The following is a 144,179-nucleotide window of genomic DNA, read 5'->3' as shown; positions in this document are numbered from 1 at the left end:
CTGGCGGCTCCCTCAAGTAGGCTTGATGCCGGAAAAATTAGCCCTGCCTGGCCCGATCCCCCGCTCCACTGCAGAAAGTGTCTGCCCCAGAGCCGGTCACCTCAGCAAGTGGAACTATATATAGCTCTCTATATATACAGCTAGTAAAAAAATGATGTAGTGGTTGAACGATTGGGTGATGGGTTGAGCTAAGGATTATAGTAAATGAAGTTACGTGAGGCTGGTGGTCAGTCACTAGTGGGGTTCCACAGGGCTCCATTTTAGGGCCAGTTTTCAATTATTTTCATAAATGGCTTGGATTCAGGACTTGAACGCATACTAAGTAAGTTTGTAGATGACATTAAATTTGGAGGAGCTGTTGACTCTGTGGAGGGTAGAGAGATCTCTTACATCTACGTGGAGGGTAAAGAGGATAGAGGCCTTGCAGAGAGATCTTGACTAATTAGAGGGCTGGGCAATCACCAACAATATGAAGTTCAACAAGAGCAAGTACTAGATTCTGTACCTGGAATGGGGCAGCCATGGATATATGTACAGACTAGGGGATAAGAAGATTGAGAGCAGCCCCACAGAAAGGGATCTGGGGGTTCTGGTCGATGGCAAGCTGAATCTGAGTCACCAGTGTGCCCTGGTAGCCAAAAGGGCTGACTATATCCTGGTGGGCATCAGGCACAGCCTGGTTAGCTGGTCAAGGGAAATGACTGTCCTTCTCTGTGCTGGTGCAGCTTCGCAGAAAACCAGAAGTTGAACTCAATGATCCTTGCAGGTCCCTTCCAACTCAGGATATTCAGTCTTTCTTTCAGCCTCACAGCCTGAAATGTGTCTTACTCAGCCACATGCACTCAATAGGAATGTTTTTTGTGTTAGCAAAAACTGAAATGTCTTAGCACTGTTTCATGGATATATTAAATTACATAGGAGGTTTCTTTGTGTAGTTAACACAAAGTTAACTACAATAATTAACTAGGTAGTAATAGGTAGTGGTGGTCTAATTATATTTTTTCATAAGCATGCATATAAAATTCATTTTGAAAGATCTCAGTGCATGATTTCTAATGCACTTTTTAATATGTTTTATAAATTAAAAAGACAATAAATATTTCTAAATTATAATGAGAAATAAATCTCTGCCATAATCCCAAGAATGAATGTCACTGGTCAGTGTTTCCTTCTGGTGTCTTAATTTAAAATAGTAAAATAAGCAAATGTGAATATTAAACACATGTGCCAGGCACCATTAATCTTGATTGATACAAGGTAAAATTGTGTCATTTGCATTACTATTACTTAATCCCCAGACCTTATACTTGAATCTGCATTCTTTCACTTTTGACAGGCAGGTTATAGAGTTGACTGCCTTTCTCTAGCATTTCTTAAATGCCTCTAGTCACGATTTAATTACCATCATTGTTCCTATTCTCCTTTGGTTCCTAATCTAAAACATCAGCCTTGGAAATCAATGATCAGTGCTTTAGAATAAGCTATCAGCTCCATTATAAGAAATTCGAACTCCACTGGGGTTAACATACTCTCAAGCATTAGTTTGCAAGAAAATGCCCCAACAGATACAAAATAATAAGAATATGCTTTCAGTAGCCCATTAAGAAGCACAAAGCTGAAACATCATATTTCATCCATATTCAAGAAACTGAGAAGCATCAGTGTATTACAAGAACGTGTATTCACACACACCATCCATTGTAATTCCACCCACAGACAGATCTCAATACAAACACTGTCATGGTAGACTTGTCATGTCACCTGTCCGGAAGTTTTTTAAAATTCAGCTACCCTTGACAGGTTATATTGTCTTTACTAAGAAAACTTAATAAATAAATAAATAAATATTAATAAATAAATAAGTAAATAAATGTTTACAAATAGTCCTTTACTCGACAAATCTAGTTGAAATTCTCTATCTTCACCAGTATAGGAAAGTTTTTCTTTTAAAAATAGACTACATTATATGTAATAGTCTTGTTGCTGGCTGTTAGCGCCCATCAGCCAAAGAGGGACTGCAGTTTGGTAAAGTGCACTGGTATAATGTTCTCCCTATTAACAGAAACATAACAGCAGGAAAGTACATTTGGAAAAAAAAAATAAAGGCAGCTTTGCTGTCATTTTCAGGGTGGAAACTCTGTAAACTGATAGCTCCAATCATTACTACAGCAACTACCACTGAAAATTTAAGTTGCAGATAAATTCATCCAACATCAAAGTTGTTCATTCATGTTGCCTGAATTCAGTACCTGCTGCTAATACTGAAGCATCAATACTGCCCAAAAGAGTCATTCAGATTCTAAGAAATATTTGAAGAATTTTCAAAGATTTATTCCTTGACATAAGCAAATTTTCATCTCATAATAAAGACTGACAGCTCTCTTTTTTTTCTTCCCCCAAAAGTACAGGTAGTGCTATATAGTCATCCTGAAACAAATATGACATGAAATGGAAGCTATTCACACATAGATGGACTTTGTAAGAAATTTTGCGTGGGAAAATATGGCTTTGTCTTGTTGTGAAGGGCTATCAGATCTGGAGGTATTGGTCTTACTTGGTGCACTCAGCAGCAAAGGATGTACCAAGCAGCAGTCTAGATGATCTGAAAGCATAACATATCGATCAGATGTGGTAAAACTTTGTCAGACCTGACACTTCTCTTATTAGGAATAAAACATACAAGCCTATTTGTCTTGGGATATGCAGAAGAATTTATTCATATCGATGAACTCAGAGGGTCTAGTTGCATGCATCAGCAATAAAAATTGGGGCATCATATTATGCCAGGGCAACGTAACTACAATACAATTTCTCAATTTAGCATTCATGTATGTTAAAATATCCTACCTCACATATTTTCTATTGTCTCAGGAAATGATTAAAGAAAATGGTTTATACAATGGTTTATATTTTAATGGTTAAATACTATAATAATAAATTGTTTATATTTTAAATGGTTAAATACAATGGTTTATAGTCTCCATTAAATACTAGGTAGCAAATATTAACATTTCTTTTCTTTGTATATAATCATGTTGTATACAGAAAGACCAAGTGTCATGAGGTAATACTATGACTTGTTGCAGGAAGCACGGCCAAAAGCACGACAGACACCAGTAGAGGCAGATCATGCTCCATTTTATTGCCCGAATAGCCTAATTTTATAGTGAACTTAACAGGGGCAGACAGTGTTTCACAAAAGATTATTGGTCAAAAGCACTCAAACAACTACAAGAAAACAACCTCCTTGTGATTAGCAGTCACATAGACCTTGTCCTTGAAGCCAGCTACTGGTAACAATATTTTTCTGAATTCCTCAATTGGGCGATGTGGGAACACTGTCATGGGAACTTCTCATAGTTGCCCTGGTAGCTTGGTTTGCTCAGCTACAGCAAGTCATGGGATTTTTGCTGTTTCAAAAAAATCCCTCAACAATGACTGACATTCAGTAAATTTTATTGCTTTTCTATATTTAAACACTTTTTAGTAATGCTAATAATGTATTCCTTCTTTCTTCTATATTGTAGTTTTCATACTAGAATATAGAAAATGGAAGACTGCTTCAAAAAATTAGCAATGTCATTTGACTTCTTTTGATTGACTTCAGAATTATTGCATGCTCATCTAATCTATGAAAGTTACCGTTATAGTTCTTAATTTGTCACTATCCCTTAATGATTAACTGTTCATTTGCTTCTCTACATTTAATGCAGAGAAATCCAAATTCTGCAGTCTATTTATTCCAAGATAAATCATCACATTTCACAACAGAACTATTAAAGAACAATTATCTTATTGCAAGCATGTTATTAAAACTAATTTTGGTAATGTCACTAAACATTTTCTTTTTAATAATAATATTTTTTGATAACAGTAGCAACCGAATTCAGATCAAGAGTGAGGTGAGTTCTCAGTAAAACGTCTCCAGAGAATGAAGAAAGACGGTCTAAAGCTGGGACAGGAGGTGTTGTGAAGTACTGCTTGAATAATGCTTTTGAAGAACAATGGCATTGTAGGGAAAGCATCACACTGCATTAAAACTTCCCAGCTCAGTTATCACCTTTGGCACTGTTGAGTTGTCTACCTCAGATTTTTCATCTCAGTGTTCATTTAAGGATTAGAAACATAGCACAATATAGAATTTTGTTGTTGTCACATATTCAAAAAGTATCCAGTTTGGTTTTGTGTGTATGTTCTTTTGTGTTTGTTTGTTTTTTCCTATATAGGCTTCTCATAGACCACAGACTCATTATACCTGACACAGCAAGGACATTAAAGACCAATAAAATTGTGATATTTGGTAGACCCTTCAGGTACTCTTATAATACAAAACATACCTTGTGTTCTACTTTTTGTTTCTTTTTTTTCCCCCCTACAACAAACAGTGACTGTTTACAATTAACACATGTCATTTCAACAACACATTTTCACTACAGGAGGAAAGGAGAAAAGAAAACACATCTAACTTCTTTGCTTGTTTTTCCTCACTACATTTTTTTTTTTTTTTTTTTCTTCAATTGACAGGTACTAGTAGATAACTCCAGTTTAAGCTGATGGCTTCTTGTTCACTGCCTCTAGGTGACTGCATTCTGACATTTAGAATGCTGAGATTTTATATGCCGTTTCATAAATCAGCCCACATATTTACACAGCAATCCAGATACGTGTCTCAAACACCAAATCCTCAAAAGAATTTAGGTATTGGTAGCCCAGTTTTCAGAATTACAGCCTTTAGTGGTCATTTGTAATAAGCAATTTTAAAGAGCCAAGAATATTATAAATTATCTTCTGTTTCACTCAGAGTAATATTAATCCTCTCTCAAATACTAAGGTCAAAAAAAAAAATTCAATGCTGTTTTTATTTTGCTTACTTTAGGCATCTGCAGCTATTTCTAGTTATGGTAAGTGTGCCATGTTCCTATACAGAAAGTGGGATTTAGTGTCTATTTCAAGAATTTCAGTCCAATGGGGGCTACTTCATAGTTTTCAAATGGTACACAACTTACCACTAAACTAAGTGCCATTAAAGACATGAACAGTATCATCTGACTTAACATCCTTCACTATACAGAAGATAACTCTGAGTACACTATCAGAAAATGTTTATTTTCCTCTGGTTTCCAAAAGAAAGACTTTGAGATCAGTGTCTGTCCTTCCATCTTCAGCTCAAAACTTTTAATCCAACTCAATTTTTCATCTCATCTCAACCAGTTCAAAGACAGCACATAGTCTCAAAAAGATTTACTTTTCCAAAGGTTTTTAGTGAAAATTTTATGAATAGGAAAGATCAAATTAATGCTTTCACAGCAAAAAAGTGAGGCAGAACTGTTTGATATTATACACACAGTTCAGCATCAGCTGGCTGACCAAATAGTGTGAACCTACTTGCCAATCATTTAACATGCACATAGCTTAAGATTAGCTGCCATATGTGCTACTTCTTGCACACAAAACTTAACGTTACTGCACTGTGTAAGGAAAGTATTCAAATCTATAAAAAAAGAGGGCATCATTTGTCATACTGTTTTCAGAGCAAACGTGTTCAGTTATTAGTCTATACTTTTTTTTTATTGAGAGGACACTAATACTTAAGTTCCTCTATCAGAACTATAGATTATTATATAATATTCAAAAATAAAAATCAATTTACTGATACTTTGATATTTTTATGCTGCAGTCAATTGAGAGTTTGCTGATGAAAGTGTCAATCACTATCTCTGTAATGGCATAAGGTAATAAATGCAATGTATTATACTGAATACAGAATGCTGATAATTAACTGCCATCACGTTGCATAAGCTTTTGAATCAGTGATTTTGAGCTAGGTACATAGGTGTTTCAACATTTGAATTCAGATACCGTGAAATCCCTGTGGCCCTCAAAATTCAGTGTCTCGAGATTCCAACATTATTATATATATATAAATATATATATAGTTTGGAAAGTATATAGTTTGGAAACTATATAGTTTGGAAAGTATTTTGTAATAGTTAAGAGAAACTTTTATTTTTCCCCCTTACTAAGAATACTAGAACATACTGCTTCCTGAGCACCTTTGAACTGCCTTGCAACTTGGTGTTGCAATTCTCACTGAAAGATAAAGTTTGAGTTTTTACTACCATTTTCTCAATAGGCATCAAAAACAAGCTTGAGATAGTTCCACTGAGGGGCATATAAAGAAGAATCTGCTTTTAGACATATTATCCTAACAAAATAATTTTAGATAAGAGTAGAAAAATAAATACATAAGCATAATTGCAGATAATGATCCCACAAACCTGTCTGTCAGCATTAATACTAGCCTGTTCACTACATTAGTTATTTTCCTATAACAGTAAAGTTGGTGTTTACAGCCATTCACATATCTGACTAGTACTTTTCTATTTTCTCTTCAGCAAATCTACTAAGACATAACCTGTGTGACGTGTAAAGAGAAAGCCCAACTGATGGAAAACCACAGTTTTTCATAGCACCTCCCAGCACTAATTTCTGCTTATTGAGACAGGAAAAATTCAGTTGGGCTGAACAGGAAAAGAGACTGAATTTTGACTCTCCACTGATCTATATCAGAGATATGTACTATGTATAGTATGTACACACACATACAGGCCTACTTGAATGACTTCAATCATATAAAGAATGAGAAAATAATAAGTAAACTGTGGTCTCAATTCTTTCCACAGAATAACTGAGGTTGGAAGAGACCTCTGTAGATCATCTTGTCTCACCTCCCTGCTCAGAGCAGGGTCAACTACAGCAGAATGCTTAGGTCCATGACCAGTTTGTTTTTGACTACCTCAACACGTGGAGACTCCACCAACACTCCCATTAAGTTGTTCGTATCTGATCACTGTCAGAGTTAAAAAGTTGTTCTTTATATTTAAAGATAGTTCTCTGTATTTCAGTTTGTGGCCATCGCTTCTTGGGCCATCCCCCCTGAGAAAAGCTTGGGTCTGTCTCCTTTATTCAAGATTCTCCTAACCCTTCTCTTTTCCATGTTAGACAGACTCAGCTCTCTCAGACTCTTTAACACCATAATCTCCAAGCTCTTAATCATCTCTGTGGCCCTTTAATGAACTTTCTTGAGCATGTTCATGTCTCCCATAATTCTGTACACAGCACTACCTGTGTGATGTCACCAGTAGAGGGGAAAAATGACCTCCCTCAAGTTGCTGTTGATGATCTTCCTAATGCAAGCCAGGATGCTGTTGCCCTTCTTTGCTGCAAGGGTGCATTTCTGGCTCATGGTCAACTTGTTCAAGAGGACACACAGGTCCTACCCTACAAAGCTTCTTTCCAGACTGTCAGACTCCAGCCTGTACTGTTGCATGGGTTTATTCCTCCCCAGGTACAGGACTTTTTGCCTCTCCTTTTGCTGAACTTTTTGATGTTCTTATTGGCTCTTTTCTCAAGCCAATCAAAGATCCTGTGAATGGCAGCACAATCATCTATTATATCAGCCACTCCTCCCAGTTTATCATCTGAAAATCTGGTGTAGGTGTACTCTGTATCATCATCAGAGGCATTAACAAAATATTTTTGGCCCCAAAATCAAGCCCTGGGATACACCGCTGAAGTATAGACCATGCCACTGATCTCAATTCTTTGCGCCCAGCGGTTCAGCCAGTTTCCAATTCATGCCACTGTCTATTCATTTAATTCATGCTTCATCAGTTTGTTAATGAGGGTGTTATCAGTTTTGAAAGCCTCACTGAAGACACAGAACATACACTGCTTCCTTAAAATAGTAACTGCATCATAGGAGATGTTTGTTTTGGTCAAGCCTGACTTCCCTTTTGTAAGTTTAAGCTGATGACACCCAATCACCTGTTAATTCTTCAAGTTTGGAAATGGCTTCCAGGATTATTTGCTCCATCACCTTCCCAGGCTTTCATGGGAGGCTGACCAGCCTCTTCTTCCTTCAATCCCCAGAGAAGGTAACAAGTACCTTGGCCTCTTCCATGTCTTTTGTCATTAAAACACATGTCCCATTCAGCAGTATATTCATATTTATCTAGTCTTCTTTTTCTTGTTGATATTACCACAGAAGGTCTCCTTGCTGTTTTCCATATTGCTTCCCAGCTTCATCTCCAGTTCACCTCTATTTCCATCTCTTGTATGGTTCCTTTTATATTTGAGTTTCGTCATGCATGCAGGTTTCCTGACTCCCTTCCTTGCCTATGTGTAGGCAGTCAATCATTATTCTTGAGCTCAGAGAAAGTAACCTATGGAAATGAACCCGTTCTTCTGGACCATAATCTCTGCAGGACTGTATCCCCAGCAAGACAGATCAGAATCTGTTGTCCTGAAGCCAGGGTTGTGATCCTGGCTATTGGCCTTATTTCCTCTCAGAATTCCGCATTTCACCATAATCACTGTAGCCAGCGTTGCTCTAAGATTTCACATCCCCTTCCCAGCCACAACCATCCTCTTCCTTTCCCCTAAGCACTTTCTTTTTGTTGTTGTTTTATTTTTTTGGTAAGCTTACAGAAGCTTAACAGAAGCTTAAGTTCAGCTTTCACTTAGCAAATGCTATCAGTCTTTGCATCTACTATTGTATTGATCTTCGGAACAGACTATCATTCAAAGTTCGAGCAATGCCTTTTTTTTTTTTTTTTTTGTCTTAAGGAAAATATTAAGGAAACAGGAAAAAAAAATGAAAAAGAAGTGAAACTACAGAAGATCATGTAAGCTATTCATCAACAATTTCACCACCTCCCCCCTTCAAGTCAGTAATCTTGACATTTGGCTAAGATCGTATCTTGGTTAAAAAAAAAAAAAAAAAAAAAACTCATTCACATATTAAAGATAAATTTCCCAATATTCCTTTGCAATTTAATTATTGCTCAAGTAGTTCACCAAATGCAGACCTACTTTACTAAACCTACCATAAAGAACATGTTAACTCTGCAGCATGAGTTAGATTTATATGCAAGCAGTTTGATATTTAGTAACTGCAGTCATTCCAAGACAATCAATAATGTAAAATAATTAATCTCCTGCCTGACTCCAACTCTCTGTGAATCTAGCCAATAAACACAGTACATATTTGTGGGCTTTTTCTTAGTCATATTTTATGAACCAATCATCCCAATGAATTTGCAAATCCAACATCTAAATCTCTCTTTAAAAATACTTCCTTGGAGTATAAAAAAAAAATAAAATTAGTTTGCAATTGTAATTTTGTATTTTCTTTTTTTGTTTGTGTTTTAATACCTTAGCATCAGAATTTAATAAAATATGACCACTACTTATTTGCATGCTCTAATGACAATACAAGAAAAACTGGCTACAAGAGGCATATACAGTAGTTAGATACCAGAAAAAAATATTTGAAAGCAATAGTTCCACAGTCCCTTATTGTAACATGAATTTTAAGAAGTAGATAACATTTCCTTGAGGTAATAAATATGAATATTACTACAGTCATTTAATATTCAGCTCTGAAACTTCAGAAGTTTACCCATTCTGCAGAGATGGGCTGCTATATTAAATTTACAATATTGAGACTGTTTAAAGTCCCTAATCTGTATAAAAATTAGCTTCCTGATTAAACGTTTATTCTTCCTTCTCCTATATCCTGAGGCATACCCAAATCACTGTACCTCATCTCAAGTGACACTGAGACCTCAAGGTGACTTCAAGCAGAGGCAAAACAATTTGCCTAAAGCATAACCTTATGAAGATTTAGAATTCAAAGCCTGAAGTAAAAAAAAAAAAAAAAAAAAGAAAAAAAAAAAAAAAGTCTCAGGAAATGCAGTTGAATTCAGTGTCCAGACTGCACTGGCATAATAACAGACTTTCTTTTCTTCTCTTAGTGTTTCAAGATACTGAATTCAATATATCAAGACACTGAATCCAATATACTAGGAGCGTACAGCCATGGCACCACTCCTGTACTTTGTGTTTGTCTCCAACCAGTAGGCACATACAAAGGCTACCCAACAAAGGAAGAGAGCTGAGACTAAGTTCAGTGCACTTGCCTTTTCTTCCTTTCATGCCGACAGCATGAAAGACATCACAAGGTGGTTGGATAGGTGAACGATGAAAGCAAGCATCCATCTTCTCTTTTATTCATCTCCAATATGTCAACATATCTAAATACATAAGTAAAGATGATAGTCAAGATAGTCAAGATGATAGGGCTAAAGAGAAATTCCAGAGCTTAGTCTAGTTCTTTATTCTCTGTAGATAAAAGCCATACGAGAACACTGTTCAAGAAGGACTAATTTATTTGGTCTTGGATAGTCATTAAAAAAAAAAAAAGTAAGTAGTTATTGTATATTTTAAGTATTGTAAGTGGCCCTTCATTTTAGCCTTTTAAAATGAAGACTACAGATATCAAAGATGACAAAAGTAATATGCTTAAAGAACAACAATGGAAAGCGTGATCAGCATGCAGATTGTATTCTGCTACGCTAACATTTCTCTAAAAATTTTAAAGTAAAAGCAGACTCTGAAGGCCATTTCAGAGGTCTGAAAGACCTCTGAAAGCAGGTCTTTCTCTGCCAGAAGAAACAAAAAGAATACAAAACATCCTGTAACAGATACTTTGCCAGAGTCAAAGATCACTCTTCAAATGGTAAATTCTGCTTCCAGTCTGAAATCCCTGATATACCTGAGCAAAGTCTAAGTGAGTGAAACAAAATCTGCTGCTTTCATATGTATCAGTTGGGGTCATCTTTTATCCCTACCAACCACAACTCACTCTTTGAAGTTCATTAAGCTTTAATTAACTGGCATTCCATAGGGTTTTCAAATTATGCCCAGCTCAGACTGCATTAGGCAATAAAGTCTTGCACAATATATTTCCACATGCCACATTACTACCACTCATTTCCATTACCACTGATAAACAAAAAGATAACCAAACATAAATCCAAGCTCCTGCTGCCAGCCCTTCCCTTAATTAAGTACCTAAACTAAGAGTGAAATATCCTTGACATTTCAACCACTTCCTATCAACCTTCTCTCTCTCACCCTCTATAAGCACTTAAAAAATAAAAAATAAAAGAGGAAAAAGAGAAAAAGGAAGAAAAAAAAAAAAAAAAAAAAAAGGTAGAAGCATGATGCTTCATTATTCCATTTTATATCCTGCTAACTCCAGTCAGCTGATTGCTATTTTTTGATTGGTGAGCTGAGGGTTCCCTAGCAACAGGTTAATTGATTGCAGCTTTAAATCCACCTCTTTCCATTCTCCCCTCCTATTCCTCACGTGCATATACATCTGCTACGTAAAAGACAGAAAGACATCAAATAGAAATCTAAAGAACAAAGGGGGGAGGTAAGAAGAGGGAAAGGGGTGTGATAGCATTTTATTTGAGAACAGTTTCAAATTTTAGCAAAATAAGAAAGAAAGAAAACAGTGTTAGAGGATTAAAAATGGATTGAAGATTATTTTAGAATATACTTTGTTCATACTACATAATGCTACTCTTTTAATGTAGAGGTTTATTTTTTTCATTTGCTATTGTAATGATTAAAATTGATTCATTCCAATGTTACATATGTGAAAAAATACCAATCTTTTAGAGTTGAAATACATTACAGAAAAAGGAAAGTTACAAATAGAAGTCTCAATATAGTCTCATAAAGCAGGTATAAGAGCTACCTTCCATTTATACATCAGTAATTATTTTGTGATTAACCATTATTTAATTAACCATTATTTAACCATTAATTAAGAATTAATTAATGGAATTATTTAATTCCATTTGTTTTTGAACTAGCTATTCAATTTAAATGCAATGTCAAAGGGGCTTATTTTCAGTACTGAAATAGGAAACGAATATGAAAAAAAAAGTCCAGGTAGGATTTCAGGCCCTAAATCCACTGACTCAGCTGAGAGCCCCTTCTGAACTCAAATTCTCTAGACACTGCAGTTTCTGACTTAAGTACTTCCAAAGCCTAGCACAGTTAAGCATCAAGTGATTGTTTAAAATAAATTGGGGGGGGGGGGGGATTAAGTAAAGATGGGCAGTGAGCATAAATTTGAGGGTGAAAAGGAGAAAATGGAATCACTGGGGAAAACAGCTCTGAGAAAGAAAAGCTTTGCCTCTTTCATTCTGGATGCACTGTAACAACGTGATTTGAGAATTTTGTGATTTTTCCTATCGGGGGGTAGGAGGAGGAAGAGTGAAATGTCATTTTGCAGGTCATGAGAAGGTGAGACCAACGTATGACATTCTCTTATGTATTTTTAATCTGAATACAGGAGACTCTGCTCCTTTCTCCTTCCAGTGACAGATCTTCTTTTCTAATATTATTATTCAAAGCAAGAAAACCCACATCTGTCACAGCCATCATGGTATTGTGTTTTGGGTAGAATCAGGAGGTAGAATCTTTTCTGTTGAAGCTATTTGAGCATTTTCAGTCTTCAGAAAAGCACAGGGACTCATTGACCCAAGAAGAACAGGCATGGCCATGCTAAAGGTCTCAACAGAGATGAGCAGAGGTGGATACTCTTCTCTTGTCTTACAGTTAGCTCAACATTTTATTGAACAATTTTTTGTCCACCTAAAATGTATAAACAGGTGTGGAAACGTGGAAATTGGTTCCCCTCACTTAAGCTCCAAGTCAGACAGTGCACATTGAATGTCTGTTTACCTGATCAGTGCATCACCAGTTACTACGTTTCTCTCTGAAGCACTTACCTACCTGTAGAAAAATTAGAAATGTAATTCTCTAATGAAGAATCGATTTTGAAAATTTTGGCTTTTTAAATCTGACATTTAAAAGCCTATTAGATCTGTCCTTAAAATAATAAGTTCTGAAATACTCTTGGCTGGAAGAAATTTGCAGCTTTTTAAAATTAATTTGTGAAATCTACTCTTCTGTTTCTAATTGTCTGGAGAACTACTAGGCAAGGGCATTTGTTTTGAAAACCTGTTCAGCCATCAAAAGTGAAAAATATTTAACTGGAGATTTTTTTCCACATGTGAGAAATACATGGAAAATGTCAACATGATGACTTGATAATGCTCAGCATCTGAAGATCATTCAGTAATGTTTTCATTCTTATTTCAAGCATGTTATTATAAATCTGTCTCCTAATTGCAGCTTTCCCACATTCTTTCCCTATTTTTATTAATTAAGTAGACAGCATTTTAAATAATGTCAGTGATACTGGATGTGACATTAAAGTGACTTGGATACTTTTCTTTTTAAAAAAGTATATTTCCTGTGGGAATCTGTTGAATGATCGCTGAAGTAAACCTTGGAAACATGTATCATAATGTTATTTTCAAACATTTATTTTGGCAGCTTGGAAGAGAAGCTACCTATTATCTACTACTACAATCATATTTTACCAAACAAATGTAAATAATATACTCAAGGTATATGGAAATAATAAAATAATGGTCAAATATTTGATGTATATTGTTTGTGTATATTTTAGCATGAAAGACAAACCTTTTAGTATAGGCATAACTAAAAAGGATCCTGTATATGTTACTTAATCTAAATAGATAAGTTATATAAAGAATAGCTAGACATATCACTTTCCATTTCACCCAGCAAAATGGAGCGTTTATCTTCAAACTGTCCTCATTATAAAAAACACCTTTTTTATTCTAGCACAATGCCGAACACAAAGTTATTCATTTTTATTGGTGTCAGTTTTGCAAATTGAAAACACTATCATTATAACAAGCAGTTAGAAGTGGAATTCCATTTTTTTTCCCAAAATTTGAGTCTTAATTTAAATGTTTATATTCCATACTTTGGCATTTTGCAGTTTGAGAAACATTTTTCCAAAAGTTTATTTGTATTTGCAAGGAAATTTGGAGCAGAATGCTTATTGATAAGAACTTCAAATTCATACAACTCCATAAATTTCTCTAAGGAAGAAAGAATTCCTCCACTGTCATGTATAGTATCTGGAGGTATTGCAACTGACCATCTAGTCTAACCCTAAGCATCTGTGCCAAACTGGATGAGCATACACTACCTCTAATATTATTTATTCCAAAAATGGCCTCACAAGTGCCAAAAATAATAACCTTGACTGTTTTCACATTTCTCACACACAGGAAGGAGAAATTTGATTATTTCTCCCTCACCTCCACCCCCAAGAGCATCACACTGTCAATCAGACAAGTTCAGGTGTCCTGAAGTCCAAGAGTTTTTCAACCTGTATTTTTCAAGCCTATCCATCTACTTCCTGTTTTGTATCAGTGAAATTAATTTCTCATACCTAAATATACAGTGTACTTTTCACAATCAAATTTTATCTACATGATTTTGAGCATATTTATTTATTTATTTAAGTTCAGTTTAAACCTGTTTTCCAAAGTGTTTACAGCACTTTCTAATGGGTTGTCATTAGAGACTGTATGACAGAACTTTAGTCCATATCTTTGATCTCTTATGAACACATTACTACTAACAAATATCAGGCTCAAGACAAAAGCCTCAGGATTGCAACATCAAACATGTGTTAAAGGATATTTAAATAAATGAAAACAAGGGCATCCTTCCTCCTAAGTGAGTACCTTAATCACTGTACTATTATGCTAGTCATGAACTATATTCTATCCCTCTAGTCCAATAAATCTTGTAACTATTTCATGCAAAGTACAAGACTGCCAACTGAAGAAATGAAGCATGAGCCACACAGAGATGAAACATTTTAGAGAAATAATCTGTGTTTTTTGTTGTAGAAATGCTTAATTCCTACTGATTTGGAATGCTTGCAAACCTGCCATGTAACTATTTCAACTCTATTAAACCACACTGCTGTTGGAACTTCCACTGATGTTTGCCTGATTATTGTCATCTTCTGTTTCCATTTTTGCTAGAACTTTAAGCCAAATGGTCCATCTGGCATTCTCTCTCGCTTGTCATTTTATAAGTTGTAAAAATAAAGTATATTTTAAAATTCTAAATCATCAGTTTTGTTTTCTCACATAAGAACTGAGCATAAGAACTCAAAAGCTTTTACAGAATGTATTATGAAAAAAAAAAAATATCTTTAAATCTGAGATCTGCATCTGTACTCTATTTCAGTATCTTACTGGCTGCCTACTGATGATAATAGCCAGGGAGAAGCAATGTACCAAGCTAGAACATAAATGGAAGATTTACAAAATTATCTATAAATTTTCAAATAGTACAGGAGATTTAGCCACACATTTTCCATTAAAATGAATATGTGTATTGTGTGTAGGAGAGAAAGAGATTTATAGACAGATAAAATGTTTCAGATCTTTCTTTATATGGTCTTCTGTTTGCGTTGTGCCTGTTAAACAAAAAAAAAAAAAAAAAAAAAAAAAAAGAAGATAGTAACTGCAGAACATGTTCAACAGACTGGCGAACACCTCCATGAGCACAATCAACATGAGCTGAGAGGGACTCACTTTACTTCATGAATACATTTACATTATGTCATGTGAAATTACTGAGCAGCTGTTAGAGAAAAAAGAAAACATGATCAGTATTCTTGCAGAGGGACTTACTGAGAGCCAATCATCAAACACACATGGCAAATAGAAATGGCAGTCTGAAAAGGTGATAAGCAATCAAGTACAGACAAAAATGAGACACCATGACCTTACATTCAGCATGAACACTAAATTAACATATCTGTGCAGTGTACTAGAAAATTAAGAGGACAGTAAGGACAAAGCGACTTTAAGCCCAGCCATGGCTGCACAAATCTGAACTATCTTATCTAGTCTAATTACAGTCTATTTTACATCCCACATCCCAGACCTTGGCCACCCAATCTTTTTACCAGCAGCCAGCAGTTCACAGCTAGGTTTGCAAAGCTGACCTGCACTGATTGAGGCATATTTCATATTCTGTGGGATACAGCTTAGTGATAAAGCAGGGCAATCTGAAGATAGACAAGTGACTTGGACAATGGACTCAATTAACTTGTCTTCATCCATTATGCAGCACTCATTTTTTCTCAGCAGAAGTCACTTCACTCTGACCTGTAACAGAGCCTTGTTAGGCAAGTCAAAATACTAAACACAGAAGAGAAAGTTATTCAAGTAAAACAATTCTTGTGCTCTGAGCCTGCACCTCCACTGGGAACATGGAACAGCAGCCCTTCTGTATGAGAAATGTGCCTAGGAGGGTTCTCAGAAAAGAGACTCTTTAAACTCTTCCATGAATTAAAAGACTCATTTGAAGTGACCTTTCTTGTTTCAGAGGAAGGTTAGTACTTCTTGAATTTATACAAATTTATCCTGTATGGATATAAGTTATCACTAGGACTCTTTAAAATAACATTTGAAGAGCATGCCTTTTGACTTTGGATCTAGCACACTACATCAGGTAGTAACTACACAAAACAGAACAATCCCTGTGGACACTGCTTTCAGAGGTCTTTATCTCTTACTATTTTAAATAGCACTCTGAATATGCATGATTAGACTAGTATACTTGGTATGCAAATTTAAATGAATATTTCTTACGGATGAGCTCTACAATTTTGCTTGCCCAAGATTTTTGTTTTATTACTTAGGTCAGGAGAGATACTTCTCTTGAAAAGGGAATACTAAATTATTATATTCAGTAACATTTCATCTGTTTCCCTGGAAATATATATGCCTCTGATTTTCAAGGTTTATCATAGACACATCTTTTATTTTATTTTATTTTTTTATTTTTTTTTTATTTTTTTTTTTTAAGGAGGACGGGAGATTAAGATTATCTGCAGTCTTTAAGAAAATACAAAGAAGTCTTGAAATCATAAAAAACACAGCTGTAAATTCTATCTAAATCTTATAGGATATATATGTTATGATAACATTTATTATCTCTAGCATTGTCCAGCAATCCAGCAATATAATATAAAGTGGAAAAAAAAAAATTATCCAGCATAAAAACTGTGATGTATTTCCAAGTTTAGGTAACTGCAGATTTCCATACAGAAATTGAATATTAGGAGGAAATGAGAGAACAGTCACTTCTCTGGATTTCTGTGTGTCCTAAACATTTCCACATATGCACTGGCTGATTAGGGCCACAGATTGTGCAGATGCAAAGTGTGTCTGACAGGCTTAGGATGTTTCACACTCATGGCACATTTGCTAGTTCATACATTCTTGCATATTTTTCTGGGAACACTTAACTAGTGGGAACACTAACTCTCCTCTCTGCTAAAAATGATATTAAGCGTCAAAAACAAATTACCAAATTTATGGTTTATTAGAAAAGTCTTACAAGTCTGTTTAGACAATGTAGAGCCTTTCTGCCATGAATATTAAACAACGGTAAGAAGTGAATAGTAAGCCAAAATGAGTAATGGAAAGGAAAATGCTCCTGCAGTGGTCAGAGCTAGCTGAAGTCTTTGGTCAGGAACTCAGCACAGGCCATTCAAGGAAACTCCATTTATTTTAATGGAAGTGCATACAAATGAGCAGGAATCCTCAAGTTAGCATTTTTTACTGATAATAATTTGCTTACACATCTCTTTTATTTATCCTTTTTTTTTTTTTTTCTTTTTTTTCTGTGAATTCTTATGAATAAGAAACAAATTCACAACAGCTTTGATGCTTCTGCTCAGGATGTCAGGTCCCTAATGTAATGTGTGCTAACAGGTAATATTTGTTCACATTTGCACTGAAATGCAAAGAAAAAGAAAAAACTATTAGAGATCACTCAATAATTTACTTGAATATAAATTCCATAGATAAGAATACTCTGCTATAGCAACAACCAGACACTTCCAAACACTTCCTGCAAGTGTTTGGAATATAAAATACAACCTGTGAATATTACAGCTTTTCTCTAGAACTGAAAGCTATAGCCATAATACACTCATTTCTTTCAATTCCTGTGGTATGCTTCCAATTATATTTGAGTTTACACTATGCAAAAATAAATCTGGCTAAGAGCAGATTTCATCCACATTCCCATCTCTCACATATAGTGTACATAGTGCACATATGTATATAGTGCATGCAGTTCATATAAATTAAGATTTTGCACAATCGTGAACAAATGATGAAAAAGATGCTGGTGCCAAATGTATTACTGGTGTTTGCTTCCATACTCAAGTCACAATATAGCAGTATGATTTTATACTTTTAATAGCGGTATCATTTTAATGATAACGCTTTTTATTTAGTGAATAAATGCAAATCAGAAAACTTTAACAAAGGAAGGAAATTTCTTCCATTAGGTTAAATTCTCAGCTAGGAAAAAAAAAAAAAAAAAAAAAAAGAAAAAAGATAAACTTTTGAACATGTCAGGTCTTCTTACGGTCTGCTTAAGCCTAGTATATTTCAAGCATACTTCAGAATCTTGTACCTGTTGGCACAAGAAACCTTTTTCTCACAGGGAAAAAACAGTCCTCATATTTTACAGAAATCTGAGTAAAAACAGAATACTAAGAATATTAATTTTCCATTTGTAACCTACTACAGAAAGATACAAAAATAAAGGGAGAGTAAAAGAACTTCATCTATTTCTCTTGTGCTTTAATTTTGTTCTCTCACATCTTTCTATGCTTCACTGCTTCAGTTAAAAGACCAGGAGAAATACCACCGTGCACACACACATACAGACATTTTCATCATTTATTGTGATCATGCGCATTACTCTCAGGTCAAATGATAAGCAGGACATCTCTTGCCTTTATAATGTAAGGGATATAATCAAGGAGCTTATAACATAATGAACTGGACAGTACCTGAAAAATGGTTCATCCTTTTTGATGCATTGCCTTCCATACCAGTATCTAATGAACACAATTGTTCTAGTGGATGGAAGTTAAATTGAAAGAGGTCTTTCTATGTGTATATCTAGCAAGCAAATATATTGTTGTGGATTTTTAATCAATCTGTAATTATATGGCTATAATGCATACCTATAATAATATTCCATTCTATTGAATAAATTGTTAGTCCAAAATGTTTTGGGAGTGCCTTATAAACAACCCCCCTCCCAAAGTAGAACATTCTTCTTTATCTGACTGCAAAGAAATAAATAGTGCAGACCTCTTGATAATAGATTTGATTTCTAAACTGTTTATAATAAAAACTGTAATAAATTATTGCTTGTGACAGAAAGTGCATCAAACATTTCCTGCAAATGGAACATTATTTCAGTTCTCTTTGTGAACACTAAACTAACTCTTTTTCTGAGGAAGAAAAGCCACAGTCACTTCAGGAGATGCCTAAAATTTTGGAGTTTAAAGTTATCACAACAAAGCAATACAGATTTGGTTTTTAAAAAATGCAAATTTGTACAAAAATAATTTGTTTAGAAATAAAAATTGGCATTTTAAAGTGAAAATTTAAAAGTTCCATTTCAGCATTTACAAAATGAACATTTTCCTTAGTTGTCCAAACATGTGCAGCAAAGTTTGCAGGCAACGTCTTCAACTCCATCTGAAATATGCCATATATTAAAAAGATCCAGCTTTCCATTTTGAAATAGTCTTTGATCTGACCTAGTGTTTCCACTAAAACATTGTCACTATCAATATCAAATTATCTTTTTTTGAGTTCCTACAAAAAATCATAACACTAAAAGTTTCTTTCTGAGATTCTTGAAGGCTTAACTGCCACCTCCCTTGTTGGAAAAGCTATATTTGGTGTGTCATGAAACTCATTATCTTTTCAACTACTTACTGTATTTTTTTGAACCTGTGCATAAAGCAAAAAAATATTTATTAAAGACTTAAACCCAAGCCTGTAGGTGTACATAGAGAGAAAACACAACCTGTTAGTACACTCCCTTAACAATGGACAATGAGAGAAATAGCTCAAAATTGTATAATGGACTAACACATGTGCCCTTTCTCTTTTTTTCTAGACTCACTGTATGACCAGATTCTTTTCTTATTTCATATACTCTTTTAAAATTGACAAAATATTTCCTTCATCATGTCCTACTGATACTCTACTGGTATGTTTGAAATATTTGTTCTTAAGCTTTTCAGGGTACAGATTATCTTAAAAAAAAAAATCCAACAAAAAAAAAAAAAACGGTATGGATCCCCATGGTTTCAACAAAATCATTGCTATCAATAAGAAAACTCTGCATATCATATTCCACTAAAGTAAGGAACTAGCTGTATTTCTACTTTCAGAGTATTTGACTTCAAGACAAAACCCAGAAGCAAAGGAAAATAATGCAAGGGTGGAAGAAGAAAATATATATGTGCACAGAAATGTATCTGAACAAATAATTATATCTACTTCTTCATAACTCTTTAATATGTGTGCAAGCATTTGGCTTTTTTATCTCACCAGGCACAAAACTGGGAGAAATAATAAAGTGAAGGCATAGATTGATGTTGGAATAAGCTATGTAGCTATTTCTACCTGGAAGAAAAGTCTAATAATTCTTCTGGAAAGGACTAGAAACATTGAGAAATATGATTCAGCAAATAAAAACATCTTCTATTTTTTTGCTGCATAGATCCAGTTTTTAGGTTGAATTGAAGGGTTTCACTGAGGATGGTTTTCTGCCAGATCATATCTGGGCAAGATTTAAGAAATGAGTTGAATCATTATAGTAGAGGGGAAAATGTTGTAAATGTAGGTTTTAAAGACCACTGAAAAAAAATGAATATGTGAATCTTTTATAGTGTCCCAAACCCTCATCACTTGTACTTGGTACAAGTAAATCTGTTTTTGCTTTGCTACCATGAAAAGTTTGACAGTGATAAATGAGTTATATAACATTTTTGCAGGAATGGTAGCTCTGTATCAGCTTTTGAAGCTATAACGCTTATGGATTATACAAGTTTACATGTATAACAAACCATATTAAAATAACATTCTCAGTTTTTACAAAATGACAGGAATTAGATACATTGAGGGGTTTTATTGTTCCTAATGAATTTGTTTAGTCTTACAGGGAGAGGGCAGTATCCAAGGAGCAAGCACTTTCCAGAGATGTAAAGATGTATATTTTATGTGCCGGTTCACAATTGTGTACTAGGCTTGAACTAGTTTACAAATTTTTGGTTCCGCAGTAATTGAAGATCACAAACTAAATCTCTGACAAGCAAAATTTCCATAGACTGCTTGTTTCCAGTCTAAGTAGTACAGCATTTTGAAAGGACCAAAATGCTTCCTTTTCTTCCACAATATCTGAATGGAGTGTGACAACACATCATATATCTTGGCAAAACTATGAGCTGCATCTAAATGGCAAGACATTTTCACTCTGCCCTGCTCCCACTGTTCCCACAGGCTTAAAGATGGAAGTTTACAGAGATTGGTACAGAGTATCACAATTTAGGCACCATCTCATTTCATCACACTACTCACCATGTTGCTTCAAAGCAACTTCACAAGTAACAGCACTAATGTAAGTCTTTTAAATAAAAACAGAAAAGGGGGTTAGTTTGTTGGAATATGAGCATCTGAAATCTTCTGAATCTGTTTCTTAACATTTTGACTTTCCAGAAATCTAAAATTTATGTGTACCCATTATCCCCATGGTTATGTAAGAATGATTATGAGAAAAATGATTTGTATTTTGATTACTATATTACTTCATCTAGAAGAATATAATTAATCATGGAATTCAAATGTTCTGTTTCTTATACAGTGATAGAGCCTGCTTTTGTCATTTTCTTTGTGTGTTTTTATCATTAATGACAGCAATTAATTAAACCCAGAAGGGAAATATTTTTGGCAGTGCTGTGCTGTAAGTCCAACTTTGACAAGTTTTGTGGGTACAGCTTGCATATTAGATGAATTTAGTTAGCCACAGAGGGCATGCTCTTACTTCTAATGCTTCTTCTGTGTCAAGTCTTATTGACATAGTGTCTATCAAAAAAAAAAAAAAAAAAAAAATCCTGAAGAATTAAATTGTGACAGTATAGGAGACTACCTTGAACTCCCTGCCCTCCCATTCCAGCATTTCGTGATACTCCATGTCAATCAAGTTCAGAGCTGGATTAGTGGTGTTGTATATTCCCAACTCTAGAAAAAGGGTTAAGGCAAACTGCTGCTTTGACTCACAGCTGGGACCAACATTCTTAATAGGCGTGTGCATCTGCTGCACATAGAATGACAATATCCTTGGCTATTTGCATTCATGCCCATCTGTTGAGATGGCGTACTGCCTGCTCACAGGTTGGTCACATCATTGCCACATGGCACAAAAAGCAGAATAGGAACAGATTATATGTCTAGTTTACTGCTAAATAAAAGTGCTCATCTCTTCTTCAGGACATCATTACAAACACTAGCAGTACCATGTGCTATTCAAATTTGGTTGTGCTGAAATACATTTTCATATTGTAGTACCCAACAAATAGACATTTCAGCAAGTTCTTATATGCAACAGTCAATATCTTGGTGAGGAACTGCCTAAGTATATTGTGTTGCACTCTCTTAAAATATTTGCATAACCTGTTAATATTGTGTATAAATGTATAACCTATAACTAGAAGCTGAATCTTCCAATCTCTGCAGCTCATTTATGGCCTTCTCAGACTCTGAAGAGATCTTTATCTACCAAAACAGCTATTTTGCAACATTTCTATAAATAGCAATATGCCTCTTTGATCTCTTGTTATTGAGAAAGGTATTTTTCTCAACATAAACACAGATCTTATGTTGTTGACTTCATTTGAACCAATGGTGAGATGAATCAAAAGATCCTTTTTGAAGAAATTTGTGGCTCTGATAGCAACACTTCCAAATTAAGGAGAAGCAACATCAAATTTCCCATTTTCAGGAAGTTATTTTTGGAAAAAAAAATAGAATTATTTAATCTACTGGTAAGCGACACATCTGAGGAAATTCTTCAACTCAGAACAGGTTGCCCGGAGGTTGTGTATGCCTCATCCCTGGAGTTGTTCAGGGCCAGGTTAGATGAGGCCCTGGGCAACCTGATCTAGTGGGTGGCATCTTTGCCTATGGAAGGGAGGTTGGAATTAGATGGTCATCAAGGTCCCTTCCAAACTGAACCATTCTATGATATTACTCTATGATTTTATCTCTGGAGCACATAGGTTTTTATTGCTTAAGTTCTTTTTGACACTTCCTGAAAAAAAAAACGTAGAATGTGTGTACAAGCATATGGCTCCTGCCATCAGCTATACAGTATTTGTTGAAAGATATATAGGTTATATAATATATAAATAAATAGTAATTAATTAATATAGTAATTAATTAATATAGTAATTTTAATTGTATAGTAATAGTAATTAATTAATATAGTAATTGTTGAAAAGGGCAAAAGTGAATGATTTACTCATACTCCTAAGTCACATACTAAGGTTGTGAATACTAAGGTCATGAATACTAAGGTTATGAATATTTGTTCTCTCTTCTGTTTCAATTTTTCAGTTTAATAATAATATAATATATTAGTGAGTACTTTAAAATATCAGATATAATTTTAGAAGTCTTTTAAAAATAAAAGCAAGTTTCATTTACTACTTAAGCAAAACCAATAGATATGCTGAAATCTTATTGGAATTTTTTTTGACTGAAACTGCTTGTTGATGAAAAACCAGTTTTTAATTTTTGTTCCCACAATAACTGCTTTCTGTTTAAAAATCAATAGAAGTTTTAACACATAAACTCTTTTCTCAAGAAAAACATTGAAAGTTGAATCAGAATTGAGTACTTTTTCCTAATGATGCTATTTTGTTGGATTTTAGCTATCTAACCTACCCCAGTCATCTGTTAACTCAAGATCTCTGGAAGCATACAACTTTTTCTCTATTAATGTGGAAGCTAGTAGGACATCAAGAAAAATAGGTTTAAAAAAAAAGCTTTCCTTGAATTCAACCAGCAATACATGACAAAAAGCCATAATGTTTATGTAGAAACTGTAACTGAAAATTAGAATGGATCATTTTTAGATGTTTTTAGAAGATAAACTATATTTTAATTTATCTGAAAACCTCAGAAATCAAAAATTTCTTTAAAATAATGACTTTTTATAAATATCATGCCTTATTTATAAACACTGTCACCTCTGTTAGTGGGAAGAGAACAAGCACTTAGGAATTATTCCTAGTTGCAGAAAATTTTGAAATGGCAATAAATGTAAGTTCCTCAGATGAGTTAAACAGAAATTTTTGCTAAAACACTTAGCAGGATTCAATAGTATAATGTTTTATTGTGAGAGAAATTAAATTTATTAAATTGTTAAATTTTTGTTTTAATGATTTATTTAACAATTCAATTAATAATAAATATGTTTACAGGGGATCCCATGAAAGAACTTTGAAGTCTTCTCAGAGGAAATTATGAAAAATAAAATATTAAGCCTTACTGCAACTAAAACTAAAATCAATGACAAAATAACTGATTCCACGACTGCACATTGAAACTGAGCAAAATATGTTTTCATAATGTGGAACTAAGTGATAAAATATCATGATAGTAAGTTAATAGAAAAGCTTACTTCTGAGTTAATCCTTACTTCTAGGTGGGGAAATGTTACTTCAAGTATTACTATGCAAGAAAAGGTAATAATACTAATATGTATGGTTTGTGAATAGATTTGGCTATCACAAATAAGTATCTCTCAGATGGTATTGGAAAAAGTTTGCTTGAAAATCAAGACATGATCAAAGCAAGCCAGTTTTTGAAAATTAAAATGCACCAGCTATATAGTGTAGCTGTAAACTTCATTAATGTTTTCATTTGTAATCATTTTTCATGATGAAACTAACATACAGGGTTTCAAAAACACCTATACAGTTTTAATTCCATTAAAACATAAAAGAATTTATGTTCCTAATGTTCATAAATCAGGAAAAAAAATGTGCAAGTATAGCTATTTTAGCACAGTGATTTTTTCATTGAAAAACATACAGTATAGATTCAACTATGTTGCCATAATATTGCATAAGCCTGCACAGTTTTTATTCTGTTCCCGCATGCAGAATATCAGTATTCATACATTAAGTACATGACCACAATACAAAATACAGTAAAATGCTCACCTATAATACAATTTTACAAGTGGTTGTTGTACTCAACTTTTTCTTTTCTTTTTTTTTTTTTTTTTTTTTTTTTTTGTAGTGAAAAGCAATACTAGGTTTGTTTTTGGAAAAAAAAAAAAAGAATATTAGTTTATGCCCATTGATTTCTTTGAAAATAGTCTCCTCAAAGAATAAAAATCTCACAGGGTTTTTTATGGAAAAAAATAATAATATATATATGTATATATATATATAAATATATACACTGTATTTTTAGGTATGGGCAGGAAACCAATGAGAAAAGGATCACAGTTTTAGCATTTTATTGTGGTAGATAGGAGTACATAATTTCTGGAAGCCAATAAATGTTTCTGTGAGGACAAAAAGAATGATGACAAAGTAAGGGTGCCTCTTCCAGTCAACAAGCTAAGATGAGCAGAACAAAAAGAATTATTTAACATTGTACCCACTGTATTTTATATTTAATAGTAATGATTAGAAAACCTGTATTGGAAATGGTTAAACAAAAAATAAAATAAAATAGAGAGAAAGAAAGTCAAAGAAAAGCAATTCTTTCAACATTGTGGGATTTCACTTCAGAAAATTTTCTTCATTGTGTTTAATATGGAACAGTCCCATTGAAAATTATTTAATCAAAAAGCCTTGACACAGTGTATAATCTTTTTTTCTTGTTCCTTTTCTTTTCCTTTTTTCTTTCCTTTTTTCTTTTTTTCTTTTTCTTTTTCTTCTCCTTTTTCTTTTTTTCTTTTTCTTTTTTATTTTTTCTTTTTTTTTCTTTCTTTTTCTATATAAAATATTACAGCATTTTTTCCATAAATGATATAAATACCATAGTGAATTATTCTATTAATTCTCTTTAGAAGTTCATCATTTCTGGGGGAAATTTTTGTAATAATGTTGTGCTGATAATTTCAACCAGTTACCACATAAATGCAGAAGCAAAGGGGAAAGGTACAGCACAAGAGCTAAAACACCAAGACTAGCTCAGGGCTTCTGAAACAGGATAATTAGTACTAGTCAGTATGAGTAAAAATAGTATAATTTAGCCAAAGTCAAAATGAAAGACTTAATTTTAAATAATTAAATTTAACCTTGTTTCCTTGTAAGAATTTTTCCCCTCTTAGAGTACTTCTTGCCACTCTAGATAACGGACACAATGATCTGGTTTAGGAGAGTACCATATTGCATGTATTCACTAGCCAACCATCAGGAGAATTTTATTTCCTTCACAAGAAAGTGTTTGCTCAAGTCAGAGTTACCATTCTCAATTCTATCCCAAACACCTTTCTGTTACTAAGTAAATTGTACTGCTACTATTAGCAAGCAGCCTCCAGTGATTTAATTGATTCATGCCCACTTAGGTTATGCCAAATTATCTGTGAACATCTTTTTCATAACATAGCCTGAAAATAAAGTAAGATTGAGCTTAGGGAAGCATGAGCTAGCACTTTCAGTGAAATTAAGAATTAAAAACAATTTAATTGGGAATAAAAGACTAGTGTCAAGAGGAGGTTTAAAGTGTCATCAGAGAAAACAAATTCAGTTACAGGATAAAACAGTAGTCAGAAAGACAGTGAAAATTGCCTGTAGATGTTTATGGATGTTTATGTTTATGGATGACAGAGCTTATCTCAGCCTGGGATAATACTCAAGTCTGGAGCACAATGACACATCACTAATACCCACAAATTATCTGAAGAAAAAACAAATACTATTGGTAGGCAATTGAAGAAATTTACTTCTGTGATGCAACTAAAGATAAATTCATATAATTTTTCTAAGTGATTAGTCTGGGAAAAAAAAATGTTACAGAATACTGTAACTATGTGTTGTAGGTGAATTTAAGTGCAGAGGAAGGAAAGGAATTATTTCAGGTGGCACAAGAGACCAGAAGCACCTGAAGACATAATAGTTGACATTGAGAAAATGATAATTTCAGATATATATTAGAGAATACTTTCTGATCCACTAGACTCTAATAAAGGAGAGTATTGAAATCCTGACTGGTTAAGAAATCTAGCAATTAGACTGGAAGAATTAACAGAAAATAAGGTGAGAAAAACAGTAGTTTACCTGCAAGAAAATTGATAAAAGCACCATCAGGTCATCTAATTTACTTTAATTTTTATGAAAATTAATGTTTGCTCTTTTCTCTTGGTTTAAGTTTTGCTCATCCAGTCATGACACTTAAATATCTGGACCCAAAACTCTCTCATTCAGGCAGCAGTGCCTCAGAGCTATTCATACTAATTGGCCAAGGTCATTTAAATACATTTTGCATGAAGCACCTTAAACTCAGTGTGCCATTTTATGTATTTATCAAATTACTAATCAATATGCTATACCACAGTTACTACTGGGCCTTGAACTACACACAGAATGCTACATGAATTCAAATTGTGCAAGCTGCTGTTTGCATAAATGAAATTAAAATGAATGTAGTGATCATTATTCACAATACAAAAGAAATGAAGAAGTAGTCTAAATGCAGTATATGCTGCATTCTGTATTTTAAGCAAATTTTAACTGTGTTGTTTTTTGCTGTTGTTGTCATTTTTTCTTTAACAAATCTTGTATTAAACTAGCTTCGATATCACTTTCTTTCTCCAGCGTATTACCTCCACTGTATTGGTAAAGTAATTTATTCCATCCTCTGTGGAGAGCCTGGATCTCATTTGCCAGTGTATTTATCTTTCCTGCCACTTCACTGTCATTCATCTGCAATCTCCACAGAATACCAGACCTGTGCAGAATTTCAATTAGGATTGATTCAACTAAATCCAGGCCACAGAACTGAGGCTGACAGGGTGACCCCCTGAGAATTTAATATGCCGAGTTAACAAGTAAATAAATATATATAGGAAAGGAAAGGAAAGGAAAGGAAAGGAAAGGAAAGGAAAGGAAAGGAAAGGAAAGGAAAGGAAAGGAAAGGAAAGGAAAGGAAAGGAAAGGAAAGGAAAGGAAAGGAAAGGAAAGGAAAGGAAAGGAAAGGAAAGGAAAGGAAAGGAAAGGAAAGGAAAGGAAAGGAAAGGAAAGGAAAGGAAAGGAAAGGAAAGGAAAGGAAAGGAAAGGAAAGGAAAGGAAAGGAAAGGAAAGGAAAGAGAGAGAGAGAGAGAGAGGAAGAGAGAGAGAGAGAGAGAGAGAGAGAAAGAAAGAAAGAAAGAAAGAAAGAAAGAAAGAAAGAAAGAAAGAAAGAAAGAAAGAAAGAAAGAAAGAGAGAAAGAAAGAAGAAAGAAAGAGAGAGAGAAAGAGAGAGAGAGAAAGAAAGAAAGAGAGAAAGAGAGAGAGAGAGAGAAAGAAAGAAAAAGAAAGAAAGAAAGAAAGAAAGAAAGAAAGAAAGAAAGAAAGAAAGAAAGAAAGAAAGAAAGAAAGAAAGAAAGAAAGAAAGAAAAGAAAGAAAGAAAGAAAATACAAAACAGGAAAACAGCAGAACTTTAACAGAGTATTTCATTAAGTCCTCTATACACTCAATTTAATCTAGCTCACAGTTTTTTTTCAGACTGTATTGTGTGGGCAAACTGTTTTACAGTAGCTTTGATAACCACAGGAAAAAAATAACTTTTGAGGTTCAATTAACTTAAACAACTTGTAATGAACAGAAAAATGATTTCCACAGCTACCCTTAGCTTTCTATTCTGTATATGTATACATCCAAAAATCAACACAGTGTAAGTATACAGGTAAAATAGTTCTTTTCTTGGGTTCTTGATTTGACAGACTTACAGTGGTTTTCACCATAATTGACAGACTTCATCTGCTTGCCAGTTAAACGGCCTAAAAGAATTTCTTAAATAATTTGTGATTACTATGACAGTTTTGTGGGTTTAAAGACTGTTCAACTACAGAACAGTAACCTGAGAGGTTCTTTTTATCTCTACTACGTAAGTACATAGTATTGAAGTCTCAGTTTCATATTAGCTACTGTAAAAAACATTTTACTTCTTCTTTAATTATACACCAGAAGTGGCTGTAAGTAAATACTGCCTTTTACTCCCAAATATTACAATAGAAAATATAAATAATAACAATCCCACCTTTAATTATTTTTGTTGTCAACAAAGAACTCTCTTGAATATATTTCACCTAAAGATCATTTTTTTACCATTGGAAAATATACAGCTATAAATTCCCACATGAGACAAGATAAGAACATACATATGAAACCAAATATAAAATTAAACATAGGAATTAAAAAGAAAAAAAAAAAAAAAAAAAGATAGAGTGGGAAAAATATCAGCACACACACGTATTTAGTTAAATAAGTTAAATAAGACATGAATCAGATGGAACTGGATGAAATAATTGAGACACTGATACTGGTATTTGTGCATACAGATACCACCACATCAATGAGTGTGGCATAAGCAAAGAACTGAACTGATGTTTGCTTTTATTTTTTCCTATTGTGTTAACATAAATAAAGCAGAAAATATTTCACATATGACAAATATTTTACAATTCTTTACCAGCCACACTTAGAAATTTATCAGTGTATCATTATTATAATGAAGGAGAGGTACAATGATCATGAATTAAAATTCAATATCTACACAAAGTGTCAAGAGTTCAGTCACTATAAGGTAGAATTCTTTCTGAAATTTGGTCACAAGATCTACACTACATTAAAAATGAAGCTGCATTAATACACAGTTCATAGTTAATACATAGTTTATTGCATTAGTACGATAGATATGTGTCCTTAGTCTATAAGCACAGCGTGGGGTAGTATGGTTACACAAGAAATTTTGCTCCAGATATATTCTTCAATCATCACTTCTTCTCATGATTCTTCCAAGATACCAGTTATAACTAACTGATTAGAATTTTTCTCCAGTACAATGTATGTTGTGCAACCAGCACAAAGTACATCTGTAAGTACATTTTTCTTAGTCCTTTTTTGTTCTTTGTTCTTTCTTTGGGGAACAGATGCAGTAATACAGGTGTATTACTACACTCCTTTTGGACTCCATTCAGATACAATAGATCTGTACAATTCAGATAATTGTACAGTATGAAAATTTAATAAAAACAATCAAATACAATTGAAGAGGATGCAGGGTAATTTTACCTTCTTTCTTCCTTCATTTGTCTAGTTTTGATCTCTCTTCACTAGTGATAAACCAAACTTTTCATTTTGGGGCATTTATCTGACTAACAGTACTTTGTTCCCCACTTTATAATCTGAAATTAAGATCAGGTGGCCCTATTCAGCAGTTTAGTCCAGTTTGTAGATCTAGCTCTTATTTTTAACAAATATCCCCTATCAAAAAGTCTCTGTATGATATTTTTATGTTATATTAATACTTATTATCATAATTATATCATATCATAAATGATATGATTTACAATTATAAAATATATATTATCATAATTATAATTATGATATTAAAAACCAAGGAAGAGGGAAGAGAGCATAAAAGGGAAGAGGCTATTAGTGTCCATCTGGGGAAACTGTTTCCCCAGATAAGTTACTATGAGAAATAGAGAAAAAAAAATAAAATAATAAAATAAAATAAAATAAAATAAAATAAAATAAAATAAAATAAAATAAAATAAAATAAAATAAAATAAAATAAAATAAAAAATAAGGAAATGGTGCATTAAAATGTCAAAATAATAATACAATTCAGGTAAGGTGTACCTTACCAAACTAGCCTCTGAATGCAAAATCATCTTCAATTGGCTTTATAAAATAATAATAAATTACAATGTGGATGCAAATGAAGAAAAAGGAATAGATATTATGACACTGGGAAAACAGATCAACAGTAATGTCTCTTATTAGGAAAAGGATGTGATAACTGGTGAATACACACCTATAGAGGAACTCATGAAGATAGTCAGTCTTTGCTTATGTGATAGCTTAGTTTTAATTCAAGGCTGTAAGAACACTTCTTTAGCTCCTGTGCTTGAAGTATTTTAAGTATTTACCTAAGTCTATAAATTCGGAGAATAATATGAGAGTAATATTTGTAGTATAATAGCATACACTAAATAGTATATAGTATGTAAGTATATGTTAAAATTTAAGTGCTTTTTAATTTCTCATAATAGTTAAATGTTTCCTGGTTCTAGACCTAAAACTGAATAGCATAATTCCTGGAAAATTAGTAATGATAATCCCTGAATAAACATTGGAGTGATCATTTATCAATATTTTATGGTATGTAATTGACAGTAATAATAACTACTTTCCCGGGCAACTTAGTATAAAGTATAAAATCTTCTGGATTTTAGACAGAATACACGTTGAACACATTTTCTGCATATCTAAATGACATCAGCAGGTAAATTTTCTTTATCAGACTATAGGTCTGATAGATTACTCTAGATATGCAAAGAAATCATTCTAAGCAGCATACTTAGAATAGATGGTAGATGTTTACTCATAGAATGGACTGCTGCAAACAGAAAGGACTGGTCAGACAAATGGAAATAAATTGAATTCTGTCCTGTGTTGGAATACTAGCGATAGCTCAAACCATTAGCTCATAAGTAAATGGAAATATTGTTGAACCAAAAATATTGTGAGATATAAGACAAGATCTGTTCACTGTTTAAAAACATCAACCTGCAAACATTTTTCTTCTAAGAAAAGTAAAATATTATTCTTTTTTTTTCCCCAGTGTCCTTTCTTTTTTAAGTACAGACTGCAATTTCATCTCAACTTTTATCACATCAAGCAAAGAAACACTTCACTCTGTTCCCTATATTTTATTCTAAATATACTCTGGAACTATTGATGGTGGAAATTTTGGCTGTTCATCGACTAGTTTGTTATCTTGTGACATAACACTATATATAAGAAGATTTCCTTTATTTGTTTTGCCACTCATGGTCATCTCAGAATCAACTTGACAGAAAGTCCCATCACTGAAATAACCCTAGCAAGTATCTTATAAACCATTTAATTTTTTGTCTGAACCCTAGATTAGAACAAACCCATTCTTCAGATCCTACACCTACCTATCTTAAAAAATATCACCAGTTCTGAAATCTATATGGAACCACATGTGGTTCCAAAATTGCTTTAGATAGCTTTTAAATGCTGTAGACGGACTCCAATGAGAGGAAGGTTTCACCTAATCTTTTACCTTCATTTTACTTGCCTGCATTTTTTTAACTTACTGTTTTTGTATTAAAATTATTATACCCTTTAAAATTACTAATTTAAGAATCAATCCCAATGACTTTTCTTACAAATATTTAAGGAAGGAAAAGAACTGCATACATAGGTCTTCCCTGTGCTATTCACAATTTTCTCTCCTTTCTAGTAATGTATTTTGGTCTTTCAATTTATTTATACAAATTTTATTATTACTTTTTAGTGCTTGATATTACGTATATTGATTATATGTAATTATATACAATTATATTGACTTCAGTAGGCCCTGGATTAGGTTGTGGACACAGACAAGTATGAAACATGGGCAATGACTGAGGCTGTAAAGTTTCTAAGTATTTTGTCTACTAGAAATTCTGTTCAATCCTCACACAATTCTGCTTTTGTCCTTTAATAGATTTAAACAGAACAGCGATTCCATCAAATGGGATAGAACTATTCCATCAATCCACAATACATTGAATAATATAGTCACTGCAATACGATGCACCTGGAATATATGTGCAGCATAAAGACAATTGTCTCCTGTATGCAGCATATCTATGGCACTATAAAACAAAAGTAAGCACATTATTCTAGGATGTTCCCACTTATACTGTGTGGATAGCAGTTGGGGGAGAGGCCAGAATTGTTGCAATGAAAAACAATAAGAGACAACCATTAACTGGCATTAGGCTTTGTTATTTCTGCAGTTTACTGAATGGACTGGTAGGGATTGCTTTTCTTTGAAGATATATTCTATAAGGACAACACAACTGCAGAACTGTACGATGACATGATCCCATCAGTCATGATCCCACCCAGTACTGACTGTATCAGAGCTTCAAGATTCCGCAGTTTAGTAAGACTTCATTCCTTTCAGAGTGTACTCTAGGGTACAGGTTAGCTATTCCAGTTGATCTGTGAAAACAAGATTTGCGTGTTATCATTTTGCAACCCCTTGACAATATGACCTTCAATGGTGAAATTCAAAAATGTCCAAGACGTCAATTAGACTAGATTATTGGGGGCATATAATTTGTCAGGACTCCACTGCACTTGTCAATAAACCCACACGTAAGGAAAATATGTCCTCTAATCTCAAATCCTTATATTTCTATTTATAGTAATAGACAGGAGGAGATTATCTCTGAATTATTAAAAAATAAAAATCTAAGTTCCTCATTAAATCAAAATTCATCACATGGCAAGCTACTCCCATGCATATATCCATAAACCACCAGATCAAGATAAATATTTTTGTAGGCTATGCACTTAACTTTTTTTTTTTTTAATTGAAGACTGGTATATACTGTGAGTTAGTAAAGTAATAATTAAAAAATAATAATCAATAGACCCTCAAGAGTCTAGTTAACTCCATATTCAGCTTTCTATTCTAATCATGCCTCAGTTGGCTGTTAAACTAAAGTATAGATCTTTTGAGCAAAGTAACCAAAGTATCCATAGTTTAAATTTAAATCTAATTTGAAACAAATATATACTTACAGGTCTTGTTTTCAGCCACATTACTGTAATTTAAGTTTGTGTGAATTTACAGTACACAACTACTCCACAATGATTTCCCATGTTGATATCAGGAATACAAAATAATTATATAATATGAACAAATTGAACTTAATCCTTCCTTTGGTAAAACAAAATTCAGTAGGTGTTGTCTTTAATGGAAAGACCATGGACAAAAGAAAAATCTAGATAAATGTATTTGCACAGTATTACATGGACTTCTAAAAAGTGAATTGAGTAATATGTGTTCATTAATAATGTATTTGAAGATTCATTGGAAAAAAATGATCTTATATATTATTCACAAATCTTATTCAAACATGTCCAAAAAAAGCACCTGTACAAAATCGATGACTTCAATATCTAGTGTGGTCTGCAGAACCATATTCATATCTCTGTGAATCCTTACTGTTTCTGTTCCAACAGCTCTTTAGGAAATGACTCTTGATGGCTTCTAATTAGTGGTACTCCATTGTAAGACTAAAATCTGTGGGGGGGAAAAAAAAAAAAAAAAAAAAAAAAAGAGAGTTTTATCCTTTGTCTTTCAATGTGTTATACTCAGAAAAATTATTTTATGCTTAATACATTTCAGACAGTTCAATTTATCTCTCATTTGGTTATTGAAATAATTTTTATTTTTTCCATAGCAACAATACCAAAGCAGATCAAATTCCTTAAATGATTAGTAATAGTGCTCACCTATCACTAACAAGAAAACTTGATTTCAAATACTTTACACTTTTAACAGAGCAAAAATGCAAAATGCAGATTGCAGACAAATATTTTTGTGTTCATTATTCCCACCTCATTTAATGTGAATGGAACTCATACATTTAAACATATTGATGTCTCCTTAATCACTTATCCCTAGGCAAAGGTAGCTAGGACTTACAAAGTGTCAAGTATATCCCTCCTAAGCATATATTTTCATGTCTTATGTCAGCTCTAGGTAATGAGTGACCTTGTTATAGCAACATGTACATGGACAGATTTTCATTCTGAGGACTGCAGACAATATTCTTCTTATCATTCTGACTTCAAAACCACAGGTAGATTTTTGAGGATGCAGTGTAAGAGAGACTATGTATAACTTGTCCATAACACGTTCAGGTAAAGATGCAAGTTTAAAAGATGCAACTTTCACAAGTTTAAATTAAAGTTGTGGTCCCATTCAAAGACTGTAAAGACAGCTGAAGCCAGCTCCATTTCTAACCAAAAATAATATCTATTGGAAAATGTCAAACTTTGTCAAATATGAACCAAAAAGTGTCATTTATACATATATTTATTATCCAGAGAATGACATACTGTTTGTACACAAGACAGGGCCTACATTCAGAGTGTTATTCTAACCTCTGTCCTTGAAAAACTACACAGATGCCAGTCTTCCTAAAGAGAAATAATGCTTTTATATTACTTGGGATTACTCACATGCGCTGAATTATTTTTAGGCAGAATATTTTTGTCTAGGTAAATCACAAGCAGATGGGAGACATAAATGTGTGAATAAGCTATCACTAATGTTCAGCACAGACCTGATCCAGATCTTTTGAAACCCATGGAAGTCAGCTTCAGCTGAAATAAACCATTGTACTTTTGGATTTCCATGTGGTGAAGAATATTTTAATTATTTTCCTCACTCCCATTTCAAGAAAGTCTCACAGTAAAGTGCTAAAAGTGGAAAATAACAAGAAATTAAAGTACACAAAAATCAATTTTTGAATGATAGCTTTATCAGAGACAAGGAAGAATATAACCAGCATAATTAATCATCTTATCTTTAAAGACTTTTAATTAATAGTTGTGTATATTCTTTCTGAATATAGGAAGAAAATATTAACAAGGCTCACAACATTCATGTAGGACCTATACAGATGAATTTCACAAATTTCCAAGGAGTCACTCGTTCATATCCCCAACAATCTAAGATGGTTTTGATGTTCCAAGTATTTGTGGAAGAAAATACTTAATGAGTAATTTCTGAGAAGCCACAGATGTCAAAAAGCATATTGCAGAAGGCTCAAAGTTTGATATGAAATATTTAGGTTTTTTATTATTATTATACTCTTTGACTGATTGGATAGCTTCCACATGGATGAAATACATACTAAATTATTTACAGATAATTACATCACTGTACTGTTGATAAAATATTAAGACACCGTTGTCCCACAGGATAAATTGTGACAGACATTGGCACATCAGCTAATGAATAGCTGTGGGGTAATGGGAAAAAAAAAGGAGCTACCACAAGTATCTGGAATTAGGGAACAGAATATCTGTAAATAATCCACTCTCAAAGAAAAATATCACTTTTCTTCTCCCCCTCCCTCCTACTAATTACATATAGAAAAAATGCTCAACATTTGGTAGATATTGCTTGAAGGCATTTTTTTCTGCAAATAGTCTCAAGGCCTCCTCCACTCCCTTTCCTTATAGGAAAGTATGACCTAGAAATACTGAATAATAACCTTGAAGCAAAAATATTTTCAAATACTCACAAGAGTGGGCAGCCATTTTGGAGAAAAGATATATCACTACAACAGAGGAATAGAGTTCTCATATCATCTTCGTAATTATGGAGGAATGTTTTTTCACATCACATTGTGAAACACTGAGAGAAATATTCCCAGGAAATATAGACAGATCATCACAGAATCAAAAAGCAAGTCTACATTTTAAACAAATATTTAAACATTAAATCTTCTATAATTTGCCAAATCTCACCTTCCATTTCAATTAATAGAAATAAAATTATCTGGAATATTCATGCTGAAAAAAAAAAAGTACTTGAAAATTGTTAAAAAGTAAAAATTAGCAAGACTCTCAAATATTATTATATTTTCAAAAAATAGAAGAAAAAAATCCTTAAGCCTAGCTGTATGGGATTGAATATAGTCCAAAGGTATCTTGTAAAATAAGGTACACACTTTCATAGGAAACACCTGTGGTTCTTGAAAGGGTGAAATGTATATCATTTGTAAGAAAACACTCTTCATAACCTCAGGCTGTGATTTGGACAAACCATGTATTTTGTTGTTAATTAAAGGATTTGTATGGCCTCAACCTATCTATCTAATCTATAGATAGATTAGATCTATAGATCTAATTAGATCTATATATTATAGATCTATATACTATAGATCTATAGATCTAATTAGATCTATTAGATCTATTAGATCTATAGATAGGAATCTATCTTTAAGACACCAGACTGTGCCATGTATCTTACGTAACGGTCACCAGCATGTTTATAGCCCTAGTGCATTACAGTTCATTTTTGCCTTTCTTGGCTGCATTAGGTAAAGTATTGAAAGCAGGTCAGGAAGGGTAATCCTTCCACTGTACTCAGCATTGTTGAGGCCACACCTGGAGTGCTGTGTCCTGTTCTGTGCCCCTCAGTACAAGAGAGGCACAGATATGTTGGACCACAAAGATGATTAAGGAACTGAAGCACTTCTCCCATTAGGAAAGTCTGAGAGAGATGGAACTTTTCAGAGAAGACTCAGGGAGGATCTCATCATAAATACCTGAAGGGAGGAAACAATGAAGATGGAGTCAGACTCTTTTCAGTGCCTAGGACCTAGGACCTAGGACCTAGTGCCAGGACAAGAGGTAATGGACACCAACTGGAACACAAGTTCATCTAAACATCAGCATAGTCTTCCTTACTGTTCAGGTGATATAACATTGGCACATGTTGCCCAGAGAGATTGTGGTGTCTCCCTCCTTGGAGGTCTGGACATAGTCCTGGATAATCTTATCTAGGTGTCTGTACTGGAGTGGAGGGGTAGACCAGATGACCTTCAGAGGCATTCAATCTCAACCATTCTGTGTCCTGGTTTCAGTGGTTAAACCACAACATTCTGACTGCATGATTTCTGGGAAGAAAAAGAAAAAAAAAAAAAGTTTATAAAGACATCATCTGTTCAGCAGACAGATTAAGCATGGACTCAACAAACAGAAAATTAAAATAAAATAAAATAAAATAAAATAAAATAAAATAAAATAAAATAAAATAAAATAAAGTATACAAAACCCGTTCTTTAAAGTACATGCTTATGTTATTTTCTGAACAGAAATTAAGGGCTTACATGATTTAATTTTCTGGTTTGGGGATATAACTAATCTAATATACATGTATATATATATATTCCAAATTATAAATGTAAAAAGAAGCCTATAATTCCCTCTGGGAATCAAAGTATCAAAGTAAATTAGTTACATTAACACCCATCTATTCCTTTGAAAACATCCCTCTTACTAAGGGATAATGAGTTATACTAATGTGAACAGTGTTAATTACTGTTCTTAGTAGACTCATAAGTTTGGGATAAACTGTATCACAACATAAAGTTAATACAAGTCACCATGGAAAACCAAAGAGAAAAAGAAAACAGGCAAAATATAGTAAAAATTCATACAACTTTCAAAATGATTCAAATGTTGCAGTGTTTCTTACAGGAGCAAATTTGAAGAGAGATATTGCTGCTTTTGCGCGCGCACACACACACACACACGCATTCAAAGGCAAGCAATATCTCCTTATATTTGTTTCTGTACATGAAAAGGTACTTTGACCTGGGTTTCATGATGTTTTATTTAGTTTTGGGGCACAACCTGATGTGACAAAATAAAATGTGATATGTCTGTCAATTTTACTACATCAATGGGAATGAATAAATATTCATGTAACTTGAATCTTTTTCTGTTATCTGTTCCTTCTGAATACTCAGTTGTTGGCATGTCCCTTCATGAGCAACACAAAAGAACAGTTGATGCCTCATGGAGCACTGCAAAAAAAAAAAAAAAAAAAATAAGAGTTTGGAAACAATTCTGCTCAAATTCAAAACTTAAGAATTTTTGGCCCTTGTCTGAGCTTGAAAGAATGACAACATAACTGTCTCCTCAGCTGACAGTTGTGGTGCATCTCAGTGTTTTCTGACTTCAATTGAGCATAAAGCAGCAACAATAGATTAGTTTTGAAGACAAAAAAGATTCTTGCCTGAGGAAAAAAAAATGTTACAGAAACAGCAAGATATGCAACTAGAATAGTTTCTAATTACAGAGCCAGATTCACTGCCAGCTTTTACAAGAGAGTTTGCCCAATAGTTGACAAGTAACTTCCTGGCAGCCTTTACCATAGCATTCTTAACACTGGGTAAAAAATGAATGATCCTCTACTTTGGTTAAAACTCCCAGAAAGGACAGAAGTTCAAGTGTCTTCTAGTCTCTTAAATTGACACTTCCCAAGCTTTGTCTCTGCTGTCAAAAAAGTGAGATTACACTATAATATATACATTAGCTACCTTGCTGTGAGTCCTCAGGGAGGCCAAACACTGCAGTTTTAAATGAGATAAACCAGCAGTGAGAAGAAGTGTTGACATCAGCTATATCACAAAGAAGATTGCAGACATGTGACCTTCACTGTGGATTCACGGTGAGATGACAATGGCCAGTTACCTTGTCACATCTCTACCAATTCCAATCCTGTGCAACTGATGACACAGCACAGGTCACAGTCTGAGACAGGACGAGTTTTAAGCAAGACTATCTGAGCCCTGGCAGACAGGTACTAAGGCTCATAAGAAGGAAGAAGCCAGGCTGTAGAGAGTAGCAAAGCAATAAACTAATGTGAGGGGAGAATTATGACCAGGCCTTGCTTCTCTCCCTCCTCTTTTCTGAGTCTGCCATTAGCTCCTTGAAATATAGTTGATCCCACTGGTTGAGCACAGTCTAGTCTTTATATCACTTTTATGAGTAAGATATAAAGATACGTACATAGTTTTCTTCCTGATATTTGTTTTCAGACTTCTAGCTAGCTCAAGCAATCTTTTAGAAGGAACATTTCTGAGATACATTGAGAACTGGAAATTGATATCCTGTCTGAAAGTCTATTTGTACTTTTGAAGAATCTCCCTTCAGAATTGAGGAGATGGAGCAGGATTGTGTTACATTTTCACTGTTTTGAAAATGTGACTCAACATGTATATGCTCTATATCTTCTATGTCATCTTCTAACCTGGCAGCTTAGTAAAATGGTAAAAGTATTAATCACAGTCAACCCGTAAATTTCATTACCACAAATGTAGAGGAATATACCCTGATTTAATAAAAGGGAAACAGAGAAGTGAATGCACAGGTAGGAGCATAATCAGGACTTGATTCAAGTATGTACTGAATTCCAGCCTGAGATTTACTTGTCAGCATCACCACTAAAAGGGATAATTAATGAAGCCTGCACTTAAGAGATAAAGGACACTTGAATATTGTTTAATTTTTTTGGAATAAGAAGCAATAGTAGAGTAATGAACTTGAAGTTTCTGCTAACCTTAAATTCTTTCCAGCTATTTCTCTATTTGTATAAGAACAATTGCTTAGAAATACTAAAGACCGGGAAGAAAAAGAACCAAAGATGACAGAATAGAGTGGTCAGTCATTATCTATGTAATCATGAAGTCTGTTTCCACTTTGTAAGTTCAGGATAATTTCTCATACAAATAATATAATAAATCCTCCATTTTGATTTCATTACAATCAGTAAGGACCATATTCACTTCAAGTAAGTGAAGAGATTGTCACAGAATCACAGAATCACAGAATTTTCTAGGTTGGAAGAGACCTCAAGGTCATCGAGTCCAACCTCCAACCTAACGCTAACAGCCCTCCACTAAACCATATCCCTAAGCTCTACATCTAAGCGTCTTTTGAAGACTTCCAGGGATGGTGACTCCACCACTTCCCTGGGCAGCCTGTTCCAATGCCTCACAACCCTTTCTGTAAAGAAGTTCTTTCTAACATCTAACCTAAAACTCCCCTGGCTCAACTTAAGCCCATTCCCCCTCGTCCTGTCACCACGCACGTGGGAGAACAGGCCAACCCCCACCTCTCTACAGCCTCCTTTAAGGTATCTGTAAAGAGCGATAAGGTCGCCCCTGAGCCTCCTCTTCTCCAGGCTGAACAAGCCCAGCTCCCTCAGCCGCTCCTCGTAGGACTTGTTCTCCAGGCCCCTCACCAGCTTCGTCGCCCTTCTCTGCACCCGCTCAAGCACCTCCATTCTTTTGCAGTTAATAGTCTTTCAAATTCATACATCACAAATAGTTTTTTCAAATTCATACATCGCAGCTTTTGTACTTGATGAACTCTCATTTAATGTTCACTAAAACAGATAAATCAAATCTGCCACATTGGCCCACAGTGTCAGCCCATCCTTGTGCTACACACACATTTCACACATTTTGTCTCAATTTTATACCATGGTTGATCATGGGAGTGTTTATGGTCTAAACTCAGTAAAACAGGCCGTGCAAGAACAGTTTTTAGGACAGAAATATGAGCGTGAGCAGAGGACACAAATAGAGCACCCAAAACTCTTTTGTTCAGTACTGATCAAGCTGAAGGACCATCATGTGGATTTAAACATAACTGGAGAACCTCAAGGACACTTTTGAAGCAAAGAATTAGTTCATTTCAAAGATGCATAAAACAGTATGAAAATTTTTAACAGTAAAAAGAGAACTTTGAGGAGAAACAACAGCACTGTTCACAGCCACCCCTCAGTGCCAAGATGAGCACTGTCCCCATGGGACACTGGCAGCAGCTGGCACCCAGGTAGGCATGACATGTGAGGATCCTCAACCAGGTGTGCCTGCACAACGTACAGGGCATTGTCTGGGAACAGAGAACAGGAGCACACTCATCTCTGAGAGCAGGGGTGTTGAAAGGAAGGTAAGGTGCCCAGCCTTGAGAGTGGGCCTGCTAGTAGCCCACACCACCAATGATGGAGATATGTGACAGGGAGGGTGATATGATGGCATTAGATGGTTGTTTAGAAGGTTTATAAGATTGCTTAGAAATTCTTAATGTTTATTAATGCCTTGTAAGTACATTGCATTTTGATTTGTCTGTTGTACTGCTGATATTGAACCTGAATATACAGTTCATTACCTGTTTGTTAATTACATGTCATTGATAAATCAATGGACCATTTTGATCAATATTAGTTTTAAACTGTGTGAGCTGAGCATTTTTCCTGCAACAGTTGATTGCTTCCTGTCTGTTCCAAACAAGCAAGGCAATGCGGATGGTAACTCGTACTAAACGGAATACTTATATTTAAAATTTGATATTTAATATCCATTAATTATGAAAACCATATGATTTATTTTTTTTTTTACAAAAATATTGTGACACTAAGCAGAGTAGCTTTATCATCATTGCTAAAGAACAAAAGTACAAGGAACTAATTAGGTTAGCAATTTTCTCAGAAGCTGTGAAAGATATAAATCCCATTCATAATCCCACATCAAATCCTAATCAGTGAACTATTCTGAAAGGCCCTCTAGTTATTATCATAAATAAAATATTTATTTAAGTTTATTTGAAATACAATAATGTATTTACAATACTATCACATTATCAGTGAGACATGCTGAAAGTGAAAGATGTTTCTGCTTTGGGCTTTTTGCACCAACCAGTGTTCAAATCAACACTTTATGTTATGATGACTGTTGTGATGACTTCCTCAGCCTTCTGAAAGATGAGGTTACCTTTTACTCCTTGCACATCCTCCTTACACAAGACACGACGATGATGTAAACTGTGCATGAATATACTGGGCATATTTTGGAATCATACTGTGCAGAAAACTGATTTTTTAATTAGCCAGACAGGTAAAACTCAATAATTCATTATGTGGTTAGATTAGACACTTGTTTTTCTTTTTCCAATGAAAAAAAGTTTATTTTTTATCATTGTTAAATGTAAATAAAGAACTCAGATTCATAGAACCATAGATGAAAGTCAGGTTTTCTTTTTCTCAGTTTTCATACTTCAGAATGTTCTGTAAAATATAAATATTAAGTTAGAGTTGTATTATAATCTCTTACCTCTCTAATTTAGAGAAAAGAAATCAGTTACATGTTGATCAATTCTTTACTCCAAGAATTTTGAACTCTTGCTGGTTGTGTTTCTTCATCAGTAGGAAAACAGATCACTAGGAAAAAAGATGTTAATTGATGTTACACAAACTGATGCATTGAAAGAATAGCTGCAAAACCTTATACGGTACCTTATACGCTGCAAAAAAAAAAAGAAAAAGTAAATGAAATGAAGACACTGGAATGCTTAAGAAAATTCTCTCCCTATGCATCTGCAGTTGGAAGGAAGGAAGGAAGGAAGGAAGGAAGGAAGGAAGGAAGGAAGGAAGGAAGGAAGGAAGGAAGGAAGGAAGGAAGGAAGGAAGGAAAAGAAAAAAAAAAAGTTGTTTCTTTTATCAAACAGATGTTTAAGAGTCTTTCCTGACTTAAAAATAAAATAAAAAAAAAAAAAAAAAAAAGTAGAAAGATGCACAAATATGTCAGATCAGATAAATTCAGATCAGATAAGTGAGCCCTTCTATATCAAGGATAAACAAGATTCACCATTAACAGCACAAGCAACAGTAGATTTTCCACTTGTCAAAACTTTGAAAACAACTATTTTTCCTAAATTTCCTAAAATAAATTTATGATTCTTTGTTTTAAAAATTTGTTTAGCTTTTTCAAAATAAAATGTTCTTTACTTGTCTTTTCAAAATTTTCTAAAAACTTGTGTCAATATCAAAATAAAATCATTATCTGAACAAAACTGATTTTTTTCATTATTAAAATATTTAAACTTATATTTTTGCTTTCCTAGATAATCTTCTATTTCCTGTGCAGATAGCTAGCTCTTACTTGAATAATTTCATAGAAATGAATTATTCTACCTAAATTTAGTAGTGGAGTAACTGCGTGGATTCTCTGATTTGGACTCCTTCAGATAAATAATTGCTTCTGACAAATAAAGCACTCTATTTTTCCCTACTGCTTTAAAATCTGTGAATTTGTGTGCATTTGTGTGTTGACTCTGACCATGACACAGAACATTTGATTGAAACAACAGGCCATGGATTTCCTTAAATATGAAAAGCAGGTGTTCTTTGCCAGAATACAAAGTTCTTTTTATAATACTCTCAAAGGCTCATGAAACATGGGGATGCCACATCTTGTGGTATTGTAAACAACAACTTTTTTCCCTCCAGATTAATAAAACGTAACAAATTTAAGACCTTGTCAGCTTGATAACCCCACTGTTTTGTGTTTCTGCGCATATTCACTCAGATGTATGTGGTAAGACAGATGCCTTTTTACAGTTTGGTTACCATCCCAGTGACCTTAGGATTGGCTTATGCAGGTTTAATCTAAGCTTTATTAATTGCTGTTTGGAAGAGGCAGGGATGTAAATAAAAGAGTAATTGCTGTTTTAACACCAAAGGATAAATCACTTGCTATTCACAAAAGTTTGAAGGATAATAGAGAAAACTTAATTTACCAAGACTTCTACATGTCTCTATATTTGCTCACACTGCCACTAACTCCAAAAGAAGCTAAAGAATTTAAATATAACTATTAAAGAGTGCACTAGCATTAATTAAATTTGGAGATTGGGCTTATAAGTGCATGTTTAGAAGAACTAGACAGAAAGAAACTTAAAGATAGCAATGCTGGTACACAGTCATCACACCTCCTCAGCAAAAGGATAAAATAATCTATTTTTGTGGGATTACAGCCCAAAAGTGCTTTGCATTAGCATTTTGCATTTCTTTAATGCAGGTCCTAATGAATTTAACTTCTCATGTCTTTCATTAAACTCAATGTCATGGACAAAAAGTGTAGTACAATTTATATGTTAAATGAAGAACCTAAATTATTAAAATCTAAAAAAAAAACTGTAAAGGTGTACCAAAATGCAACAGATGTTACTACTACTCCATTTGTAGAGAAAATAATACAGTCTCAATACAAAAAAATGTAACTAATGGTACCACAGTTAAAAGTTGCTAGACATCAAAATCTCTCATTATTTCCCATCTTTTGTGTGTGTTATTCTCATCCATTCACTGATCAACAGATTATGTTAAGGGAAGAAGCTTGGAAAGTTGGCAGAACCATGGGGTCTCCAGCAGGAGGGTGATATTAATGACAGAGACATGAGATGTTGCTACCAATAGCTTTCCCTTCCTCCTCATTCTTGTGTCCACTTTGGCACATACTTCTAGAGTTTTTTAATGCATTTTAGACCTTGTTCTTTTTCTTAACATCATGTTACAGCCAACTTTTCAATCTGGTGCATTGTAAATGTTAGATAATTATTCTACTTTTTTGTTACTCAGAAATGGTTTTGTCCAGCTTCTAAGTTGGTATTACTTTCAGTAACTGACCTCTGATGCATATTCATAGAGCCTCTGTTATCACCCTATGCCTACAGCTACAAAGCCCCTGCTCTCAACCCTAGCCTGTAGCATCATAGTTATGCTAGAGAAATAATTCACTCTTACAGAGCATAATTAGTTGTTATGACTACTAGTATTAATGATTGGATTTACTCCACATATTTAAAGAAAATTAAGTAGAACTAAAACAAACTAGATGACATCCACTTTGTTATTAAGCTATTTTTGTTACAACTAAGAAAGTTAAAACAAATTCCAGTCAAGCCAAAATAGTCCAGGAAAAGCAAGCATGACAGCTGCAGGCCTGCAGAAAGTGGATTTGTTACGAGAATTCAAGGGCATCTTTTTGTGCATCCTCTATACCTGAATGTCTGAATTTGATATCTAGATCAACAAACCTCAGTCCTCTTTTTCCTGGGTTCTGGTGCAGACACAATATTGTGAGCATTCCACAGAATAGGCCAGAAAAAATGCTCCTCTAAATACTCTGCTGTGGAGCACTGTCTCCTGGGAACCAGCAGAAAGGCACTGCTTTAAATATTTATGAAGTGAACTTGTAAGAATATTTGGAAAGTGCATGTAATCAATTCAGTCTTGCTTAGGTAAAGATCTGGGCAGAATGTCCTGCAACTAACAGGGCTTTTCCATTACTAACAACATTTTCAAGTGATGACAAGAGAAACTTGCAAAATCAGAAATTCAATAACCTCCTCCATATGTCTGAGCAGAAAAGAACTAGAACCAGAAGGAAATTAAAATTCATAGTGTTTCCTATCTTTACTTCAATATTTGCAACCAGGAAAAAAAAGCATTACAAAACAGGGTACAAAACTTTTCCTACAGACTGTTCTTGACATCTACAAAGTTTACATGAAACTGTGCAGGATGAGCCAAAAGACTGCAGATCGGTAAGTCTGAGGCAGATGCTACCTTAAATATGGCAGCCATATTGAGCCTTTTTGCAGAAATCTCTACATGCACAGGGTTCATTAAGGGCAAATCATGGAATGAATATGGGTCTATAAGAAAAAAAAATGTAGCAAGCTTTGTGGAGAAGGCTGGGGCTATCATTGAGGATGACGTATGTGATGCTAGACAGATAAGGTACAAATCATGAAAGGATAATTGATTTCTTGATAGCACAAAAACACTTAGCTGTAGCCTTTTTAATACAGTGCCAAATGAAGAATGAATTAGAGTTAGTAAGAACAGGAACTTATCCCTTTTCTCTAAAAAAAAAAAAAAAAACTTCTCTTTTTTTCTCTTCAAAACCATGAGGTTGTTTATTTAAAAATAGTGGAAAATAAACATTACTAACACGATCAAAAACCTTTATTTGATCTAAGCATCAAGCAAATATTCTAATTAAACAATTCTCAAGCTGCTAATAATATCTCATTAAAACAATGCTCTAAAAGTTGAGTCTGCTGGGGATTAAGATGCAGTTGGATTATGTCTAATCACATTTTTTCTGTCTGTTTGACAATGCTTTATAAAAGATTTTGTAGCATTATGAAGCAGGAAAACAAGTTTCTGTACTTGACATTAAACAGATGTCATTGTTTTGTAACAGCACAAGAAGTTCAAGGTAAATCTTTCACTGTGAACACTTCCTTGATAACGCTGATTAAAAAAAATAATAATAAAAAAATAAATTCTATCTAAGAAGTTTAGGCAATATTTTTAAAACATTCAATATTATCAGAATTTTTCATTTTTGCTTAGCTGTCTTGGAAGCAATCAATTCTCTGAATTTCCTTAACTGAGATTTCTGGAAAATAAGTTTAAACTAAAATGAAGCAAAACTATTTCCTTTGCAAAAAATGTCAGTAAAGCAAAGCACATGCCATAGGGGTTTCACTTTGGTTCCTCTCACATTCTGTCATTCTGAATTTCTGAGGCCCACTTCTGATCTACAGTATTCAGCTATGTTGGTATAAATGTGTCCTGACTTATTACCAATCTAACAGAACTGTACCAGTTCAAAGTGTACAGCTCAAAGTGAGCCTCAGATAAAGACCCAATTGATATTGGTTATTCATGAGAAAATTGACTGTTTTAAAATAGTTTAAGTTTGGTATGTATTTTTATTCTAAAGAGAAATTCCCCCAAAAAGCCAGTCTTTTCCAACTGATTCACAAGGGAATTACAGAGTACACAAGTTTTAATATAACAGGCTCTTCCTTCCTTCTTTTTTCTTTTTCTTTTCTTTGGTAAGTGCTTACAGGAGGCAATAGGAGTTAAAGTTCCTTCACATATCTCATAAATCACAGGTGAACTAAAGAGAGCACAGTTCTATTACACAAGCTGAAGGAAGCATTCAATGTCTGTCACCTTTGATATAAGACATCACAGAAGTCCTTCAAAAATCAGTATATTCTCAGACAGACAATTGGCTGAAACAGTACTTAAAATCAGAAGGAAATGCTTTATTTCACAGTAGAGGGGACATAAATTCTAATGGCTTGAACTTTTAACTACTTCCTTTTAATAACCTTCAGTCATTTTTTGAATGAGCTGAGAAAAAAAAATGCCAGCCTCAGCACTTAAATTAAAGCTGTGGTTCAAGAACTGTTTTCCTTCAACCCTGAAATACAGTCTACCTAATTATTGTCATCACTGTGCTTTTTCCTTTAAAAGGAAATAGTGACCCTTCCTGTAGCTGACACTGAAAGAGCTTGCCTGCCCACAGTGGCAGCTTTGCAGAGTCTACCATTCAAAGAAGCACAAGTTAGAATTCACTGGGGGAAAGGGGGCGGGGGGGGGGGGGGGTGTTGGTTGCAGAGTGCAAAATTAACCATGAAAAGCATGTATCTGCCCCAAGTCTTGACAATGCTGTATTCAAACTGTGGTGTGGGAGACCCAACAGGTGATGGAAGCTAACCTTGGCCCCAACAGTAGCTGTTTTATAATAGGGGTGATGCCCTCAATCTCTGAGGAATGGATTTGTGTAGCATCACTCACAAGCACTCTTTAAGAACAAGTGTGCAGTACTACTCTGGTCCTAAAGAAAACTAAAAACTCCTGCAAAGGTAAGATGAGCTTGAACAATCCAGTTGAATGGATGTAAGAATAGGAAGCAGGATTAAATATGGGAGGGTGCCAGTTTGATGCAGGGGTCAGGAAATGGTCTGCCCTTCTTCAGAGCTGACTGATGCTGGGGAAATCCATGAAATGCTCCGTGATTTGATTAGAAACTTGTCCAGATATACCTTCCAAATTCCACCACTCCCAAATTATTAACATTATTAATATATAATATATATAATAATATAACAACATTACTGTCGGGAAAAAAAAAAGGAAACTGCAATACTTGCAAATGTGCTTTCTGTTCTCTTCTGTTCTCTGTTTCATTTCTTATAATTTTGTCTATGCTCTGCTGGAGGCTTTTTCTAAACCAATATCACAGAGGAAAAAAAACATATGGATATTAATTTGGCTCCAGCAGTTCTCACATCTTTTTTCTTCCAAAACAGAGAAGTTTTAATCAAACCATTAGAGAAAAAGATCTTTATGTGCTGGACCCATAGCCCTGAATGTTAATTTTTTTAGTTGACTACTTTTCACACTGTGGTGAGCTCTTAGCCATTAGAGTATCTGCAGAAAATAAATACAAAAATCTAATGGTAAGAATATTCACAGACTTAGTAAAATTTTATGAAATAGTTATCCAAACATAAATCCAAAAATTTTAAAGGGGAAATTGATTCCAGTAATTTTATTTATTCCACAAAGTACTTGTGGATTTGAATTTTTCAAAAAAAATTGGACAAACAGGTAATAATGTCATGACACAGCACTTCGGAAGTGTCCCTTAAGATATTCTTACCCACATTTTTTGTTGTTTTTACAACAGATTGGTATTTTTGTTCACACCCTGACCCATAAATATCTGTGCAGTCACAAACAGAGAAGTGATATTCCACAGTGTGGGGACAGGAATGAGCTGCAGGATGTGGCAGAACATAACCTTAAGCAAACACAAGTGCTGAAGGTTTTGTATTACAAAATCTCCCCACCCCAAAAAAGCCATGAACCTAGGAAACAATTTAAAATACAGAATTCATCTGTATTTAAAATACAGAATACATCCTTCAGCTGATGTAGTGATGTAGTGATGTAGCACTGTAGCCTGAGACTACCCAAGGATTTCAAATTATTTTGCCCCAGATTTTAAGCTGATAGAGCTTATTCCAATATACAAACTGAAAGAGCTTATACTGGGTTTATTCTGATAGAGCTGAATTGTGACAAAGGTTGAGAAAACACCACTGGACTGAGTAAGATCTCGACCATTTCTCATCACAGAATCACAGAATAGTTAAGTTGCACAGGACCATGTCCAGATAGCTTTTGAAAATCTCCAGGTGCAGAGACTCCACAACCTCTCTCAGCAACCTGTTCCAGTGCTCCCTTACCCACACAATAAAGTGCTTCCTGATGTTTAGACAGAAGACTGATCCAGTCAACTTACAGTGTGTGATCAAAAATTGAACATATAGAAACATCTGAAAGTTATAACACTCTAAAAACAATTCTTTTTTTTTTCTCTCTTTTTTTTCTCTCTTTTTCTCTCTCTCTTTTTTTTTTTTTTTTTTTTTAATTTGCATTTAAACCCAGAAGTCCTTCTTTGCCACCTTGATGACTGTATAGAATCATAGAATTGGAAGGGATCTTAAAGATCATCTAATTCCAACCCACCTGCCATAGGCAGGGTCACTTCCCACTAGATCAGGTTGCTCAAAGCCCCATCCAACCTGGCCATAAACACTTCCGGGGATGGGGAATCCACAACTTCTCTAGGCAACATGTCCAAGTGCCCCACCACCTTCTGAGTAAATAATTTCTTCCAAATATCTAATTGAAATCTTCCCCTTTTAGTTTTAAGCCATTACACCTTGTCCTATTACTATGCTACCTGACAAAGTATCCCTTCCCAGCTTTCCTCTAGGCCCTCTCTACGTACTGGAAAGACACTATAAGATCTCCTCAGACACTTCTCTTCTCCAGGCTGAATGACCTCAATTCCTCAGCCTGTCTTCACAGGAGAGGTGCTCCAGCCCTCTGATCATCTTCATGGCCCTCCTCTGGATTCATTCTAATAGGTCCATGTCCTTCTTGGACTGGAGGCCCAGGAGTGCAAAATACTCCAGGTGAGGTCTCACAAGAGTAGAGGTGAAGAATCACGTCTCTCGACCTGCTGGCCACACTTCTTTTGATGCAACCCAGGATACAGTTGGCTTTCTGGGCTGCAAGCACACAATGCAATCTCCCGTTGATTTTCTGATCTACCAACACCCCCAGGTCCTTCTCCTCAGGGCTGCTCTCAATCCATTCTCCACTCAGCCTGTATTTGTGCTTAGGATTGCCCCAGCTCAGATGTAGGACCTTGTATTTGGTTTTGTTGAACTTCTTAGGGTTCACATGTCTTTCAAGCCTGTCCAGGTCCCTCTGGATGGCATCCCTTCCCTCCAGTGTGTCAACAGTGCCACACAGCTTGGTGTCATCGACAAACTTGCTGTGAATGCACTCAATGCCAATCTCCGTGCATACTGGGTCTGGCTGGAATGAAGTTAACTTTCCCTTTTAGAGGCCCATTTAGTGCTGTGCTCTGCACTTGTAGCTAGAACAGCCCTGATATCAAACCAAGGGTTGGTCTATTGGTGAGCAATATTGGCACAATATCAAGACTCCCTCACAAACCCCCAGAGCAAGTAAGCTAGGTGTAGGGAAGAAGTAGGGAGGGTACATCATCAGGGCAGCTGACATAAACCAACAAAACAGATATTCCATACCATATTATGTCATACTCAGCAATAACAGGTAGGAAAGGGGAAGGAGGAGGAGGGTTTTCGTTATGAAGACATCTGTCCTCCTAAACTGCTACACATATCAAGACCTTGCATGCCAGGATGTGGCTGAACATCACTTGTTGATGGGAAGTAGAGATATTTTTTTCTCTCTCTCTGTGCTTTTGCATGCTCTTTGCTTGTGGTTTTTTTTTGTTTGTTTGTTTAATTTGGTTTGGTTTGGTTTGGTTTGGTTTGGTTTGTTTTCCCTCTTCCTTTTCCCTCTAATTAAATTATCCTTATCTCAACCTGTGAACCTTTTGTGTTTTTTCCTTGCTGTCATACTTTCTTCTCCCCCTCTCCTTCTGAGAAGGGGGACTGAGAGAGCAATTGTGATGGAGTGAGCTGCCTAGCAAGGTAAAACTGCCACTCCATGTCACTGACAAAGACGTTAAACAGTACCAGTCCCAGTACTGACCCCTTAGGAACATGACTCATTACTGATCTCCACCTGGGCATCAAGCCATTAACCACAAAACTTTGAGTGCAACCATCCATCCAATTCCTTACCCACTGAGTCCTCCATCTGGTAAATCCATGTCTTTCCAATTTAGAGATAAGGTTATCACGTGGGACAGTGTCAAATGCTTTGCACAAATCCAGGAAGATGATGCCAGTTGCTCTTCCCCTATTCATCAATGCTGTAACCCCATCATAGAAGGCCACCAGATTTGACAGGCCCGATTTGCCCTTAGTGAAGCCATGTTGGCTGTCACCAATTACCTCCTTATTTTCCATGTGCCTTAGCACAGTTTTCAGGAGGATCTAATCCATGATCTTGCAAGACGCAGAAGTGAAACTGACTAGCCTGTTGTTCCCTGTGTCTTCCCTTTTCCCTTTTTAAAAAGAGGGGTTATGTTCCCTCTTGGAGTCAGTAGGAACTTCACTGGACTGCCAAGACTTCTCAAATATGATAAATAGCAGCTTAGAATGTACATCCACCCCTTCCCTCAGGACCCATGGATGTATAAACCAAGAGTAGCTCCATTATTCATTACAGTTTAAAACCTATGTCAAAATAAGGCTCAAAGCTGACCTGTTTATTCCATATCTTTTTCTTTTTTCTTATTTCACCTAGAATTCAATATGTATTCACAATATTTTTAAAATTTAATATAAGATTTTCTTTAAAAACAAAAATCACAAGATAGCAAAAGCTCTATTCAGCTCTTGTCTTCTTTTCAATCTAAGAACCCCTAAACCATTTTTTACTATCATTGGTTATGCTTGCTTTACTTCAGGGCAGGTTTTAATTAAATACTCACAATATTTGCTGTAAAAACATTCCATAATTTCTGTGGTGGCTAAAATAAGATCATAGTCATCTAACCTGTACTTCAGTGAAATGTTTAATTATCTCTCTACAAAACAGGAGAAATCATAAAACATACTTTCTAAAGGAGATAACAAGCTTTAATTCAGGATGTTTACAACCAAGGGGAATCATATTAACTGCAGATGTTTATTTACCATAACAAGACAGGTCTACTGCTAACTACTCCTTCTTTTAAAAAGAAAAACATTTGAAATAATTATTTTAACTGCAGGTGTTGGTAATGGCTCAGCAGGAACAAAAGTATCATTTAAAACCCATCCTGTCTTTCGGCTGTGTTTACAACCACAGCTTTATTCATTCTAACAATAGACAAAACATTACTAAAAACAGCTTGTTTACCCACTTGTCAACAGCAGAAATGCATCATTTTGGGGCCACGGTCCTGCGGTATGTTTGTTTTTCCGACTCAGAAGCCTGTTCTGAATGAAATTACCATAGGCAAAACCTAAGGGCAGAGAATATTTTTCCCACTTTTCTAGCTCGTTATATTATCCACTCGCTTACACTATGCTCTGAAACTAAAAATTGTCGATGTTAGTCTATGGATTTTCAGTTTGGAATTTGGTTTTAGCTTCATTCTTGTTAACATGAAAATGACTTTGTTAGTCTCATGGCATGCTATCTGTACCCCAACAATAACTGGGAACCCAGAATATTATTTATATTTCTCATCCTGCGAGGTCTGCCACAAATCTATTATTCTTATGCCTATCCTCAGCTGCACAGCATTTTAAAGTATTTTTTTCACATAAGTTATAAATGTCAGAAAGTATTGCCTAAAGTTTGAAGATTTCTAGCAAGATTCATGGTTACCTTTATTTGACTTTTACTAGATATGAAATTAATTTGCTTGATACCTGTAAGCATTCACATTTCATGCATGTTAGTTTGGACTTTTGCAGGTGAATAGCATAATATCAATCTTAATAAGAATATTAAATAGCAACGACAATAGAATTAGAAATAATACATTGGCACATTAATTCTTCCTCACAGGTTTCTACATAAAATTTATTTCAACTTAGAAAATCAAAATTGGACTTATCATTGAAGTTAACCTTTTATATCCTTAAGCCAGCATTTGAAGACCAAGCCATGTCTTTTCTATTTCACACCTCATAATCAACAATACAAAATTTGCACTTAATAAGAAAATGCGAAAATAAAATAAATTTACAGTTTATTCTTCCACAGATATATTGGTCTACAGTGAGTACAGTACTAATGGTTTAAAGTTGTCAGTAAACCTAGGAGAAATAAACTGGCAAACAAGTGTAAAGAAATTATATTACTGAGCTTTTAAATATATATACATATTTAAATATACATACACAAATATATATACATATTATGAAGAAAAAAATCTAAACCATTTTAGAAATGTGATGGTTTGTATTTCTGCACAATCAAGAAAACACAAACCCAGTACAAATCCTGTCTCATTCTCTTTGCATTTTACACTACCTAAAATCTGATTTTGATCTTTATCTCTTCTATGCTATAATTCTTTTCTTTATTAAGAAATACTTGGAAGTAGAAGTAATTTCCAATCCCGGCAGAACAAAATTCACATTAAAATGAATGTGATATATTCTACATTGGGTGCACTTTTGGATGATTATTCTCACAGCTTATTGAAGTGTCTCAAAGAGAAATTAATCAGTTACTAACAGTGCTATGGGAGTTGAATCAATGATTTTGCTTGCTCTTCAGGATGTCAAATTTAAACAGAATAAATAAAGATTGTTGGAGTCCACTGTATTCTGCAGTCCCTGTGGAACCTCTTGTTCTCTCTTTCTCTCATTGTTATTGAAAAACAGGGATAATTTCTGTTTTTACACAGTGTGGGACATTCATCCCCTCCTTCAATAGTCCTGGGTATGCCATTCTGTTTTCCTAATCCAACTCATTGATCGCTTTAGGGAAAAGTGGAATGGTATAGTAATCAGAATCTCTACTACCTCCTGCTAACCTGGATGCATTCCTAAACAGTTCTCATTATGGACTTCAATCACATCTCGCATTCCCAGAGATGATACCCTAGCCTCTTAACAGGTGGACACATCTGTTCCACTCTGCCAAACTCAACTTATGGTGACTGTGCTTTGACATACTTGCACAGTTTATTCCAAATACTGTGCACATCTGTTCAGATCTAATATTAACTTGAAATTATGGTTTAGTTAAATAAAAAAAAAGGCATTTGCATATTATTCAGTAGTTCCACAAATATACATGCTTAGAATATTTTAAGAGACCTTCATGTTTTCTGACCATTAGTTTTGTTATAGCAACTGAGGTCATCATCTTCCTTATCTTGAGAAACTATTAAATACAGATTGCAATGATACCTGAAAAATAACCACCAGCCAACAAACAGATAAATCACTCAACATATGAAGAAGTTCTTACTGTAAACAGAATAGCTAGTATGCTTGAACATTGTGACAGCAAGACAATAAAAAAGGAGTGAAGGAAGGAAGAAAAAAGGGAGGGAGTGAGAGAGGGACTAATAAAAAAAATCAATTATCCTATATATTCTAATATTTTCCAAAATCATAGAAGTATGTATCTTTACATATGGTATGTAAAGAAACATGACTTCATAAAGAGGCAAAGGATGGACAAGAGTGTAGAGAGTATGAAGGGTCAGAGCGTACCTATCATAGTCTCTAGCAAAAACAGACTTTTTTCTAAAAATATATTCAGAGAAAGATTTGCATTGTTGTTGTTCTTTATAATAATTAGAGAGGACTTAACATTATAGCAATCATTTGGTAATTCCATGGTTTTTCACATTTTAAAATACCCTCTGAGAATAGTGTGAAAAGTCTGTGAAAACTCACATCTGTGGGCTTTATCAGGTTGCTATTTGAAGTTTTGAAGCATGAGCATGAGTCTCACTCACCAAGACAGTTCATACAGGTCAATTATTACTTTGGAGATCAGATAGAATTAAATCTAGATAGAATTAAATAAGAATTTAGGTTTCTGTTATACCAACCTGTCATTTTATGTGCACAAATAAAGAAATTAAAACCTAAAAAATATAATTTTTTTATTTGTGGTTGTTCTGCTCTGGAGGCAGTTAAAATCTCAGGGCGCTTAAGACTTCAGCAATAAAATTCTGTATCTACCCAAGACTACCTTCATTTTCAAAAGGTTGGGTGTCTGCCACTTAAATTCTATTCAACTCTGCAAACTAAACATTTCTCTGTTTCTCTCATTTAAGAGAGACTCATCTAACACAAGTCTAATAGGTTGCATCTGGCATAAAATGCCCTATAACACAACTATACTATTACTGTATAATTTTAGTTCCATAGAACATTTATATAAATACAATATTATCTATAACAGATAAACATTTTGCAATGAAGGAAAGTAACAAGTATGAATCAATATGTCTCTTTATGCCAGCTGCAATGACTGCTGCCTGGAAAGAACTACATTCAAGTACTGACCTGTGCTTCAATGGATATATAAACATTGTCTGATTGCATAACATGAAACAGACATAACCTTTTCTCCATAAGGTGAGTGGTCTCAACTTGATGTTATAAATTCATGTTAATAGTTGCTTTTGCTCTTTCTAATTATTCATGAAAGAAGAAACTGCTCCAACAGAAAAGCCCTCAAAGTTAAGTCTTGTGATGAGTGCACTAGAAGTATGAGTTTGATTCCTGCCACAGTAAGAGAGACTTCATGCTATATTTCTCATCTCTCAAGTGTTGTACTGCTTAGGAGGCAGAAAGCTGGCCTTTCTGCAAGGCAACTCATAAAGCCATACATCTTATAGGGAGTCAGATACCTCATTAAGATAGATACATATTAGAAAGGTGCTAGAAAAAATCAGAGTTAACAAAGAGATCTTGAAGTCCTAATGGCAAGAGCCATTTTCAATCAGTTTGTCAATGACGAGGTTCTCTAATTGAGTAAACATTTTTATCTTTGAAGCATGTCAGAATCTATGCATATAAATCTCATATATCCCTAGATTTAAATAATTATTCCCTTTCTAAAAATCAGTGTTAGAAAATAAATGAGTTTTGAACAGTATTAGAGCTATTAGTATTATTTTGAACAGTATTAGAGTATTATGAAGCTGAGGTTCACTTTTACTTACAATTCTGAACTACTGAACTTTTTTATGTTCAGATTCATTGAAATTCAAACCATACTCATGGACCCACAAATGCCTCACTTAAAAAGCACATTCATTCAAATGTGAAGTTTTTATATTCTTCAGTGACATATGAATTACATAGTTACATTTGGTACAAAATTCTCAAGGTCCTCCTAATCTAGTTCAGAAACTGAACCATCTAGAAAACATTACACACACACACACACACACACACACACACACAAAAAAAAGTTTTAGAACTTTCTGAAGTTGTTTTAGAACTTCTTCATTATTACCTACAGAAAAATAACACTTTTTGAACAATTATTATTCACAGACCAAAAACTAACTCCTATCAAAGTCAATATCCAAAAAGGAAGGATTTTATTTATGGTATAGTAGAGCAATTCTGAGTGCACTCGCAAATTCTGAGAAAAAATATGAAGAAGAATTCCAGGTAAACTTTCTTTTTTACTTACCTTTTATTTCTTTTTTTAAGGTAAGCAAAAATCTGGGGGTTTGAGAAGAAAAAAAAATGTGAGGTTGATGGTTCTCATCTCTTTTTTAATAGATTTGAGAATCTTGGCTTTGTGTTTTGTTCTATTTTTTTCCGAAATTATTGAGTTTCCTCAACAAGTTTTGGTATTCAGAATATTTCAGTCCTCCAAATCTGAAACCTATTTGGAACGGCTTGAACAAGTTCATTTCCTGTAGATCTGCAGAAGTTGTCTAATGATTCTGTCCCAAAACTAGTCAGAAAAAATAGCTTAAAATCATCTATAGAATTATCTTCAAGCCACTTGGTCTTTCATCTGCTACTGGACTTCATCCATTATCTACTTTAAAGACCTACATTTCAAAATTGCATTTTTTTTTAATGAAAATCAGAGGCAAATGGACATCCATCTATATGAAAGGAATCATGGCCAGGCCACTCTGTTAGCAAAAGTAACCCAACAAGGTTGTCTGGCTGAATCAGTTGGCTCCAGGTGGCTGCAAAGGTGTGTTTGACTTCACTTTCAGATGGTTTCATGTTCCAGTGCAAGGATCACCATCCGATATTCCCTTCCCTTCTGTGTTTTAATTTTGGCTGATTTAAACCTCAAAATTAAAATTCCATGCATTTATATACGCATAATATAAGGAAACTGACAAAATATTGTATAATTCATTATGCATTGCATAAAGAAAATGCACCCTTTAAAAAGCAAGGCTTTTTAAAAACTAAAAACTAAATTTCATAAAAAAAAAAAAATCTGAAGAAGGAACTGACAACAACAAAAATAATTTAAAAAAAAAAAAAATCGAACACTTTTCCTTCTAAGTTTAAAATCTGTATATAAAGAATGCTCTATTACATGTGAAAAGGAAATCTGACAGAAGGATTCTTTCCCAAAGTCACAATTTCATTTCCCCCACAAGCATTTTTCACTTAGAAAGACAGAAAAATGCATTTTAATGATTATAACTGGAGAGAGTTAGAAGAGTATTCATATATTCTAGATTTGTCCTGGATGTCTGTCAGTACGTCATGTGATATGAGTCAACATCTACAATGATTATAACGAGAAGGTACTTGAGAAAAGAAACCTTAGCACATACTTAACTTTACTTCTTTAGTACATAGCATAAGTTGTTTATATATATATGTACATATGCAATTATACACATTTACATACAATAAACTAAAAAATATATTTCATCCCTGATTTCTTACCTAGGTGGAAACAATTTCAATATGCAATAAGATTTTCAAAAGAGCCCTGATTTCCAAGGTCCCATTATTATTTTGCAAATCAAATAAAGAAATCAGGTTCTAGATAAGGGTTTCATCTTCCATGAAAAGTATCTCATATTAATGTTTTAAGACATCACTTAAACTTATAACAGGAAATCCAGTGCAAATTCACTATCACAGACCATTATTTGAGTGAGACAAAGCATTCCCATCTAATTCACATCTTTAATTTTCTGAAAACTTTAGAAATTTCAAATTGTTCCTTCACAATGATAGCATAACTTGTTGACATATAAAAGAAGGAAGATTCTTTTGGGTTTCATAAATTGATCTGAAGTTTTGTCCCTATATTATCCATCTGTATGTATTTTTTCCAATATAAATTTGTTCACTCTTCCTGTCCAAATCATGCCAAAGATCAGAAGGTATGTGTCCATATATGAGATATAAAAGAAGAAATGCAATTAATATTAAACTGACATCCATTTTATACTCTATATTCTTTCCTCTGTACACCAATATCTGTGATCACTCTCTACTAAATACATTCAGTAAGGTTTAAGTGATTCCCATTGTCTTTTATCACTCTAGTTCAGCATCAAAAAAGTTGAACTGCCATCACTGACATCTCTGGCATAGAATATGTCACACATATAATGTCACCAAACGGGATGTGAAGCTAAGCAGTCCATAACTTCCCTGGAGACTCTCCAAAAAACAACAGAAGCCTCCACTTTATACACTGCTTTTTGTCTTGCCTGCTGAGGTCAAATGTCCATTGTGCCTTAAATTCCCAAGAAATGCCTACAAAGCCTGCATTTCAGCAGCTATGGAACTGTGTGGAATCCTCCCAGTATGACTTCTTTAATACCTTACGTTACTGTGGGTCCTGCTGCAGTCTGAAATGTATCAGATAAAGTTTTACAGGAATTTTAGAGTAAAAATGAGTCAAGAAAATTTAATTTCTGATCCAATTTTAATACAGACCTAGTTCACCTCTCCTCCATTCCAGGCTAAAATTTTGTCATCCCATTGAATTCATTGGAATGATGAAATAAAATTGGACTAATAATATGGTATTATTATCTGGTATTTTTTGCATCTGTGGGATCCCTCAGCAGCAGTGAAAGGAAGCAGGCATTATTGTCTAACTTCAGGTAGACGGTTATGAAAGAAGGAAGAAGACAGATTATTTAGAGTGGATCCATAATGCTGGAATTAAAATGGGAAAAGTTCTCACTTTAAGGAAAAACATTCTGAGTATGAGATTTATTTTTTTTTAATGTGCATTCTCTACCAACAGAAATTAATCTTTCTCCCATGAAACACTCTGGCCAAAATTGCTACTGATTCTTGTTGCCAGACGTTGAAGATGAGATTTTAAAGATGTTCAGTAGTACATTTCTTGGACTTGATCAGAAGGCTCATTATCTCATTTTTTCTTAGACTAGAGTTGTTCTTGGTACTTATCCTATGAATTGCTTTTGGTAAGAATGAGGTTCACAGTGCACCTCTCATTTGTAGGTGCTTGCTTTAACCCCAACTGAAGATTAATCAGTATAAAAATGACTTTGACTTTACAGTAGCAGATTAGCAAGTAGCAACTTTCTGATTGAGAATTCCCATATATTTGTCTTCTACCCATCTAGGAACTGGAAGACAAGTGAGCAGTAGTGAAAGGGTTAGCTAGCCATTTGTTACTCAAACACACCTTCAGACCTTAGATCTCAAACACTGCAGGGAATAACCTTGGATCAGTAGAAACCTAAAGTGGCTCATTGTGCTGTCTTTTCTATCTTTACTGTCTCAGAATCTTGGAAACTATTTGCTAATTTAATTTGTTGTGATTAATACATTGTTCCAGTGTTTCCTGCTGTTACAGTCTGCAGGAGAATTTAGTTATAATGATGGCTAAACTCAAAAGCAAACTTTAACAACAGGAATTATAGCACCATTATGCAGAAATGTCTAGCAAATTATGCAATTGTATCTATGACAATATAAATCTCAAATATATTAAAACTCTCTTTGTTTCTTTGAAGCTGCTAGCCTGGGTGCCAGCCAAAATATAAAATTCACAAAGGCGGTTTATTTTATTATTTTATTTTATCCTATGGGTTTTTCAGAAGACTGTTAGCTGAAGCTCTAGGTCTTTATTACCTCTGTTGATTAAAAAAAAAAATGTATTTGCTTACACAAACTGCATGGACATTGCAGGTTATAAGTAACATCCTAAATATGACTCAGATGTCTCAGAAATGTACAGATAAACTGTCCTGGTTTCAGTTAGGACAGAGTTAATTTTCTTCCTAGTAGCTGGTAGAATGCTATGTTTTGGATTAGGATTAGAAGAGTGCTAATAACATGCTGATGTTTAAACTGTTGCAGAACAGTGCTTACACCAAGCGAAGGACTTCTCAACTTCTCACTCTGTCCTGCCAACAGGCAGGCTGGGGGTGCAGCAAGAGCTGGGAGGGGACAGACACAGAACAGTTGACCCAAACTGGCCAAAGGGGTATTCCATCCCATTTGACATCATGCTAAACAATATACAGGGGTGGCTAGCTGGGGGGAGGAGGGCCGGACTGCTCGAAGTTAGGCTGGACATTGGTCAGCAGGTGGTGAGCAACTGTATTGTGCATCACTTGTTTCATACACATTAATAGTAGTAGTAGTACTATTATCATCATTATTGTTTATTATTATTATTGTTATTTTCCTGTCTTAATAGACTGTCTTTATCTCAATTCACAGGCTTCACTTTCCCATTTCTCTCCCCCATCCCAGAGAGGGAGGGGGGAGGGTGAGCGAACGGCAGTGTGGTGTTTAGCTGCCGGCCGGGTTAAACCACAACATAAGCATACATTCCAAAGCAATTTATAAGTGCATAAAAATGGCAGGTTAGCAAATCTGAGGACATTTACAAAATGAGCAAAAGTAGTAGTGAATGCTTATCAGGCATTTACTGAACGGCACTTACTGAAAGGTACAAAGTTATTTTTGCTCTAACAAACTTTTATGAGGAATGCACATGACTGCAAAAAGGTAAGAAAAGAAAAGAGTATGTGACTGTAGTATGAGTACACTGCAAACACTTTATAGTGTTCTAAATAATTTGCTAGGCATGTGACGCATGTTGCAAATAACAAGAGACAAATTTCAAAAGCTTTTCCAGCCTTCCACATGCAAACCAACCAAGTCCTTAATCAACTCCCTTCTCTCCATTTTCCCTAATTCCCTTATCCTAAACTGTTTAAGGTTTTGGTAATCCCTACAGCTTGAATTCAACATGTTGGTTTTGTTGTTGTTGTTGTTGTTGTTGTTTTTCAATCTCAAATTCTCTTTATTGCACTGTTCCCCTTTTAACTCCAGCACTCCTTTCATCTTTTCAATATTCCTACTATAGGTCTTTAGCAGAGTCTGCAATGTCTTTTCATAGACTTATAGTGGCAGCTGTTGCAAAGTTATACCAATGGGGTTCTCAGACTGCCATCCTCAAAATGCACTACATGTCCCAAAGAATGAAAGAATGCTTTCAGAGGATAAAAGAACAGCTGATGTCTTCTCATCAGATCCAATATGTCGGCTTGTTTTCTTCTTCTACCTCATGTTTTATCACCATCTGCTGGCAGAACTTCGTAACACTGCTCTTAGACATCCCAGGTCCTCCAGGGCTCTCGGCACTGAATTGGTTGAGAAACAAGGTTGATATACAGTTGGTGGTCTTTCTTACTCATGGTACTTCTGCTGCAGGCATGCACCAGCAACATTACCTTCCAGAACAATCAATATCTAATTCAATATTGTATCTAATAATACCTATCTCCAGTGAGGACAAGTTCTCTTATTTTCAAAACAAAGCTGAATTAAATGAGTATAACCATAAACCAAACACCACAACCTTCAGTCTCTCCTCCCAACAGTTCCAGTTTTGAATTGCACATTTGATCACCTGCTGAACATGACCTGTTCGGGCTACGGTTTCCTCTTCCAGCCCAGACTTTACCAACTGCTAGTAGTATAGAAAATAGTGTATGCAGGGAAGTAAAAATAAGAAAGCCAAATGAAGGAATGCTGTTTGTAGGACAGGACACTTGTGACAGAAATAAAACATATTGTTGACAGAAAAAAATATAAAGAATAGGAAAGTTATAGGAAGTATAAAAATACCTTGATCTTGTTTTTATGGGCCTGTGCCAGGCATGATTTATGTGTAGGCTACTCAAACTACACACATCAACAAAATGCTTTGTGGGTCTTTAATTTCAGATGGCTTTCCAACGTGGGGATCAAGGTAGGTTGCTAAATAGATTTCACTTCTGAGGTAGCATTTTGACACAATGTTCTTGTGCTTGCTGCAATTAGAAAATAGCAAGTACTACCCTTCTCTGGGTAGTTGAAATTTAAACTTCTGAAACAATTTCTTAACAAACATAATGCATAAAATATGCATTGGAGAGGGGGAAGCAGATGATTTTATTCATTTCCTAAGTCATACATTACAATTATCTCCAAGTACTCATGGACATGTCTGCACTCAAAATAAAAACAAACACATTCTTACAGAAGTGCCATGCTTCCACAGTCTCTTGCAGAGACAATTATAAAGTACTATAAAAATTTATTGTAACAACTGTAATTTCTAATTTAGATTATAACTATTATAATTCATTATGAATATTAAAAAATGAAAAAAAATATTCATATTCCTAAACAAAGACTTTTGCTTACATTTATCTATTACCACTCAGTAGAAAAAAGGCTTAGACTAATGTAGTTTTGTTTGTATCCATGTCTCTGCTTTAAAAAACTTAAATTCACTAGAAATGAGTAGGGCTTGGCAACAGCCCTACTGCCATAACATAACAAGCCATAACATTCTCATTTCAAGAAACTTCACTTAAATCAGAGTGTGCTAGACACATTATAGCCTATCTATGGCTATAAAGATTTGGTTCATGTCCCAGAGAGTTTCTGCTCTCACTTGAAGACTTGATGAATTGAGTGATCGGAAAGAATACAGAATAAAGAAAACTGAGGTTTATACAATAGTATCTACATAGTTAACAATATGAATTTATAATAATATTTATTATAAATTTGGAAGATGTATTTGGGAAGGAAACTCACACGATTCAACATGAAAATAGCTCCTAGTATTATAGCCTGTAAGTTGAATTCAAATTGAAAGTTATGCAAGGTCTTGATTAGATCAGAGATTTATTAAAATTGGAAACCTATTTTTTTCTTAACTCTTGCTGGATTATTGTTTTTCTCCAAAGAGGAGGTCATGTAATTATTGTACATGGCTTTTTACTGCTCCTTTGAGATTTCCAGGATATGAATAAATTAGTATTATTTAAAATTTCACATCATTGACACATTACTTCTGAAGAATCAGATCATCTCTTCACCCATTTTGAATTCTGTAATTTGTCTTTGTCTGTGCCTGTTTTCTTTAAACTACAAAAAATCAGAATTATACTGCATTATTATCCTCTTATATTTTAAACAGAGGAAAATTAATACATTTTCTGAAGTAAGAAAAAACAGCTTTTTTTTTTTTTTTTTTTTGATGAATCCTGCTCTTCCTGAAGACCTCTTACATTTAATGTAAAGATAGGAGAAAAATTAAAAATAAAAAATGAAAGACCCAACAAGAAAGTATAATTTTATATATTGTTGAAAAGTAGAGGTCAAGAAAGGTCAAGAAAGGCAAGATCACCACCTGCAAATATTTTCAAGCTTTATAGAATGAATGAAGGAAAGAAATTCAATCTCTGGATGGAACTCTGCAGTCTACTCATCAGGTCAAACTAAGAGATCATCACAATACCTTTCTTGCCTTAAACCTGTAAATCACATTACCCAAAGATGGAAAAAAAAAAAAAAAAAAAAAAAAAAAAAAAAAAAAAGATATCTATACCTAAGGAAAAAAATGTTTATTTGAGATATTAAAAAAAATATTCTTAACCATAAAAGTCCTTGTTTTATCTTTGTTATCCTTGTTTTTAATGATCCCTAGCCCCCCTTCTTACTTTTGTTCTTGGAGAAAATAGAAATATCCAGAAGTAAGTACTACTGTCAGTCAATAATAGGAATAACATAGAATCTGATGATGTACCAAGACCTAGAAAAAAATACAGCAACTAGCTCTTATGCCAGAGAGAGATTTGTTATGCCACATGCACCTTGTCTCTATGTCTTTATGCTATACTACTATAATTTTTCAGGAATCTCAATCAGTTCTGAGATCCTATGGGAGGTCTGTAGCAACAAATAATATATCTGGGCATACTTCATCCACAGTACTACCCTTGAGTTTTTAAATTATTATATAACTTTGGTATCACTAATCATAAACAAATGTCTACAACATTTGTTTACAACATTTACATTTGTTTACAATATTACATTTGTCTACAACAACAGTAAGCGTTAACTGTTAAGCATTTAAGTTGCAAACTTCTGTACTCTTTTCCATACCTACTTCTTCCTACTTAAATTTAAGCTGAAATTAGCTGCATGTCACAACTTCACCAACTTAGAACTAAAAAGTCAAACAAAAGGTTAGATTAAGAGGTTAGTAAGTATGATATATGAGTAAATTCTGCAGAATGTAAAGGTCAGAGCAGATGACCCAAAGGACATTTTTCTCTGCTTCTAATATCTCTGATTCACTGTCCTGCTGTTCTTCCAAAGACACTCCAGTGATTCTTACTTCTTTGCCTTCTTACATGTAACCCAAAGGGAAAGCACTGATGTGAGAGTCCAAAATATAATGTGAAATTTCAGAAATATCTTACCTGTATTAAGTGACAATACATTTCAGATAATAAACCAAGGGGCAGATTTACAAAAGTTTACCAGCCAAAAAAGGCAAATACGTGTGGGATTTACAAAAAATAAGTATCTAATTGAATATTATCGAGAATCTTAATTTTAATGTCTACAAATAGCCCTATAAATTCATCACTTAAAAGAAATATATTTCACTATATGAAGACCTGAGTCACTCTGGATTGGTTTTCAGGTAAAATAGTGAAAATCAAATTTATGTGTGCATTCATATATATATAATACTTTTGTTTTGAGGAAATGGCAATATAGTGGTATTACATAAATAATAGCTGTGCTTGAATTATTATTTCAACTCATGGATGTAGCAGTGAGAGTTAAGCAAGGAAACAAAAAGTTGGTTTTATGCAGATATCACACTTCACAATACCCACAACACGGTCTAACACAACACTTAGCAGTTAGTTGAAAAAGCAGAGAGGAATGAAAAGGAATTCCAAAACACAGCATGCAGCCATACAATGTAACATATGAGTGTTTCCTTCATCCTGAGATATACTGGTATAGTACAGAATGCGCCTACCCATTTTTAAGTGTTGTGGACCTTTGTCATTTTGTCTCTGACTTAGAGGCCTACCTGGAGTCATCTTTTTAGCTTTCTTTGAGCATTTCATATATGAAGCAGAGCAATATTTAGAGACAGATCCATACCTGTTCACTTTCAGCAGAGTGATCTTATATTTATAAAGATGCTTTTTAAAGGCTTGTTTACAAGTTTCATAAAAATAATAATAAAATTTTAAAAATATGTTTTCTACCCTTTATAGTTTCTTCTTAGCTTGCTCTACAGTCTGCATTTGCCCTTTCCTGTACTGCCCTCACCAACTGCTGCTTCCCTTTCCCCTCAAAAGAGTTTAATGCATTAATTTTTGCCTGAGAAACTTGTATGTGCTTCCCTTTGGGTTACCTGCAATGCAGTGGGATGCACTGCAGCCAGTACACTCTCTGCTAGAACAGATTGTTTTACTCTAATTCTTTTCCCTTTCTACGTGTAACTCTACCCATAACAGGGAAGGAAAAAATGCTAGGAGGCATCTAGTTTGATATTTTGCTTTTGTCTGGCTGCTTGTAAAAGTTTGTTTCTGTTATCAATATGTGATATAGCAAGCTTTCTTTAAGGTTACTAGGGGCTTTGCATAGTGGGACATTATCATGTAAACTCAGACTTCTTTGAGATTTTAGTCTTTTAAAAAAATGCTCATTTGCTGCCAAAACATCAAGTTATTTTGAGTTTAAATTGCATTATATTCGAAGAAGTACACTTCTAGCTGGGAACAAAATTGCTCCAATTTCACCAGCACACATACATCCACTTATGATCAGTAATCATGTTTCTTTCAGTTAAGTTCTCCAAAAGGTCTTATCTCATGTGTGTTCCAAGAGCTTTCCTGGCATTTCCTAACTCCAGACAAAATGCAGCTATCAGGATTATTTGGGGTTTCCTTTAAAATGCAGCTGGGAATGATATCAGCTTTTACAAAATAATAATGTTGTAGTCAGAGAGCTTGTTCAGAGGGGAAGGATGGGCCCATTACTTCTATGAGCTCTGAGGAAAAGTTTTGTGACCTTCTCACTTCTCACCTTCCACAGAAATTCTCAACTTCTAGATTATGGAGTTCACCTTTGAGAAAACACAGATACTCCTACTCCTCATTACTAAAGCTGTGCCAGAAGCAGATAAAAATGTATGGTAGTGATGGGAAAAAAAAAAAAAAAAAAAAAAAAAAAGAGGAAGACAGAATGCATATTTCTGCAGTGTAATATAAGTACATTTTCAGTGCAAAATAAAACAGCTGTGCTGGGAGCAAGAATCAGAATTAAGGTCTCCTTGGTCCAGCATAGAGAAGCTTATAGAGCCATGAGTCTCCCTTCCTTGCTTTCCACTCCAATTTTCTTTTCTGATAGTGCAAAGGTAACGTATGACCTCATTATCTTTCCCTACAGGTCCTGAGCTGAGAGCAAGTAAACTTGCTCTTGAGGACACAAATTAAAAAGCAAAATACTACCAGATCAAAACAAGAATCAGCTTATATATTCACATATCTGTGAATATCCACTGCAAATTAAACTGCACAGAATTACTGGTCATTGCAGCTGATCTTTATTTCCCCAAGTGGAAGATTCCAGCTTTATTTTTAACATTTTCCCTTGTGATTGGGTAGTCATAGACTTCATCTCCCATACATGCTGTGAATGTCTCTTCCCCATCACCGAACAGGAAAACTCCAGCTGTCAGGTGGAGTGTGAACACGCTGTGTTTTTTTGTCATTGTCATCCTGCCACAACACTATTCCCTGTATTTTTTAAGTTCTGAGCGCAACAGGTCATAAGTTGTACAGTCTTCTGTCAGAAAGTTGGTTTAAACAAATCAAATAAAAAGGCTGCAGCCCCAACCTTAGTGGATATCAGAGCAAGGAATCTGCTCAGTGCTACCTGTTCTACCATCATGCAGCTTTGTAATGCACTATTCTCATGGCTGGTAGCAAGCTATAAGATTTGTACTGAATTTTCAAGGCCTTAGGGATGAAGTTTGCAAGGCCTGCTCTGTCTGAACTTCCTTGACTTGCCAGCAACTTCATTGTACTTGGTTTAGCTGTAACAGCAAATTTTTTATTTTTTTTTTTTTTGGTTGTTGAGATGTCTGTGGGTAATTTCTTTTACTTTTGTTTATATTTGCCCAGTATCATCACAGTTTTTACAAGCCTAGCATAATAACATAGCATAGAAAATACAAGCCAAATATCTAGAGGTCCTAAGGGCTGAAGAGATAGGTTTTGATATGGAGGAATACAGGCACAGGATGCTAAAAGATGGGGCACAGACTGGCAGTGGAGGCCCCACAGCTATAAACAACACTTCAACAGTGCATTAAGAAATGCAGACCTGGAGATGGCCAAAACTGTGTTAGCTTAGTGCTAACACAAAGAACAAAGAAATACTATCTGAAGTACATAAAATGCACCATATGTAGCGAATTTTAATGCAACATTGAACTTTGGACCAAAAAAAAAAAAAAAAGAGCAAGAGGTAAAAGTGTGTTAGCAAGCATATAGAAAGAATCCCATGTGGATCCTAGAGCAAAGAAATCATAAACATGAGTATCAGATTTCTTTCAATGAAGGGCTATGGTGCTGACAACTTATTACAACACACCCCACCAGAATGAAAATGCTGATGTTAGGACCCAGAGGAGCAGAGAAAAGGTGAGTATAATATCAGAATAATGGATAGAAACTGACTACATGTATAATAACAATTTGTACTGTCTTATTTTTCCTTCCTTTTCTGTAATAATTAGTTATGGGTTAACAACTATTAGACTTAAATTTTAGTTATATAACAAAAAATGTTTAGATATATACATGTAAGCGTATATATACCTTAGGTGAGCTTTCTTATTGACCATGAAACAAGATTTTGAGAATAATGTAATGGTTTCTGAGTTCGGTTCTCACTGGGAGCAGTGCTGCTGATTACACTAGGTCTCTGCTGGTAAAGGACTTAAAAGGAATATGAGTAAAAACAAGAAAAAAACAAATTCAGAATAATTTCCTTCTGGGTACAAAGTATGGATGATAACTAAAATACAGGAACACCTTCCTAACACTACTGAATTTGCATGGTAGCTATTACCTGCTACACTTAATTCAAATCCTTTCATTCTCCTTTCAGCAGATATTTAAGTTTAAAAAAAAATCTGCAGTGAAGCAATGCCACCTAACCAGTTTAGCTTATTTTGCTGAACCAAAATATCCCTAACTGAATGGTAATCCTATAAAACACGTTCTTGATACAGAACCAAGAGGAACTGCAGGTCTGGGAATTCTTCTACAAATGTCAATGATAGTTGACATACTTGGAAATACTTTGTTCCAGACCTAATGTTCTAGCAAAGAAAATCCCACCAAAACTACTCTGGTAACATTTTTGTTGCAGCATGTATGGCAGGGCTGATGGAATGAAACAATCCAAGAACCCCCCCTGGCAAATCCTTCATGGCCCCTCTCAGTGCCCTATCCCTGTAGCGGTCCAGCCCCACTGCCCCACACATGGTCCCACAGCCGTGCTGCCAAGGCAACGCACATGGCAGTGAACATTCAGGGCTGGGTCAAGCTCCTGCTATTACAATCCCAATGGCACATTTGGGGTCCCCTCCTGCCATGGCCCTCCTGCCTTTGCATCCTCCTCCAGCCCCCAGCTGTGGGAGTGTGGCCATGGGGATCGACAAGCCCCATGGTTGGTGGTAACATCAGACTCTTAATGATGAGACCATCAGGAATTGCCTGTTTCATTGTTTAGGGAAACCATGGATCACACAGATGGGAATACTTAGATACAAGGGAATGGAGAAGGGCATTTCTGTGTAGGCAATATTATCACAAAGCCAGAAAGGAAAATCAAACAAATGAATGAGCAAACTCCATATGAAAAGTTCCTGGGGAGGAATAACCTCAAGTACCAGAACAGGCTGGGGGGGTGACCTGCTGGAGAGCAGCTCTGCAGAGAGGCACTTGGGAGTACTTGGGGACAGCAGCCTGAGCATGAGCCAGCAGTGTGCCCTTGTGGCCAAGAAGGCCAACGGGATCCTGGGGTGCCTTCGGAAGAGTGTTGCCAGCAGGTAAGGGAGGTGATCCTCCCCCTCTACTCAGTCGTGGTGAGGCCCCACCTGCAGTCCTGTGTCCAGGTCTGGGCTCTCTAGGACAAGAGGGATGTGGAACTACTGGAGTGAGTCTAGAGGAGGGCTACTAGGCTGATTAAAGGACTGGAGCATTAGATTAATGGGCCTGTTTAGGAGAGAAGACTGAGGGGAGACCTCATCCATGTGTATAAATATCTGAGGGGAGGGTGTCAGGAGGATGGAACCGGACTCTTCTCAGTTGTACCCAGTGACAGGACAAGAGGCAACGGGCACAAACTGAAGTACAGGAGATTCCGGCTGTATATGAGGGAGCACTTCTTTACTGTGAAAGTGACAGAGTTTCACAGAGAGGTGGTGGAGTCTTCTTCTCTGGAGATATTCAAAACTCACCTGGATGCCATTCTGTGCAATGCGTTCTCGGTGATCCTGCTTGGCAGGGGGGTTGGACTAGATGATCTTCAGAGGTCCCTTCCAACCTTGACCATTCCAAGATTCTAGTTTTATCCTGCTGGGCAAATTTTTATATCTGTGTGCTGAAATCCAAAAATGATTAGCATACCAGAAAGACATGCACTGCCATCCCTAGTTCTTTGTCAGAAAAGAGAAGCTTTGTTTTTGGTAGCATTTCAAAAATTTGGAAACAAGGACAGCTGATGGAAACCTTTGCAGCTGCTAGGTCCAGTATCAGCCTTGAGACCAGTATGGGAGTCCTGGCATTCTCTGTCCCTGATTACCAGAAGGGGAAAAAAGAACACAGATCAGTGCTTTTAAAAGATTCACAATTGCAGAAGAAAGTAAGTCAAACTTTTTTCTTTTTTTTTTAATCTTTGCACCTTCTGTAGTTATTTGCATGAACATAATGTGGTATAAAATCACCCCAACAGCTGAGGAAAAAGAATTTTGAATTATATTCTTGTTTGCTGTCTTTGAATAAAATAAAAGAAGGTAACTGTCTATGGAGATGAGGTCAAATATTTCAAAAACGCATGCATTCAGAAAGAGATTGAGGTGCTACCTGTAACTTTAAGCCTTTAACTCAGGCCTCAAAGGTGTGCAGGTTCCACATATAACCAATGATACAAACAAACAAACAAAAAACAAGTGTTTCTAAAGAGTGATTGGGAACATTTAAGTAAAACCCAGCTGCTGCTTTTCATGGGCACCTTTGATTAACCACTAGATATACCCTGTCCTGTCCTTCATCAAGAAAAAGTGCAACTGAGGTGCTGAGTGTAGGCACCTGAACAGGCTTCTGCTGTAGGCACTGAAAAAATTTCTCTCCCTCTGCCACATTAGTGTGAACATGCACTCAGCAGACTGAGAAGAAATTGCATGTAGCATTTCTACATTTTTTGTCCTTTAATCATGTATGCTAGAGAAGGAAAATGATTATATATTCCCATGTGATATTATTTAATGAACCTTTAGCTGTTTCAAGCAGTGGGTGTGTATTATTTCTTTTGGAAGTTGCTTTACAACAGAAATGTTCTTGCAGCAAAGGAGATTTTTATCTGAGTTTTCCTTATTTAGTGTAATTGCAAAAGATAGTCTTTTCTATCATGAAAAATAATTCCAGCAATTTCTGTTGTGCTTGTAATTGAGCCCACACTTCCCAAAATATATTTGCATGTACTCAACCACTTGTTGAAGTTATCATGTCAAAAATTCATTTTATAATCTTTTCTCATAAATCAGTACCTTCTACTTATAAATATGCTTTTTTATTTTCTTTTCACTCCTCCTAATATAAGAGGTTTTTCTTCTACTATGGCATGTCCATCATTTATCGTTCACTCAAAACACAGTGTTTCTATGAGAACTGCTTGGATTCCTCTCCCTTTTCTTTTCTTTTCTTTTCTTTTAAAAGAAAATCTTTCTTTTAAAAGAAAAGTTGACCTATAAAATGGAGTACCTGTAAGTTGGAATAAGCTATGCATACATTAGTGTCTGGTTATAGTCAAGGTTTCTCATAAAGCTTTTGTGTCCTACTTCTCATAGATCATACCACATCAGCATCATCAGATAAAAATCCTTTCATTAGGGTGAAACAAAGTGCAAGAATCTGTCTTGCCACCAATACTCACGTTAGGGCATCTCCCCTTAACTTAGCTACCTCAAGCTACATGTTCACATGGACCTCCAGGTCTCCTGCTCCACACTGAGAGCACTGGTTATCTTCCAAACATTCAGGTTTTGCATAACTAGCATAGTAGTTCTCTATTCATCTTTTATCCTATAGGACACCAGACAGATCCAGTTTGCAGTTAATTCCTTTCCCTAATTAATGTTACTCGTAAAGGTATGTTCTGTGCTACTCAGCTAACTATTAGCATTCCTGATGCACCCTTTATATTACATGCAATCCACTGTCAGAGTCCAGTAGATGGAAAGCAGTGCAAAAATTGCATTTAAGGATAGTACAGAAAATCCTGCATTCCCAGTGAAACCTTCCTATATTTTTACCAGTGTCACTATATCTAGGATATTAATTTATCCTTCTTTTTCATCACTCCATCATCATGTTATAGATGATCAAATGTCTGAAGTATGATACTGCATGAAATGATGCAAACTCATTTAAAGCAGCATAGTGAGATAACTGACAGAATTATTTCCACTATAGGATATGAATATTCCTTTTTATGCTATTAATATTTGCTTTAGAAAAACATCCAGGTCCTTTATCAGCTCACCGTTTTCACATAACTGAAATTAGCAGCATTAATCTTCTGTTCTGCAATGAAAAAAAATGTATAAAAATTACACAGTGATAGGTTTAATACCATACATTTTCCATTTCAAATGCTAAACTAGACTCTCACACTGCTGCTTGGACACATTACTCTAGCATGGCAGATTTGTCACTATAGCAGGTAAATGCTTTTCTTTCGTGTCTTCACTCCTTTTTTAAGTCAGCCGAAGATCACGTTATTTCTTCTGATTTCAAACACTGGGGAAAAAAAAAAATGTGGGGTGCAAAGAAAACAGCCATTTTCTTTTTTCTAAAGAGTGCATTAAAAGATTAGCAGCACACAGGAGGAAAAGCACAGCAATGCTGTAAAATAACTCTCTGTCTTGTACTTAAAATTAAAAAAGATTAGCACAAATTCATGCCATTAGGTTAGCTTGCTTTTTACAGATCCAACTAGCTGGGATTTGCATAAAGCAGAATTTCAGCTGTGCTTTTCCAGATTCTGACATTGAGCCTAACAAAGGCTGCCTACCATTTTCAGGTCGTTTTGCCCTTCAAGTAAACTGTAATAAGCAAAGGGAAGACACACACGAGAGCCCCTGCATTAAAACCCTGCTCTTCTGTGACAGATGGAGATTGCCATCTGCTGGTCTCTGGCCTCTACCTAAAGTCAGGCAAAGGGGATTTCAGTGAGGATCCCTACAGCTGCTCTTTCTTTAAAGCAAAGGATATTTTTCTTCAGCCCGTTCTTCATAAGCATATTCAAAGCATACATTTGCATAAATAAGCATTTATTTGAAAATGAAGCCAAACTATTTGATCACCTGTTGCAGTCTAGCTGTGCAGGGAGTTACTGTGATAGATGTTAAGTGGCATCTGCATAATGCAAAGTTCTGCCATTTCAGGGATAAGGATATGGAACAATGCAATAATACTACATAGATTCTGACACAGATATGGACCACATCATACAACTCCACCAAAATGTGGTTCTTCTGAATAGCAATATAGTGGGCTTTTTGTCAGAGAACTGGCTGGGAAGCAGGACTGCACAGACAGCCTGAGGATATGCTATGTCTGCATGGCAGAGCATGGACACCTTGCATGTTTCCGCATCTCTTTGGCATTCTTGCTGCAGCAGTGCAGCTTTTGACAACGGGTGGACTGCATGCCACAGAGTGTTCAGCCCCACCACTGCAGCTGCCAGGTAACCTCCCATTCTCAGGCAGTGATGCATAAAACACTTATTACATCATGCTCAAGTGTGAGATATTCCTGATTGTGAATGCTCAGCTCACCCTTCATCTGGGCATAATGTCTTTCTAGTCACGCTGACAGAAAGGCAAGGATGCCAGTTCCCTGTCTAAGAGGTTAAATTGTCTGTGTAAATGAGAATAGTACTAAAACACTGCACTGCAAACAGAAGCAGCTGACACAGGCACATACTCCATCCTGCCAGCTCTGGGCGGGGCCCCTGACCTCCTGCCAGGCAGACAGTGAGTACAGCACCACTGAAATCACCATGTGTCTGTTGGCCACAGGATATTTTTCAGAGCCCTGGATGCAAGCTGTGCAGCAGTGCCATGGCCCTACTTCCCTCCCTGCAGAACCATGCACCCCTTCACAGGGGCATACAAACACACAGGCTGCTCAGCACTGATGCACCATGCTTTTCTAGCTGTTGATTGTAAAGGGAAAGGGAAAAGCTTGAGACAGCATAGAAGGATTTAAATAGGAATATAGGAGTCATGTTGATACAGATGGCCATGCTGGAATCATGGGAAAAAAAAATATTTTGCATAAGAGCCTGAGCGAAGGAGCATGGCACATGAATAGCTATATCCACACAGTAGAGCATTTTCTGCAGTACTGCCAATAATTACACACATCTGAAAACACCTGATACTCAGGAGTAACTCATTACTCCTGCAAGCTGAATGCATGGCCCCTGCCATCCAGCCTGCCTTACCATTTACCTCTGGTCTCTGTGAAGAAGCTGCAGGGCAAGCTCTAAGAACTGAAAAGCAGAAATTATTTCTTGACCATTCTGGTCATTAATTTGGATATATGGCAGTTAACCACTCAGTGCAGCACTCCTTGCATATTGCAGTTTCATAGGAGAATAAGCCTAAGATATCAATACTCATTGGTGCATGTTTGTGCACACGTGCATCTGCACAGCTTGAAATTTCTAGTTTGGTATTTGTTTTCTAACTGGAACAGTGTCTTTGATGAGAGCAGACTCTCTAGAAGCAGTCATTTCTTTGCAAAAGTTGCAGGGAATGTTTTATTAATACGAAAAATGCTATGAGTAACTATTTTCCTTATTCTTCAACCACTGAGGAAAAAAAACTGAGGAACTGTAATCCTGTTTTAAATGAAATTTCAATCCATCCTCTGTTATGGCTATGCAGCCTTCTCTTCTTTAATATATTGTTAAAAATTCTTAATGCTACAGTGCATTGGAACTCTCATGTTTTCAGACATTTCTCCATCACTATTCCACCTCTTTCCTAATCAGTATGCTGGATGACTACATATTTAGTACATATTCCTTAGACTGATTCCTTCCTCCCAGGTGAACTGTTTAACATTTTTCTACATTAAACTGCATTTGCTAGCTGGTAGTTCACTTACTTAAATGACCCAGAGTCTTCTGTGGTTTCGTTTGGTTTCTATCACTTGTTTTATTTCTTTCAGAAACTAAGTAAATTAATTAATTAATTAAAAGCAACAATAAATATTATAAAATTACGTTTTTAAAAAGGTTTCCTACTGTTTCTGTTTATTATCCATTCTGTTCCCTAGAACAAATCAGAATGCTGTTTGTCAGCAGTAGCATAAATGAATAGTTTGCATTTAACTTGTATGTAATAATTTCAAAGACAATTCTGAGGTAATATGGCTATAAATTAATAGTGAGTGAATGTATATCTCTTGGTTTTGTAAGCATCCATTTACAAACTATAAATAAAGAGTAGGAGCATCAAGGATCCATCCTTATACAAATGATATGCTTAGTTTTTGAACTTGCTTAGAAGAGCAATGTAGCATTATTCTATGCATCTGACCAGAACTTACAGTGCAATACTTTTGTGAGCAAACAGATACAGACATGATAAATCCAAGTCCTGCCCTATATTGATCCTATGTGAGGTATCTAAAACATTCTTTCACAGACATTTTTATTCTATAGGAAAGTATTTTGTATTGTAGCACCTGATTAGGCTGAGATTTTATTAACCCACCTAATGCACTGCTCCTGTATCCGACTTTGCAGCAGTGTAAGCCTTATTTCCACCACCCTCTCAATCTGTAACAACGAGGAAGCTTTATTTTGCTTAGAATTTATTGAAAGGCAGAAATAGAGAAAATTCACTCTCTAGCAATTGCACAACAAATTAAGTAATAAATTGCATTAGGGAACATAATGGGGAATACAACTCCGCCAACTAGCCCAAGACCCCTACTGTCCTACTTTCAAAGGGCTTTCCAATTTTGTCCTCACCTGACTGTATTGCAGACTTTTCTCCAGGTGGGTGATATTCAATTCTGTGCACCAAAAGGATTATTGGCCTTCTTAAGACTTAATACAAACATCACATTTACACTATTCTGGTCTTTCCTGTGCCTCTTGAAAACCTGAAGAGTGTTTTAATGACCCAATTTTCTTTGTCTTTGCAGAGGTACCTGGTTTTCTTTGAATCTTGCCATTTTAATTTCTTATCACAAAGCTTTCCTTATGGACATGGTATCACTGGCAAGCACTGCAGGATGGAACAGGCTATACTTTATTACCTTCATGCTCCCTGCTTTAATCAGAATGGTGTTTACATAAACCCCTCCCACCAGAATTTATCCTGCCTTCCCAAAGCTGATTCTATAGGCTGACTCACCCTGAATGCAGTGCCAGGTGTCTCGCATCCCCTTACCTCCTGTGCAGTCTTACAGAAAGCTCATCCCTGGTATGAATCCCTGGCACTTTGCTACTCAGTGTATTCAGCAGGGACCCCACTCTGCACACAAGTCCATGTATGATATACTTCCTGTACAACCCTTCCTTTATGCAGCTGCCCAGTAGCTGAGCAGGGTCTTGGTCACTGCTCAGAAGCTCCATTTCTCAGTTTATGCTTGTTCTGCAGTGATGGTACTGGATGTCCCTCTACACAACAGCTCCTGTTACCACAATATCTACTGCAATATTTAGTCGCTTTATCCCCATGCTTTTCTAAGACTGGAAAATAAAAGGGGAAGAATGTGAGCACAAAGAGAAATAACAATGCTGCCACGCAGAGGTCTCTGGCAGAACAAGACAGGGGTCTAGGTGTCCAGCATTTTAAATCAGCATCCATCTTACTTCTTTCTATTTCTCAGCAGTATCTGCAGCACAAAACACTTAGTTCTACAAAGGACATGCAAGGATTGTTAAAAAAAAAAAAAAAAAGGAAATATTCACCTCTATGTGAATGGCATGGAGATTAGGATCTGCCTTGCTTCTGAAGGGACAGAGTTTCAGCTGGTATAAACTGGCCTGATTTTATTGACATCAGTGAAGCTGCATTATTTACACCAGCTTAGGATCTAGCTCAAAGGCTTCAACAACTGAACATTTCCAGCCAAATAAAAAGAAGGCTGCCAGGAGACTTGTTTATGGCTTAAAAATAATGAGTGGGATCCCACAAGGATCTAGGTAGCAATTTGTTAAGCTATGAAGGCAAGACCTTGGGGCAAATCTGCGCCTGAAAAGCATTTCCTTCCAAAGACTGCTACCACACCAAATAAGCTACCTAGCAACACAAACAGACTCCCTGGTGCTAATGAATTTAAACATAGCATAGATACATTACCACCTATGGCTCCTTCTTTCCAAATCACGCGGTTGAGCTCAATAAAATGAAGACAACAAATGTTTCTAAATCTGTACTCGCATCCAGTGTGTGGTATTTTATCATTTTACCCTGAAGTTCATTGCAAATTGTGCCTACTGATTCACTTACAGAATTTCTTTCTCTGAGAACAAAATCCCCTTGTCAGTCTTTTCACCTCACTCCTGCTCTGCATCACCAGCTTTGACGTGCAATAGCACGTTGGTGGAAAGAGAGAAAAAGGAAGAGACCTAACTAGAAATCATTGCTCTTTTGACCTGAGATTGTAAAACTTAAGAGAGTATTTTGGCACTGTGTAGGGTTAATATTACACCAAATAGCCTATCACAGCAGCAAGTATAAAACACTATCTTTTTTCTGTCTGTGCACTGAGTGGGTTGAGAGTTTTTATTTCATACTTCATTTACACCTTGCTGAGTGATGCCATAGAAATGGCAAAAGTTTCATCTCCTCCCACTCATGCAGCAGCACAATATGTGTAACAGCAGCAGCTCCCACACCACTCGCTGGAAGCTCAGGCCTGATGCTGATCACAAGTTCACATCTATTTCTCCTGTGTGAGATTCTGAGATGACAGCAAACACCTTTTGTTTTCTTATTAAAGCTTGTTCAAGAACTAACAGCTGACTGGAAAGCTGTTTGAGAATTTTAATCACATAAACTAAAAAACACTGAGATTTTCCTCAAAAGCTCCTTAAAACAAAAAAAGTGGTAGGGTAAATTAATAAAATCTGTTTAGAAAAATACTGAAATTAAGAGGACAAGCATTTGGATATAACACACAGAGTCTTACACAAGATGAAAAGGGTAAAGTTGTATATCCTTTTTATATCAGTATCAATTCACTGAAAATGCAAAGTCAAACTGCATCTGAAAATCTAGAAACTTTCCAGAGGACTCAAGAAAACTCATGCTGAACAAGGTTGGAGGACTGTTAAGAACCACCAGTACTGCTCACAGAAATTAAACATCTGGGTCTCAGGTCTTGAGTAAGCACAAGAGTCCTGCAAGGTGCTTAAGGCCATCACTTTGGTTAACAGTTTCAAAGACAGCTTGTAAATCAAACAGGAGTAATGAAAAGACACTGCTCATGCCAAACTGCTCGTAAGTCTAAAACCTTCACAAAGCAGGCAAGATAGCCCATCAGGTTGATAAGGACCTCAGAACTAGTTTGAGATTAGTTCATGTTGGTAATTGACCAAGTACTGCTACTTCTGCCAACTCCAAGGTGTTCTAGATTTGGCCATGGTCCAGTCTATCCATTAGCACAGATCCACTTCTCACAATACACCAGAGCAAACACCATTAATTAACACTCTGCTAGCAGTTTAACTGAAAGGACCAAGAGCTAAATCTGTATATTATTTGAATTACTCTTACTCTCATATCCTGTCTATGAAATAGTTTTTATCAGAACTTTCACACTACCATTCTATCATGGTAGAGGGTAGCATAACAGGACCACCATTTCAAACACGTATTTCAGTGAACCTTGCCTGTTATGAGCAACGGGGTTGACAAATCAGTCTGAATACGTTACAGTAAAATGTTATGTGTAGAGATAAATAGTAGAGACAGAATCTTTTTGAACATTTTGGTGATTAAAAAAAAGTGACAGCCAATTCACAAAATATTAATAAATAATAAATTCACTAAAAAAAATAAAATAAAATAAAATAAAGTGAATTCAATTTCCTCAATAAAAAATGTCGACACTAACTTTAACTTCTTAAAAACATTTTTTTCTCACAATTTCTTCTCTTGGGAAATTCATCAAGACTGATTCTGGCTACTGTTATAAATGAAGTCTCATCTCAATCTGAATTTAGTAATATTTATACTTATAAATGGCATAAAAGGTATATAAGGTATAAAAGGCAAGTAAACAGCGCTAGGTGTGCGGGGAGTCCACACTCCACCAGCACGCACACACGAACATCGAACATTCTAAATATACAAAACATTGCTTTACATACTAAACCGGAGCACACCTATACATATGTACAATCAGAAAAGGTAAGAAACAATCCTTTAAGTTCCATGACTTAGTCTCCATTTTCCATTCCTTTTCTTGATTACTAACAAGTCTCCATTTTCCATTCCTTTTGAACAATATATCTTGCTTTAAGTTGTCAAGCAACTCGGTCTTCAGGCCTTATATATCCCGTTCTTCCCAGATTGAAGAAAAGCATATCCATCTCCTTTTCAAGGCCAATAGGCCTGGGTCAAAAGGCACGTCCAGGTCACCAGGGGGCGTAACAGCAAAAGCCTTCGATGGCTGTAGCAGCAGAGGGGCCCATGGCGTAGCAGTCGGATCAGTAAAGGAGCCCGCAGCTCCCTCACTGTCTGGCAAACCACACGTTTCTGACTGTGGTCCCACAGGGCTCTTTAAGGCCTCAGAGACTGCTCGCCAGGTGCCGAGCAATCCCACTACAACCTTGTCGTTTTTAGTTGCAGAGTCCCACACCTTGACCTCAGTTTGGTCCCATATTTCAGGATTATAAACTGCCCGATTGTTAATAAGGAGAATAAGCTGTACGGTTACCAGGACAGTCCTTGTTTCTAAGGTCGTATGATTCCCCATAATGCGCAGCTGCTTACCAGCGAGAGGCAGTTGTGTGCGCAGGTCTGCTTCTCTCAGTTTGAGCTTCTCTCCAGCTCCGGTGCGCCTATTTCCAGCGACTTTCTGTATGAGCTTCTCTGAGCGGTTTGCTGAGTTTGGCCGAACCTATCTTCATGAGGCGATCAATGTGCCTGTTCCCGTCCTGGTCTCCGTTCTGCTAGCTGGACCCTATTCATTCCTTTTTCCTGCTTCTTTATTGATGATGTAACTCCATCGTGTTGCCTTTTTTTTTTTTTATCTTGAGGGCAGGCTCCCCTCTTATACCCTTCTCTCCACAGCAGTTCTTTTCAAAACAACTTTTCATTGGTCAAACAACTTTGCAAATAACAGCAACAGTAAACACCCAGAAACTTCCATGCCTCAATGGCTGGAGAACAAGCAACCCAAGACTTCACGGAGTCTCCTGAATCACCCTTCTTTGTTCCCTCTAAACTCTTTTATATTGCTGATGGCCTCATCGTTAAGAGTCTGATGTTGTCATCAACCACGGGGCTTGCCGACCCCCATGGCCACACTCCCACATCTCCCCCTTCTTTCCTAGTATCAACCATCTTCTCGACACGAATTACCACTCCATATATAACACTACTTAGCTCTGCATTTCTCTATCTCCTTAGCATCTGGAAGAGCTACAGGACTCTGCATTTTGTGCATGTAATCCAGGATGCTTATGACCCTGTTTTCCAAGTTTTTTGCAAGCTCTTTCTGTGTAAAAATATCAGCCTCCGAAATGCTTGCTGCAATTGATATTTCCATAAAGGCTGAAGTATAGGAATATAATGGATTTTCCACATAAGCTAACAATTAAAATGCTTTATAATGTTTTCCATATATATTTTTCCCTTTCCCACTTTACCCATGTTTTTCTACTTTAATTTAGTGGTCTCTTTAACTTAGTGGTCTCAGCTTACTGCCCTTGCCAGCCTCCTCACCTGAGGCCATCTTTGGGTTCTTCCCTTTGGGGAGTTTCTGTGAAATTCCTTTCCCAGCCTGGTCTGGTCCTGGCAATGCAACCAGCTTCCATTTGCTCTTACAATTGCTCTGTTAATTCTTTAATTGTTGGGCATTCTGTGTGTTCCTGTGAGAGCCATTACAGACTGGTTTAGGTGGGTTTAGGTGGGTACAGACTGGTTTAGGTGTGTGGGATGGAATCCCAAACAATTCTGGAGGCAAAGACCCTTTCATCTGAGCAGCAGCTTCTGCTCCCAAAGGATAGCAAATCCACAGGATATGTATTAATAGGATTTTTCCATTCTTAGCCTGTGGAATTCTGATGATTTTTTGTAGGTGTTAGAACTAGACTGGGTCCAGAAGCTGATGTATCAGCCTCTCAAATTTTCATTACTATGCAATCCACTTTTGCTAGTTCTGTGCTGGATTTCTCAGCTGGCTGGCTTTGATTTAGGCAGTTCAAGTTTCAGGGCATTTTCATGCATGTAGCTTAAAGTGCAGCAGGACTCCTTTACAAGCAGGATACTCCATCATCAAGCTCTGTATATCAAAGCAGCTCTTGGGCCTCTCACTGTAGACCTGAAAGAAATGTGGCTGCCTGTGCAGCATTCTGCGGGTGGGAGTACTGCTGTGTATGTGTAGGTCCTGACAACCTGCAAGAAAGAATGCTACAGACAAACTCTTTAATCATTTTCTTAAAAAAAAAAAAATAATAATAATGTGATATGAATGTGATGGAATGATAAAATGATTAGTCTTAAGAATGTTTTGTTCTGGAAACTAAATTTAGAACTCCTTTAGGATATAGGACTCCCAGATCTGCAATATGTTTCCCAGGAACTCCAAATTCTCTGCAACCATCTTCATTCTGTTATTTATTAGATATGCTCCTACATCAACTATAATTTGGAAGGACAACAAAATTTGCTTATGTGGCTGTTGTGGTTTAACCCGGAGAGCAGCTAAACACCACACAGCCATTCGCTAACACTCCCCCCTCCCTCTCTAGAATGGGGGAGAGAAATGGGAAAGTGAAGCCTGTGAGTTGAGATAAAGACAGTTTATTAAGACAGGAAAATAATAATAACAATAATAATAATAACAAAAATGATGATAATACTACTACTAATAATAATGTATACAAAACAAGTGATGCACAATGCAATTGCTCACCACCTGCTGACTGATGTCCAGCCTAACTTTGAGCAGTCCGGCCCTCCTCCCCCCAGCTAGCCACCCCTGTATAATGTTTAGCATGACATCAGATGGTATGGAATACCCCTTTGGCTACTTTAGGTCAGTTGTGCTGTGTCTGTCCCCTCCCAGCTCTTGCTGCACCCCCAGCCTGCCCGTTGGCAGGACAGAGTGAGAAGTTGAGAAGTCCTTAGCTTGGTGTAAGCAATGTTCTGCAACAATTAAAACATCAGCTTCTTATTAGCACTCGTCTCATCCTAATCCAAAACATAGCATTCTACCAGCTACTAGGAAGAAAATTAACTCTGCCCTAACTGAAACCAGGACAGTGGCTAATACTGGTAATATTTTGACAAGCAGTTGCATGTTTTTACTTCAAATTATTGTTTGTACAAATAAAGTGTTGTTATATATGGAGTGGTAATTCGTGTCGAGAAGATGGTTGATACTAGGAAAGAAGGGGGAGATGTGGGAGTGTGGCCATGGGGGTCGGCAAGCCCCGTGGTTGATGACAACATCAGACTCTTAACGATGAGGCCATCAGCAATATAAAAGAGTTTAGAGGGAACAAAGAAGGGTGATTCAGGAGACTCCGTGAAGTCTTGGGTTGCTTGTTCTCCAGCCATTGAGGCATGGAAGTTTCTGGGTGTTTACTGTTGCTGTTATTTGCAAAGTTGTTTGACCAATGAAAAGTTGTTTTGAAAAGAACTGCTGTGGAGAGAAGGGTATAAGAGGGGAGCCTGCCCTCAAGATAAAAAAAAAAAAAGGCAACACGATGGAGTTACATCATCAATAAAGAAGCAGGAAAAAGGAATGAATAGGGTCCAGCTAGCAGAACGGAGACCAGGACGGGAACAGGCACATTGATCGCCTCATGAAGATAGGTTCGGCCAAACTCAGCAAACCGCTCAGAGAAGCTCATACAGAAAGTCGCTGGAAATAGGCGCACCGGAGCTGGAGAGAAGCTCAAACTGAGAGAAGCAGACCTGCGCACACAACTGCCTCTCGCTGGTAAGCAGCTGCGCATTATGGGGAATCATACGACCTTAGAAACAAGGACTGTCCTGGTAACCGTACAGCTTATTCTCCTTATTAACAATCGGGCAGTTTATAATCCTGAAATATGGGACCAAACTGAGGTCAAGGTGTGGGACTCTGCAACTAAAAACGACAAGGTTGTAGTGGGATTGCTCGGCACCTGGCGAGCAGTCTCTGAGGCCTTAAAGAGCCCTGTGGGACCACAGTCAGAAACGTGTGGTTTGCCAGACAGTGAGGGAGCTGCGGGCTCCTTTACTGATCCGACTGCTACGCCATGGGCCCCTCTGCTGCTACAGCCATCGAAGGCTTTTGCTGTTACGCCCCCTGGTGACCTGGACGTGCCTTTTGACCCAGGCCTATTGGCCTTGAAAAGGAGATGGATATGCTTTTCTTCAATCTGGGAAGAACGGGATATATAAGGCCTGAAGACCGAGTTGCTTGACAACTTAAAGCAAGATATATTGTTCAAAAGGAATGGAAAATGGAGACTTGTTAGTAATCAAGAAAAGGAATGGAAAATGGAGACTAAGTCATGGAACTTAAAGGATTGTTTCTTACCTTTTCTGATTGTACATATGTATAGGTGTGCTCCGGTTTAGTATGTAAAGCAATGTTTTGTATATTTAGAATGTTCGATGTTCGTGTGTGCGTGCTGGTGGAGTGTGGACTCCCCGCACACCTAGCGCTGTTTACTTGCCTTTTATACCTTATATACCTTTTATGCCATTTATAAGTATAAATATTACTAAATTCAGATTGAGATGAGACTTCATTTATAACAGTAGCCAGAGGCTTAGGGTATTGAAATTACATAGAAATTGAAAGTGAGCATGCCAGAGCTACTTTTCAGGTCCTTCTATATGCATTAGCTGTAAATAAGACCTTAAAAACCTTCTTTGGACTACTAAAAATAAATAAATAAATAGATAGATAAATAAATAAATAAATAAAATTTGGAAAAGTATTAGCTAACATTTCTGATGTTCCCAGATCCAAGGCTTTCAGAACTATTCTCTTTTCTCCTTGCAACATGAGATCAATGTAAACACAGAAGATAGCTTTACCTCAGAACATACAGCCAGTAATAAATTTATCAGTTGAAGTGTCAGGGAAGGATGCTGTAAAGTCACTGAAGAGCTGAAACAGTTTGAGAAATGTAGAGGAATTTTCATGGACAAGATTGACCTGCTGAATTAGAAGTAATCGCAGCAGTATGTTTGACATCAGTTCCAACATTTGGCAAGACAAATCCACTATTCTGATTTATTTCACTTGTGATCTCTTTTGGTCTTCCCGTGTTTGTACCTTCTCTTGCATAACAGATCCTTACCCAATTCCACATAAAACTATAAAGCAGAAGCAGCAAAACACCTAACTGCAATTAATTATGGAAGCATGAGAAATACCCAGTTTTCATGTGTTCTTTCTTAAATTAAGCTCAGTGATTAAGCACAGGAATACATTGTAAATGGGCTGAAACACAACAGTCCTTTCAGTAACAAAATGGAAAATGATACAAATATGCTTTCTGTGGACTAAAATACACTGAAAGTGTCATAGAAAAAGAACTGTATGGATAGGCTGAAATGAGACAATAGTGTCATTAAGAACTTCACAAATGTAGACACTTTATGTTCTCAAAGAACTTTATTATGTTTACAAATTCTCATGGTAATGCCTGCTGTCTTCCGTATTTGAAACATTCTCATATCCTTAATGTGTAAAAGCATGTAAACAAAAGAAATATATAGCACTGGAAACATCAATTATATAATTGCACTTACAGCTGACTTAAAAAATAAAAATAAAAATGACAGAAGCAGGCATTTTCCTATGAAAGTCTTCAGTTTATTCTGAAGACATTTTTATCACCAATAACAACAAAGTTCCAACAAGATGTTGTGAACAGCTAGTTTTGTCTTAGCTAATCATCACCTCTTCCCACACCCAAGAACAGCCAGCAATGGCTGGGAATAAGATCTGAAGTTATGATGTTACCATCTGTGCCAGGAAAAAAAAAAATAGCTTCGGGAATGTATTAAACACAATTGCAATAGCTGTAAATGACTTGTAGGGTTATAATTTCTCTGTAGTTTCATCAAAAAATTTCATCATTTTGAAATTATAAGCATTTACTTTATATGTGTGTGTGTGTGTGTGTGTGTGTGTGTGTGTGTACACATATTGGCTGAATGACACACATGCAGATACCGCTCTTGCTTCTCCTATCTTATTCATCCTCTTGATACCTTTGAAATGAGAAAACACACAAAGAATAACAATATAGTAAAGCTAAGCATTATGACCTGCACTGTATTTACAAAAGAATGGAATGTCTACAGTTTTTGTAAATCAGCTACTTTCTTTTCTTACAAAGTTTATTTTTCCTATATAATACATATTATCTCTAAAGACATACTAACGGCACAAATGACTTGAAAACACAACTAGCCACCTGGAAAACAATTTTAAGGTCACTGGCATAAAACATTTCTCCTAAAGCATTTCTAATAACTTTCTGAAAGCTATTACTTTTTAGTAAGAGAACAATTATATACCGTTTGAAAGCATTTGTTTGTAAGAAAACTGTATATCAATATCTAGACACTGTCTTCCATAAACTATGTGTGCCAAAACTATTCCAGTGGAGGGAGCAAATTCAATTTGTTAAAATTCCCCCAGATCTACATGTTTTAAGTGGCAGCTTAACATGGATACAAAGTCTTCCTTTAGTCCAAATTTACTTCTCTTTCTTGATCCAGAATCCAGTTCTATTTCATCCCAGAGGTCATCAATGTCACCATATGTTTGAATTTAGAATTCCAGCTTTGAGGGCTTTGTAAGGATCTAAAATACAGTTTATCCCATATTTACCTTTTCTTGTTGGAATGGCTGTTAGGCTGAATAAACAACAATTTTGAAGTAACATAATCAATGAAGTATAACAGAATAAGTGATGCAAATCAACAGTTATATGGAAGAGCTGTGTAGTGGGAGATGACAAGGTATTTTGTTCTATGACAATCAGATTATAATAACTCTGAAGACTGTAAGTGTTTATTTTGTTCCCTGCTAAGGTTCAGATTTCAAAAACATAAACTTACATGGAAGACTGTGCATGAAAGCAAATTTTGTACATGATTATGCTCACATCAAAAAATAATTAACATCAAGCACTCCCCTTGTCAGACATTGAAGTGCTGCTTAAAATTAGTAGTCAACAAAAAAAGTTGGTTTTGGTTTTGTTTTTTCCTGAGGCAATGATTTTCATATTAAACCACAGAAAAGTAATGATTATAAATAAATAAAATTTCAGTTGTAATACAAAAAGGCTTGATCTTCACTATTGAGAACTGAAGTAATATCATTAGCAGATTAAATCTTCCTCATCGGTTACTAGACTTTTTTACGTTTTGGTTAAGACTTCCAGTGCCGGAACACAACAACATGCTACAACAGGGTGAGTGGCAAGATAGTTAATTACCTGCTGTTGAAAAGAAGACTGAAGGCTGCTTGCTGTGAAGGAAATTGGGGACCAGGGCTGATCCTCTTGAAATATCAGAAGAGGAAAGGCCCTCTAGCTGCAAGTCCAAAGGCATGATGGGAGACTGCGCACTGGAGCACACAATGCAGACCAGATGCCCTGTTCACTGGCAGTGTCCCTTGTTACCCAAAAGAAGCCCAAGGGGAACAAAGAGGGAATGGGAATCTGATCAGCAATTATAGAGACTGAACATAGTTGGGACCCGAACAAAAAGCTGTTTTTTTTATACACATCATAACTTAAGTTCAGCAGACAGCTTCAGCAGAAGCCTGATGGGGATCTGACAGTTGTTGATTATATCATCTCTGGGACAGCAGAGAATAGGGTTCTTGCCAGTACTGCAAATTACTGCCTGTCCCCATTACTCTGCTCTGTAGAATAGGGAACATGCAAGGGTACACTGTCTGTATGCCACAACTCAGATCAGACACACACGGAAGCGGCTTAGACTCAGTCAAAGTCTTTGGAATTTGTAATGGCTGAACTCAGGAAATATTCTTCCAGCAATTACAGACATTATTAAAAAAAAAAAAAAAAAAAAAAAAAAAAAAAGGCAAAAAAAGCTTCTCCTGAAGTGAAAACCATGGATTAAAGTCTTCCCTCTAAAATTGTTTCCTGCTTCTCAATACTATCATGCACAAGCACTCATTAAAAGAAAAAAAAAAAAAAAAAAAAAGACTTCTGTAAATCTCTGAAGCAAACCCACCTCTGTCAAGACTTCTCTACTCTGCTGCCAGTTCAGCAGCAACCAACATTCATCAGTGGTAGACCCAGGGTAGAACAGACCTCCTATTATAAGCAGAACCTTGAACAAAAGTGTTTATCTTTTCAAGAGAGAAAATAAATGACTTTAAAATGTTTTTCACAAGCCAAGCTCAGTGTGTCATCCAACTCTTATAAAAATGGATGTTTCTACACAATTACTTGTACTCTGGACTCAACCGCTTCATTTAATAATCAATGCCTCCCACTCTCAGCTGTTTGCATATGTTCTTTAGCCTCTTTTACTAGTTAGATTGTAAAAATTACGTGTGTGGATATGTAGGAGTACATATACATCCAGGACAAGAATGTTTATTCAGAATAAATGATTTGGATCTAAAGGAAATGAATTGACTGGGTAGATAATTCCTAATATCTCTAGACCCACTGAGAAAAAGAACATCAGAGATAATACATGGGAGCTAAATACCAAGTGTTATTTCTCAAAATTCATACAGCCTGTTTAAGTAGAAAAGAACAAAATGTCCCAGCCATATTTTACTTAATCGACTAGAAACACTCATTCAATAACAGGCAGTGCTTTTATTTTCCAAGCTCCTCCACCGAGGACTACCTTTATCCCATTTCGAAATTCACATTTTCTAAAAAAGCAAAGAACTTCTGGGAAAATGGGGGCATGGAAGGGGTTTTCAGAACAGTTATTTTTCCCAACATTCACCCTTGGTATGACTTCCATTTACAGCAATAGATTACGCACCCAATGAGATACTTCTCTTTTTGAAGCCAGATCCTGAAGCATTATATAAGCACTTACCCAGTTTCCAGAGTTTGTGTAAACAGCTTTCTTGTAGACACAGGCCATATAAAACAGAACTGAAAGGGCCATTTGAAATCCTTTACTATATTCACGTTGAGTTTCACATTCAAAGAACACAACTAGTCAAAGGCCACCATTAAGACAAACACATAAAACTAATGGTTTTAATTTGTTTTTGCTCATTGGTCATGCTTATAACTGTTACTGAATTCTTTATGATGTAAAAGTATGTAAGTGTGTCAGGCACTGTGTAAATATTGTGCATATGTATTAATTACCAGACAGCCTTTAGCCTGAACAATATCGATGCTGAAACAGACAAGTATAAAAGATCAATCCAAGGGCACTGGGTAAGGGAATGATGCCAGAAGGTGAAATTTCTTGATACAAGAATGCTGTTAGGAACTGAACTCTGAACATTCATCCCCGTTGATGATTACCAAGCTGTTGTCACTAAGGATTAATTTCCATGTGTTCATAGAATACAATATGGCAAAGCACTCAGAGGCAAATCACAAGTTTGCTGTTGCACCAGGCTGAATCATCAGGCCTGACAGGGCAGCTTATGAGAACTTACTTGGTCCACTCACTGCCAGACTCACTCAAATAGTCATCCTCTGACCAAAAACTAAACTAAACTAAACTAAAATAAAATAAAATAAAATAAAATAAAATAAAATAAAATAAAATAAAATAAAATAAAATAAAATAAAATTCAGATTTTAGCATGGCTAAAGTTGGGTAAACCCTTACGACTAAAAGGCTTGCAATTTGTGCTTGTCCCGAAAGGGACCAAAAGGCTGAAACGGTGCTGTCTGACTTTTGGAGGAGTGTTTTGGAAGAGCGTTTTGCTACTCGGAGACCCAGACGGAAAGGCGTCCAGAGGGAAAGCAGCCACTCCGCAGGGCCTTACTGCTGACAGCGCCCCCGGCCGGGCACCGCCGTGCTCCCGGCCACCCCCCCTCCGTGGGGCTGCAGCCGGGCCCCCCCCAGCCGAACGCGGCGGGTCGGCGGCCCTGCTCCCTCCCTGTCCCCGCGAGCACCGAATACCTGTTGGCACCGCCCGCCTTTTGTCCCAGCTATGACAAACATCACGTATCCAACAGAACGAAACTGTATATATATATATATATATTTTTTTTTAATCGTGTTTCCGCTTGAGTTCCACCTGAATTTTGGAGGTGCGGGAGGGCTGGGGGGCAGCGAACCCTCGCCGGGGCCGGGTCGGGGGAGGGGGGGTGGGGGCAGGAGTGCGGTGCGGTTAGAGGGGGCGCACCGCCATCTCGTGGCCGCCCGGCAGACTGCAGGCGGCGCCCCGCGCGGGTGGGCGGCCGTGGGCAGTTCCCCACGGGGAGACGAGGAGCAGGGAGCACAGCACCCGAGGAAGAACGCGTTCTAGGTCTGAACATGAACCTTCCGGGCTCTGTTCAATTCGTTCAGTTGTCCTGCAAAACCTCTTCGTGAAACTTGAAACATCAAGAATATATGATACAGTGTGTATATATATAGTATATATATGTCCATAATATTATATATATATATTTTTTTTCTCTATCTCTGAATATTTGCCTTTCCATTTTCCGTTTTGTTTTGTTTTGTTTTGTTTTTAAGTAAGTTGTAATTTTATGAATATATATTGCTCTTCTGATCTAAGAAAATGCAAGATTTTTAGCTTTATGTATGTAAAACCAGTATACGGTGAGCTAAAAAACACTGGTCTGGGATGACAGAAAAGTTTCCTTTATTTTTGATGATGAGATGTTCTCATTAACCAGCACTGCCTGTTCACATGCAACATCTTCCTAAAGATGTTTTTGTGTATATCTTTCCTGTACTAAAGAAAAGGGGCTCATAGGATGGTTTGGGTTGGAAGAGACATTAAAGACCACCTAGTTCCAACCCCCCTAGGCAGGGCACCTCCCACCAGACCAGGTTGCCCGAAGCCCCATCTAGCCTGCCCTTTCACACTTTCGGGGATAACACAGTAGGGCCACTTTCAATAAGGACCGGAGGATTTTTAGATATATCACTTGATCTTCAAGGTACAGTCTACTGATTTTGTCATCTCAGGCTTCTTTTTATTTTGTGATTTCAGTAGATCTGTATTCCCACCAGTGAATCTGGTTTCCAGTACTATCCACTCGTGCAAACAGAATAGACCAACTGAGTCAGTACAAAATATAGGCTTGTAGAGTGCAATGCAACTTGTACACATATAGCCCTTTTGCTGTAGAGTGCTTCAGACTGAATCTCACTTCAAAGAATACAGGTTTTGATAAAGAAGAGGGTGCAAGAACAATTTGATTAAAGCATGAGGTTGCAAAGATACAGATGAGGTGTGATGGGGCACTAGCCCTATTCTCTGTATCACCAGCCACAGCTCTGGTGAAAATATCAAATCATCTTTAGTGTTCTCAAAGCACCATTTTCTTCAAGAAACATTGTTAAACTTTTGCTTAACTAAAATGTACAAGAAGAATCATGGTACCTGCTGATCTGAACTGACAGTGCAGTTGGCAGGCCAGTGGGTTTTCAGCTCCTCAGGAGGTATCCAGCTTGCTAATGCTCTGCACAAAAACCCTCTTAGTGACTTGCCAGAGCAGTTCTTTTGCTGTCCAATAGCCACACTCATTCAAGATCAGTCAGAAGGAAAAAAGGTTGGCTGTCTTTTACGAAAAGATAAAATATAAGGAATTGGAGGCTTTGATAAAGCATTCAAGGAATTGGGGGGGGGGAGGATGAAAAAAAAAAAAAAAAAAAGAGAGATTTGATTCAGAACTTCCCTACATATTCCCCAGACAAAGAACCCTAGAAGTGACTAAGCCCTGAGCACCAGGAGTACCTACTACCTCAGAGAGTTTTGTTGAATTTCCTTTACAACAAGCATTGAGATGCACACAACTGTTAATGAGATGGACAAACTTGGCTCAATGTGGGAAGACAGGCAGTCCAGAGTGTACCAGCTGTGTTGCAATAAAGAAAATGTAGACTGTAATGCACATACTGCATCAGCTGTTGTTAAGGTAAAATTAATGAGGTAACAACCTCTTTGGTCCTTCTCTTTCAGGAAACACTGTTTTGCCCCAAATGATGAGACTCATCAATTGAAAAAAAATAAATACATTAAAAAAAAATATTTTGAACTGAGGGAGAAAGAGAGAGACTAGGCAAGAAAACATTAGTGTTTGTGCTTTGGATTAGTTCAAGTAAAGAACTGATAATTTAGTAAAATAAAAAAAAATTGTTGTTGCCAGTAAATCTATATATGTGTATATAAATATAAATACATACATTCATACACAGTAAACAGGCAAGTATATGTAATTCATTTATATTTATGTAGTTTGGGTACTGTGGTTGAGCAGGTCTAACACTGACATACTTGCTTCATATTGACAGCAAAGACTGTAAGAGGAGCACAGTATGATTAGCATGCTCATCACGCTGCAATGAGCCTTGTGTTCCCAATCTTTCTCCTTATACTTTGCTATTTATTAAGCAGTGCGAAATGTGTAATATTCTATGAAATTTGATATCAAACTCTCAGGCAGCTGCAGAATAAAAATTCTTAGGTTTGTAAGAATTTTGCACAGTGGCCACAATGCTGAGTGAACTCTGGATTTTATTTTTTTTTTTTTTGAGTCGAGAGCGCAAACTGCAGTCTGAGGTAAAGAATTAGTCTGGCTAGTTTAAAGACTAGAACAAACTCACAGCCTCAGTGAATTGACAGAGAGGTGATCTCATAAGGCACCCTATCAAACAAGTTTCACAGACGTTATTCATGTTATTTGTAGATGATTTTCAAAGATAAATTTGAGGATATAGCAATCTACTTCTTGGCAGTTCACAAATGAAAGACACAAAAATAGCAATCTAAATTTGTTGACTATGCTATTTGTAGGCCTTATTATCCATGTGGTAACGTCACTCAGATACAGAGATATACTGTATATATGTGCAGATCACATATATGTACATTTATGGCTTAGCCCACACTCGTGTGTCACAAAATGCTTATAGATCACTGCACCAACCTTAAAAAAAAAAAAAAAAAAAAAAAAAAACACAGTATGATGTCCTTGTTGGAAATGTAGACATCTCCCTATAGTCCTTTATCTCACTGAATGCATACATGTCTGAAAGCTTTTCAGGATTAGGGCCAATATGCCATTTTAACAGCAATGTGAAATCACACATGGCAAGTAGATCAGCAACTGAATGTTATAATGGCCTTTTGAGCAAGGGGCTGACTCAGCCTCTTCCACAGCCTGTCGCACATGGTTTGCAATCCAACTCCATATCCCCCGTTCTGGTGCACCCTTCCAGTGGTGACAGGTTTCTGGGTGACTGTTCTGTAGCTCATGATCAGCTGGAGGCTGGCAGAAGGAAGTGCAAAGAAGCTCTGCTCTGCAAATAACAGGCTGCAAAGAGAAGCTGACGTGAACAGAGAGTGTAAATAAGATGGGGAGGAGGAGGATGTCTGCCAAAAACAACACAAGGCTTTAAAGGCCTGGTTTCACTGCTAAAAGTCCAAACCCTAGCTTCTCCACCTCTAACTGAATCAAACCCTCTTGCAGCTGATCCCTCTTACTCTGTTCTTTCCCACACATCAATCTCTAAAAAAAAAGATTATCCCACATCTTTGTGAGGCTTTTAGCTAAAGAATAGTGGATGGTATTTGAAGGAAGCTGAGAAATACCATGTTGCTAATACCACTGCCACTGTCTTTCCTAGCATACAGGACAAAGCCCTGTGGTGAGTAGCATCTTCTTGGAAGGAAATATGGATGAGACAACAATGTTACCTAAACTAATTCAGATTTTTAGTGCTGTTCTTTTTTGAAAAGCCCTGGAAAGTCTGTCTTTGAGCATTTCTGAAGGGGATGAACACCATTTATGCAAGCAGACAAAAACTGGAACCTGGCAACAGGCACTATGAGAACATGACCTATGTGACTGAATCGACTCTAGTACTATACAAAACACTGAAATGTCAGTAGGAGTTGCAAAGGTCCCATTAACATCCTTTTGCAGAGTTTTTATGTAGTAGGGACACTAAGTGTTCAGATTAGTTCTGCTGAGGTTTTGGTATACAATCTATACAAATGAGAAAATCCTCTAGTTTGCTTGGATTGTTTTCAGGCTTCTAAAAACTCCTGCCCATATGTTTATGAAACACCAAGAAACAGAAACATTATATGGACTGTGTTATTTCCCCCGTAGACATCTAGAAGAGACCAGCCATCCAGCAAATAAGGACTTTTAAAAAAAAAAAAAAAAAAAAAAAAAAAAAAAAAAAAAACTAAAATTTGAGCCTGAAACACTGAAGTGTGGAACTCCCACTGGTACTGTGTCTGTGGGAAGAGAAACCTCCTCACATGGTGGAAGGAATGAAGAAGAGAACAGCAAAACTCAGAGAGTTTCAGTGGAAAGAGATGCCATGGAACTGGGTAATGCCATTTTTGAAATGCCAGCAAAAGACTGAAAACCAAAGCCTTTTTTTTTTTGCAGAAACAATGAGCACGTGCTGATTCCACTGGAGGTGATAGCAGGAACAGCTGTGCAGTGATTGTCCCCTGTGGACAAAGTTGACTTTCCTCTCATCATGTTGAAGCTTCCCAGCTACAAAATGAAGTATTAAGACTTCGTATCACTTTTTTCTCAAACTTCTCAGGAAAGCTATTACAGCCTGCAGATATTAAAGGTGATTGAACTGGGAATTCAACAGCTCAGAAGTTTTAAAAATCTAGGCAGCCACCCCTCATTCTTTCTTGGATTAAACTGCACGTGCTCAGAGACGTAGAAGGGGAAAGGAGAACAGGAGGACAAATAAGGATTCAGATATTGTAACCGTAGATGTGGTCTGCCACCTTCTCCACAACTTTAGCAATTTTAAATTTCTTTCTATTTTGGTATTGTTCTGAACTTTTGACTTTGCTTGGAAACTGTGCTAAATAAAGCACCATTTTTATGGCATTCTACTTATATGTTTTTAATGTGATTGCTATTATGTGATAACAGAAATCATTCCTAATTTCCATATCTTCCTTGGACTTTGGAGGTCATATCACCTTCATGGATACTTTCTGGTTTTGCAAATTGATTAAAGCATTCATCCAATTACCAATACTAATTCCACTTCAGGTGCCTGAGAATACAGCAGGCACCAGTCACCTGTACAGTGTTTTGCAAGACTGATAGCTAAATAATTTTTTGTTTCCTCTAGTCTTCACTGCTTCAGATAAGCTCTTCATTTTCATTCCTCAATTGCTGCAAGTATAAATGATTGCTCTGGGCAGCCATATATTGATTGTCCGGACAGGATTTCATTAGCCACAGCAGAAGAGAGCTTAGTCTTTCAAAATAAACTGGCTACACATTCCAAACGCTTAGGTCATTAGAAGGAAATGGGTTTGTAACCAATACAAAAAGTTATCTCAGAGCTACTGAGTAAGAGAAAACATGTCACAGATTTTAATCTGTTTGGATTAAAATAAGATTCAATATAAAATTCAAACACTGTGGACAAAATCCATAAAGCACATGATGGAAGATGGGAAGCAGGGCTTAACAAATACAATAAATATGAGTGTGAATAAGGCTGGCTTGTAGTCTGAGCTCGGAGATCAAGCCACAGAATACAGACACACTTGCTACTCTACATATGCTGAGGAACCCTCTGAAATATTTATCAAAAGACTTTCAGATCATGTAAAAGAAAACTGATTTTTTTTTAAGTTTCCACATTCGTAGTGCCTATTTCTCATAGTTTGTTGTTGTTGTGTTGTTGTTGTTGTGTTTTTGTTTGTTTGTTTGTTTGTTTGTTTTGGGGGGGCAATCAGGGGATACTTTCTTTTGTGTGTTTCTTTGTTTCTCTTCCCTCATAAAGGTAATATTACTTTAAAGCCCATTCTGACTCTCACTTCTGCATATTCTGTCTGCTGAGTCTCCATGAAATACAGCAGGATGTAATGAAGCCTATTACCATTTAGAGACAATATTGAGCAGAATAGCAGAAGGTGACAAGCTATCTTTATTGAACTGCTATGTTACTTACTGATGACAATTAATCTTTATGGATTCATTTGGTGCAGTAATATAAAGTGCATGGCATGGAACACATGAAGCATATATCTTAGACACAGTTCAGGAAGTCCTTATTATTTTCCTAATAACATTTCAGATAATGTCATGAACAGCATTATTAGTAGCATCTTAGAGATGGAGCACGTAAATGATTTTGCTATGAATCCTGTGTAGTTATTCCTAAATTCTCCTTATTTTGAAGAAAGAGGAATTCAGAAAACATGGAGGAATGCTATACTGAGTTGATTGAGAGGTGATAGAGTGTTCATGAATACCACCCTTTCTGTCAAATGACTCACACATCTGTCAGGTGTACTGCATTAGCCCACAGAAAGCCTTTCGTACATGTTGTGTCCTATTAAAAAAAAAAAAAAAAAAAAAAAAAAAAAAAAAAAAAAGCTTTGTCTTTTGATGTCAATCATGCTGATGGATAGGCCCAAGGTGTTAATGAGTAAGCTTTAAAAAATATTTATGCTCTGCCAAATCTCTGCATCACGTCAGTATGCACTAAGCTAGGCAGTTGGAAGCAACAGAATATTTAGAAAGGTAGAAAGGACAGCTCTTCTTCTGACTCATTAAAAAAAAAAAAAAAAAAAAGCGTGTTTTTAAGCTCTCTCTACCAATTCTCTTGAGCCCTTTGTGTTCTTTTATAAACATGATTTAACAACATTGTATCAGTTTACCTAAAACAGATTAACTCCAAGTGACTTTGATACTTCTTCAGTTACACTTGCCTTTACATTTTGCTAAGTGTAAAGTCTAAAATCAATGAGCCAAAATCTTGAGTTACTCCAGATTTTTTTCTGGGTAACTAAGACAGACATCTTAACACATTCTGTTTAGTACGTGTCATGCAACACTTTCAGTTTTATTCTGCCGTGGAAATAATATAACACAAGAGTCTGAATGCAGAAGAGATTGCTTCGGCTGCCCCATTGGATGTCATCCAGAGTAGAGTCCAGTATGTTTCTTTCATTTCTCTCTACCTAAAGCGTACCTTCAAAACAAATTTACCATCTTGCTTTCAAGATTGCAGATTGTGGTACACTGTCAATATTTTTTTTTTTTCTGATGATTATTGACTATAACTAAAAATGTGTTGTTGTTGTTTTTTTTTCCATTCTTAAGCTATTAAGAAAACTTCTAGAGATTGGATCATTTATACTTTTGTTTGCTAACCTAAAAGGAATCTACCCACAATTACTGATTACATTGGAATTGGGCAAAATAGTGATAACATTTTGTTTTGTGTTAAATGTCTCTTTTTCAGTACAGAATTTCAAATTCTTTCATTTTCACTGATTCTGTAGTCATAGGGTTTTTTGTTTTGTTTTATTAAAAGTTTTCAGGAGAAATGGTACTCTTGAAATATAATCTTTTTCAATAATTTTCATCCATACCTGAAACTAATGAAAGTAATAAAAAAGTCACATTTTTCATTATATCTGTACTATATTTAATTCAAAATAAAATGAAATCATATTCTGCAGATAAACTAAGCATCAAAATACATACTGAGTAGAGATTCTGATTGCCTTCAGTATTTTTTTTTTTCATGAAACAAGGTTCTCTAGTTGTACCTGAAAGAAAATCTCAGCTAAATCCAATACTGGCCTGAAGTTTTCTTATTAGTGAAGCTATAAAATATACATGTTGTATATGGTTTGACTGAGTCATATATGTCATAACATACAGCACTGTTTAGTGTAGATATGGTCAGAAAGAAATCACATTTTGTAAGAATGCTTAGAGCTTAATGCAGATAGATCACGGCCAGAATTACAAAATATTACTGAAAACATTTATAAAATAAGTTATTTTTACATTCTGATGTCTGCAATCTCTGTTAAGCTAAGCAATTGAATTATAGGTATTAGAGTCTTTTAAAGTGTAAAAAAATATATATATAAAGCAACTGATTAGAACTGGATATCAAATATTTCCCTTATTTTTGGAATTTATTGAAATTTATTGAAAAATTTTCAGCCTGACTCAAGATAAAAAAATAAAATAAAAAATAAAAACCCTGAAAATATCTAAAAAACAACAAACTGGAAAAAAAAAACTCAGCATGTCTATCACAGTATTTGTTTACTGCTATTTCAGTTTGTTTTCTCCTTTTACTATATTTAGCTTACAAGTATAAGTAAGACAGTTATTGAAATTGGAAATGAGATTATAATTTTAAAAATAAAAATAAAGTAGAGCATTTAACTAACATTAAACTTATTCCTGGAAGATGAAAATAAAAAGTATATTTTAAAAAGGTTTTCCTATCAATTGTATCTTGTTTCAGTGAATCATAGTTTTCCAACAACAACCAAAAATAAATAAATAAATAAAATTTTCATCCACACTCTTCCACAGGCTTCCAGTGGAAAAGTTCAGGTTTTCAGTCTCATTTTTGTAATATTAATGTCTTTAATATGTTATCAAATGGAGAAGATTAGTTTTTCCTCTGAAGAGCATATGTTAATGCCAAGCCCTGTCTTGATTGACAGCAATGATGATCAAAGATGCCACCTAAATTGCTTTTCTATTCTTATTGCTAGTGTATTTCCCAAAGGACTCAAACTGAAGACTCAAGCTACACACCAGCGTTAGCAAGACTGAAAGAAGCACTGAAAATGTTTCTGAGCAGATCCTCAACTAGTGAAACCTGGCACTGCTCCACCAACTCCTTGTTTTCACTCCTTCTCCTTCTGTCTCGCTTGTGCTTATGTGTGGGCTGCTGCCCTGCCTTAGACATTTTTTGAGGAACAGACTCACAGCAAGCAAAGCAGATAGATTAAATAGGTAGAAACTTCTGAGCAACCTACAAGAGATTGAACAACAACCTAAAAATAAAAGTAGTTACCAAATGATAGTATTTATTTGTGCCAGAACACTGAGCTAAATTCTCAGCTGGTATAAATAAGGATAGGTCTATTGCTGTACATGGAGCCAGACCAATTGACATCAAATTGCAATCTACTTTTATTGACTCCACAGGAGCTACAACAGCTAATGAGGATCTAGCCCATTTCATTAAGTTAATTAAAATTATGTGCTACACTGTGCATGAGGCTTTTGTTCTGTGGAGAGATGATAAATTTCTCTAAAACTAGAGAGACCTAATTCTCCTCTTTGTAACACTGTTGTAAATCATCAGTAATACAGCTGTAAATATTGTCTACACAAAAATGATAGGGATGAGATCAATATCAGCACAAGAAAAACATATATTTCTAAGACTTAAACAAAACAAAACAAAACAAAACAAAAAAAAAAAAAAAGGACTAACCTGCTTTTAAAAGCTTACATTATGAGTCTGTAATATCAACTTATCAGATATCTCAAATTTTTAGCTGTAATGAAAAGACGTGTGCCTTTGAGAAAATAAAAAGTTAGAGAAATTAAGAAAGTTGTGATGCACAAAATATAAACAAATTTTAACTAAAAGTTCTCTGTCACTACACTTTTTATCTTTTTTTTCAATTTGATTTTAAAACTAGTTCTTGCACAAATGCATCTTCTGTTTGTCATTGTTTAGAAATATGACAAATAAAACAAAGTTGAAAGCAACAGTAACAGGAATAATCTATAAGAAAGAAGAAAGCAACATACTCTAAAGGCTAAGGTTAGGTATGCTTTCAAAACCATTAAATCCTTTAAAAAAAATAAAGTTAAATGCTGGAAAAGCTACGTACATGTTATTTTGTTCTTGGATTTGACAGGACCAATGGTGCTCTGAAGTTTGGCCCTTTGTTTAAGAATACAAGATGAAATTTCAATTTGGCAAGAGGCTCAGCTAGAGTTTCAGTAAGCCTGGAGTCCCCTTGATTCAGTGTCTTTATTCCAGACTGAGAGGAAAAAAGAGGATGTTAGATGTTAGACCATGGTTTGAAAAGTACAGTGTGTTGTTTTATATGTTGAAGTCAGTATCAACTGTTTACCAAAAAGCTGGTTTGGGCTCATTCTAGAAATCCAAATTATTTTTGGAGGTGCCCTTTTTTTGTTGTTGTTGGTTTTTTTTTTTTTTTAGTGTTCATGAAAGGAATTACTTCCAATTTAAATATTTGCTAAACTACTAGTAAATCTGCCAGATCTCTCTCCTTTTTTTGCTCATGTGTCTGTCTCTGCAGAGTTGAGAAAATTAAGAAAAAACATGCCATTTTTGCTACAAGCAACAGCTCCCTGTTTGTTGATGTCACTCACATGGCTTAGTAAGGACTGTTTTCAAAGGCTTGCAGGTCTCTGTCCAAAACTAATATACATGAAAGAGTATTGACTTCTCACTTTACAATCTTTGCAATTCTCCTCAGTTCTTTTCCCTTCCTCTATGAAATTGGTTAATTCATCTCACTTGAAATAATGTACGTTTTTGTTATTTTTCTTTCCACAGCAAATGTGCAAAATTTTAGAATTTGAGTGCAGGTGGTCTTATTTGGGTCAATGTTTCTCAAATGTATACCCTGCAAGTATGAAAAGAAGAAAAGCTGGAAATTAGATTGTAGAATATGTGTAGACAAAAGATGGCAGAGCTAGGGAAGAGATACCATTTGCCTGAAAGAGGTGAAATTCAGAATTGAAAATAAATGGAAGAAACAAACTTTGTCAACTGTTAGAGAGTTCTGATGTTAAGTGGAGCAAATATGCATCTGTCAGATGCATGTGTAAAATTAATGAGAACAGCCAGGCTTTGGTTCTTTAAGCATCTGGATTCAATGCTGTGTTATTCCTTGTACCTAGTGCTTTGTCTTCAAATGTCACTCTGTGCCTTGCATCTTCCACCATGACTGGGGTGATCATTTGAAATTCCGTTGTATTAAGCAAATGTAATCTTTATCCAAGTTAACTTATTTATTTATTTATTGATCAATTTCAACAGTTAATTGGCTTTCCCATCCCTAAACTGTTGTTATGTTTATCAGTCCGTACTGGTATCACTCCTTCAAGGCTTTCAGTGGTGTCCAGTGCCAGAACAAAGGCAATGGGCACAAACTGGAATACAAGAGATTCCACCTCAACACTGGGAAGCACTTCTTTACTGTGTAGGTGATGGAGCACTGAAATAGTTTGCCCAGAGAGGTTCTGGAGTTTCGGTCCTTGGAGATGTTCAAAAGCATGGTCTTGGGCAAACTGTTCTACATACCCCTGCTTTAGTAAGGGGGTTGGGACCAGATAGCCCTCAGAGGGTTACCTTCCAACCTCAGCCATTCTGTGATTCTGTGATTTAGAAGTTCAGTGGGCATTTGGGGTATTGCTTTGTTTCATGCAGAATTTCTTAGCATAGTCAGTGCTATGCTGAAGTAATATGCATTCATGATGAATGAATGTATATTCATGATGAAGAGAGTAAGTGTGCAAGTTCTACCATCAGCACTGGATGTCTGGAATCGTAATGTGACAAACATGAAATTGTCACCAGAATGAGTGAGATTCACTTTAAATGTTCCTAAACCAAACATTCATCTTGGCTTGTTTGTTCAAGTGTTCAGGAACTCGAGGTTCTTTCCAGGTGATCAGAAATTCTGTAACAGGCAGAGGATAAGGAAATTGCCTCTTACTCATACACAGAAATGCAATTTGACTCCCCAGCTTGCTACTGCTGAAATGAAGAGGTTTCTGTGTCAGAGTTTGAACCTACTAAGTATAGGATATAACTGTTCTGTATGGCAAATTATACACCAACAGGCAAGCTGTATGACAGAAGGATTGAGTCACTTGGATGGAAAAGATCTATTTGCAGTTGGTCTTGCTGTAGATTCTTAAGAAATCCATAAGAAAGGATAATCCAGAAAGGCAGATGAGCAGAAGAGAGAGAATATATCAGAGTTCATACCAGTAGAACTGGACATTTTACTCAGAGGCAGTGGAAACAACTTGTTTCATCACAGTATTTTGGTACAAGGGATGGACAGTTGTTGAGCTTCCTCGCATCCAATTCTGTAATAATGATATTGAAAAACTAGACATTATTAATTAAAATAAATCACTCAAAGGGGTGCTAGGTGTTTTCTTCTAAGGCAAATAAAATATGCTCCAGATAATTTGACACTTTTGAATACCAAAGTAAATTGCATTTTGAGATAACTTAGTGGTGGGAATAGACTGGATGTGAGGAAATCAGAAGTATCTGGTTAAAACTATTATGGCTTGATAGACTTCAACTATTGAACAAGTGTCTGATATCTTGTTAGATTAAAAATATTAAGTACAACACCAAGTCCATGTAAGGATTAAGAAGATATAAAATGCAAAGAGGCATACTTTTAAAAGGTGTCCCATACAACCAGTGGCCAAATCTGAGAGGTAAAAATGAGAGGTCATCAGAAGGCCAAAGGACCTCAATAACAAGAAAATAACCTGCTTCAGAGGTCAGTGGTAGGCATGCTGTCAGGTTTTCCCAGAAGAGACAATAATAGCTGTGCACACTATGTCTATTAATCTTTCCCCACACAACTCCAATTAGTAACCCATAACAATAAGCAATGAAGTCTGTATTCATGCTCTTACACAACTTGTATGATTACCATGAATTATAATTATACAATTTAAAATACAATTGCAGCCCTCACTTTCAAATCAGAATTCTCTGTGCAAATTGTCTTATGTACAAGTCCAAATTAACAATATTGGGGTCATAAAAAGGTAATTCTAAAAATACATTCACCAAAAGAAATGTTAGCAGTGTTATTTGAAGGTAAGGAGCTGAATGAGAAAGTATCAATGTACAGAGATGTAAAGCAGAAGACACTATCTTTTGCCAATCTAAAACATAGAGATGGCATCACTGGAAGGTTAATGATACCTAACTAAATATAAAAAGCTCAAGAATGTGATACAGAAAAATCACACAGAATTTAACAAGATATATGTTATATACCATCAAAGAAAGTAAAAATTAAATTGTGAATTTAAATCAGTCAGCCCTTTTGAATAGCACCCTATCTTTAAGAAAGAGAGAGATGAACAAAAACCCAGTAACTCCCAATGAGCAAATGTGGTGACAAAACCTAAGCATGTAACTAACTACAGAGATACCTAGGTAGGAGATCTAGTAACATAAAATGACAACATTTGTGCTTTTTATGAGAGGATCAATATGGGTCAGTCAGCTGTTTACACAGTGTTAACAGCATCTTAACATTTCTGGTAGTAGCATGTGGGTTCTTTTATGTTATTTTATTTCTTCACAATTAGTGAGAATCAGACATTCTCATATTAATCACACCTTTAAAAGCCTGGGAATTTTGCTTTTCCAGTCACCTATTTCACTTTTCCCTAATGCTAAATATACATACCTTTTTTGTTTGTTTGTTTCCTTTGGAATTTCTATTTAAAATTTTGGTTACATATCCAAACACCCCTATCTCCCCTGGGTGATCCAGCCTCTCTGATTAATTCCTTTTACTGATGCAGCTGCGTAATACTATAAATATCATTAACTCAAAAATCAGCCTTGTCCAGAACATTTTGTAACATCTATTCTGTAAGAGAATTTCCTTGATTTTTTGGTAATCCTTGTGTTTTTGCATTCACACTTTCAAAAATTCATAACAGGAAATAATTTACAATGGCATCCCTTAATCAAATGTCGGATTAAGCATATTCTAATGTATTATACTGAATAATAATAGACACAGCTTATAGAAGAAATGGAAACTAAAACTAAGGATTGATGAAGAAAAGTCAGCACCATAACACTACTGAAGAGCAAAGGTTACTTCCCAATGGAAACCATACCTCCTGAGCTGGTATGTGCCTGCAGAAAATAAAGAAAAGAAAAATTATTATTAATGAGGCCTCCATGAGAGAATCATATTTGCAGGCATTAAGAAATCAGCCAGCAGAGAAGAAAAGCATGAAGTGATTCCAAACAAATGAAGGCTGAGCTGTATTCAGCTGCACTATCTCTTCCTGAGGAGGAAGAGATAATCTTGGAGCAAACAGAGTATTTGTCAGTCATCAGGACTTTAATGGAAAGAAATGGCTGTAAGACTTTTTTGCAATAACCAGAGAAAGATGAACTTTATTTAGACCTGCCAGGCATGTAGGTTTGATCCAGACTGTCTAGGTTACAGGGTGTTTCTCAGGAGGGGTTTTAGTGTAACTTGAACTAGTTTTGTACAGGTGCTACACATATAGAGGAAAGAGGTATGAATACCTCTTTCCTCTATATGTGTAATTTCAGGTAACACCCAGCTTCCCTGACACTTCCCTGACCATGTAACTACCCAGAAACTGCAGTCAGGATCTTAGCGTATTATATATCCCTAGCATAGATTTTGTAAGTTTTCATATAGGAGTGAGACAGGGTCATACTGCTAAATTTGACAAATCATGCAGCACACCAGGAACAGTCCCAGGAGTTGCAGGGATTGCACTCACGTCACAGAACCACAGTTCTTTCTTTGCTTTTTTGCCCTGTGTGCTACTCAGTTAATTCAGGAATGAATGATGGCACTCCCCCTTTCCCTTCCTTCCTCTCTCCCACCCACTTTGCCTTCGCTTGCTGATGGGGAGATGCGTAGTCTCTTGAATCATAGCCACCCTATACGAACACTGTCAGATTCTGTGGACAAAAATAGAACCTCGTAAATTGTGTATGTGTAAGAGGGGGGCTGAATCATTACTGATATCAGTAAGTATGGGAACTTGTAGCCTATAAACCCTAATAGTTTTCTCCTCAGTCTAGTGTTCTTGGTATTATTCATATGCACACAAGTTTTCATTAAAAGATCTACATATTTCAAGAAATTTTTAGGACCTGTGATGACCTCCCCACAGTCATGCCTTCACATTAATCTTCAGAAGAACTTTAGGAGCTCATATCTCTGAAGATACTTCATTTCACCAAACTTCCATACCTTTCTTAGACTCTTCATCTCAACCTAATTACCTTTCCCATGGCTTTTCTGAGATCTTTAGGTTGTTTTCTGTTTCTCATTGACTCTAAACCCTTATTTTTAGTTCTTTTCAAAACTGTCCCTGGTCTTTCTCTCCTACAGAACCACTGTGAACACAAACAAGGCATCTATTAATCTAAATTTTATTTTTTTTGCTACTGCTGTACAGCAACAGGCAACCTTAGTGATTCAAAGAACTCATAGCATTACCAGCACACAGCTGTCCAAAAGATTTAAAAAAAAAAATTGCTTCCAAAATCCTTTGATTCCTCCCCATGGTAGTCTCAAATCTAGTGATATGATTAATTTGAGAAAGCTTGAGCAGACAATATCAAGTAAGGATACAGGAATTATTACCTGCTGTATTAAGTTAAGAGAAAAGCTTTATTGTAAGGTACAAAAGGGTATTGGTAGCTATTTTAATCCATTACTGCGAATGTGGTTTGCAGTTAGGAATATTCATTTCAGGAAGATAAACTTCTGAGAGCTCATATTGGAATTGTTCTCTCTGTGTCCTTCCCACTGCTTTGATTCTCCTCTATAGCAGAATCACAAGGTAAACATTCATAATCAGATTACATGGTCCAGTGATTCTGAATATTACCTGATTACTTCACTTCCCAGACTCAGAGTACACAATGACATTCTTCAAAATTAATTGAGAAGTACAGATAGATAGACAGTCAGTAATACTTGGGGGTAGGGAATCCCTTTACTGGAAAAATCCTGGAAAATAATTTTCTGAAAGGCATGTCAGAACAATATGGTTGCCCCTCAGACATCAAGGAATAAAGACACTGACTATACCTTGATGTTTTAACATGTGCAGTTAGTGCATACTGCAGGAACACTATTGACCAAAAATAATTCTTAGTTTCTGAGTAGGTTCATGAGCATATTAATTGCTCTGGTTATAAAAAGATACACTGGAGATGATGTTAAGACACTGGGATGAAATGCTTAAAATGTTGTGAATTTCTATTCTCAGCTTTACCTGAAATCATTGCTTTGCATTGCGTTGCTTTAGACAGACTGGTAATGCATGCTATGTTGTATTGTAATGAATTTTACAGGACAGGGCAGTTAAGTTTGTAAATAAACTACATTTTAGTAAGAAAAATAAATTTAAAAATGTTATGGTATGCAATTGACCGGAAGGAGCACTGGCATCAAGGTCAAGAGAAAAAGATACTCCAAAACTGGAATGTTAATGAAAAATTCAATGAAATCTAGAAAGGAAAAGTCTAAATCACTAACCTTTGGAGCTTTTCCTCATTTGCACTTAGGAAATGACACAAAAGAAGCTTTGGTAGTGTACTACACAGGAATATAAACTAGATGAAGAGTAGCGCTTAACCCTTGCTTTAAAAACTCACACTTTTGCATTCCAGGGAAAAATACTGAGTAATTTCTGCCTCTGTGACTCTCATTTTTGAGAAACATAAAATGTATATGAATTAGACTAATGTCAAAAGAAAATTTCTAATTCAGGCCTGAGGCAAATAAGTGTCATTCCATTTCTGCCAATGGACTGTTTTGAAACTGGTGTAGTGTTATTTTTATAGACTATCAAGATAATTTCTGAGCACACTAAATTAAGTGGTGAATACATTCCTAACAAAATGTTCTCTTTGAAAACTTCCATTGAAATACAAGGTGTAGGCAGCTCGTACTTCTAGGTGAATGTGATATGAATTACTTTAAGAAGATATAGTGACTCCAAAATTATCATCAATTAGAGTTGCCAAATTAAGTAAGAAAAAATAATGGACAAGATAGGAGGTGGGAGTTACAGAGATATAGATACTACTAAAAATACAGGCAAAGCTGTAAAGGCATCATGACACAGTACCTAATGATTTGCTTATTATTCAACATCTATTAAAATGCCAGCTTTTTAATAACTTATATTCTCTTTGTTTCCTAGATCTAATGGTTCATAATTTTTTTCCTGCTGGTTCCAGTACTGGATAGCTTCAATTAATGCTGAGTTTTCAATGTGATGGTGCTAAAACATCTATTGTACAGGAACTCACTGCTTCACAAATGGTATCTTATTTATATGTATACTGACTGTATAAGTTTTGTCAGCCTAAAACAAATATGTTAGAATCTATCCATTTAAATCTCTCTTGAAGATTTGTAACTAATCAAATCCACAGTCAGTGCTTTTATTTCTTCATAATTCTTCATAAGAGTTCATCATGCCTTTTCTTATGTTACACTTTGCTAAAAACAAACATAAATTTGGGCTCTTTTGAGTGGTTCTACCATTTCAAGATATTTTCTCTGCTATAAAAAATCCCTTCAGGGGAAAAATAAATAAATAAATAAATAAATAAATATATTGACTGTTTGTTTGTAGTAAGCACCTTATTGTTTAACACCAATTGAAGAGATTTTAAAACACCCAGAGACTTGAAGTGAACTATATGCCCAATCTCAGTATTTGATACAGCAAGCTTCTTGGGGCAGAGACCATCAGAAGATTTTATTTGTACATAGTGCTTAGAGAGACCCCTGTTTTTGATGGTAGCCCCTGAGTGCTAGAGTAATAGAAATAATAAGCGATAATAATCATAAAGACTGCCTATTAACTTAACAGGCATTTTTTGAGATAATGAATCATCAAGGAAACTAATTTTTTTTCCCAATAAGCAATTCAGCCATTTCCTCTCATCACAGATAATATACATCTGTCTTCTGTGCTGTTTGCAGAAATTCTGTGGATGTGCTGTGTCTTCTTATGAGAAAATTGGTTCATGAAATGGAACAATTTTTCTCAGACTCATGATTTCTTCTTTATTGAGGGCCAAATTGATCCTGTGTTCAATTGCCCATGTCTGGGACAGCAAGTAGTTACAGCACCTCCAGAGCAACCCAGGGAAGAAATTGTGACTCAGAGACTTCCAATCCCTTTCTCAGTCTCAGCTGCCTACTTGCTCCAGAAAGTAACCTGCAAATGCTCTATAGTATAGACTATTTACCACCCCTGCCAGCTCAGCTCAGCTAGCTGCCATGTTGAGGGGTGAGAGCCAAGATTACATTCACACCCTGCTCATGTGTGCAGAGGACATGAAAAGGAAAAGAGTTCTAACTGAAAAGATTATATTCTTTATCTTGGGCTGAACTCAAATTCTGTCGAGGCCATGTGTACACATGTCCTTCAGCAAGGACAGATAAATCTAGGCATCAGTCTGACCAATCATTATCAGTTCATGGCACGTGACTAAGAAAACAAAATCCCCCAAAGTGGAAAAGTCATATCCTTCTTCTACCTGATCAGAATAATACTAAAGGGTGTTCCATTACGTTTTTTTGTTTGTTTGTTTAATTTGTCTTTGACTTGAGTCAACACCTAATTTAATCCCAGAAAATCTTATGGCCCACATATGGGCCTTAGGCATATGAAGGTCTTAAGCATACAGTGTTATGTTGGCATGCCTGGCATGTTTCAGAGACAATATTCTATGGAGAAGTGTTAATGTTTATAGCCTCTCTTTCAGAGACTTTAAAGTTGCCAGTGGCAACTGAAGTGCCTTTGATTGCCTTTATTTGCTATGTGGTTTCATGTTAATGACTAAATAAAATAGCCAGATGATTTGAGCTCTCTCAAAAAAATCACCTCTGATTTTGGATCAAAGACATGTTTAACAATATCCACAGTCCTCATGCATCCACACCACACAATTTGATGTACTCATCATCAATCATATGCCTTATGATTAATTTGAGTCTTTATGAGTAATGTCTATCACCGCAGTCCTGGCATGAATAATTATTGTTCTGCTCCCTGCTGAGATAACTCATTTCTGACAAAGATCTACAGTTTGATATCTGCACAAAAAGAAAGATGAAATGGGAATAGTTTATTACAATGGCATAAACTGTCCAGAATTCTTGTAATAAACTTCTTTACATCCTAGGAATTGATAGTGACTTCAAAGAAAAACATATGAAACAGACCTCAATAACTTGGAGGTATCATCTTTGCAATTACCCCTGGATCTTTCCATCAACATGGGGAATCTGTATATCAAAAATATTCATGGGAGTTTTAGAGCCTGCTGGTTTTCTGCAGACTTGTGCTGCAAATAGAAATCACAGTCAGAAACAAAGCCAGGTCATTCTGAGGAAAACAGGATAACATAGGCAAGATCAAAACAAGTTGGAATTTAAAACACGCACACACACACAAAAAGTCCTGTCAAGTATAGAGTTTGATCATGGTAGAGAAAGAACAGCCAACAAGACAGACATGCAAGAGCTAGAAGGCTAGTGAGCACAGCTGGCTCCTGCAAACCAAAGTCCAAAGTGTGACCCACATGGGCAAAAAACACCTTTTCCAGCAATTGTCCTTTGCCAGAGCTGCAGTTTCAGTCCCGTCAAGAGGTCTCACCCTTGTGTGTCATCAACAGGTTCTCCATTTGGGAACATCAGTGGTGTTGATTTGAGCAACAGCCCTGGTGAGAACAGCACCATGGCTTGCATACTGAAGAGTGTGAGCAAGTTGACACAGGACCCTGCATGCATCTATCATTAAGTCAAACAGGACCCAAAACTGAGGTTCTTCATCTTTCAGGCAGGTGTTCAAGACACTAGATAGCTATTTCTGCTCTAACTTGAAGAACATTTAAGTATGACATGTGAAATGAAAAAGATCTAACAGAAGAGACTGAGAACTTCTCAATTTCAAAATACCCTACAGTCTGGCAATTGAGTTTCTTCTTACCAATGAAATGAAAAAGACTTACATTTTCTAGTCTTCCAACAGCAAAAGAGGGATTTGAGTCCAGGTTTCCCACAGGCTGTACGAGAGCCCTTACTAGTGTGCAAGTGAGTAAAGCAGACAGTGCCTTCTGCTGTGTGAATCTAGGTTTTGAAGCCATAACAAGACATTCTGGCAGTGGGGGCAGGATGTCGGTTTAATACCATCCTGCCTTCTCTCCACATGTAATGAAAGTATAGCAAAAATTAAGTGGCAAAAGCTTCTTACCTTTACTACCAAATAAATGGCTACTCAGAAAGTCAGCATATGGTCTTCTTGTCTTAGCCTTGCTATAGTTCTACTTTACTTTTTTATTTTTTTTCCTTTTTCTCTCCCAACTAAAACTGCAGTTCATCAGCTCTTCTAAAACTTGAATAGACCAAGCTGTTTTAAACACATCCTCTAGTGATTCAGCCTTAGTATCATGGCTCTGATACAAATTCTGCCTACAACTGTTAAGGAAAGACAGTTTCCTTCTTTCTTGGCTTGCCTCTACAACAGCATCCCTTCCCCCAAAAAACACTGCCTACTTCAGCCTTCTTTTCTAAGATGTGAACTAGACTTAGCTCTTAATTTCAGATCTTGAAAAAATAATCCTGTTATCTTTCAAGCAATAAACAGGTATCCTGTTTGCAATTACTATCTTATCCACAGGTTCATCTAAACAATCTCATATACCTCCTGTGGGGACATACTTTCTATGTCACACTTGCACTTCTGACTGATCAGACACACTTCCAGCTGATTTCCCTAATAGCCTCCATTAGTTTAATTGCATGTACTAGTATTGTTAGCATTAAATCAGCATCTGTATTATTTTATTGCACTTTATATAGGTATTTTTTTCCTTATATTTCACGTAAAGGTAAGCAAAACTACAGCTGTCATCCTGAATTTACAGAATCTGGAACAGCAGCATGCAGTAGGGGCTGTTCCTTTGGTCTTGGCAGAGCACCAGTTCTGAGCCCTAAAGATGAACCATTGTACATGTAGGCAGAATTTTTTCATTCCTTCAAGAAAGTTTTAGAAACATAACAAAGCCACGTATTTATTCATTGTTTTAACAGCCTCTCATGACTCAATATGATAAGTGACTCAAAATGAACAGCAAAGTTTTCTACAATATTTTGTAATATATCGTTAGTGTTTAAGGTCAAAAAAAGACCAACAGGTCACTTGATCTGTTCTTTTGTACCTCACAGCCCAGTAAAGGTACATTTGCATTGAGGCAATTACTTTTGTAATTAGACGACTCCCTGCAACAATTTGCATGAATCATCCTCACTGTTAAATATATCTTCTCCTTTCTGAATTGAATTTCTCTGACTTGAGCTTCTAATCACTGATTCTGCCATTGCTTTCTCAGACTTCCCTTCACTCAGTGAAATTATTAACACTAAAAGTCACTGCTCAGTTTTCTTATTGATAAGTATGATCTATCATTTTGTCTTATTCTTTACTGCCCAGCACTTGCTCCATTTCTTTAATCCTGCTGGTGTCTCTTTCTTGTATTTAAACAACTCTCTTTCTATAAATGGTAATGCTGATTCTATACTGCCACTGCTAATAGTTTAACTGATCAAACTGCACTTGCCTTTTCACATCTGTTTAGGCCAGTGATTACGTTGTGATTAGCTGGATCTTCCTTACCATCACAATAATCTATCAAACATGAGAATCTAATCCTCATTTTACTACCTTCCACCCACTCACAGCTCAAAATAGCCTGGATTTGATAAGCTTCCAAGTGCCCTGCAAGAATGAGAAAGAACTTTTAAGCAAGGTTCAAGAAATACTCATCACAGTGGTGAAGGGGTAAAAATGAGTAACTCAAGATGTTTAGTTCATTGGATTTCTGCCTGAACAAGTTACTGAAATGGTGATTTTTGTAGAAACAGTGTTACATTGCACAACAGTGAAGTGGTAAATTACTTTTTTAAATAGTTTTACATCCAAGTAAAGTGAAATAAAAAGATGTACAAAGTAGCACTAGGGAATTAGGCTTAATTTAAGTAGAATTATGATTCTTTTATAGCAGAGAATTTTCTGGTGAATTTTCTATGATTTAAATGGTTTATTTTTTTTTAGTTCTTATTTTACCCATGCATATATGTCCTTTGGCTTTTGCACCCAAAATTTTCTGTCATTTTTCTTTAATGTTTGTTCACTGCATGAACAAGGGAATGACATTTAGTAAAATATTAAATTCAAATTTTGGGAGATTGAAAAAGCAGTTTTCAATTCCCAAATCATGAATATCAACATAGCAGCTTGTTTCACAGTGTTAAGGTTGAGTTCAAAAGGCAGACAAAGACTCCCATCCCATGAATAAATTGAATTGAAGAAAGAAGAGGAATCATCACTGGGCTGCCAGTTCAATAATCCCATGTCACACCATTGTGTTTGAAGTCAGAAAGTAGTAGTGATGTTTTTGAAATAGGTATGCACTTTTTTTACAAGATCACTAATTATTACAATTCCAAATATATTTGACATTTTTTATTTTAAAACAAAAAGTATGAACAACTTCATTATCAAGGAATTGTTTCTCATCCTTTTTCATATGTTAATCAAAAATGCACTAGTTTTGTTTTTTGTATACTTTTAGTAGTTGTATTTTCAGTCTCCTGAATAATTGTGTAGTTTCTGGCCACTATCAAACACAAGGTAACTTCATGTAGAAAGTCTTATCAAGCCAGGTGATAGAGGAGTCTCCTCAGTACAGACCAGATTTTTGCATTTTCAAATTCTCCTCACATTGGAATAAAAATGGAATTTGTTCATTTGTTTCAGTGAGTTTGTTTGTTTCTCTGTTTGTTTTATTACAGAATGGAAATGAAGCAAAAAGAATGTACCAGCAGATTTTGCAACAGCGAAGGATTTTCTAGGGATGATTCCATATTAATCCAGAAGGTTAAGTTTCATAAACCTTAGTTAAACATTTTCTTAAATGATTTCTTGCCAGTCCAGTTACTGCCTAACTGCTCACTTTGCACCCTTCTTAGAATAGGTAATGACATATCTGGGTGATCTGAAGGAGCGATGTTGTGAACTTCAGCTACATAGAGGCACAAAGGCAAGTGGCTTCTCTCTTCTTAAGAAGAATGTCATGCATGTGGAAGATTCTTTTGAGGTGCATACAGGAAAGGAGAACTGGGACAACCCTAAATAAGCCCAACCTAACAGCAAATATTACTTTAATATCTTTGTTAAAAAAAAATATTTTTTTCCATTTGATTTTTAGACTTCAAGGGAGGTTCCTAAGAAGAGTTTAAACTGTCTAAATCATGAAATGTGGTTGTACCAGAATTCTGTGCTGCAGAAAGCCCCCTAGGGTTCACCTTTGCTCCCCTTACTCCTTAGTTCATGGAAAAGAGAAGTGAGAATGTAGACAGGAGGGAAAGATGGTGATATCCAGACAAGACAGTGAGCTGGATATGTGAAAAACCAAGATCTTGGGACATCTCACAGTGTCCACTTGTCTTACAGTCTGGACATAGCTTCACTTAATTTGGTTTACCTTCACAACCAAAAAAAGAAATAGGAGTACCCAGAAGAGTTATTTTGATCTGGTCTACTTCTGTTTCAGTTCCTGGAAAACCTGCAGCAGTAAAGGGAATTTGTCCTTTGCCTTTCAAAAGTGATTGCTGCATTGATGTAAGAACAGATGGCAATTTCTTTTATTATAAAATAAAACTGAATAGGAGAAAAATTTATTTAGTTATTTCAATCATTTATTAAAGTACCTTTGAAAAATATGCATGTGTGTGAATGTACATATATGTTTGATTACATAAGTATATCTATATAAATATAGATTCATACAATGTATTAAATAGAATATAGAGGTCTGTTCAGACACTAGTACCTTCTAGCTAAAAATATGAGGAGGAAATTTTAAAGGTTCCAACAAGTTTTTCCTTTGGAAAACTACCTATAGTAGTATATTATTTGACATTGAACATTTATCTCATGGAGGAAGCATATTTATATATTTAAAATATAAACAAGATATATATTTAAAGATTTTTAATCATTCTAATGAGAATTTGTATGTTCAACTTATTTTCAGAAAAACTAACCAGCCTGAAAATCCAAAGTTTGTTGCAATGTTTACTGTAGCTTCTTAAAAGTGCAGTCTGTGAATTGTAGGAATGGTAACTGAAGCTGAATTTCAGGGATGTACTGATTTTTTTCACTTCTTGCTCTAACCTGGCAACAGGCCATGTCTATTGATGGTCAGTAGTAAACACAGAAGAAATCTTAGAAGTTGCTAAACACTGTAATTGAAACATATGCAGTCAGATCAGAGTAAAAGAAATCCAACACTGATGAATTTAGCCTGTGTTCATTCCAGGCTTGTAACCTTCAGTTCAGCCCCATCTCTCTGTTGCTGTGGAAAGACTTGGCATCTAGTAATTCCCTTCTTATAATGAGCTGTACACCCCTAGCTGGGTACCCACAATTTCAAGAGAAAGGTCAAAAAGAAAAAAAAGTATATTGGGAGCATCCTGCACTCTGAATTTTCAATAAAGCATATGTTAGTGCAGAGGCCTGCTGTGCAATATGAGCTTTCAAGGAACAAGGTCAGGTAGAAGATCATTGAGTCAAACCAAAAACAATTCCAAAATCACTTAGGAGGTATGCTCTTTTCATTTATTACTGTATATTTTCTTTCATCTCTCCCTATTTTCCTCTTTGTATTTATTTCTGAGAAGCATTCACTCATAAAATAATGTGTAACAGATGAGCATTGAAGAAAGCTGAATTTGTTTTTTTAAATAAATCTTGTGAGGATTCAGTAATTGCTTCAAAACAAATCACTATTAATTGATCTGTATGATACTACAAGGTTTGATACTTTCCTTTGCAATTCTCTTGTTCTGCACCTACAGTTTAGTATTTTAAGGTCTCAACACCCACATCTTTTAATTTTGCTATGAAATGTTCTGCAACTTCACTTTTCTGTTATCGCTTTGTGTTTTGCAGGCAAAGTATTGATTTAATTTACAAGCATTCCGGTTTTCTACAGCTACAGTTCTTCATTTTTCATCCTTTTTATATTAATGTCTAAATCTCTAGAAAATTGAAATGGCACACTAGTAATACCTGCTTCTACTTAATATGTCAAAAATGTAGTTTTATAACTGAGTATAAAAAAGACATTCAGATTATTGACATTTAACTGTAAAGAATATGTGACTGCCATTATTTACAAGTGGTTTATTACTTTCTTTTATGAATAGGTTTAAAGAACTTTGTTAATTATATGCTGTATGAGTGAAAAAAAAAAAAAAAAAAAAAAAAAAAGCCTCTACTTATACATTTTAAATGCCCCTTTTTCTATATAATTACCTTTAAAGTAAGATGAGCATTGCTGCTTTGCATTAAATTTATACTCTGATATGTTCTCTGAATATGCTATAAATGCAGAGGTTCTTTCTTTCTTAATAGAATTTCACTTTTCTCATCTAGAGTTTCAATATTTCAGAGGTCTTTTCATTTGATTATACATGCAAATCACTTGGGAGACCTAATACACTTATCTAAAAATTACCCATTCCTGTATAATGAATTTAACAATTTCATCTACAGCGAACAAGACTTTCAAAACTGTTTCCAGTATCTCCGAAGAATTGCTGTCTTTCTTGAAAAAAGTCCTACAGTTCCTGCCACCCAGCTCTAATGCAACCAGTACACCATAAAGTCACAGACAGATTAATGTTTTTGTAAAATACAAGGTTTAAACTGCTTTTTTTGAGTATTTCACACTTTCTCTTTTGGGGGTTCATGTGTAATGGGGCTGATTCCTGTGCATGACTGATGTACATTAAACTGAACAAAATGCTACCAGGCAAGTACTACTATCAAGGCAATGCTGTGCCTCTTCATTCTGCCTCTGCTATAAAGGGTGATACAATATTTCACCAGTTTCCCTTGTGTAACAAGATGCCCAGATGAGGCAATATGCAGGTTATGAGTAGGGTGATATATCAAGCAGCTGCTGGAAAAGTCACCAGTTTAGTAAGGAAGACGGCCTTTTGGTAAGATTGCCAAAAAGAACTAAGGCACTAAGTAGTTTTATTAAAGACTTGGGAAATTTAAATTAATCTGAAACTCTTACTGTTTCAGATTAACAGTAACAAGCACAAGCTTGTTAGATTAACAAGTAACAAGCACAAGCATAAATGTCTGATTGTTACCAGTGTGCAAATGGCTGCATATAATGTAAGATTATATTTAAAACAATCACCCATGTCTTGAGAAATATTTTCTGTCCACAGATTAGTGAACCTACACACTATGTAAGATACTCCTCAGAGTAAGCATAATTCTATCACAAATTGATTAAAGTCAAACTGTGAGAATACTATGGGTAACTACATTTACAATGTGCTAAATTACGATGTGCATTTACGAAAGTGCTAAAGAGTAAAACTTGTTAGTTAATGTGATCTTGGAATTTTTTTTCAACTGAAGTACCACAGAAGTATAAAAGCATTTCAAAGGAGTCTAATACAATAGTAATATAGTAACAAAATTAAACGTGTAGTATAGCTAAGGCAAAAATCTGAAGATATTTCCTGACTAAAAAAAAAAAAAAAAAAAAAAAAAAAAAAAAAGCCTTGGGCAGGAAATTGTTTGGGGCTCAAAATATAGGAAAACAGGAAATAATAACAATCTGATTGACATTTCTATGTATATTTTTTCTGTGACTCTCATAGAATATTGCATTATTTTTAAATTGTGTTGTTTCTTGAGTTCTCAGGTTATGTGGGTTAACTTTTTCTTCTTTCAAAAATTTCTTTGGAAAAAATAATTTTCTAATTCCATCTGTTAAAAATAGCCTTAAAACATTTTTAAAACATTTCATAAATGATATGTGTTTATTTAAAAAGCAAATCCATATGTTTTATTTTTATAGATGTATATATCACATACATATATTTATTTCATTATTTTAAGAAAAATTGATGATAGTCAGTGATTCATGATTTTGGGAAAGATGAGTTGATCACACTGACATTTTAAAGTCAATTAGATAACTTCTTTCCACCTCAGTCTACTTGTCTCACACATTAACACTACTACAAAAGAATACAAAAAGAAGAAAGTGTCCATTCCTGCCTTTTGGAAAATATGTATGTATAAAAAGATATAATATGAGGATCAGTTGTATTCCATATTCCCAATCTTATAAATTCAAACTAAACCATGAATAGGGAGAGGATAATAATGAAAAATTCAAATCCAGGAGAGAATTTGTTTGGTGTTCTATATTTTACTAGCTACTTACAAAATGATTTTCCTTACTGACAAAAAGTTTTTAAAAAATAGACCTTTATACCACTGTATATGCTGTTAACTGGTTCTTTTGCTTTCTCTGTAGCATATTTCAAGAGTACTGAAGCTACAGTATATGGAAATAGTTCCAGTTACTCCATGCCTCCAGCTTCCATCTATGTTCTTCGTTACTTCTCTATTATTACTTTTCTTCGTGTCATATTACACACTAATGGCACAATAGCTGCTGCGCTTGTCAAATATACTGTCTTAGTAAATTGTAAGAATGCAAATTGTTCATATTTGCCTCTATAAAACAATAAACCCTTGCTTAGCAAAACCAGATTCAGTGGTTTTATCTTAGAAGTGTTCAAGGTTTAGATTCTAATATATTTATGAAAACATATTATACAGGAGAACATACTCATTTTCATCAGAAAGCCTCACAGAAAGGCAAATGTTCCATTAAATAATTTGGAAAAAATGCCATCCTCAGACAGCAGTCCAGTCTCCTGTCTTCGAGAACCCATCTGCCAGCACTAGAGTTTCTCAATATCCTGTATAATAGAGGATTTCCCACATTCACCTCTTTCTTCTTGTGTGAAAAGCACGTGGAACATGACTGTTTATTTTCATTTTTTAGAGGGAGCTGGACGCTTTTTTTCAATGACAGATTGACTTGCCTGCTCAACGATCTATAATGGATGCATTGGATCCATTGTAAACACACCATCTGACTTAGCCCTACAGGCATAGACTGGTTTGTTCTGAGTCCATATGAACAGCAGAAAGCATTTCCAACTGTAATGCTCTCATTTTCAACATTTGTTATATAGTGCTGCAGGGGAGAGTTCATGGTCTTAACTCTCTTTGTCTATTATGAATCACCATAATATCATGAGCTACCCAACTCAAAGATAGATAGATTCTGTCAAAGACAGAATCTTCATGCTTAACAAACTGAAACCTACTTCCTGATGTAGATTTCATGTCTTCGTTGTACTCAGAATATTCTGTATGCCTAAAAGCTAGTGAAATCATTCTGGTAAAATGTCCCTGTCTGAGACCTTTTTTCTTACTACTATTATCTATATATTTATAATCTTGTGTACAGGGGACAGATCTTTTCCAACACCAACCTCAGTGATGGTTTCTCAGTAATGATCCCATGTTCATCACCTTCAAATCCAATTACAACACCCATCTTCTCGTAGTTTAGTTCCCCAGCATCATTGTACTGTGAACTTACATTACTGCTCACTTACAGTGAACTCAATGTTTATGGTCTGTGAAACAAAACATTGTAATATAAAGAGTTCTTTCCCTTGGAGAAAGAACAAGACGACAGGAGTATCACACTAGACTGGACTACCTCTACTATTCTAAAAACAGGCACAAAGGCTACTGCTACTGCTACTGCTACTATCTAGGGCACAAAGATACTGACCCTGCTTTTAATAAGAGATGGTGTTACAAAATTCAACACTGTTCAATAACAAACTAAGTATTTCACTTTGATATACTAAACAACTAAATTATATTTAACAATACTACGAAAAGCTTCACCTGGACCATGATCTGGGACAGAACAGAGAAATAGCATTGGACAGGGTGTTACTTTCCTCTCAGAGAACCATCAGCGAGAACTGAAGGGATGATCCCTATCCAAATCACACTTCAACAGACTTCAGCTATAACTCTTATTTTACCTAAAGGAGAAACTCCTAGACACATTACCCCCTTGACAATCTTAGAGAAGTCGCTTTTAACTTTTTTTCAAATACAAAAATGATTTATTCAATTTGCTTCCGAAAAGCTAGGATGAGGTGGGTCTACTTTGTCTGGAGGACTAAATTTACCGTTATGAAAGAATAAAAATCATCTCTTAAATGAATAAAGAGAGTAAAAATATGCCTTAAAATAGAAGACTGATTGCAATTGTAACTATGTAGAAATTATTGGCCTATATTAGACTCATGTGGAGCTATAACCTGAGAAAGTGCATGTTTTCCCAAGGCAATGGCTGTAGTAATTTACTTACCTGACAATTTTTTTAGTATTCATCCTTCTCTTACTTTTATTTTTTTTTTTTTAAGTTCTGATGTTAATAAAAAAAAAAAAAAAAAAAAAAAATCATTCTACCTTATAAAATATTTAATTACAACAGTTTATTTCCCATTATCATTTTGGAAGGGTTTTTTTTTTAGTAGAAAAATTATTTTTTGGTACATCTGGTTGGGAAAAAAGGACTATTAATGGGTGAGTGAATGTCACTTGGTTGAGGGTAAAACAGATGATCCAATCATTTCTAAACGGACTACTTTCTGTTCTGAGAAAGTGCTAACAGAACTAAATAGAGATGATCGGAAAAATGAAAGAAGAGTACATATTGGATAGTTTCAACTTACCTACAGCACATTGTACTTTTGAATTTATGGCAATTTGTGATAAGCTAGGATCCCTTCACATTAAAAAGTTAAAATTATCAGTATATTCTAGAAGATATACTGGAAATTTCAACAAATGAGCTGCAGTCAGAAAGAAGTACAGAAAAGCTGTTGATATTAGAGGAAATGGTTCTATAAAAGGTAGAGAAATAGATACACCAAAAGGGTTCAGGATGGGAAAAAGTTTGATAGTATATGAGCACTTAAAAAAAAGGAAAATGACAGATTCTAGTACAGAAAGACTAAAATTATTGAGGGTTAAAAAAATGTACAAGATTGAAATAGCTGGAAATTGAATCTTAAGGACTAGTAAACAAAGCAATAGCAAAGATTTCACAATTATAACCAATTAATTCAATAAGTGTTTTAAATATTTATAATACTTTAATAAACATATGTTTATTTGTGCTTTGTTTATATCATAAGTTTTCTCACCTGTCCTCTCCATTACTACCTATTTGGGTCTAAGAACTCAAAAACACTTGTTGATAGATCAAATTGTTTAACATATTCTTAGGGTGTCTTTGAGCACATGTGTGGGCAGCCACACCTCCTTTCACCTCTCATGCTCCATCTAAATGTATATGAACTATATAGACAGCCACACATTTTGCATCCAAGAAGGTGGCCAGTTTCAAGCCATGGTAGCTGGACATTCTCTGTGTTCTAATCTTGGTGTTTGTGCAGCTAATGTCTTGGTTCATTGACTCTCGGTTTACTGTTGTTGGTCAGCTGCTCGTACTGTCCAGACTTTTCCAGAGTAAACAATAAAAGAGTCTCCAATGTCAAATTCCTTGTTTATGAATGTGTCCATCTATTGAACCAGAGGTTTATGCCTCCATGATATCAGATAGCTTTATGCCATTTTCTACAGAATTCTTGTAAAGCGTAGTCTGAGTTAAGCAATCAATATAAAGTATTGATTTTAATCAGACAATCCGAGGAACACAAAATTAGTGGTTGTATTCAGTAGTTAAGTGTAAGATCTGGGATGCTTCTGCAAAATTCATTGGATCTCCTTGTGGCTATGTTTTGATATTATCATTAATTATGAAATCACCTCAGCAGATCCCTTTCTGCTGAGCTGCTCTCCCGTAGCTCCTCTCCTAGTCTGTACCTGTGACCAGGTGCAGAACCCACTATTTACCCTTGCTGAATTTCAAGCTATTGCTGAATGCCCAATGCTCCAATCTATGTAGATGCCTCTGCAAGGCATCTCATCCCTCCAGGGAATCAGCCACAGCTCCCAGCTTAGTGTCATCTGCACTCTTGCTGAGGAGTCCAGTCCTGCATCCAGATAATTTATGAAAACATTAAAGAGAATTGCCCCAGGAACCAAGCCCTGAGGAACCCAGTTATTGACAGACCACGAGCCAGATGCTGCCTCTTTCACTATGACCCTTTGAGCTCTACCCTCAAGCCTAGCATGGCATGAACCTATTCATCTCACAATTGGATAATTTGTCCTGAAAGATGCTGTGAAGAACAAGTGGAAAGAAAGAGGAGGATCTAAAAGCTAGGACCACTAAATATTTTCACAAAAAATAGCTATAATTTCTCATGTCCTTTGTATGTACAAATAGTCTTTTACTACACCTTTTAATGCACAAATATAAATGAAATATATCTGCATTGCACAATGGTGTTTGGTGCAAAGATATACCTTGTGTTCTGAAAGCTGTACCCTCTAGCATACCATGCTAGCCATAAGTGTATGTTTCCTTTTGCATTCATACACTGGCTACTGTTCCTGAGTTAATAAATTCCCTACAAGCTTGTGTGTCTTCTTGTCCAAAAGATACTTGTTATGCATAAAATCTGCAGAAATATGTTCATTTTCCGTATGGCTACAGCACAGGAACAGGAAGCTCTGATATCACTCAAGCTTCAGTGAAGTGAGATATTTTTGCCAATGTTTCTAAAGCAAACCAAGCCTTTCATTAGCAACACTTTGTTGTTGTTCTTTTTTTTTTTTTAATTAAAATATTAGAGTTTGAATCCCTCCCTCCCACCCCCCCCCCAACAATAAAGAGTCCAAGGGAAACATACTTGTTGAGAAATTGTAGGATTGGAGCATATTTCTTTATAAGTAATTCTGTACTTTGGTAATATATTTTAATCCAAATCACTTGAAAAACTGACCACAATACAGTCAATGTATTTAATTACAAATAATGCTGCTTTGACCTTTCTCCATCTACATGTACACATTTCACCCTCTAGCAACTGCCTTTTTAAAATTCACTGATGACATATTTTTATTAATAGACAAAAGACAATTGATGATATCCACAGATCTAAAGCTTTTGATTTAATCATCATGTTCCCTTGATTAAAGAAACTGCTATTCTTTGGTCAATTATTCCTGCTATTATCTTGGGTTGATTTTCCTGGACCATCACACAAGTGTTAGAGAAACAAATTCTAATAAAACTGGTGCTTTTGTGTGTTATTTGAAAATGTTGATTGACCCTTATTTGTGCTGGAAAAACAAACCATTCAATAAGAAACAGCTCTCTGTACTGCATACAAGAAATCTATGGCATGGTGCCATAGATCAGTTCAGCAGAACAGACCTGTACAATCCTGTGTCTCAGAAGAGGTCAAAGGTGCCTTGGGGCTGCTTTAAATGATGCCAAGTAAACACATTTCTGAAAGAACTATATGTTAACTGAACATTGTTGTGCACTATTTTTACTAACAGCAGGGTGTCTGTGCTATGACTGGTTGGCGTGGATCTGTCAGAAAACAGCTTGAGCTTTGTCTCAGGAAAATGTCTTTCCTCTTGGACCAGGCACTATGCAGGAAGCCCTGGCTGTGCCTGGATCTCCCAAGCCTCTTAACACAGCAGCCTAGAGCACCAGAAATGAAAAGATTTTACCTGCTCCATATACCAGTTCAGCTGTGTCTTCAAGACGAAGAAGCCCTATTGTAAAACATTTTTAATCCTGTACTGGCCTGTCAGGGCCACCTGTGCAACAGACAAGGAAGGCTGTGCTTGATCAAGCCTATCAGCTTGCTTATTCCTGCAAATACCTGAGGCCAAAACTCAATTAAAAATATCTTGTCTGTGACTTTTGGAAATTTTGTAAAAACATCCATGATATCCTGTCCCCATTAAAAGCAGTGACAGAAATCCAGATGACATCAATGAATCCAGAAGATATTCTCTGCAACCAGTTATGTGACACTGTGCCAAGCAACCTACGTAATCCTAGCTGAAAATTACATTTGCATCCTACCTGTTTACATGAGCCTATTTTCCAGTGAAATCTCTGACAGTGCAAATAAATTACTTTTGCTTTGAAAAGCCAGTTAAGAATTTGCAAGCTTACTCACGTACCCTTACTGAGTCAAAATGCTTCTGATTCAAAAGTCTAGTTCTTCCTATTATGAACTGACATTCTTCTTCAGTTCATGTATCTTGAAAACATCACTGAATCAAGCGAGTTTATTCATGTGGATTTATTTAATATATTGCATGTTTAGAAACCTGCAGCTTTGTTTTTTTTTGTTTTGTTTTGTTTTTTTTTCTGTGTTTGCTCCTACATCGTGCAACTGACCCTCTGTCCTTCTAAAGAGAAATAGTTTATTTCCAGTTATACTAAAATATGATCTGTAATTACAATTCTACATTAAGGGAGATTTCTGTACATATACAGGGGTGGGTATAGACTTTGTCCTTGATGAAAGATTCCTGAAGTAGTTGTGTTCTTGCAGATTTCCCTTGGAGATAATCACACCATTTCAGGACACAATAGTCACCAGCTACAATACAACCTACTTTAAACAGAGAATTTGAAAGAAACATACAGACTTTTGTCCTAATAACAAAATATTCAGTGGCCATGAAATGCAAACAGTAACCTGGTTTGTTGCCACAATGCAGTTATTTTATCTGCTAGCTAGCTCTAAAAGAAGAAAGCAACCTCATCGTAAGATTCAGTCATAGAATCACAGAAATTAAAACTGTGAATTACTAATGTGATCATCAAAAGTATATCACTCCAAAACTATATTACTTTGGTACATATCTTTCTTATGTACCTTTGATAATTCAGACAAACTTTTATTGGATTTCCCAGATAATAAAACCTGTACTGTTGTTTTTCAAATGACTTTGCTGTCTAGCCATTATATTCTAGCCATTAGAAGTGTTTTAAACACTCAGTTTAAATTTGTCTGTATTTTATTTCTTCTTTCTTATGAATATGTACCCTAAAACTGCTGCCTTAAAAGGATCACCCACCTACATATGTGAAAACTGTTACCATGTTACTTTCACTCCTTGTTTAATCAAAGTAGATGTATTCAGCTTCAAAATTATTCCCAGCTGATTTTTCCCATTGATCAAAGTATATTATTTCTTCTAGGGCTGGCTTAAAAAACTTGAAAGTTTTGCACAAAATTTTCTTTTGTAAAATTGCCACTTGTTTCCCTATGAAAAACACTTATCCAGGTTAGTAGTGACTGAAATTCATTATCATATAATGGCATCTGGTATTATTACAGATTTCTTTCCCCTGTGACATATGTTTTCAATACTGCAATTTATGATACATCTTGAATGCGCTAGCAGATAGTCAAAATCACGCAGCAAGCGTGCAAAGTTCTGAGCCAGACACAAATTTAAAATAAAGAAAGCATTTCAGTGTCAGTGCCATGATTCAAATGTTCTTTTCCCAGCTAGGATGGACTGATAGTTAACATATTTTGTTATCATGTCTTTACAAGATGAGTTTTTCTCTTGCTCCAACTCTGTCAAAAGATGTTCTTAGAATTTTCAAAATACATGTAAGAATTAGGAATATGAGTTCTATTCATTTTCAATTAAAATCTATTTTATTTCTGAGAGACAAATTGTTTGGGATTTTACATGCATTTGAAAAATTACAGATTTTGCACTATTAATTCATTGATTCTTTTCCTTTCAGTCTCCCCGCTCCTCATAATTTCCAAAACTGTTGGCCGATTTTAGACAAAGACTAGAAGGAGCTCAACACCTTACAGAGAAATCTCACAGCTTTCATCAGATATGGCACCTGGCTGGAGGACACAGACCCAGGTTAATGTCCTACTCATAATAGAACATCAGTTGTGGCTGATGATCTTTTTTCATTGATCTCTTGCTATCCAGTCAGCAGTTATTCTTCCAACACATCAGTGCAAATGTAGCTCTCAGCTACTAAGGATATCATGCCTTCTGCCTAGCTGATATCTGAAGACATGAAAGACTGATGAGGGGACTGGGAAAGCAAGTCTAATGGAGTTGGGCATAAAGCTCAAGCTCAGCATAAATGGACAAGGCTGTGACAATAGGGCTAAGAAAGGGATGTAAGAATATCAAATATAAATCCTCAAGAGATCATTTCATTAGCTCTGTTCATCACAAAACAATTTGTATTATTATTTCTGTTAAGAAAACAGAAGCCAAAACACAAACAAGGAATTATGATGATAAAATAACTCCCTTTTACAATGACTTTTGAACACCAATAGGAACAGAAAATAAGCTTACTATCTAAAAGAAAATGCATCTTCATTTTAGATTGTATAGATTGAACACAGCCAGCTAAGGGATCACACTACAGAATTTTGCAGAGGAGCTTGAAGGAGATACACAGCTACATGATATTGCAGTTAGTGTGATAGCATCTGAGCAGTCACAGCACCCCACGGCACTCAGCACAAGGCATGCACACAAACAAAAAAAAATATTTTCTACTTCTCATGTGATTTTATTTTCACCCACCTGTTTTCATGTATCTTATGTATACATAAGGATAATTCTGGTGGCTGAAGAGGGAAACCTCATTCACAACAAAAAATTTTTTAAAATTACCTTAAGTCATCTCCTTGTAACAGCTAATCTGATGGCAAATTTATTAGTTTTCTAAAGGTAAATGGATAAGATGACTGTGTGATGGACCCCAGAATGGTCCCAGTAGTATTCTGTCAACTTGCTGTCAATTTTCACTCCTTCTCATGCTACACTCGTAAAAAAAGCTCGTAAAACCGGATGCTATGTTACTGATGCAGTAAGATCAAGTTACATTGATATTGCAGGGGGAGCTTTGTGAGTAATTAGAGAATACTGGACTGCTGGGCTGCCTGGCTGGTACTATCTTGGTTAGCAAATTTATCTCAGAGAAGGGCTAAAAAAAAATTAATATATATATATATATATTGTCTAGTTCATTGGTTGGTTGGTTGGTTTGAAAGAAAAAGGGGGAAAAAAAGACAGAGAGCAGGGAAAGGGAAAGGGACAGGGAAAGGGAAAGGGACAGGGAAAGGGAAAGGGAAAGAGAAAGGGAAAGGGAAAGGGAAAGGGAAAGGGAAAGGGAAAGGGAAAGGGAAAGGGAAAGGGAAAGGGAAAGGGAAAGGGAAAGGGAAAGGGAAAGGGAAAGGGAAAGGGAAAGGGAAAGGGAAAGGGAAAGGGAAAGGGAAAGGGAAAGGGAAAGGGAAAGGGAAAGGGAAAGGGAAAGGGAAAGGGAAAACTTGTTTCAGTTCAGAAAATTAAAAGCCTCACAGTGTTTATACAACATGTTGGTTTGGGGAATATAGTAAGACATAACACAATCTCTCAGTCAAGAAAAGATTGTGAGAAATTATTTTCAAAATAATAATAATAATAATAATTTTGATAAGTATAGCAAAACTTATCCAAACACCAGAAAATCGTAAACAAAGCATCATCCCTCTCCCTGCTCAGTGTTACAAGATTGCTTAAAAACAATTGATTTTCAGAAAACAGCATAATTTGAATCTTCTTTTATGTTTTCTGGAGCTTGGGAAACCTTTGATTTGTAAGCTAAAATCTTACTTATTTTTTAATGTTAGTGTTCCACCTTGTAAAGACCTCCACAGGGACAGAACTGCAGTTACCACCAAGTATCCCTCAGGTTTGTAGTGAGGTTGTGAGAAATTGAGAAATCCATTCTCAGGAGTCCTTCACTGCTGTATTTTTTCACAAATATCTCATTACCTTCCTTTGTTTTCTATTTCAAGGGCAATAATTCTATAGAAGCCTAAGCAAGACCTTATTCCTAATCCAAACAGGAAAGTCAATTGCAGAAGACAATTCTCCTCCAACCATTGCTGCAATGTACATTATGAGCAGACAAACAGTGTCTTTCCCCCTGATCTGGAGATCCAGACTGACCTTCTTCCCCCTCAGCTGTGGGATAACAGTGTGGGCAGCATATGTGGGGGTTGGTACATAGCCTTCTCACCTGATAGAGAAGAGACATTTTATCCCTTTTATGTCATTTCACTGTTACATGGAAAGAGAAAAATGGTAGACTACTTTCAGCTAGTATTGAAAAATCAGCACTGTATGACTTTATTCAAAGTCCTTCCTTTAAAAACTTCCTGGGAATATGAATGTTCCACATGCAACAGAAAATAGCTATAGCTTGGTCATAACTGGGGAAACACAGCGGAGAACTGTTTGCAAGAAAGCAAGAAATCTCTTTTTTCCTCCTTTCATGACCCCTTCCTTTTGTGCACTGGAGGTTCTTAATGAAAAATGTGCACTCAAAAGATACATATGAGCTTTTTACAGTCTAGCATGAGCAAAGAAGCAGCTATTCATAGAAGCAAATGCCCACCAGCTTATTTGAAATACTGTTCCTGCTGATAGCAGAGCAGCATTTAGAACAGGGAGTTTGTGTTATGGACAAAGCATTTTTTATAGTTACTATGTGATATGACAAGAAGAGAATACAAAGAAAAGTGATGAGAGGAAGGCAAGGACAGAGCTGATGTGGTTTCATCAGAATTACTGTAATTACAAAAGTTTTCAGGAGTACTGTGTACGTGGGTGCACCATCCTCTATTGAATGCTTGAAATGTATCACCTGTACCCCTGAGTATGCTGACAGCAAATGCAGTACTGGCAGGAAGATGTGGGGACCTGATGCCATTGCTAGTCAGGCTGTGATGCTCCCCTGATCGTCACGCTTTCTTCCTCTGTTCTTATGCATCCTATTCCAGCTCCCTAAGTGGAGTCAAGCCATCCAAAGTCACACTCAAAACAGGGTCCACAGAAAAGCAATTAGATCCCAGCAACAGTCTTCTTGACTCCAGAATTCTCAAAGCTAGGTAGGTGTTTCACTACTCTCTGAATCCAGATGCAGTTCTCATATAAAGACGCCATGAAACTCCTCCAGGCAACACTATTTTTTGAAATGTGTTTAGCCAAAGAAACATAATTAAGAAAGCATACTTGGACCTTACTTTGTTTTTCAAGTAAATTTCAAGGAAAACCAAGCAACAGAATTTCTCCAAGTCCTCCAGAGCAACAGAGCCAGAGGAAACCGTACTATGACATTCTCATATTTCAATACTGCCCATAAAACTGCAAAAAAGGGGTGACTCCATTCACTAAAATGCAGTTATTTCTTGCTGAAAGAAGCATTTGTTTAAGAGTAATGTAAAGCATTCCATTGGAGTGATTTTATTTGCTTTCTGTATTTTAAATAAGGGAAACAACTTTCTTGCCACAGGTATCTTGAATCGCCATAGCAGCTAACAGAGAAGTCATTGCTGTAGTCAACTCACTTGATTTTGTCCTTGGTAAGTCATACAATAAGCTAGTAACGCATCAATTGAATAATACACCATGGAATATTTTTTTGAAAATAATTATAAGCTCTGTTTTTCCTCTGTCCGTGCGCTAAGGGTCTAGTATGCTGTTTCCATTAATGTAGCTACTTATGCCATGAAATACCACTGAAATCAATGGGACTATTTATGGAGTCATTTGCTATTCAAAGGGCTTGATTCTCTGATTATTTATTCTGGTTTTTCACTAGTGTTACTCTGCTTACTTGAACAGAGTTACTTCTATTTTAGCTGATGCAAAAGAGACTACAGTCAAAGGTGACAGAGTCTGGCACTAAAATGCTTTGTAAATAGTTGCTTCAAAATAAAGAAAAATAATGTCTTTGGATAAGTGCAAATCACAGTTTAACAAAAAGTGCAATCTGGATTTTGCAAGTTCAGTGGGATATTCCAAACAAAAATTAATGCTCAAAGGTAACATTATTTTTGAATCTTGAATGCTCACTTCATGCTTGACAAATAGCATCTGTCTACAATTAAGTCTTGCCTCACTGATGTCATTAGGAGACCTTAAACAGAGATCAGATTTCATCCAGGGGAAGTAGACTTACAAAGGCTTTTGTTAACAAAGTTCTTCATTTCATAATGTGGAGGTGCCCAGCTCATGAGCCCGTCCAGCATATTTCTGTTATTTGAGTCAACAATCTACTTCCAGGCGTGGATGAGAACCAAGCCACAGATGAGATGTGTAATTCTGACAGCAAGAGCATCTTATTTCACAGCCATCCTAGCAGTGTGGTCCCCTGCCCACAACACAAGCATCCTGATTGCCTGATAGGTACAAAGCTCATCCCCTTGCAGTCTGGGGTTGTGATACCTCCCTTTTTTGACATTTCCAAGACAGGCAGGGAGCAGGAGGTGACCTACAACTGCTTATGTATGAGCTGTGTGAGAAACAAAAAGGCTCCTAGGATGCACCAGACTTATTGTGCCTGCTTTGTTCAGGCTCTGGGTAAATGTGTGCATACTTTCAGATTTTATTCACATGTGAAGATCGGCTGTCCCAGGCATGCATGGTGGGTGGCATGCTGTGGCAGGAAGAATGGGCTCCACAGTCATAATTGGTAAGCTTCTGATGAGCTGACTGAGCACAGTACACATCATGTAGCACTTTTCACATTGCCAAGTTAACAGCTATCACCAGAGGTAGAATTTAAACTGCTGGAATAAACAAAGTCAAGGGGAAGTATCTTGCTGAAATGTCACCTCCCACAGAGCTTGTGGAAAGCCATTACTATTGTAAAGATGCATATATGGGATTTCAAAATGTATATTATGCCTTAAAAGATATACTTCAAAAATGCAAAACATACAGCAAGGGCAGACAATTATCTTTCCCAGAGTTTAAATAAGATTGCCATTTTTTATGTGTTGGAAACTTCCTGGTAGCTTTCAGATGGTTTATTATTATACAAAGTAATCCGTCTACCTCAACTAAAATAGTTCACTTGAGAAAAAAAAAAAAAAAAAAAAAAAAAAAAAAAAAAAGTAATTTGTGGTTATAAACTTTATAGAGGTTTAACTTATCTGCCTTACTTTGTCTGAAAGATTGGGCTATAATTTCAGACAGCTACCAGCAGAATTAACTGGCTCATGAATTGGAAGCACTTTATCTAAATGCCAGCTATAGCATTGCTGGAGCTTTTTCGAGCACCCCATACCAAACTAGCCCCAGAACTGGGGTCTCAAGAAAAGCATCTTCCTTCTTTATTCTCTCCCTTCTTCCAGGACTGTCAACATGCTTACCTCCAACTACTGTGTTTCCAGTGGCCTGGCTTTCCCAAGAGAGCAGAGGATGCCCTCACTCAGCCCAGCTGGTTCCAGTGGGCTATAGGAACGCGAACTGATAGACCGAGCCGGGAACCCAGCAGGTTCCCTGGGGTGCCTGATGCTCAAGCACAAGTAGTGTGGCAAAAGGGATGTGGCTGCATGGAAGGATCTGTGGGGCTCAGATGAGGGCCCAGGTGAGTGCTGAGCTTCCTCCTCGTTCCTTCTCCCTGCCCTCAAGAGCCAGGGCACAAAGCTATGGCCCTGAAGCACACTGAGAGCAGCTATCTTCTGGAGCTGGTGAGATCTTCTCTGGGAGGCAGCCCCAACCGCCGAACAGGGAGGAACATATCGAAGGCTCTGAACCTACCTAATATTGGGCACAGAACAAAGACTGGGTAGCTAGTGAAAAGCTAGTGACGTTGCTGTCCCCACAAGAGGAAACAGACTGGAGACTGCATGTTTCACAGAGGTCGATGTAACGTGTTTACAGCAATCTCACCTGGAGGGACCGATGGGTTGCCCTGTCCTGCCCAGGACCTGGTGCTTCAGCCTCAAGACCCGTCGGGCAGCTGGAGCGGGCGGGAAGAGCGCGGCGGGGGCTGCAGGTTGCCCGGGGCTCGGGTTGCCCGCAGCGCTCCCGGCACCGGTCCCGGCCCCCAGCAGACCCCGGCCCCGCGGCGGGGCGGTGCCGGCTGCCTGGACTCGGGGCGTGCTGGCGGATTTGGTCATGCCAAGGGTCCTTTTTTTTTCCCTTTGCTAGCACTGGTTACCCAACCTGTGGCACTGTTGCACACGATCGCTGGAGATAAAATACTGCTGGAGTGCGGGTAATAAAGCTATTCAGAGAAGACCAAAAGCCGGCAATAAGCAGGTGTTACCTTGGTATCAAGCACTATTCTGCTTGAGATCCTTGACACACACGGCAGAGCTGAATCTTTTTTTAATTCTCCTCTCCCCCGCCCTTTCCTGTCCCCATCGCGGAGGTGACCCTGATGTACATGCTGTATGTGACACACGCACATGATAGCGCTATCACCACGGCTGCGAAATCTCAGCGTGGCGGGCATTTCCCTGGCCCTGGCATCATTCAGCCCGTGCACTGGGGGCTGGCGGAGGAGGGCGGCCGAAGTGCTGCTAACAAATTAGAGAAGTCAACAAGTCTCAAAGGGGACAAAGGAAGGGCAGGAGGGGTTGGAGCAGCTCGGAGCCCCGCGTCTGGGAGAGAGGCGATGCCCAGCATTCCGGGCAGAGAGGGAGGACAGGGGAGCCCGCTGGAGTGGGGCACAGCAGGGGTATCGGGGCCGGACCCTGGAGAGCCCCGCCGGGGCTCCATCGTGCCGGTTGCCCTGCTTTTGGATTATTCCTTATCCCCGAATTGAAAAAAATAGAAGTTTTTTTTATGAAGGGTCCAGACAAGCAAATGATTATTTTGCTTCTTGCTTGTCCTGAGGGCTAGAGACTAATCTATTTAGCCCTTTCGTTGGTTTGAATTGATGTCAGGAGGAAGAAACACACCCAGGAAAATTAGACAGGAGAAGGATCGCCTTTTGCTAGAAACGTATTTTCGTTACTTTAATTTATTTGTGCTTATTTTTCCCACGTCGGTTCTCCAATTGTAAGGAAATATACCAAGTGTGAAATAAACACTTCGACAAAGCAAATAACAGTTATTACTTCAACCCGTCCATAAATATGGTATAAAAATAATAATTGATCACATTACTTTTCATTTCCCTGCTTCCATTTTTCCGAAGGACACCGTGCAACGAAAACCACCGAGAGCGGTAGAGGAATGAAGCATGCCTTGAAGGAAGGGTGGCCGTGCCACCAGGCGAAGGTCCTGCTGGATAGAAGTGACACAGCGCCTCTTCCCCGTAGAACGGCTCAGGAACGTCCTCTGACAAGTGTGGCAACGAGGAACAGGATGGCAGAAAGGAGGACTGGGGAGATGCTCTTCAGGCTGAAGGCCAGTTCCGAGCTTACGCCTGCTAGCGTGGGCGGCGGTGCCCCAGCCTTCAGGACCCCGGTTTCCCAAAGCCATGGGGTTTAGGCGCCGCTTGTCAGGGCAGCGGCCCGGTGGCTCTCGGAGGACGTGTGAAGGGGCAGCAGTGTGGTTGAGAGCCGGGGCCGGCTGCGGAGCGCTGGGGGACTCCCACCCGTCCCGTCCCGTCCCGTCCCGTGCCGTCCCGTGCCGCCGAGCGGTGCAGCCCGGAGCCGAGCTGTCCGCAGGGGTGGCGGGGCGCGGGGCATCTGCGCTGCCCTTCCTGGCCAGGGCGAACACCTCAGGCCAGGAAACCACGTGTGGCCCCTGTATGTTTTTCCTCATTCTTCTAGAGGACTCATTCTCCTCTCGAGTCGAGAGGAGGCTGTGCTCCGTAACAGCCCTGGTGATGTCAAACAAGCTGGCGAGATCCTAATAGTCCCCAAGAGAGGGAAGCTGGGTGACGGATGGCATGGAGCACCACGGGAAACCCTTCCACTTGCAAAAGACCAGCACTCTCGTTTTCATCACCTCCACGGCTGCCAGTTGTGCGTTATCCTCTGAAAAATTAGACAGTCACATCTACCTGCTTCTGCGGGAACAAAGGACGGCCAAAGGGGGAAAAAAAATAAATAAAAGGAAATTACAGGTCTCAAGTTTTCCTTAGTTTATCTGCCAAGGCTTCCAAGCAGGAGGGAAGAGGAGCCTTTGGCTTTTTGCTGTAGGAATTTCTGCGCATTCCCGACCGGAGCGAGGTCTATAAACCGCTAAGCACCTCTCTCGATTATGTTCGCGTTAGGTATGATGATCGTGATAATAACAACAACTCCGAGAATTATGAGACAAGAGCACGTTTGACAGTGTTGGAGAAATTCAAATACAGCTGCATCGGCTTTGTCTGTGGTTCAGTCACATTTATTTCCCCAAGCTAGGCAGACAGCCTGAGCGAAGCATGACAATGAGTTTTGTAAATAGCAAATGGAAGGGTTTGCTGGGTTGTTGGTTTTGTGAGCTTTTTCTTTTCTTTTTTCCTCTACTCCCTGTTTGATTTTACTCACAGTCCAAATAACCTTCCTCGCAGAACGTTTCAAACAAGAGAATGTGAGCGGGAGGGGACGAGGGGGGCTCGTAATTGCAGGTTCCCTTTGGAGCTGGAATTAAAACGCTGACGGCGTGTGTTGCAGAGGAAAGGTGCAGAGGCAGCCTCCGCTCTGACTGCAGGACGGCTGTGTTGTCACTGCCTGCCGTTTATTTACAGCCAAGCACTGGAGAGCCGACGCCGCTTCGGCAGCGGGAAAGTTTGGGGCCCTCCTCCTCGGGCCCGGGGCTGCCGTGTGCTGCGGGGGCTCCTGGGGCTGCAGCCCCGCTCCGCGGCAGCGCAGGGAGCGCCCCAGGCCCGGCACTGGTTGGGCAGTGCCGCTTCTGCGCCGGGCCTCTTGAGCTGCGTGTTCTGAATAGGAAAATATATACATATATATATGTGGTCAGCTGGGGGGTGGCTGAAAGATGTCTTAGGAAAGTAAGGAGGTGGACGTCGGGAGGGCTCTGAGCCCAGTGCCCTGTGCCAGACCCGCAGCCCGGCGGTGCGGCAGGGGAGGGAGTCACTGCGTCTTCGGGCACCAAAATCCGCTCCCTTATTCAGGTCAGGTCACCACTCCTAGGGACTTCTGCTTTCACTGGGTGAGAAATGTATTCCTTCCTTCTGTGAGGCTGGTACACCATCCCCCCTCCATTGTGTCAGGGGAGAAGAAAAAAAAATAAAAGGGCTTGTTCTGCACAGAGGACTTAAAATACATTTGCAAAAGTGTCTGCAGCTCTTGAAAACTTCCCCTGTTTCCTTATCAAAGCCACCTTCCCGGCGGGAGAGTCGGGAGAGCTTGTTTGTTTGTTTTGAGTTGCCTTGAAACACTCAGTCTGTTGCCTGTTATTGCCTAGCGTGCTCGGCTCCTCACGGCCGGCTTCCCCGGGCGGTGCCGTGGTCCTGGCAGCCGGCTCCGCGCCGCTGAGCGCTTCACCTGATGCACAAATAACCCCCAAAGTTTCCCGCAGAGCCCATTGTGCTTTGCTAAGTTTGGCTGAACATACCCGCCACTATTTGCCTTGGGCTCAGCCTCCCAGCCTCTCCCCGCGGCTGCCATTGCAGCTCCCCGACCGGGCAGGAGGGCGACGGAGGCCGGGCCTCGCCACCTTCCCCCGGGAGGGCCGAGGGACCCGGCCCCCCTTCGGGGAGCCCCTCAGACTACGGACGAAGCCTGCCCCGCTCTTGCGAGGCGAGGAACGCGGCTGTAAGAACGGAGCGCAAACGTGTGTTTTGTTTGCCATTAAGTCGATAGAGCAGACGAGGTCTGCCCGGGGGAAAAGATGACTTGAGCTGTTAATGAGAGCTGACACTGCGATTTAAACAGGATGGGCTCGCTTTGCCAGCGGTGTCTCAACAATATTGCTTCTATTTAGTTACTTGTTCCTTCCTTCAGGGCTCCGGGAAGTGCCCCCGAAGGCGCGGGCAGTGCTGCGGGGTGGTGCCGGCCCGGGGGCGCGTTGGAGGGGGAAGGTGGCAAGGGCCATCCCCCCCCCCCCGCGCTGCTCCTTTGTTCCCATGGAGGTCCTTAGTGGGGAAGAAGAAGGGGAAAGAGCTTTCATCTTTTTGTCTCTCAGTGCCCCGTGGGGGTGAACACGCAAAAAGGACACCTCGGAAAGGGAGCGCGCGTTTTGTATTGATTTCAAACTTGCACGGAAAACTTTGGAACCTTTTTTTTGGGAGGGCGAAAACAGAGAGAGAGGGGGAAGAGCTGTGCCCGCTCCGTAGCAGAATCACGGGGAAAGCCGCAGGCTGAGGGGTGCGAGAACCCCTGGGGAGGCGGGCGGGCGGGAGGCCCAGGTAGCGCCTCTCCTGCCGGGCCGGCTGCCGGCCGCGCACGGCGGGGCTGCGCTGCCCACCGCGGGCCGCTAGATGTCGCCGGCGCCGTTCGCATCGGGCTCCCTCTCCGCGGGCAGGCGGCGAGGGCGGGCGGCCCGGCTCCCCTGCCGGCCCGGGCACGGCTCGGCTCGGTTCAGCCTCGGGAGGAGACAGGGGGACGGCGGGAGCCCCTCCACCGGGGCTCGAGGGGGGAGTCCCGAGGGTCCCGGGGACGGGGAGGGTTCTGCGGGTTTCTCCCTCTGTTGGTGTCATGGGGGCGGGGGGGTGTTAGGTGAGGCAGTTTGTGTGTGAATTGGGCCGAAACAAATTGTCTCTGCGGAAGCTGTCGGCAAAGGGGGTGTCGGGCTGGGAGCCCGGGAGCCGAGCACCCGCAGGGAGTTGGAGAGGTCGGGCCGGGGAAGGGTGGCAGGAGGCAACCCAGGGCAGACCGGGGTGCTGGGCGCCTGGGGGGGGGGGGGGGGGGGTGCTGAACCAGCATTGCTGGGCACCCCGGGCTCCCCCGCCCGCTCCCCGGGGCCGCCCTTGACAGAGGCAACGCGCGAAATGCGCGGCTGGCCCTGGGAAAGGCTCCAGAGATGAGCATTTCTGTTGTGTGAAGTGCCCGCATTAGCAGCCCGAACACGTAGGGAAAGGCTGACATCTGCGGTTTGGTACGAGGCACCCGAGAAATGACAGACCTCCCGGTTCGGAGGGGAGCTCCCGCCTCGGCTGCCGGCGGGGAGGGACCCGCGGGTCCTACGGGAGCGGCCGGTCCGAGGGATGCGCACCGCACCTCTTAGGATTTCCCGAAGTTTAAAAGTAGGGATGCTGCACAGTCTCTCTCGATTTGGGGCATTCATTGTCAGTGCTACGAAGTGAGAAGATAGAGGGAGACCTCGGGCGTAAACTTTGAGTGAGGTTCCAGTCGAAGCACGAATAATAATAAAGTTTCCCGGCTTTGTCCTCGGTTTTCAAAACAACGCATTAAATCGAGAGTGTACCGTGGGTAGTTTTTCCCAGCCTTTGTGCCAACGCACAGCTGCTTTTGACTCCTCACTGCACAGATTAATCCACACCTGAATTTTTCCAAGCCCATCCAGACCTCTGGCCTGAGTTAAACAGAGGGAAGCCGGAGGTACTTGATTTGCGAGGAGCCGCGAGGGCTGGCAGGACCCGCATAGGAAGGGAAGAGGTTGGGGAACCGGCTGTGGAGCACCCGGGCTGCGCTGCGCTTCACCGCCACGGGAGTGAGGGGCTGCACGGGGCACTTTGGGATCCGGGCTCTTAGGGACACACGCGGCAAAAGGGCAGGCATTTGGAAACTTGTCGAGAGTGGAAGATAAATAAGAAATGGACAAATAAAAGTAGGAGAAGAAAGATTCGTTAGGGATTAAAGCAAAGAAACAAAAAGAAATATTGCAGAAAGAGGAGTCTTAAAACTTTCTTCTACCTTCCCTCTATTTTTCATGGTTTGAATTAGGGTATTGGAGTGGTAGCACGGAGGATATATCACACCTCCATAGGTGTGTAGTTGTCTGATCAAAATATTAAAGGACACTCTAGTTCGATGAGTTTCCCAGCAAGGGTTATGAAAGGAGCAATACAGCTAAATTGCACCTTTAAGTACCATGGTAAGGGGCAAAGAATGTATTGCAAGAACAGATGAAATTGCACCTGGGATAGCTGGTATTTATTGTCTTTACGCAGAAGAAAATAAGTTAAATTAAAGTTAAAGAAATGTTAGTTAATTCTATGGCACAATTCCATGGCACAAACTGTTATCGGTCAAATTGTTTTGTTTTCAGGGCACTTTTGCAAGCATCTTCCACACCCTTGGTTTGAAGGGAGAGATCTCACGGAGTGTTTTGCATTTTCAGGGACCCCTGAGAGAAAAGAGCTACTTTACAAGGAGAAAAAGTGTTTCTTCCTGGAGTTCAATTTATTTTTTAAATGCCGTATCTCAGAGAAAAGGCCTCTTGTAACAGATTCCTAGACTGTGTCAAATTACAACAACCTGAATAGTAAGAAGCTATTGCAAAGCAAATATTGTGATCGGTGCGGTGGGTAAAATCGGAGTCGGGTTTATAGAAGAATATTAACTCTGTTTTTATATTATTATTTTTTTAAATCAACAGTGATTAGATTTGTGCTAAGCCTGAAGACCTTTTCCTGTAGATGGCGTCCTTTGGGTACTGAGTAATCAATAATGACAGAGTCGTACTCAGGAGACTTTATTAAGCCTTGGATAATAAAATAATTAATAATCCTTTTTTAGTTATATATTTATTGAAAGTGAAAAAAACATTGATTTATCGTAAGCAAAAGTGTGTTTCTCCTTCACGTGGATGCAAATAAAAACTGTTTGAATAAATAAGTTGTTTCTGAACATTTTGTTGTCAAAGTGTTAAATGTCCCCGTCATTTTTATTCAAACACTAACATGATTACAGCCAATTATATATTCACCAGTGTTCTTTATTTTAGAGTAATTGTACTTGTCACTAATAAAACAGAGACATAATGGATAGCTACTGTTCTGAATTTTAAAGCAATTTTCTGTAATTTGATTGAATTATACATCGTCTCCACTACTTTTTTTTTTTTTATTTCTATATTTTGAAATCCTATTTTCTTGAAAATTGCAGCTCTGTTCCTGTTTTGTTGTTCCTGAAGTAACGAAACCTTCTGTAACATTTATAAATAGAGCCTCGTCCCTTTTGAAATGTGGAAAATCATAATTTCAGCCCCAACATACTGAAAGCTTTATACTTAAAATCTCAAAGTCCAGAGGAGCTCGTAAATCAAAACACTTGGCTCAACGTGATGTCCTTTGAGATGAGAAGCAGAACATAAAAAGAGAAAACAAAACTGCGCCATGCATAATAAGGTTTGATCACTTTATTGTAATGATTCGGTGTGCTTCGTGGGGCTCAAACGTAAAACACGTCAAGACAAGCAGTTCAATTGCTAATATTTACCACGGGAGAACAGGTAGACACAGAAAAAAATATATATATATATAACGCCAATTACATTCCTCCAAGCAATTAGAGCGATTATCCGTATACTGTTCATATGTTCCTTTAGGTGACGATTATAGGTAACGAGTCCAAGAGCTACTTGAATATCTTGAGGCACATACAACAGAGACACAGAATGATACAGAACTATATGCAGATACCGCACACTCAGAAAAATATTGAGCTGCGTTATTATACTGCTCTTTGGGTTGTTTTGCTAAGGATGAGCTCTCAGAGGGTTGTTTTTTGTTGTTGTTGTTGTTTTTCAAAGCCGAAAACATGCCTTTAATTTAGCAATTGTATCAACCATCAACGCGATAAAATGTGATCCGCGTTGTCGCCAAACACAAATCAAGAAATGATACAAAGGCTTTCACAAGTTAATTTCATATGACAAAACACGTGCCCACCACAACAGATAAAGTTAAACTATCATTTGCAAACCGTGCGATTGCATGAAAAGGTATCTCTAAGGTGCATTCAGCATAGGCAAACACGAATGTTTTTCCGCAATTCTTTGTACTGTAAGGCAAAGATAAGCTAAGGCACTGGAATCCGGGTGGCTCACTCCAAGAGCCCTTTACTGAGCCCCTTAGTGAGACTTCATGACGACCCTCAGTGAGAAAATGTTCCTTGCCTTTTTGCAGATTCAGTATATTATAGCCACACAATTAGCTTGTATTCGCCTCAGAAGGGGAGAAAAATGTGATCTATTCCTAAACGGATATCGTTATATCCCGTCCAACGTGGAAAAGGACTCCTGCGCCTTTTCTCTACGCCTCTTTTATTGATGTTTGGAAATGAGCATGAAAATAAAGTGCAATGCCATCCTCTCCTAGTATTCTGCTAGTAGGCAAATGGAAATTATTTATGTGTTGGAGTTTCCGCAGCTACGGCATGATTTCATTATTTAGGTGGAGTTTATAGCTTGGTTATAATAAACATTGTTTTCTGAAAACTCCCTAGGAAACAAAACCTCGGTGTGTGTGTGTGTGCTCACAAGTCTACACGAGCGCCCCATCTAAAAGGATGGAGAGGAGAAGAGACATAAAGGAGATGCATCCCGGGAGAAATGTTTCTTTCAACATTTTTCCTCTCCGCATTGTTACTGCACGGAAAGTCCGTCTGCAGCCGCTTCTCCTTCTTGGTCAAATTATTATCGAGGCAAACCTACAAACCCCAGGCTTTAGCGAGGCACCGTCCGTGCTCGGTGGGAGGGACATAAATGGGATTTAACTTGTTGCCAGTCATTTTTGTGTGTTTGTTTGTTTGTGCTGGTGCTCTAAAAGCGAAACAAACTCCAGAAACAAAGCGGGGGGTGGGAGGGTGGGCTGGGGAGGGAGGGAGGAGGAAAACAAGCTCTGTATAAAAGACATATCATATTAAAATAATACATGAACACACCCACTGATATCAAGGGTACGATATCAGCCCTTCCCCAAGAAACTTATTTATAAGTGGTAGCAGTTATAATCATCCAGCAAGCCCCTTACCATCACTCCCCCCTCTCTCCGCGAAAGAGAGAAAGGGGGAAAGGGGGTAAGAGAGAGGGAGAAAGCGGGTAAGGGAAGAGAGAGGGGAGAGAGGGGAGAGAGGGGAGAGAGGGAGAGAGGGAGGGAGGGTAGGAGGGAGGGAGGGAGGGTGAGAGAGAGAGACAGAGAGAGAGAGAGAGAAAGAAAGAAAGAGAGAAAGAAAGAGAGAAAGAAAGAGAGAAAGAGAGAAAGAGAGAAAGAGAGAAAGAGAGAAAGAGAGAAAGAGAGAGAGAGAGAGAGAGAGAGAGAGAAAGAAAGAAAGAAAGAAAGAAAGAAAGAAAGAAAGAAAGAAAGAAAGAAAGAAAGAAAGAAAGAAAGAAAGAAAAAGAACACGGAGACCACCCTGTCCAATATACAAAGTGTTCAGAACAACCGACATAAAGAGCCCACTCCTACGAGCCCTCCTCATGCCGGGGACCGAGGAGCAAGCCAAGTCTGCTTCCCCAGAGCCTCCTTGCAGCCCGAACGAGCTGCATCTCCGACCCCGTGCCCGAAGCGAGCGGCAGCCCCTCGCCCGGCACCTCCTCCTCCTGCCCGAGCCCCGGGCATGGAGAAGCCGAAATCGGCTTTGCTCCGAGGCTCGCCAAGTGCCTTCTCGTAGACGGGCGTATAGCTGTTTATGTCTTTTGTGCTACCTCCAGCATTTTGCTATGGTTACAAGGAGGCCCCGGGGGGGCTGAGGGGGGAGAGGGGAGGATGTTGCGCTTTTGTAGGCCCTAAAAATCGCATCCGCAGCTCATCTCGCCGAGCCCGAGATTCCGCTATAAGCCAAGGGGTGCGGTGGAAGCGCGGTGCGAGGAGCGGGCTGCGGCGGGGCGCCGAGCAGGCATCGCGGCACAGCACGGCTCGGCACGGCTCGGCACGGTCAGGTAGGATGGGCACCGCCCGGGAGCCCGCGCCCGGCCGGCTTTTTCGGAGCGCTCGGGTGAAATAAACCCCGGGGAGGGCCGGTGGCTGCCTTTGTGCTGGGGGAGGGGGAGCGGGCCGGGGGGGGGCCCGGAGGGGCGGGTGGGACGTCTTTCCTCTCGAGTTACCGAAAAACTGCAAAACCAGATCCATGTGTCATTCGCTAAAGATTACGATTATAAGAGGCTAAGGAGCTTTAGGGCCACGCCATGAAAATATCATAGCGAGAGTTTCTTAGGAGTCAAAGAGCACCTGGAAGTCTCTCCGGCAAAAGCGCTGTGCTAGCCAAGAATGTTTTGCCAGTAAACACTGGAGAAAATAAAATGATGTACTGAAACCTCGAGAACAGCATGCGACATTTAACCTGCCCATTCTCCCCCACGTCTTATTGTCATCGCCTGCATAGCTCTGTGGATAACTCTTAGGGGATATTTTAATTTCCGTTTAGATTCTTAAATTAGGAAGAGCTTTTTTTTTCCTTTTTTTTTTTTTCTTTTTTGTTATGCGATGGGACGTATTACATAGGCAGGTGTGACGACTCTTAAACGCACACATATAAAAGTACGTCTAAATTTAGGATTTTTTTTTTAATGGCACGTCTTAACGTTAAAGTTGGCAGAGAGTGTAAAAATATTCTGTTTCGAAAAATTCTGACACACAAAATCTAATGGATGCTCTACTTTCTATAGGTAGGCTTTCTATGGATGCTATTCTACAGATATAGGAATAAATAAATCAAAGCTTTAGCTCCTAATAAAGGTAGCTAATTTCAGACCTCTCCACCCCGTGTAGCCGCCGTGGAAAACGCAGCCCCCGATGCTTATTCAGATCTCTTTCTGTCACTGCTCTGTCTTGTCTTACGCTTACGGCACCAGCAAAGCTGTCCCCTGCAGCAACAGCTTCCCATTTCCACATTTCTGTGCAACCTCTACCGTCCGAGAAACTTCCTAAAGTTCAGCATTAGGGGAACTCTTTGCACCTAGTCGATTAATGGCATTGTTTTAACGCGCTCTCTTCTCTAGCTGCGCAGCCTTCTCAAAGGTATACAGTGCCCCGCTGGCTGTTCTTTATGGTACAGTGCAGCTTCTCAAAAGATCATCGGATGGAGAAATTTAGCTCTTCTTGAAACATTTAAGCAACTGAGCAATTAGTTCTGAATGGGGGTGGGGGGAGGGAAGACGAGAGAGCTTAAAGGAGGGGGGAAGAGGAGATACAACACAACTAGCCCGAAAACAACAGGGGTGGGGATGCATGGGAGGGGGACTTAAAATGTTTGTATTTAAAGGGTGCTTGCAAGGTCTTTGGCACAATATGTGCTGCTCTCCTTAAAGGGGCACTGAGTGCCAATAACCATTAGTCATCCAGTAGGGACTTTTCATTACAGATCTATCTTTAGGGGGAGTTCCCCGAAGACTCCGAAAGGAACATAGCTGCGGATTTCAAACATGGTCCAGTTCGATTCACACAGTGCCTGCGTACCTGCTTCAATAGAAGGGAAAGATACTCACCCGAGTTTCAGGAGTGTGTGGACAGCCCAAAGATCTCTGCAGCACTTGTGTCCTCTCTGGAATACTATCTTGCATCCGAGGCAGTTCCCAGTCTACATTTGATGTTAACATTTAAGCTATCTCAAATACAAGGCTCTCCCATAGACATTTTTTCCAGGGTTTTCAAGCAAATTTCTTGGTGCCACAATGTTATGATGGAAGGATGCTGAAATGACAGGCCTCGTAGACGCTTGTCTTAATCATCGGCTTCTTAATTTAGTTTTAGTGCTGTGGTTTTGTGTGTGTGCGTGTGTGTGTGTCTGCGCGTGTGTGCGCGCAAGAGAAGCCTCTGACAACCTGCAGCTTCCTAATGACTGACGAGGCAGGGCTGCTGCAGCAAAGTAACACTTCCCTGGTGTGAAGACCTCTTACTGGGAAGTTTAGTTCACTACTGTTCTCGCAATCCTAATCGTATAACCTGTAACCAAAACCCATGGAAGAAGGATACAGCATGCTAAATAGAGTAACTTCTAATCACTAGACGTTATCACCACTACCAGCTGTTACGGATTAACTGAAAGTTGGCTAGAGACAGACACCTAAACTTAAATTTTCAAATGCGGATATAAGGGTGGACCGCTGAATACTTCTTCCTCTCCCTCTTTGCCTCCATTCATCCATCTATCCATCCATCCATCCATCCACCTCCAGTCCCATTCACCCCTCTTCAAATTGTTTGACCACCTCTCTCTCTTTGTTAGCGCACTGCTCCGTCCCCATTCGCCATGCCTGAGCAGCGGGGTATCGGTGTCTGCTGAGCAGTCCTTACCTTAATTGCCCAGGTAACCTGGGATAAATAAGGCAAGCTCAGAGTCAAGGGGGGATAGAATTATATATGCATACATCCAGGCATTTACTGTACCGAATGCGACGTTACTGATTGTTAAACCTAAGTGTCCTGACTCGTTTCATGTAAGCATGATGCCATCGAAGCGTGGTTATTAAATACCCTTTCTTCATGGCTGAAAAAACCCTCATTCATTTCTTAAGCTGTCAGGACATTTTAGCAGCTTAACCCCTTGAAAAAGCCTGGGAGTACAGAGCCGCTATAGCCGTGTGAAAAGGGATTGAAGGCTAGAGCTGAGGGGGTGCACCCTATCTGTATCCATTGGGCTTACAGTGGAGACGGGCTGCTTTTCCTTCGGCCTCTGATTCTTAAAAAAAATGTCAGGGAGAAAAGTGCGCGGATGAAACACTATCAGTGCGAATTATATCCAGGAACTCTGTGGAGACTGCTGGCACTCAGGCAAATGGCGCTTCAGCCAGGACGTTTCAGCTCAGGTCTTCACCCCCATCCCGGGTTCGGACATCCCCAGCCCATCCCTGGCGCTCAGCGCAGCAAGTCCACGGCCGAGGGCGAGCGCGCAGGTGAGGGAGCACCCACGCTCTGCAGAGAGCTGGGGCTCAGCTTCACACCTCGCCGTGGTTCACAAGGTTGGGGCCGTGCGCTCCCAACCCCCGTAAAAGCTTTTTCTCCAGTCACCCCACAAAAACTTTCACGTTAAAAAATACTGCCATTATGGACAAGAATCCGAGTTTGAGCGGAGCTGAGGGGTCAAAGCAGCCACTTATTCAGGGCTCCAACATACAAAGCTAACACTGAAGTGAATGGGAGTCGTGGCCAGGTCAGAGCTAAGAGAACTGGCATTAGAGCAAGACTTCCGCGTTTCCAAAGTAAATATCTCCGGTTTTATAAACGGAGAATCTTCTGGGGAGGAAAAAATGGCCAGACTCGAAAGTTATAGTCCAGCAGAAATAATAATTGACGTGGCTTCTCTTACATATCCTTTTCTGTCCTATAAACAGTGAATTAATCTCAAGGGCTTGGAACGATATGTACTACATATTGGACACAACATTTCCTTTTTTGGTAGAACTGTATATCCACGGCATTAAAAATATATATAATATAAATCCTTAGTTTGTGCACAGTGATTTATTCTGCTGCCGTGACAAATGACTGAGTGTTAAATCGAGATCACCAAACGTTTTAAAAGCACGGTATTAGACCTTTTCTCAGAAAAGCAAAAGGATGAAACGTTAATTTTCTTCCCTGCTACGTTTTCATCCCCGATTACAACGCGAAGTAAACTCAGCTTTGACCTGAGAAACACCTCAGAGCATTAAAATTTCAACAGGCAATGTCAGTGTTACATTAAACGAGAACTCCTCCAGTTTGCTGCAGAGCTGGGATTTGAATAAAACGTTCAATGTTAACAAACAATACACACGTTTGGCACTTTGTGTATTAAATGGATCAAAGAGATTTGATAAGGCACAATACACCATTTGTACAGACCTGATTGAGTTAATATAATATCAGCAAATTTTACAGCGAAATGAATCTGTTTCTTTTCTTTGTGTTTAAAACCAGCACAGATTACAAATTTTAATGATCTGAAAATGTTTGGTATACAAAATCATGCTTATTTCAGTATTAGCAAAAACACAAGAAATTTTTCAACACAAACACCCAGCTGTGTCTATTTTAAAAGCAGTTCAATGACAGCTTGCACTTATGAGCATGCAATCAGCTAATTTCGCTTTTTTTTTTCTTCTGTGTTAATCAACACTTTCCTTCCTGCATATCAGAGTACAAATAGTATAGTTACTCCACATCAGTAAATGTTTACGTAACCTGTCCTTTCTCAAGAATCCGGTTACACCGAATCATTACATGCTAGACCGAGTAGGAAAATGCACTTGGCCCAGCCACTCTAATGGGATCCCAGCGCACCATAATGACACATATTAGTTAATGATCGTCATAATCATAATAATATGCACGAATCTTACCTTTCCTCTTACCCCTTACCATTGTGGAGTCAAGTCCTCCACACCGCATTCTCCCTCAAGAATTCCCATACATTGGCTTCAGTGTTGTGCAATGAAATAATTACAAATTTACATGATATTTTAAACAACCGCTTTTCTAAAACATAAAAATAAAAAATAAACATAGTCAATAATCTACTTTTATCTTCCTCTTTATTTTATTTTTTGTCAGTAGCAACCTGTTATGAAATTGGATAAATACAATTGTGATAAGGTCATTCGAGGTTAATCCAATGCACAGAGTTCGTGCCATTCCCAACTGCAATTGTTTATTACCGGTCCATTATAATTGTTCCCGTTATTTACTCTCTCTCTCTCACACTCGCTCTCTCTCTCACACATACACACAAACACATATATAAAGTGCACATCCACACATAACCATGTTTGTCGCGCTGAGGTCTAACCTAAATTTGCCCGGGATAAACTGTTTTATCTGGGACTGAGCTACAAGCATTATTTCTACAGAACATTTTATTTTCCTGCAGAACAAACATAAACTTTGGGTGGCTTAACGCAGCGGTAGGCACAGGCTGTACGTCGTCTTTGCACAGCGCTTCACTTTTAATGGCACCAGTACGCTATTACATTTCCCCTTCTGCTTTCCAAATAAGAAGGCTGAAAGTCTGCTTTGTTAGTTAGAGGGATGATTTTTTATTATTTTTTTTTTTCACGTGCTCGTAGTGAGGGATCACTCGATGCGGCCGGTTACCGGACACTGCGGCCGCAAGCTCTCCTCTCCGCCACCGATCCCTCCGGGCCCTGCGGGCAGTGGGGCGGGCAGGGGGGCGCCGAGCCCGGCTCCGCCGC

The 144,179-nt window shown here is 37.3% G+C and overlaps 4 long non-coding RNA genes across 4 annotated transcripts; 1 reads left to right on the top strand and 3 right to left on the bottom strand.

Annotated features, from left to right (window-relative positions):
• Window positions 1-30,489: 30,489 nt before the first annotated feature.
• On the bottom strand, window positions 30,490-37,451 carry LOC311437973. The gene is made up of 4 exons (XR_014693873.1): window positions 36,882-37,451; window positions 35,048-35,183; window positions 33,850-33,999; window positions 30,490-32,909 (listed from the first exon to the last, which is right to left on the bottom strand). It is a non-coding gene; the product is annotated as an uncharacterized lncRNA (long non-coding RNA).
• Window positions 37,452-37,558: 107 nt separating this feature from the next.
• LOC311437481 lies at window positions 37,559-142,827 on the bottom strand. Its single transcript, XR_014693505.1, has 3 exons — window positions 140,496-142,827; window positions 42,401-42,507; window positions 37,559-38,305 (listed from the first exon to the last, which is right to left on the bottom strand). It is a non-coding gene; the product is annotated as an uncharacterized lncRNA (long non-coding RNA).
• On the bottom strand, window positions 84,335-86,328 carry LOC311437482. The gene is made up of 2 exons (XR_014693506.1): window positions 86,184-86,328; window positions 84,335-84,948 (listed from the first exon to the last, which is right to left on the bottom strand). It is a non-coding gene; the product is annotated as an uncharacterized lncRNA (long non-coding RNA).
• On the top strand, window positions 105,701-111,593 carry LOC311437825. Its single transcript, XR_014693742.1, has 3 exons — window positions 105,701-105,808; window positions 111,356-111,440; window positions 111,533-111,593. It is a non-coding gene; the product is annotated as an uncharacterized lncRNA (long non-coding RNA).
• Window positions 142,828-144,179: the final 1,352 nt, after the last annotated feature.

The sequence above is a fragment of the Aythya ferina genome (genome assembly GCF_964211825.1).
Source record: "Aythya ferina genome assembly, chromosome: 5".
Taxonomy (NCBI): Eukaryota; Metazoa; Chordata; class Aves; order Anseriformes; family Anatidae; genus Aythya; species Aythya ferina.
This window is presented reverse-complemented; position numbering and strand designations above follow the sequence as displayed.